At 38.4% G+C, this 144179-nt stretch overlaps 4 protein-coding genes across 5 annotated transcripts in view; 3 read left to right on the top strand and 1 right to left on the bottom strand.

Moving 5' to 3' along the window:
- The first annotated feature begins 23167 nt into the window (after positions 1-23167).
- Positions 23168-89908, top strand: LOC127427458 (supervillin-like). Its single transcript, XM_051675076.1, has 42 exons — positions 23168-23237; positions 28517-28577; positions 29211-29302; positions 32283-32343; positions 32520-32668; positions 32826-33510; positions 40274-41143; positions 41694-41861; positions 42420-42454; positions 43415-43479; positions 44708-44844; positions 45332-45427; positions 46574-46859; positions 51307-51688; positions 57417-57642; positions 60674-60806; positions 62723-62776; positions 63677-63745; positions 64757-64807; positions 65529-65697; positions 65838-65933; positions 66076-66162; positions 66259-66436; positions 67498-67670; positions 69440-69595; positions 70414-70550; positions 71270-71417; positions 71574-71719; positions 72798-72973; positions 73358-73505; positions 75126-75319; positions 76680-76762; positions 77438-77586; positions 77763-77868; positions 81326-81533; positions 81645-81778; positions 82315-82470; positions 82710-82853; positions 85101-85222; positions 85420-85575; positions 86035-86055; positions 88969-89908. The coding sequence occupies exons 1-42, from the start codon at positions 23183-23185 to the stop codon at positions 89053-89055; spliced, it is 6849 nt and encodes a 2282-aa protein (XP_051531036.1). The 5' UTR covers positions 23168-23182; the 3' UTR covers positions 89056-89908.
- A 4056-nt stretch (positions 89909-93964) lies between these two features.
- Positions 93965-127630, top strand: LOC127427459 (proteasome activator complex subunit 4B). Of its 2 annotated transcripts, XM_051675077.1 has the most exons (47): positions 93965-94415; positions 95930-96070; positions 98035-98151; positions 98653-98706; positions 100559-100603; positions 100997-101146; positions 102808-102871; positions 103015-103089; positions 103171-103293; positions 103400-103492; positions 104376-104641; positions 105713-105899; positions 106269-106358; positions 106470-106534; positions 106636-106786; positions 107392-107490; positions 107566-107635; positions 107719-107786; positions 108754-108969; positions 109392-109549; positions 110990-111085; positions 111166-111221; positions 111386-111442; positions 111541-111596; positions 111723-111821; positions 111913-111975; positions 112084-112179; positions 112276-112407; positions 112512-112721; positions 115387-115523; positions 115629-115682; positions 115785-115914; positions 116340-116421; positions 116537-116690; positions 116784-116850; positions 118068-118193; positions 120040-120192; positions 121211-121315; positions 121726-121817; positions 121934-122065; positions 122177-122471; positions 122612-122740; positions 125812-125967; positions 126064-126226; positions 126566-126699; positions 126817-126955; positions 127487-127630. In XM_051675077.1, exons 1-46 carry the CDS (start codon positions 94219-94221, stop codon positions 126949-126951), a joined length of 5538 nt encoding a protein of 1845 aa, XP_051531037.1. In that variant the 5' UTR covers positions 93965-94218; the 3' UTR covers positions 126952-126955; positions 127487-127630. The 2 variants fall into 2 exon arrangements, with proteins under 2 accessions (XP_051531037.1, XP_051531038.1); XM_051675078.1 differs by lacking the exon at positions 98653-98706.
- A 3864-nt stretch (positions 127631-131494) lies between these two features.
- On the bottom strand, positions 131495-134518 carry LOC127427468 (putative glutathione-specific gamma-glutamylcyclotransferase 2). Its single transcript, XM_051675099.1, has 3 exons — positions 134038-134518; positions 133876-133911; positions 131495-132472 (listed from the first exon to the last, which is right to left on the bottom strand). Exons 1-3 carry the CDS (start codon positions 134170-134172, stop codon positions 132098-132100), a joined length of 546 nt encoding a protein of 181 aa, XP_051531059.1. The 5' UTR covers positions 134173-134518; the 3' UTR covers positions 131495-132097.
- A 3347-nt stretch (positions 134519-137865) lies between these two features.
- Positions 137866-144179, top strand: part of LOC127427464 (ankyrin repeat and SOCS box protein 3-like) — a 6711-nt gene continuing 397 nt past the window's right edge. The window contains exons 1-8 of the mRNA XM_051675092.1: positions 137866-138528; positions 138732-138890; positions 139060-139172; positions 140620-140752; positions 141002-141179; positions 141545-141751; positions 141846-142115; positions 142282-142415. Of these exons, the coding sequence (XP_051531052.1) occupies positions 138315-138528; positions 138732-138890; positions 139060-139172; positions 140620-140752; positions 141002-141179; positions 141545-141751; positions 141846-142115; positions 142282-142415 (1408 nt within the window). The 5' untranslated portion in view covers positions 137866-138314. The remainder of the gene's footprint in view (positions 138529-138731; positions 138891-139059; positions 139173-140619; positions 140753-141001; positions 141180-141544; positions 141752-141845; positions 142116-142281; positions 142416-144179) is intronic.

Below are 144179 nucleotides of genomic sequence, written 5' to 3'. Positions count from 1 at the left end.
ACCAAAATATGTTCTCAAATACAAAAATGGTAACAAAATCATGACAATAAACACAAAACATAAAAATAAGTGGGCTATGCAATGACTAAAATAATTTCAGTAAATCTAAATAAACGCAATTCAAAATGAATTTTAACAGGCTGCACACTGCAGAAATATATGCATGTAGGAGAAAACTTTCTGAACTAATACTGTAACAAAAACACCAGAAACGATTTGTATTTATAAATGAAACTATTCATTCAAAAAATCTTTTCAACTTGGCCAGACATCGCCATCATCAAGATGCAACACCATTTACTGTATGACCTCAAAAAAATAAAAAGTGTCAGCTTCTTTGGGTAGCTGATGTGAAGGGCATGAAGTAGCCCAAAAAGTCAGTGCACTGACCTAAGTTTTGACAAATTCTCATTTTCAAGGACAATCAGTACATCCAGTGGGTTGAAAGGCAACTTTCGCTCTTCCTGCTCCAAAGCATTGATGGCATCTGCTCCTTTCTGTGCTTGGTCAAGCTCCTCTTCTTAAATGCAAAGAAATAATCTTTGTCAGAATGTATATTAACAGTTTCCATTGTATTTATTTGCACAATTAAATATCCTCAAAATCAGTAATTATGGAGTAAAAAGAAAAGTGATGCTTAAAGGGATAGTTCACCCACAAATAAAAAATGATCTCATTTACTCACCACCATGCCATCCCAGATGTGTAGGACTTTCTTCTGTTGAATATAAAGATTTTTAGAAGAATATCTCAGCTCTGTTGGTACATTCAATGCAAGTGAATGGTGGTCAAAAAGCACATTAAGGTGGCATAAAGTAATCCATATGACTCCAGTGGTTGAATCCATGTCTTCAGAAGTGATATGAAGGTTGAGAAACAGATCAATATTTAAGTACTTTTGTTCTCCACTTTCACTTTCATATTTGTCTTCTCTTGTCTTTGGGGATTCACATTCTTTGTGCATTTCACCACCTACTGGGCAGGGAGGAAAATTCATATTAAAAATGACTTAAATATTGATCTTTCTCACCCACACCTATAATTTTGCTTCTGAAGACATGGATTAAACCACTGGAGTCGTATTCATATCTTAATGCTACCTTTATGTGCTTTTTGTACTTTCAAATTTGTGGTCACCATTCACTTGCATTGTGAGGACCTACAGAGCTGAAATATTCTTCTGAAAACCTTAGTTTGTGTTCTGCAGAAGAAAGTCATACACATCTGGGATGGCATGAGGGTGCGTAAACGATGAGAGAATTTTCATTTGAAGCACACAGCTATTCAACCACTGTACCAAATGCCTACATTTATATGAATGTCAGCGGATATGTTAAAATTGTGCTATATAAATAATGTCATCCAAATGTGTTTCCTACCCTTTTTTTTTTTTTTTTGGCCTTAAACCTCTGATGACTCTTTCAGTTATAGTTGTAGACCTGCCAGGGCTATAATTTAAATGACCCTATCCTGTTAGACAAAAAAAAAAAAAAAAAAAAAAAAATAGTATAATTGTAACTGACAAGATAAGCAACATGTATGGCTACTTTACATTTAAGATTCATGACAAGACAATTTTCAACCACTGCAAACCCTGCTACATATTGCAGCAGTATTATACTTATAAAGTGACTTTTTTTACAAACCAACTTACACATGTTGATATCAAGGAGTCTCCTTGAGGCATACCAAAAATGATAATTCTCTCATAATTTATGCAGTCGTATGCCATGTCAAACTCATTTGACTTTCTTCAGGGGAACACAAACAAAGATTTTTGAAGGATATGCGTGTTTGTCCATATAATGGAAGTCAGTGAGGTTAAAAATTTTCAAGATCCATAAAAGCAGCATCACTGTAATCCATATGACTTGAGTGGAAATTTTGGTTTGTGTTCCACAGAAGACAGAAAGTCATATGTTTGACAAGGCATAAGGAGTGAGAAGGCCAAATGACAAGAGAAATAGCATTTTTGGGTGAGCGACTAAAATCATTTGATTAAGCTGAAAAGTGAACATAAACCAACACTCAGCTAACGTAAGCTGATTTCCCTTTAAGACGAAGGGGTTCAATGAGACATTTGCATTGAAACGTAGAAAAGCTTTTTACTTGTTGGAGTTACCTGTTGCCTGCTGAGTTTCTGCCGTGTGAGTGATGCCTGAGCAGCTTGAGAGTTAAAGATGAACTATCCGGTGAAAAATCCGCGGGAATTCTTCGCCACTGCCCGACAATTGAGAAAGCACAGTATTTTCCCAAGAGAAAAGTATGGTGTAAGCTCCACATACAGAAAATTAATTATTGACATCCTCAATGTCGTTTAAGGCAAGCGGCAACCGCAACAGTGAAACTCATTACGGAGACTGAAATTTATGCTTCACATGATATTGATATACACTATATTGCCAAAAGTATTCGCTCATCTGCCTTTAGACGCATATGAACTTAAGTGACATCCCATTCTTAATCCATAGGGTTTAATATGACGTCGGCCCACCCTTTGCAGCTATAACAGCTTCAACTCTTCTGGGAAGGCTTTCCACAAGGTTTAGGAGTGTGTTTATGGGAATTTTTGACCATTCTTCCAGAAGCGCATTTGTGAGGTCAGACACTGATGTTGGACGAGAAGGCCTGGCTCACAGTCTTCGCTCTAATTCATCCCAAAGGTGCTCTATCAGGTTGAGGTCAGGACTCTGTGCAGGCCAGTCAAGTTCTTCCACACCAAACTCGCTCATCCATGTCTTTATGGACCTTGATTTGTGCACTGGTGCGCAGTCATGTTGGAACAGGAAGGGGCCATCCCCAAACTGTTCCCACAAAGTTGGGAGCATGGAATTGTCCAAAATCTCTTGGTATGCTGAAGCATTCAGAGTTCCTTTCACTGGAACTAAGGGGCCAAGCCCAGCTCCTGAAAAACAACCCCACACCATAATCCCCCCTCCACCAAACTTCACAGTTGGCACAATGCAGTCAGACAAGTACCGTTCTCCTGGCAACCGCCAAACCCAGACTCGTCCATCAGATTGCCAGATGGAGAAACGTGATTCGTCACTCCAGAGAACGCGTCTCCACTGCTCTAGAGTCCATTGGCGGCGTGCTTTACACCACTGCATCCGACGCTTTGCATTGCACTTGGTGATGTATGGCTTGGATGCAGCTGCTCGGCCATGGAAACCCATTCCATGAAGCTCTCTACGCACTGTTCTTGAGCTAATCTGAAGGCCACATGAACTTTGGAGGTCTGTAGCGATTGACTCTACAGAAAGTTGGCGACCTCTGCGCACTATGCGCCTCAGAATACGCTGACCCCGCTCTGTCATTTTACGTGGCCTACCACTTCGTGGCTGAGTTGCTGTCATTCCCAGTCGCTTCCACTTTGTTATAATACCACTGACAGTTGACTGTGGAATATTTAGTAGCGAGGAAATTTCACGACTGGACTTGTTGCACAGGTGGCATCCTATCACATTACCACGCTGGAATTCACTGAGCTCCTGAGAGCAGCCCATTCTTTCACAAATGTTTGTAGAAGCAGTCTGCATGCCTAGGTGCTTCATTTTATACACCTGTGACCATGGAAGTGATTAGAACACCTAAATTCAATTATTTGGATGGGTGAGCGAATACTTTTGGCAATATAGTGTATGTATTCATGTCGTCTCAAACACTAACTGAATGCTAAAACTGTAGATGTAATTAAACCAACACTTAGAAAATGTTAGCTGGTTTCAAGGTGTACACTTTGAAGTTTGCATTAAACATTTTGGTGTAGACAAATTGGTGTAGAAATGCGATTAACTTACTGGAATTACCTGTTGTTTGCGGAGTTTCTGCGATGCGAGTAAGGGGTTGTAGGTGAAGGCCCTGAGCAGAGGTTGAAGATGAAGAGTATCTGTCTGGTCAAAAGATGCGCGGGCTCCTTCGTGTTTGTTCGACTGTGTATGTACACATCTAATTAGCCTCATGCAGTCAAATGTTTAATATACTGTAGATTTGCAAATGTTACGTAAGTTAACAACTTCTTTAAGCGAATAGAAACTTGAATACACAGAAAATTGATAGCAACAGGAGAATTTCTTTTTTTTTTTTTACCTTTGAACTTTTTGGCAAAAACGTTGTGTTGTCCACCACAAGCACTCCTCATCCAAAATGGCAGCCAGCCCCAAATATGCTTGCTTAAAATGCAGTCACATTCTGCATCACGTGCATCACATCTTAAAAAATTAGGCTGGGTTTACTAAACTTCAGTTTATTGTCGCTTCACTCAAAATAATTAAAGTTTCTTTATTATTTTGAGTACAGCATAATCTCAATATCTTGTCACAAATATAGCATATAATTAAGGAAAATTGACAGCATTACATTTTCTGTAAAATCTGTTTATTTTAATGAGCAATATTTGCTGAAGCAAGGAATCATTTTTTTGAGTGCTGTAGCTTTCTTTGTTTCGAAACAGGGGCTAAAATTGTTACAATGTTGCATTTTCTTCATGGTTCGTTAAGGGAATTATTTCAAAATGGACCAAAACTGAGTCACATCATGTGAGCCAACTATCCCTTCCCCTCATTGGTCAGAATGTTTGTGCGCTGTTCCAGACATCAGTATACTGGTTAAAATTGAATACCTGTAAAAATTTGTCAACTGGCACAAATATTTGAGTTCTGCTATATCAAGGTTATGCAAAACGTCACCACATGGTACAGATTGCGTGCTCCAGTCAGAAGTTGTGCTGCAAACGAACATCATCCGACATAAGCGAACCGCTCCAGAGTTCATTTGCAATCGTCCAGTTGGTCTCGGACTGATTGTTTTGGTGTGGATCCTAGTGTGTTTGCCGTGTTCATATATGCCTAAACGAACCGAAACAAGGAAGAAAACGCACCAGGTTCCGAAACAAATGAGCAAGGTGTAAAATGCCCAATATAACAGTGGGGGTTATTTAGCCTATTTTTTTTTTTTTTTTTTTTTTTTTTTACACCCATTATTGTCCTGTCACCCACCTTTTGCTCTGTGAAATATTGTAGTCCATTAATTCAGTTGCATAATTGTTTGTGTGCATGCAAGGAGTTGGTTATGTTGTAGTTTGAGTGATGATGCAAAACATTGATTTGACTAGCAGACGAGAACCTCTAAGTTACAGGACATGATCCCTCACGTTTCACAACCGCTTTTTGTCATTGCATGCTTTTTTGTTGTTATGGATATACAGCATTTACAATAACTATACAAAGAGGCTGATGGGTTCATGTTTTTTTTTTCCCTCTCTCTTTATCCCCTTTTTCTCTTACAGCATGTTCCAACCAGGAATGACACAAGTTTCCTTCAATTAGTATTTTTTCTTTCCATATTAAAAGTGAAAATGCCACACAAGACACAGTGTAATCGCAGCCAATCAAAACATAATTGTTAAAAATACAGTTATAAGAAGCAGGATTTTGAACCTACTGGGTGGGGCTACTTGGCGGAACTCAGATTAACATGGAAGAAAAAGCTTTTACCATTCATTGCTTTAACATGTTGCGCCTGTTTAGAGACACACAAACGTACGTGCACTGTGTTGGCACAGCACAACACACAAGACTGGGCTCCACTGATATATCTTGGCCTTTACCCAGCTGATTTACAAGTCACTATCAGAGTAATGACTGCTGTTTATGACATCATCCTAAACACATACATACCCTTTCCCTCGCACACTTTTACTAGGAGTTCCAGTGAATGTATAATGCTGGATAAACGCCCACAACGTTTACTAATTCAGTCTAAAGTTAACGTTCCTTAAAGGCAATTGATGAGATGTTGACTTGAATTAAGTGCATTATGGGGACAATAAGGAAAAAGAAAGGAAAATATGTGTGAGCACATGTGTGTGTCTGTGTGAGGTTTTGAGAAAGGTGCACTAGGTGGAGCTATGGACTGTTTCAAGAGAACAAGTTAGGCTCCCGGCTAGATTCACTGTTTTGCTCTGTTATTTGCAAGATTGCATCGTCATTCAAATGCAATAGTTTTCAGTTACAATGCTAATGTAGAAATTCAGTACATTCAGCCATTATTAGTTTAATCCATGAGTAAAAGTGTCCAATAGCAGTGGTTAATGAGATTAGGAGAATTTTATTCAGCTGGTCATGTGTTCCTAACATGTTTGTTCTCTGTGTAGAAAAAAAAAAACAGCTTTTATAAGGTTGCTGATATGACTGGAGAATCTCAGGTGACTGTTCATGAATTTATACATATGTTTCAAAATGACTATTAAATGGATAGTTCACCCAAAAAATAAAATTGTCTAATTAATTCACCCTCATGCCATCCCAGATGTATATGACTTTCTTCTGCAGAACACAAACAAAGATTTTTCGAAGAATATCTTGGCTCTCTGGGTCCATTCAATACACTTTCACATTCTTCTTTTGTTTTTGTTGATTCACCTTCTTTGTGCATATCAACTACTTGGCAGGGAGGATAGTAAAAACTGATTTAAATATGATGGGTGTATGTGAGAAACAGATCAATATCACATTAGAAGACATGGATTTAACAACTGGAGTCATATGGATTATTTTTATGCTGACTTTATGTGCTTTTTGGACCTTGAAATTAATGGCCACAATTCACTTGCATTGAATGGACCTACAAAGTTGAAAAAATATTTAAAAATCATTGGGTGTGTTCAGCAGAAGAAAGAGTGCACATCTGGGATGGCATGAGGGTGAGTAAATGATGAGAGAATTTTTGGGTGAACCATCCCTAATATCTGTTGGAAAAAAAAACTTTATTTAATGAGGAAGAAATTACTGATTCATCTTTAACTTGCACAGGTAGCTGTATAATTTCCAACTATCATTGCAAATTCTAGTAAAAACCTAGTATTTATGTAAAAATAATGAAAAATATAGTTATTCTGGCACATAAAAAAATACATTGCTAAATAAAAATGTTATGTGTTTTTCAAGTAAAAATCCATATTGTTGAGCCCTGCTGAGAAATTCTGAAATTCAGGTACATTGTTCAATTCAACTTTTCATTGAAATGGCTTTTAATATAATTTGTAATGAAGTGTTGAATTAGAAAAGTATTTTCACTTGTGATATCAAGCTGTTGGAACCCACTGTCTGTGTATGTGTTTTTGTATGTCTGCCCTCCTAGACTCCCTAAAAAACCTTGTGTCCCTGGCAGTGTTTTATTCCATTTTTTTAATACTCCTGAGATCTGCTCTGTTATGTTTATGCTCACTCACACCTCACACTATCGGTGTGTCAAACTCTACTTTGTCCTTGTCTTCTTTCATGTTACAGGTTCTCTTTTCCACTACTCTCGTCTCTCTCTGTCAGTCTGTGAGGCCTGGCATGGCTATGGTGGGAAAGCACCGTGCTATATTTGAATACCTCTAATGTCTGTCTTCACATGGAGCTTTAGTTACCTCACAGCACTCCTGTAGAGGGGGTGTGATTGACAGTGAAGTGGAGCTTGGGTATGTGTGTGTGTTTGTGCCAATACCACATACCCCTCTGCTGTCCTACCCTTTTCCTGTTGCTTGTTCCCTCTCTGACCTTCTCCAGAGCTGATATATCTCCTGAAGAACAGACTCCAAATTTAACCCTTTCATGATTAAAACAGAGAAAACAGCCCATATTGCCCATTGAAGGCTAAGCTCAGCTGAAACAACATCTGAAACGAGAGTTGCTGCTACAGTAAGTTGTTTGGACACATTTATTCCCCTTTTTTTGCTTATTTTTGCCTATGATTGATTTAAGTTTTTGAAAGTTTTTGAAGGGTGAAATGTAGAAAAGCATGTGGTTAATAAATAGTGTGTCCGCTTATGGTTTAATAGAATTTAGTGTGTATGTGCGTGTTTAGGTTTTACAAACACAGAATCCGAGTATATCTGCTTTATTTTTACTGTAACTAAAGTGGGTCAGTATCAGTGACCGAGATTGCAGAGAGTCAGAGTAGTAGCCAATAAGACTGAGGTGAACCTTGATATGAGACATGGAAAGAAAAATTGTTTGACAAGACAGTGACTGCTTGTATAGACTGCTGAAACTGAGTGATCTTGAATCCTAAAGGGCGTTCATTATCTACAAGTGCTTACACATTTCTAATTCAATTTTCTTCTTATGATGATTCATCCTTTTATTTCTAGTGTAGATTTGCATTTATTGAATGTCTGGATATAAATAGTTTTGCATTAAAAAGCACATTTTATCAGGTTGAACAATAGTTTTAGGGTGTGTTCACACTTGGCAGGTTTGGTTCGATTAAAACGAACTCTGGTGCGATTGCTCCGTTTGTGCAGTTCATTTGAACAAGTGTGAACGCTGCCATCCGAACCTTGGTGCGCACCAAACAAGCGGACCGAGACCGCCTGAATAGTGGGTCTCGGTCCGCTTCCAAACGAACTCTGGTGCAGTTCGATTGATATATGAACACAACATGGACCAAAGACGTCTAAACGAACCAAAAACAGGAAGTAATTTGCCTAATACTGACCTCAAGCATACCTGGTTCTTCTCATCATAGGAGCTATGTTGCCCATTATAGTTCGGTACAGGCGTCGAAACCACCGTCAGCCGTCCTTGCAGCATATCTTCGTTTGTGTGTACAATGGAGGAATTCCTGGCGCTGTTTTGTCTCCTTTACACATTTTATTAGCTCTTCGTTTGTTCTCAGCTGGTAAAAATACCACCATATATACATATATAAATCCAACGAGTGCATTTAGCCCAGCTGCCAGCATTGTTTTGGATGTTCGGCAAGTTCCGTTGCAAAATATACGTCATAAAAGTTGTTCAATCAGGTTGTGACTTTTCCCTGATGCCTTTTGTTTCATATCTTTAGGTTCGGTGTTAAAAATGCCAGTGTGAATGCTAAGCGAACCAGGACTAAATGTAGCATTTTCTTTTTTGGTCCGGACCAAGAGGACCAAGAGAACTGAACTACAAGTGTGAACACACACTTATTGGCCACTTGCTGTTGCCAAGTTGTGCATCCTTTAATGGTGTGTGTGCGGGCAGTAAGCCTAAATAACGAATCCTCATGCTCTCCAGCTGTCCAGTGACCCCACCTGCTCTCTCTCCCTCAGACTTTTCTGACCAAAATAGACACTTACAAATGGCAGATACACATTACAAACAATATTTTTTTTCGTCAACATGAGGTCAGAAGAGGAAATTAGGCTTATTGTCTTTTCCTCATATGCAGTCAAATATGATTAGGGTGTGAACTTTCTATACTGGTGTATAATCTTTTAATCTATGTGGCTATATTAGCTGCATTTAAATCCATTTCCACACTGCAATATCAGTTTACATTGGTAGTGTATTTGTGTCTGTAGTCCTTAATGATATGACAGGCTTAAGTGTTAGCTGCAAATTAACTAGCCCTTTGCTAAATATACTCACTCTGGCTCTAGCTAAACTTAACAGGCAAACAATTACTTATGATTTGGCTTAAGGATGATAACCAGAGGATTTTTTGTGTCCTTTAATGTCACTATATAACAAAATTCTCAAAGTTCTACCAACCCCTACATGTGTCATCACAGAGCGTTTAATTTGAGCATTTCTGAAATGTGTCAAAATAAGCCCTTTTGTGATGCCTGAGACTAAAAACATTTTAACCTTTTAGCAGGTGTTCACACAGGGCACATTGTTGCATTAAAAATCTAGATGAAGTGCAGCGAATGGAACAGAATGCAGGGCTCTCTAGATGTCTTTAAAAGATAAACTTAACACACCAACTTGACAAAATTCAGTGCTCATACTGCGAGATGCTATAACAATAGTTTCATGGATGGATACATAGACCAAAAAAACAAAAAAAAAAACAGCACAGAACACAAAAGCACACCATGTTTGAATACCCCTTATTTTTTACCTGTATGTGATGTCCGTTATTTCTGCCACTGATCCACATGTCACTCCAACCTAATTTTTATTGGGTTTTCAACTGCTGACAGTGTTTATGTACCATTTGATTTTGTGTATGTCATGGGTGCTTGAGAAACTCAATTATGGTTTTGTAATAAGCATACATGTACACATGCACACACACACACACACACACAAAACCTCCTAATGCTTTCAACACAAAGGTGAAGCCACATCACAGACACAGCTCAGCCATCCAGACAAGGGAAAGAAACAGTGACCCGCCGTCAGCCAGTCAGAAAGCGTGTTCCCTTATTAGGATAGAGGTGTGCGTGTGGTAATTTTAGGTAAATGTAATGTGGAATGAGTGGACAGTTTTCTGACCTTGTCCTACTGCATAATTCTGATGACCAATGAGTGCTTGAAACAAGACCCCTTGTGTGTTTACCACTCACCTCCCAATCTCAGGACTTTGATCTTTTTTCCTTGTGTCATATGTCAAGTACTGTAGAAGTCATGCTGTTTTAATGAAGCAGAATGCTGCTATGGGTCATCGGTTCTTCCCCCGGTGTCATGTAGGCTTAGAGTCTAAGATTAGAGTCTGCTCTATCAATTCAAGGGGTGGGGAAAGCCAATGATTCACTGTTGCAATGATAATGTTTTTCCCCCTCAAATGATTCTGGGTCGGTTTACAAAAGAACTTAAACTGATTTTCACATTTATTAATAATTGTTTTTACTGACAAGGAATATGCATGTCAAAATATTACAGTTAAAGAAGTGCTGTGATGGCACGGATATCATCTGCAGGGGCACATATACCACAAAAAGGAACAGTTAAACTGGTGTTTGTGAATTCTGCTCTTGTATTTGCATGACACCACAATACAGAGTTTGTAATGCAGAATAGACGTACATAAATGTATTTACACAGCATTTGGCTTAATCACCTTAAATGTATGGAATATGGAATACTTTTCTAGTTATGCTTGGCTCTAAAATATTTTATCAGCACATTGCACTCTTTGTTGTATTCCAAGTAGCCCATGTGTATATGTATTTCACTTCACTTCACTTTTATTGTCACACAACCATATACACAAGTGCAATAGTGGGTGAAAGTCTTTGGTGCAGTTCCAAGCAACATAGCAGTCGTGACAGTGATGAGACATATACCATTTACAATAAACAGATTTACACATCACAATTTACATATCTAATATTCACATAATTACACATAACACAATATACAAATAATAATGTACAATATACATTATACAATACACACAATATAGAATATTGTACAGTATACAGTACACACAATATTGAATAAACATACAATATAGAATACACATTATACAATAAAAAGTGTATATATAGTATATATAAAATATACAGTAGGTTGTATTGTACTGTATTGACATTCAGACTGTCGGTTGATAGTCAGTTGCCAGTGTGTTGTTAAGAGAGAATATAATTTAAGACAGTCCAGTGTGAGATAATAAGATTAATAAAGTGCAGTGCTGATGTATATTGATCGTGGGAGATCAAGAGTTCAGAAGTCTGATTGCTTGGGGGAAGAAGCTGTCATGAAGTCGGCTGGTGCGGGTCCTGATGCTGCGATACCGCATGCCTGATGGTAGCAGTGAGAGCAGCCCATGGCTTGGGTGGCTGGAGTCTCTGATCCTCCGAAATTTTTTCACACACCGCCTGGTATATATGTCCTGGAGGGATGGAAGCTCACCTCCGATGATGTGTCTGGCAGTTCGCACCATCCTTTTCAGGGCTTTGCGGTACCAGGCAGTGATGCAGCCAGTCAGGATGCTCTCTCTGCTGACTCTCTCCACCGGTGCTCCATTGATGGTGATGGGACTGTGTTTTCTGTCTTTTCTCCTGTAGTCCACCAAAAGCTCTTTTGTCTTGCTGACATTGAGGGAGAGGTTGTGCTCCTGACACCAGCGTGTCAGAGTGAGCACCTGCTCTCTGTAGGCCGTGTCATCATTGTCAGTGATCAGACCTACCACCGTCATATCATCAGCAAACTTAATGATGGCATTGGAGCTATGTGTTGCCATACAGTCATGTGTGTACAGGGAATAGATAATGTGATGATATTAAGTCCGTGATGATATTAATTCCCTGCCGCATGCTTCTAGAGTTGGTGATGTTAAACGGTCCTTCAGTCTTGTCCCTGCACTGGCATTGGCTGCTCTGATAGTTTTGCAGAGTGCATAACGGGCTTGTTTATGCTCCTCCGTGTTCCCGGAATTAAAAGCGGAGGTCCGCGCATCAAGTGCAGCGCGAACATCGCTATTTATCCATGGCTTCTGGTTGGGGTAGATCCGTATTGTTTTGGTCGGAACAACATCCTCTATGCACTTTCTGATGAAACGCATTATGCTATCAGCTTACACCTCAATGTCGTCATCAGAGGTGAACCGGAACATCTCCCAGTCCACGTGATCAAAACAGTCTTGTAGCGTAGAATCTGATTGGTCCGACCAGCACTGGATCATTCTGAGGGTGGGTGCTTCCTGTTTCAGTTTCTGCCTGTAAGCGGGCAGAAGTAGAATGGAAGAGTGGTCTGATTTGCCAAATGGTGGGCGGGGGAGAGATTTGTAACCATCCCGGAAGGGAGAGTAGCAATGGTCCAAAACCTGGTTTCCTCGTGTGTTGAAACTGATGTGTTGGTGGTATTTTAGTGTAATTGATTTAAAATTGGCTTTGTTAAAGTCCCCGGTCACAATGAACGCAGCCTCAGGGTGCGTGGTTTCCTGCTTGCTTATAATCCCGTACAGTTCCTTGAGTGCCCGGTCTGTGTCGGCTTGTGGGGGGGATGTACACAGCTGTGATAATGACCGCTGTGAATTCCCTCGGTAGCCAGAATGGTTGACGCAGAAGCATGAGAAATTCCAGATCAGGAGAGCAGAAAGACTTGATAGAATGTACGTTCCTCTGATCACACCAGGATTTGTTGATCATAAAACATACACCACCACCTCTGCTTTTACCCGAGAGGTCTTTCGCTCTGTCCGCTCGGTGCACGGAGAACCCTGCGGGTTCGATGGCTGAATCTGGAATCTCAGCAGACATCCAAGTTTCTGTAAGGCAGATAATGCAGCAGTCCCTCGTCTCTCGTTGGAAAGAGATCAGCGCTCTCATCTCGCAGAGCTTATTGTCCAGAGACTGAACATTTGCCAGTAGACTACTGGGTAGCAGGGGTCGATTTGCACGACGTCTTACTCTGATGAGAACGCCGGCTCTATTTCCCCTTTTCCTTCTGCGTTTCCGCGGCCGGGCTGCCCAGACAAAGGGCTCCGCTGGCGTGTTTGTAAACAGCGGGTCGGCATTGAGGAATTTAAAGCCCAGTTTTCGGTGTGCTATTGCAGAACCAATGTCCAAAAGTGTTTGTCTGTCGTAGACAATAAGGCAGGCAACATCCAAGACAAAAAAAAAAACATAGAATTGTGAACAAAACGAACAAAAAACTGCAGTGTTGTGTTAGAGCTCGCAACACAGCAGCCATACTCAGCGCCATCCTGAGTCAACAAAGTGTTTCATGAGTTTTCCTTCAAGCTACTTCTGATTCTGGATCTTAAGTCTCCAGATCTAAGAAGAAGTCTTTCTTTTTATTGCCTAAGTCACATTATGGTAAGTATTTAAAGAATCTTATGGATTAAGATTCATGGATTAATGGATTTAAAAATATACAGTATTACATTTTTTTATCATATCGAATCAAATTTCATTGTGTGGATCGAATTGAATAGTTCTGAATTTGCAAAAATTTATTTTGGATCAAAGCGAAAACCTTAGAAGCGTTAATCGAATCGAGTGCTTTTCAATCCAAAGATTACCACCTCTAATGATATGGCAATATAAACATAAAAATTCTGAATGAAACATTAACTTTACTGAGATCATTTAAGACTTGGCTGGTTTTGTTTTGGTTTTGTTTACCAGAAAAAGTCTGAACAGCTTACAGTTCCTTGTCAAGTTTTGTTGTTCTGCCTTGAAACCTTCTGAAAGTTGATATGTGGGAAAATGTGGGCCATTGTCAGAACAACATGAATAGTTTGATTGCTTACTCGAGAGCACAGTAACACACCCTTGTTTGGGTTAGTTCTGTGTTAGTCGTATTTAAACTATTCATATGCAGCTTGTAAATTGGCTTTTTCTAGTTACTGTATTTTTGGCTTTGCCCATGTTTCTTTAGATTGCAAAATTTTTTCCATTACTTACAGCAGATTGCCTTTTCCTTTATTGTATAGTAACTAATAGTGTTGTCACGATACGATACCAACATTTCAGTATTTCATTTCAAATTTCATATGGTATGTGCTACTGAACACATGCCTTTTAGCCTATTTAAAGTTAAACTACGATGTAAATGATAAATGAAAATAAATTTGTTTCAAGTGTTTCTCAATTAAGTATGCATTGCTTAAGTGTTAAGTAGGGCCCTACTAAAATCGGTTTTATTTTTCAGAAATCAGTTTTTTCTTCAGAATTCTGTTTTAAAGTTTTATTTAACTTCATCATCAAAATGGTGTCAAATCGAATTCATTTTTAAATATTTTAACCAGTGAAAATTGAACAATTACTTTTCATCATACTGTACCATTGCATTTTTTCAACGCACAGTTTTGAGTCATGCTTTTATTTTGACGAGAGCTTTTATTTTTACATACATTTTTGACGGAAGTTTCACTTCCCTGGATAAACAGTTCACTACATGGACCAGTGTGATCATTAAAGCCCATATGCAGTGATTTAAATTATATAAATACATAGTCTACATGCGCTTCGCGCTTCACAGTGGATTAGTGCTATGTTCTGTCATATAACACACAGTGCGAATGATTGTCAATGGCTGTGGAGTTTCCAGTATATGAGCGGTCTGCTTCACACATTCAATTAAAGCACGCAGCTCGTACAGACTTAGATTGCAGCCTTTCACAGTTTAATAATTACATTAGGACATAATGATTTTAATTTTTGCGTTTCAATGTAAAAATGTAAAACAGTTGTATGTATATGTGTGTGTGTGTGTGTGTGTCTTATTGTGTACATCTATCTATCTACAGGGCCGGAGTGGCAATAGGGAAGATCGGGAGAATTCCCGCTGGGCCGGTCAAAAATTGGGCCGCTTAGGTCTGCATGTTGATTGACAAACTTTCATCATATGTCGCATAACAATAGGCAACAGTCCGTAACATCCGGTATTTAAAGGATTAGAATAGCGTTCCGTATTATAGAGAACGCAGTCTGTATTTTATCATCTCGCACCCAAACAAATGAGAGAGTAGCCTGTGAGAGACGAAACTGATGTTGCGCTGCTTCACTTGACAACGCGGGAAGGATCACGGAAGATCCATCGAGAACAGATAGGCTACTAATAGCTGAATAGATGAATGTGCTTCAGGTACAAGATCATCACAAGTTTAATACTGACTGCAGTCTCACAATCTCAATTAATCTCTGAAATCCTCTTGCCCAGCAGTGCAGAATGATAATAGCAAAATTATTTTTGTAACAAAATAACAGAATACTTAAAGTAAATGAATACAGATGCAACAGCACGACACGGTACGAAAATAATGGGACTTTACAGCTCTCAAAAGATTAAACTCGAAACAAACTGCACAGAGTGCCTTCAATGTTGTATCATGCGATAAAATCCTCTTAAAGGGACAGTAACCATTTTGCCTTTGTCCTGAACATTTACATTCCAAGTAAAAGAAAAGTACAAATGTGTTATTTTTAGTCTTATTTCTCTCTTATTGTTGTAAAATGGCACGTTTTTGAATGGCATGTAAAAATGTAAAAACAATCACTAAATCTTAATTGTTTCACTGGATCTGTTGCTATTTTAATTATCTAAAAAATAAAGCACTGACCATTTAAAGTGTGAGCCTGTACATCTTGAAAGAGTTATAAACATTTACAGTTCTATAGTGTTATTGTGTGCCTAGATAGTCTTTAAAATAAACTTAGTTTACCCAAAAATGAAATTTCTCTGATCATTTACACACCCTCATGCCATCCCAGATGTGTATGACTTTCTGTCTTCTGCTGAACACAAATTAAGCTTTTTAGAAGAATTTCTCAGTTCTGTTGGTCCTTTCAATGTAACTGAATGGTGATCAGAACTCAGAAGGTACAAAAATCACAAATGCAGCATAAAAGTAATCCATACAACTCCAGTGGTTTAATCCATGTCTTCAGAAGCGATATGATAGGGGTGGGTGAGAAACAGATCAATATTTAAGTTTATAAATTCTCCATAAACTATAAATTCTCCTCCCTGCCCAGTAGGGGGCGATATGCTTATGTAAATCACCAAAAACAGAAGAAGAACTCTTAAGAGAGAAGAGTGCTTCTGAAAGTGAAAGTGGAGATTTATAGTTAAAAATGAATTAATTATTGATCTGTTTCTCAACGCTTCTCATTTACTTGCATTGAATGGACCAACAGTTCCTCTAAACATCTTCATTCATGTTCTGCAAAAGAAAGTCATACACACCTGGGATGGCATGAGGGTGAGGAAATGATCAAATATCCCTTTAACATTGACTTATTTTTACAACACATACAATGATGTCTTATGACAAAGTGAAAATCTTAGTGAATGCCATATGTGGTATAATGACATGGAGAGCTTAAATAATTTTCAAGTAATTACATATATTGCATATTTTTGCTGTGAAATTGTTTTATTGTTATCACCTTCACCTCCCTTTTGGGTGTGGGCTGATTGGACATGACATCCCGGGCTGAATATGAATCCCACTCCGGTGTCTAATATATATATATTGGCAATTTTTTTTTTATTGTCGACGTTGTCTATAACATCGACTAATCGTTTCAGCCCTACACTAAAATAAAAAAAGATAACATTGGTATTTTGATTCTTTTTATATATTATATATATATATAAAATGTACTATATTTTCTATTTGCTTTTTATTTTTATTCTATTTTTTTTTTTATATCTGTCTTGTTGTATTGTTTGTGCACTGGAAGCTTCTGTCATCAAGACAAATTCCTTGTATGTGTAAGCAGTATCTGAAAAGAAGTAACAGAGCACACACTCAAATAAGCGTGTGAGTATTTGAAAAGCAGTCGTGTCGCAGTCAGACAGTATGCAGGTACCGAACTGAGTCATTGCTCTGTACCAGTACTGTAGAATCAAAATACCAATGTTATCTTTTTTTATTTTAGTGTAGGGCTGAAACGATTAGTCGATGTTATAGACAACGTCGACAATAAAAAAAAATTGCCAACAAAAATGTTTGTTGTCGAATTGTTGTTTGATCTCATTTAAAGTAACATGAGATCACATTAAACTCTGATGACGTGCGAGAGCAGCACTGCAGCTCGCGCCTGATTGAGGAGAGGGATAAAAAACAGCTCACAGTCCAGATGCATTCCAAAATTTCCAAACAGCTTCAGGTGATGTAGATAGCAAAGTATGAGGGAATTATACAAAAATACCAAATAAGTAAATACAGAGGCACTCTCATTGTGGAATAAGCAGAGCCAGAGTTCTTTAAAGGAAACACCCCGGCGTTACATCTAAAATGCAGTTATTTTGAATGCATTAAAGGTTTATTAAAGTTCAAATAATATGGAAGCAGATCACGTAAATAACTACAAACTCCGAAACTGTCATTTCTCTGTGCGGTCAGCACCTCTTCTATGAGTTGTGTGAATGTCCCGATCTAATGGGGAGAGATTGAAACTGCACCTGGCTGATGCAGATTCTGGCGCGGGGACGCTCATCCCTAAAGCCTGCTCGCTTGCTGCGGCTAGATTATAACTTGATGGCTCGCGAATCATAATATTGTGTGCATTTTTATTGTGAAGAAAATTGGCAATACGCAGCTTTAATATGAGTGAGTTTGTTTTTTTTTGTAAGTTAAAGATCAATTGAAGTGAACAAAAAGGTGAGTGTGGCAAGGAGGAGGGTGGGGCCAGGTCGTGATGCTGCACACCTAGCCCCTAATCGGGCTAATCAAGCCCTCGAGAGGGATAAAGGCGAACAGAGGCGGCAGTTCGAGAGAGAGTGAGTTATGGGCAACTGCCCTGCATGTGTGTGTTTGTGTCTTTTCGTTTAAACCATTAAAAGATTATTTATGTTGTCAAGCTGGTTCTCGCCACCTCCTTTCCCAACTTTGTTACAGTGAGAGAGGGTAGTCTTCGCCCCATTATACACTGCAACAAAATACATTTTTTATTTGTTTTTATTATGGTTTGTTTTCCAATATAAATATCTAAAACTCCTTTTAAAACAATGTACATTTTCTTTAGCTGCTATACTGGAGAAGAAAAAATTTTTTATCTGAGAATGTTGAATATCATATTAAAAATACAAATATTTTAAAATATCTAAAAATCCTAGATCTTGAATATAAGTAAATTTTGTCTTTACTGCACTCGCAGAAGTATAACAAATTGAAAAATACATTTATATACAAAAAACACTTATATTTAAGAGACATTCTCTTAAAGCAAGTTTAAATATCTTATATGCTGCTTCTCAGGTGAATGCATCTTTTTTTAAAGGATTTTTAGTCTATTTTAAATGGAAAACAAGACAAAAACTCTTGATAACAGTAGGATTTTTGCAGTGCATTTCTTTACTGAATTAAACTTAAAATATTTTTTTCCCCCTTTAATTCAGTGAATGTCATTTAGAGGTATTTTCAAAAGATGATTTTGTTCTCTGTATTGTTAGGAAGCACATTTAATACAACCTTTTAAGTCGGCGCACAAGCTGAATAATCGGTTAAGAGCTAATGATTAATCACTGCAATAATTGCAGAATAATTGTTCTAATAATTGTTAGATTAATCGATTATCAAAATAATCGCTAGTTGCAGCCCTATTTTAGTATTGACTTGGTACCAAGTGCCAGTACTTTTAACATTAATAGTAACTAAGATCAAGGTCATTGTTAACCTGATACTTATTACAAAAAGTCTTAGTCTTACAAGTTTTAGTTCTGATTTATTACCTAAGGTAGAATGGAACCAGTTCTTAGACTAACATTTAGCCTACTTATACTCTGGATTTAAACCTAATTTGCAGCATCATAATTCCTCTTTATTTCTGCTTGCCTGAGTTTGTCACCACTTATCACTTTAATCTTTATTTACTACTGTAATGTGCAGATGCTGTTAAACCCAGCCCAGCAGTTTGAGCTCTAAATACAGAGCACATGTGCATGTGTGTGAGACTGTGTCATTAGATGGTGTGTTTTGGATCAGGGGATGGTGTCATATTTGTGCTATTTGTCATCTGAGAAAGCAGCATGGTCTCTGAGGAATTAGAAGATTACATGATGTGTAATGACAAGGCAGTGCACATGCCCTCCTATAGTCTCGCTCTAGGTCCTGTGATGTCATCTCTTTTCGGCCTTTGGTTAGATCCTGACAGACTCAAGCACTGATTATTTTAGATATTAGCTCAGTCTCTGGAATTCCTTTAGTTTCCTGATCAACTGATTTCTCAGGGCCACTGAGACACTAACTGACACATTCTTGATTTTGATGGGTCTCAGTCTGATCTACAGGCCATTCTTCATGGTGTGTGTGTGTGTGCACAAAAATAAGTTTTACAGTGGAAACATTGCAGTCAAGATAATAGAACAGAAATAGTGTGGGGCGAATGCCATTCAGCATGTACAGCAGTCCTTAAATGCCCTGCTTGTTTGAACACACTCAGGTATAGTTTTCTCCTGGGGTTTCTATTCTCCCTCTATTCCACAATCGCCTGTTTCTCATTCTCTGATGTATCCTCTCTTTCTGTTTGCCTGTACTTTTGTCCCCCACTGTTTTAGTCATGTTTTTTTTGCACCAAAACAGCTGTAATTTAGTTCATCAGGGCGGTTGCTGATGAACAGCAAAATTTCTGAATACTAAATAGACATGTGTAAATGTGGGTGGTCATATGTTAATATGCTCATTGTTGTGATGACATTTTGAAATTAATGAACAGTTTTAACTGCCTAGTTTCCATAGTTGGGTGGACTTGAAGGTGTTTTGCATTGTGAACCTTTTTGGTATGTCTTTACTAATAAAAAAAAAAAAAGCGAATGAGGGAAAGAGAGGAAAATTGATTGGTATTACAGCCTTTTTAAAGGTCCTTTGGCAACTTCAACTTTCAACTTTTCTTTTTTAGTTGTTGTGGCTCTTTTTTTTTTTAAATTATTATTATTATTTTTATTTTTTTAAATATCCATTTCTTTCATCTCTCAGACTTTTTATCTCCCTTTACACTATCTTTTTCTCCTTCTGAGCCCAGCAACTCTCTTGCTCACAAATGGGTGACTTTATTACATGAGAATTTCTGAGTTTGGCTGCTTGTATGGACATTTTATCCCATTTGAACTCTGGAACTAACAGGTGTGCTCCATCTGAGTCTTTCTTTTAAAACTTATTACTAATTCTGTGAAGACACTTAAGGTGTTGTTGTCTTTTTTTATTTTTTTTTTTTTTTTTTTATTACAGGGGCCAGGATAATGAAAATGAAAAATCTAATCATATTTACAACAAATCATCATCTGTTGATATTGGGAAGACAGAATGGGAAAACAGGGGAAGGGATCTAATAATTTTAATAATCTAATGGTTTTTCTACTATGGAAGTCTATTATTTAGTCCCTCCGTTGAGTACTTACAACAGTATGACTTGGCAACTGTTCCCCATGGCAGAGATCTTTCTTTTCCACCCTCTCTCTCTGTTCCACACACATGTCATAGCTCAGAGATGAGTGGAATTTCTTGTTTCTTTCTCACCCTTTCAGCTTTCCTGAAGCTTGGAGAAAACGCACCAGCGAGCCTATACACATCTATGCAGTTGCTTGTGCACACAACCACTACTTTTTGACTTGTTTTCCTTCTCTCTCTCTCTCTCAATTCAATTCAGCTTTATTGGCATGACAGTTTTATAACAGTATTGCCAAAGCATTACAAAGTTGTTTCTATATTGATTTTAAATAAATAATTATACAATTAATTAAATACATATTAGAATAATATAGAAAAGATTAGAGGTTGACCGATATATCAGTTTTGCCGATTAATTGGCACTGATAACAGATTTCTGGAACTATCGGTTATCTGCAAAAATCCACACCGATAGTTTTTTCCCCGTTGCGTCCGGTGCTGGAGGGGCTGGAAAGGGTCCGCTGCTGTTATACATTATGAGAGTGGCCTCTAGAGGCAAAATAAAAACTATCACTTCACTGATGATGCCTTGTGGTGTTTTTTTTTGACATGCGAGACTACACTCTGCATGGAGCGGGACACTTTATATGCGAATTTAAAACATCAACAACGAAAAGGTATGTATACAGTACATACTGTTATATCATTATAAAGTAATTCGTTTGTTGACTAGATGCTGCATTAGTAGAGAACAGCAGTATGTTTGCCGACAAGGCTGAGAGGACACTAACATTAAAGCTAGCCTCAACTGGTTAGAACAATGTGACACAAACTCACGCAAGTCCTACCCAAATGTTTAAATGTCATGATTGTTACCATCTATTACCATCTATTTGCTGAATAAACAAAAACAAAGGGAAACAAAGATGTTCGTCTAGCATTTGAGAATATGGACCGACTAAAACTATCAACTATTTTATGCACATTAGTTGAAAATGAAATGCTCTTTTTTTTTTTTTTTTTTTTTTTTTTTTAAACAGCCAGGATAGGAATGTTCTATGCAATAATATAACTTGTGGACTAAGGAAACAACGTCAATTTAAAAATCAGCTGACTTTAAAATTCGAATATTAGTTCATATATATTAATATTTATATATTTATTTAAAAAGTGCAATACATTTTCATGGTTCAGTCAGTACTGTTTATTTTTGTAATAAAGTTCAGCACTATTTTACTTTGAGTGTTATTTTTTTCATTCAGTATCAATTTGTAAAACTATCGGTTGATTAATCGGTTATCGGCAGGCACTGCCCAACATGGTTATCGTATCAGTAAAATCCACTATCGGTTGACCTCTAGAAAAGATGCAATAATACAATAAGTAATAGTGAAAAAAGAAGAGTAAAACATGTAAATACTAATAAATAATACATATGTAGGATAAAAGACACAAAATGACTATTTCTTATATTGTGAATGGCAGACACATATTTAGCGGCTCGTGTGGTTGTGTTGTCATCTCCAAGTACATAATGTGAGCTTCTCTGTATCAGACAGTTTATGTAATAAATTATTAAATGTTTCAAACTTGTTAAAAAAAAATAATTCTCTGAGAGTGTGGTACTTTGGGCAAATAAAAAGGAAGCATTTCTCATCTTCTGTTTGGTTTGTATCACACTGTCTGCATATCCTCTGCTTTCTCGGTAACCAGGACAGGACCTGTGATGTCTTCCTCATTCTATCTCTAGATCATTGTCACTTTGTCTATATTTGGACAGAATCTTTCTTTCTATAAATTGTTAATTGATAAGTAATTTGGCAATTTGGTGGTTCTATTTTGGGCCGAATAGCACTGAAGATTGTTGTGGATGTCAAATTCAGTTTTTAATGTTTCATCATGATCATGTTTTAGGTTTTTGTCTATTTCTTTAACAATACATTTATATTTGTAATTGGAGTTAATATAAATTTTGGATTCGTTAAGTTTCGAGAATATTCAGAGGGTCTCTCTCTCAGATTCAGGTAGCTTTATTGGTATAGGGAATAAAGTTTTACATTGCCAAACATTAGAAAAATAATGTACACTCTTATAAAGTACACAATTTCAAAAAAGTCTAATAAGTTTAAATATTTAGAATGAAATATCTCTTCTCCCCCCCACCCCACACTCACACCACACACACTCCCCAGCCTCATTATTTTCATGTTAATCTGATTAGTGTTCTGTGAGCAGCTTTAGCACTGTAGTTACCTTGCTAGTATTTAGAAGTAGCCATGCAGTTAGTGCAGAGTGAGAGGCTTGAAGTCAACATAGTGTCATAGTGTTGGAGAAATCCTGCTCTCTTTACTGCTCTCCTCCTCCTGCCCCCCTCTCACAATCTCTCGCTCTCTCTCCTCTGCTTGCTTTTTGAAATTCTTTCTCTCTCTTCACCTCCCTCCTCTGGCTGTCCCAGGACTGCTGCAGCTAACTCTGCATCACCTTGCAGTTCACATACTGCTGCCTTTCTGCAGTCCCCTCCCTTTACACTCCTCTCTCATTCTTCCTCTTCCTCCTCTCTTTGGTCCTTCACATCACAATCCCTGTCTCCTTTTTTGTCACTTTCTTGCCCTATCTGTTGTTCACCACTACGTCAATTTTTATCAATATGTACTGGAACCCGTGGATCTCCAACTATCTCAACCATGTTAAGTTATGTCAAGGTGAGTGGATGGGAGATGGGATGGGCCTAGCACATCACTTACAATGTTGCATGGGTTTTAATGGCACTAGAGGCTATTCAGGACTTCAGGACTATCAAGAACTATTCAGGAGAAGGCACTGAATACAGTAAAAAGAGCAGAGAGGAGTTAAAGCTGAGCAAGTGTCCTCTTTGTTGAATGGTGTTATTTAGATACAAATATTTTTGGTGCTTAAAATTTTGCCTGCATGTGCGCCTTTATCTGTTTAAGGGTTTGTCAGACTTGCAGTTCTACCAAATTGCCTTTTAATAGTTTTGTTTTGGTCTGTGCATTTGCGCAATGGAACATGCTTTTCCTTGCATAGTGTGTGTTCAGTTCTTGGTTATATATGGTGTATTTGCACATTTACAGCAGGTGCATTGGTGTATTTCCTGCAAAGTACTCATACATTTGTTGCTACATTTTTAGCTATCTTTGACTTTTTCATAGTGGAAGTATCCAAGTCAGTATTTTCTCCTGCTATCAAAGTTTTAAGAGGTTTAAATGGGTTCATGTGTAAATACAGGTGCATCTCAATAAATTAGAATGTCGTGGAAAAGTTCATTTATTTCAGTAATTCAACTCAAATTGTGAAACTCGTGTATTAAATAAATTCAATGCACACAGACTGAAGTAGTTTAAGTCTTTGGTTCTTTTAGATTCTCTATGGGGTTCAGGTCTGGCGAGTTTGCTGGCCAGTCAAGCACACCAACACCATGGTCATTTAACCAACTTTTGGTGCTTTTGGCAGTGTGGGCAGGTGCCAAATCCTGCTGGAAAATGAAATCAGCATCTTTAAAAAGCTGGTCAGCAGAAGGAAGCATGAAGTGCTCCAAAATTTCTTGGTAAACGGGTGCAGTGACTTTGGTTTTCAAAAAACACAATGGACCAACACCAGCAGATGACATTGCACCCCAAATCATCACTGACTGTGGAAACTTAACCCTGGACTTCAAGCAACTTGGGCTATGAGCTTCTCCACCCTTCCTCCAGACTCTAGGACCTTGGTTTCCAAATTAAATACAAAACTTGCTCTCATCTGAAAAGAGGACTTTGGACCACTGGGCAACAGTCCAGTTCTTCTTCTCCTTAGCCCAGGTAAGACGCCTCTGACGTTGTCTGTGGTTCAGGAGTGGCTTAACAAGAGGAATACAACAACTGTAGCCAAATTCCTTGACACGTCTGTGTGTGGTGGCTCTTGATGCCTTGACCCCAGCCTCAGTCCATTCCTTGTGAAGTTCACCCAAATTCTTGAATCGATTTTGCTTGACAATTCTCATAAGGCTGTGGTTCTCTCGGTTGGTTGTGCATCTTTTTCTTCCACACTTTTTCCTTCCACTCAACTTTCTGTTAACATGCTTGGATACAGCACTCTGTGAACAGCCAGCTTCTTTGGCAATGAATGTTTGTGGCTTACCCTCCTTGTGAAGGGTGTCAATGATTGTCTTCTGGACAACTGTCAGATCAGCAGTCTTCCCCATGATTGTGTAGCCTAGTGAACCAAACTGAGAGACCATTTTGAAGGCTCAGGAAACCTTTGCAGGTGTTTTGAGTTGATTAGCTGATTGGCATGTCATCATATTCTAATTTTTTGAGATAGTGAATTGGTGGGTTTTTGTTAAATGTGAGCCAAAATCATCACAATTAAAAGAACCAAAGACTTAAACTACTATAGTCTGTGTGCACTGAATTTATTTAATACACGAGTTTCACAATTTGAGTTGAATTACTGAAATAAATGAACTTTTCCACAACATTCTAATTTATTGAGATGCACCTGTATATGAATAGGGTTTAGAGGTTCCCTTTCACCTATTTCACATTTTCCTAGAGTTTAGACACCAGCTGTCTCATTTAAGATGCTTAAGATCTCCCTCTCTGTCTGTGCATCAATAAACTACAGCTTTACACTGCTTTGAAGGGTGTTGAAGAACATTATGTTTTGTGCAGGTATTAAAACATTGAAGTTTTCAAATTAAACGTCATGAGACCATAGGTATGCAATAGGGCTGCAACTGATTATTTTGATAATCGACTAATCTAACGATTATTAGAACGGTTATTCAACTATTTGTGCGATTATTGCAACAATTAATCATTAGCTCTTAACTGACTATTTAGCTTGTGCCCTGACTTAAAAGGTTGTATTAAACATGCTTACTAACAATAAAGAGGACAAAATCATCTTAACTATCTCTAAATGACATTCACTGAATTTCAAGGAAAAAAATACTTGGATTTTTATTGTTTAATTCATAAAAGTAACTGCAAAAAATATTATCAAGTGTTTTTGTCTTGTTTTTCGTTTAAAATGATCTAAAAATTATTAAAACAAGATAAAAAAAAAAATTCTTCTGCAGTATAGCTACTAAAGTAAATGTAGGTAGGAGTTTTAGATATTTATATTGGAAGCCAAAAAAGACAAATCTAAAAAACAATTTTTTGCATTGAATAATGGGCTAAGACTACACTCGATTCATCTTTAACTCACATATACAGTATTTATGATCACACTGGGCCATGTAACGAACTGCTTATCTGGAGTTGTGAAGCTTCCATCAAAAACACACCTCCAAAAAATACAGCTTGATTCAAAATAAAAGATAGATACCTGAAATTTTAGTACTGACTACTGAAATGTTCATATTTTGACAACCCTGACGCAATGCATGATGGCACACTTCCTGTATCCATGCTGGCTAATCCTATTCCTCTTGAAGACTAATCCTTTATTAGCTGAGACAAATGCTACACTAACACCCGGCTGCCACATTTTGCCCCTATTCTTTCCTAGTTAATAGGTTTCATTCTCTCAAGTGTTTTGAATTTTATTCTGACTAACAGCAGATATTAATGATTGAACCCTAGAGTCATGCAAGAGGATCTGTCACGTAAATTACTCTTTAGTTACTTGGGTGCTCTGCACAATACCATGCAATGCACATAATGAGTGCTTATTCAGTTAGCTAGTTTATCTGCATTATTAGCTGTCAGTTTGCATGATGGTTCCATGATGTTGCTGTAGCTTCTGGGAAACATTGTCATTAACTTTTAATGTACTCTGTCTGAGGCTGACATTATACGTCACCTTTTTCCTCTAATTCACTTGAACTGCAGTGGCTTTATAGTTGAATTTTCCACGCTACAATAATCAAGCAGTGGTAAAATAAGTTGCCGCATATGATACAGAAAGATGTCCTCTGCAACGTAACCGAATAGAGGGGCTACTGTCAATGCAGGTTTGCTGTGAATCAGGGTTGAAAACAAGAGCACCATTTATTCAGAACAGATTTTTTTTTTTAAATACCGGAACAAAATGATTTCCATGATTTTTGGTTCCGTTAATGGTTCTTGAACATGTTTTTTTCCACTGATAAGGAACATTGCACTAAAACGCTCTGACAGTGTTTCCTCTGTTGCTATTTAGCGCCGCAGCAGCACCACTTCTGAATTTACAGTGTGAACAGTGGGAGCTGATTCCCAAACAAATTACTTTAATGAATCGATTCTTTTGAATGTACAGTGTGAAACATACAGTGTAGTCCGATTGCCAAACAAATGACACTTATTTGTTGGCTCTTTTGAATCTACAAGGTGAACCTGCGTGACCAGTGGAATCTGAATGATTGACTCTCATCAGTCGATTATGATATTATTATTATTATTATTATTATTATTATTAATGAAAATCTTACATTAACTGCCTTACTAAAGTCATTTCACCTTGTCCAAGTCTTGAGACTTAAATCGGAGTATTCACTGACTTTTTGTTCATGATGATCTGTGTAAAATACACATTATGATGTTTGTGGTATTAAAGGTATTTTATAAAAATTAATAAAATATCTTTATTAAAAGGCCTGTTTAAACACCTTTTGTGAGAATCTGTTTTATTCTCATAAGTATGAAATTCAACGTTCTTTGATATTGGTCCATGCTAGGGCAAGCTAAATATGCTTTTGGGATAACAGCAGAAAAAGCTACATCGCTATTCCCCTATCCAGTGTTCCTAAGTATATTTTTCTATCCCTTTAAAAGTTTTTCTGTTCTCACTCTTTCCATCTCCCTCCAGCCACTGTCGTTTTGTCTGTTGGCCTTGTGACTTAAGTGAGAGGAGATTTTTAGGCAGTGAGGAATGTTTTTAGCAGATACTCGTCCCAGCTGTGAAAACTCTCCATAACAAAACACAGTCTGTCAATTGACTCATTCACTCTCTCTTCTTAAATGATGTTTGTGAATATAAAAGGGGTAATGTTATTGAACGTCAGTCCTTGCTGTAGATTAACAGATTTGAATACTACAATTTCGGATGTTTGTGTTGGTCTGTGCGGGTGAAAGTGTGGTCAGGCTATTGATCTGTGGGTAAAGTGGAAACACATGTTTCTCTCCTCAGATCCTTCTGTGAGGCTCAGATGTCAAATCTCCATGTGTTTATTTAGAAAATGTATGTCACACCTGGATAACAACGCCAGTACTAGTCATCTCAATACATTACTTACATGAGTGAAACTGAAACATTACCATGTTAAAGGTGCACTCAGTCATTATTTCCTCAAAAACAAGTTTTACCCCTAAACAAAGTGAGTTCTTAAAAAAAAAAAAAAAAATTAAAAAAAATCATGCACACTCCCGTCTCATGAGATGCAGAATATCAGTGGCCTAAAAAAGCTGTTTTATTTTGCATGGAGCTGGAAATGACCAGCCGAATATTACTAGCTTTATCTTGGTGACCTGCCTATTAGACACTTTTGCTCACAGAATATAAGAGTCATGGCTGACAGCAAAAAGCAAATTTTCTGCCATTGATAACCAAAAACGTATGCTTTTACATGATGCTATGTCTATGCTGCTTGTTTTCTGTGTATAAGCCAGTGCAACATAAAAAAAATAAATAGTGAGTGCAACTTTTAAACTCCTTTCCGTCCGTCCATCCATCCATCCATCCTGTGTGTGTTATGGAAGCAGACAAGATACAGATGACTTAGTGCATTACATGGCAGTCACTTTGACTAACAAATACATTGAAACAGCCTAAAGCACATAGGCCCAGGCAGTTGATTCTGTGAATACAGATGTGCCTGTTTGCAAACAGAAATAAGTCTGTTCAACTGCGGAGCACCATGTTGACATCCATGAAATGTATACTATTGTTTTTGTTCCTGCCCTTCACATGGGGCCTTTCAAGAATTTTTAGCTGATCAAGCCTGTCACCAGCAGAAGTGTTTGTAGTCTAAAGTATATATTTTCTTTTAAATGCACAGGCCTCAGAGGAGAGACAGCCACTAAGGTTGGCCAAAGCAAACTACAAAGGAGAGCTCTTAGGTAAGATCCTTATCTTTTATGTAAAAATAGATAATTTAATCTAATTTCTTTACATTATTATAATAATAACTTGGGTTTTATTACTTTTGTAAACTGAATGGTATAGCATGCATATTGTACCAACAGACCATTTGCTGTTATTTTTTTCTACTTGATCAAATTCAATAGGTCCATGTAGTGATTGATTGATTCAGTGGCCATTGTGGTTGAACTTCTATAGGCTTACCTCCAGAATCAGATATAGTAATGCTTTTTATAATTGTTTATTCACTTAGGAAATTTGTATGTGTCTGCACTTTTAGAAACATGTGATATTCTTCCAAATCACTACTTTCCTGTTTTGGAATCCTGTACACTGCAGCTGATCCTATTTGCTGTCAAGAAAATATTTCTTGACCATGTTATGCTTAAACTGAACTTTTTCCAGTCATGGAAAAATTACATTTGTATGTGAAGCAATTGCATTTCACATATTTGAATGGAACTGTGTTATATCTGCCAAGGTTCAACTTGTTTTTTGGGTGGTTGATATGTTTGCTGCTTTTCCAAAACTTAGCCTTCTTGTTTCCATCATAACCCCAACATTATACACAAAGTGCATTTAAAAATTAAAGCCAGTTTCTGTCTGTCCAGCTTCCAAAAAGAGTTCTCGTTTGAAGATAAAGGTGAGGTAACCAAGAGCAACAAAGAAGTAGATGTCAGTCTGTTGGCAAATACACCCAAGGGTAAGTTCGGTATGTGTACAACACTGTGGTTCCTTATGGCCATTATATACTAGTCGAGTTGGAAGATTTGGACTTTTACTAAACCAGCAGTCAGCACATACTTGGCATGTATTCATTTATACCTGCAGATTTCTCATGGAGTGATATTAGCCGATCTTAATACAAAGATTGCATGTTCAGTCTCAAGAACAATTCAGACATTAAATTGTCACAGTGATTAAAATCCTGCTCTACCACTTATTTATTCCCTTAAGCAAAGCTTTTAACCCCAGTTAACTTCAAGGGGGCTGTCCGTGGTACAGTATGAGTGTGCTGCATTCACATGTTAGATGACAAGGGTCTTTTTAAATGGCAAGAGACAAACTATATAATGCTATCCATTATCACGTAATCCAAGTTTTCACAGGTAGACATTTGCTGTTCAAGATTGTTTTTTCACTTGGTATTGTCTTATTGGGTCTTGGACACATGGGGTTGGAAGGATGGGTTGCTGATAGCCTATATCTGGTCTGCTGGGGCCACCTGTTGTTGGGCAAGTAGTCTTGCTTTACTGGCCCTCAAAATGTCACAGTTGTGTGAAAGAGAGGGGAAAGATCATTTGTAAAAGTGTGTTAGCCAGAAAATGGGTGAACAGGATTTTTTTGGAGCTCGCAGGAGCAGCCTCCCTCTGGTAAGCCCCAAAAGATATTTGTGCATTTCTCACTTTTTTTTCTTGTGATATTATGATGTTGCTTGTCCCTTAATTTTTACAAATACTGCTTGTCAGTCTATGATCCTGTTTCCACCTGGTTTTAGGTGATCGGGTCACATGCAGTCAGTGCTAAATACAGGTCTAAATGGGGTCTGAAACCACATACATATGTGGTCAAAAATGCTTATGACCACATTGCATTTGATGTGTAAAAGCAAATCCATCCTGTATGTGTCCTGGCAGCAGTGAAGCACCACCCCTCACCTGTCAGTCTACCGCTGTGCTAAAACAAGTGTTTAAACTTTGCCGGTTATGAGCGGTTTAAAAGGAAATATCTGTCTGATTGGAAAAATTAAAAAGTGGAAATATACACAAGCATGAGAAATTCACAGATCTTCTTCAGTGTGTCTGAAATCAACATGCAGAGACCCTTATAAGCAGCTTAGAATGCATTTCATCTGCATCTGGGATAAATAGCGTGCCGATTTTTCTACGCTTTCTTTGTCTTTTCTGAATTTGTTGCAGTTTATTGTCATGCAGTAAATATCTGACATAGTGATTGATGTATGTTGTGAACAGAGTCCCTCCCCTCCAAATCCAAACACAAGTGGTCACAGGAGACATTTAAATTGACCAGGTGTAAACAGTGATGTATCTCACCTGGCCACCTGTGATTGGATCACCCGAGATGCATCTTAATACCAGGTGTAAACGGGGTCTATATTCAGAATGTTAGTGTTTTGGTAATCAACTTTCAGGATTAATTTTAACGCTTAAATGCTTCAAGATTCATAACAAAATGTTGACGCTGCATGCCATTTGTGTATATTAGGCAGTTTTGTTGGTAGGTACCAGGTTACAGTAGGTGTTTTCTTTTCCGAAAGAGTCTTGGCTTTCAACTTCACTTTACCGGCATGACTCTCCTTTAGTTTTGCAATCCTAGCTTATTGGAATCGGGTCTGTCTACTGTCTGTCTCTCTCATCATCATCGCCTGCCTATGAGTAGAGCCTCCTCTGCGCTGTCATTAAAACGCAGAGCGCGCCTCTCCTCGTGAAGCCGGTATCTATCTCCTCGTGTGCACACACTGGTGTCCTCGCAGGTCCAGGATTAGATGCGTGCCAGACCCATGGATGCTGGGCCTCCATTCCCCTCACACACCGCGGCCCTTGGGAAGACAGGCCACCAGGGAAGATGCCACCCATCGTGTCCCGGAAGAAGGGGAGCGCCTGTGGCTGTCGGACCCCGCCCACATCCTGGACCGTCCTATGCACATTACCCCTGCCTACACAACCCATTCACTGCAAGTGTGCCAGATCCCCCTTTATTTTGGACAGTTTTTCCCTTGGACATTTTATTCTCCCTTTTTAGACATTTTCTGTTTATTTCCAATAAATGCATCTCTGAGGCCTGATGCCACACCCACTGTGTCTGTCTCTTGCTCACCCCCCCCACACTACATGTAACAAAAAGAGAAATTCATCATTGTATCACTGAGATCATTACTTTGAAACCCAGAGAGAACAGGCTCATGAAGAATTGTTAGAAACTGTGTGTGCCATGTGTACACATACCCATGATGGGTTCCCTCTCCATCTCGTCAGTGATATCCTTGGTGATGGGACACATTTGAGTGTTTGGTTAATCAGATTTCCATGGTTACTGGTGAAACTGCTTTGACAGAGGATTTTTCCTGTGATTGACTAACATTTTTGAAAAGCAATGATCCTAGCTAATGTCATAAATGATGATTTGAAGTGTAAGCAGCTTTTGTATCCAAGAACAAGCTTGGCTTCTGTCACCCATACAGTTATCGGAATTGTGTCACTTTAAGGACATGGCAATATCCTCAGTGATGCACTTAACATTGATAAAAAGAATTATAAAGAGAATGTGTTTTATTTAAAAAAAATAAATAATAAAAAAAAATGCATAAAAGAAACTTGTTTGGCTTGTATACTTTTTGGCTAATACTTAACTCATTCCAGTAGCAGTGTGTCTTACAAAAGTAAATTGTAAGTGTTGCCAAAGAGCTCTCAGAAGCTCTCAAATACATCTGATCACCTCTTGAAACATGATTTGTTATTAAAAACTAGTGAATTATACTGAATTGTGTGAAGTCTTGTATTCAGATGCCATGATGCAATAGTATGTTGTGTATTACTATAGTGTGTAATATTATATTTAATAATAGTTACAGTCTAATCTTTAAATTGTGCTCATTTGGCTGTATTGGTGACATTTTTGGACATCTTTTGAGCTCCCTCATCTTCTTGCTCTTCTCTCTCTAGTCTCAGAATTAAGGAAACGTTTTGAGAGTGTAAGCACGAGCCAGATTTGGGACATGAACAGGTGAGAAGAAACTACATAAAATCATGATAGTAGAGACTAATCTGAAAAAGTGTTTATACGCTTGGGAACTAACATTTATATTTGTGTTTTACCATTTATATACTGTATATTTTGCCAAATTAAGAATACAGGGTTGTATCCTGGTCAGTATTCTCCTCTGCCACTCCTGTTCATAGGAAAGAGCGAATTGCACGGCGTCTGGAGGGTATTGAAAGTGAAGATCTCAAAAATCTCCCAAGTTGTCCTGGTCTAGTGACCAATCGGCTGCTAGAGGAGGATACTCCAAGATACACCCGTGCAGCAGACACCTGTGACCCCTCCACAGGTCAGAAATGTGCTAAATATTTTTACACTTTGATTAGATTTGTCCACTTATCTATAACTTGAATCAGAAATAATTCACACTTATTATTTATTTTTTTAATAATTAAATGGTGTTTAGTAACATTAGCTAGTTAGTGAATGGATCTCTCTTATTTCAGTTGCTCTTCAGCACTATAGCAATACTGACCCAAACTTCACAGATCTGCACAAAGCAGAAGAACAAACCAGAAACCATACCGTATACTCAGAGTCTGCCTACAGCTCTGGCTCAGCTCATGTGGCAGAGCTGGACTCTAAAGCCGAACGGATTGCCCGCTACAAGGCAGAACGTCGACGACAGCTAGCCGAGCGCTACGGTATCTCTCTGGATCAGGAGATGGAGACTGACTATACCATTCGCTACTCCAGAACCTCCAGAGAGCCTGATGGGTCAGACCGACAACGCAGGACAAAGGTGGATGGGGAGGAGGTGGTGCATAATGTTTACACCTCTAGCCCTCATGTAGATAGGGCCAGCACACACACTTGCACAGATCCAGAGTACAGCCGAGAATGTACAGACTCTTTGTCTGAACGTGAGAGGATGATGAATCTAGAGAATCAAAGGAGGGCACAGGAGAGGGATAGATTGCATGTAGGTGGAGGGGTTGCACCAGACCCATCTGCAGCATATATGGATGTGTCTGGGTCTGCCATGGTCCCAGGGAGGGAACCAGCGATGATTGGAGTTCACAGCTCACCCATTGGAGGCAGAAGGGCCGCAATGCCATCTCCCAAACAGGGAGCATCTCCTGGTGATCTGTTTATTGAGCAGCAAGCTCAAAACATCCTGCACAGACATGGGTGAGTCTGCAGATCACAATAGCTGTTTCTCTCCATCAGCATCTGTCTTTCTCTCTCTTGCTCTGTCTTAAAGTCACAAGATAGTGTCCTCCTTACTCTGTAGTTCTGTCTTATATCAGTCCCTTAAATTTCCTTGCTCAGTCTCTTCTCTCACTATCTCCTTTCTTGGAAAGAATGTTGGCCTCTATTACCCTGAATCTGTATCTCACATGTATTTTCCCCAAAAGAAAACTGTCAGTTTGCAGAATTTGGCTCACAAACTTAGGAGTATTTCTAACACTCCCAGCTGTTAATTATATATTATGGGTCATTGCTCTATTGAGACACATTGGAATTAAAGTGTTGGCCAAATTAAGCAACAAAGGATTCCAGATGAATTAAAATTCCTAACATCAAGATTTACAAGCTAAGCCAGAAATTATATAAATTAATATGATAAATAATTATATCCAGGAAATACCCAGTGCACATCCATAATGTCAGTTTAAATATTGATTGATTGGTTAGTTAGTTAATGTAAACAGTTGAGGCCTTTTAAACTCCAATTTCCAGCAGGATAAGCTAAATTTTCATAACTTGTCTGAGGCCCTGCTTTACATCAGGCTGTTGTCTGCAGGAACCTGCTTTCAGCTTTTTTGTGCATATTTTTATCCCCCTTTTTTGATGAATTGCCTTTTTTTTTTTTTTTTCTTTTCTTTTTCTCTCTCTATCTGCGCATAAATGCTCATTGAGTGGTTCACTCTCTTGGGTGTTTCTCAACACATTTAGCTCCCATAGCCAGTCAGCCAATAAATGGTCACTACTGACTGATTCAGAAGGAGACACCCTCTCTTCAATCAACTGGCCTTCCAGGTACCTTCCTTTTGGGATTTATTGGTGTGTTTGACACCTTTCCCTTAACGGTGGTCCCACCTAACCTCATGGCCCTATCTCAAACCATCTTTGGTCATGTCCTTTAAAACCTCCTTGCTGGAATACAAGGAAAGAATGACAATGCAATAAGATACTTGTGTTTTCTGTAGTTTCTCGACTGTGACCATCGGCATGAAATCTGGTTCCATTTGCAGCTTATTCTGGCTAAAAATGGCCCACTTAGGCAGGGGCTGTTTGACTTGCCTGAAAGGTGACCAACCACATTTTTTTTTTTTCTTACATGATATTTAAGGCTGATTTATACTTCTGCGTCGAACCTAAGGCGTAGACTCCATGTAGTGGCCAATGCGTTGGTTTGCATTTATAGTTCTGCGTTGGTGTGTCTGCGTCGTTCTGTGAGTACACTGCAAATATATGTTTCACAAATAAACAAATGCAATGCAAGCGATGTAATTTCTGGATCCAAAAGTATTTATTAAATTATTGTAGCATGAAAAATGAGTTAAAAGTATGTGAACATGTTGAAATTTAGGTTAAATATGACTTATTTATTATACATGTTAGAAATGTAAATTATACAGGCAGAAAATAAATGAGGAAATTAGGTGGTAATGCGGTCACGACGTGCAGCCGGGGGGGGGGTTGGTTCTATATTTCAGATAATATAGAAACTGTTGTATTGATCAAGTGTATCTAGCTCTGATACAGCTCAAGTCTTCGTTGCTAATTCGAAAATAAATGTCACGTTAGAACTAGCAACGGAGGATGCACTGCTTTTCGGCATAGGAGTAAAAAGTGTGTGTGTGTGTGTGTGTGTGTGTGTGTGTGTGTGCGTGCGCGTGCGCATGTGTGTGAGTGTGTGTAAATGCGGGGGGACGGGGGAGCACGAGGGCTCTTTTTATCCGAAATTGAAATAAGTGTAACTGAAATAATTTGGTGAAGTGATGTGGAACTACTTTAATAGGCAATATAACCAACTCTTAGCAGATGCTTTTTAATTTGCTGACAAATTAGAAGTATTCCATAACTTCTGAAATATTATTATTTTCTTAACATCATACTGTCAAACATACGGTCAAATCATCGTGCCAATCGGAAAGTTCGTGAGTAGAATACAACACTTATTATTTCACTTACATATCAAATTAATATCAAGTAAAGGCCCGGGGGGAAAGCTTTTAGAATTTATGAGCTGTAAACGGTTAACTTTTGTGTCGTTTCACTTATAACTTAATGAAACGCAAACAGAAGAAAAAAACAGCAGATGCTCCCGACTGAGACAATTTCTTTAATGGCCACGAATCCAAATACAATGTGATATGATGCATAGATATTAAAATAATCTTGGATAAAATGTGACGCTACCTCAGATGTCGACGTGACTTGCAGTTACATTTTTGAAGAGGTGCACGTCAGGCACGTCAGTAACCCCTGTAGGTACGCATAGCCTATGACGTAGGTTCGACACAGAAGTATAAATCGGCCTTAAGGGGCAGGTACACTATGTAATGACACACACACACACATATATATATATACACACACACACACACACCAGCACACTGGTGGCAAAAAGTTTGGAATAATGTAGAGATTTTGCTCTTATGGAAAGAAATTGATACTTTTATTCACCAAAGTGGCATTCAACTGATCACAGTGTATAGTCAGGATGTTAATAACATGAAAAATTATTATTGCAATTTGAAAAAAATTTTCAGAACAAATGTTCAATTTTAATTTTCTCCCCTTTTCTCCCCAATTTGGAATGCCCAATTCCCAATGCGCTCTAAGTTCTCGTGGTGGCGGAGGACGAATCTCTGTTGCCTCTGTGTCTGAGACTGTAAATCCACGCATCTTATCACGTGGCTTGTTGAGCGCATTACCGCGGAGACCTAGCGCATGAGGTGGCTTCACGCTATTCCCCACGGCATCCACGCACAACTCACCATGCGCCCCACCGAGAGCGAGAACCACATTATAGCGACCACGAGGAGGTTAACCTAACGTGACTCTACCCACCCTAGCAACCGGACCAATTGGTTGCTAAGGAAGCCTGACTGGAGTCACTCAGCACTCCCTGGATTCGAACTTGCGACTCCAGGTGTGGTAGTCAGCATCTTTACTTGAACCCATGTTCAGAACTACTTAAACTACTACTCATCAAAAAATCCTCCATGTGCAGCAATGACAGCTTTGTGGATCCTTGGCATTCTAGCTGTCAGTTTGTCCAGATACTCAGGTGACATTTCACCCTACGCTTCCTGTAGCACTTGCCATAGATGTGGCTGTCTGGTCAGGCACTTCTCATGCACCTTACAGTCTAGCTGATCCCACAAAAGTTCAATGGGTTTAAGATCCATAACACTCTTTTCCAATTATCTGTTGTCCAATGTCTGTGTTTCTTTGCCCACTCTAACCTTTTCTTTTTGTTTTTCTGTTTCAAAAGTGGCTTTTTCTTTGCAATTCTTCCCATAAGGCCTGCACCTCTCAGTCTTCTCTTTACTGTTGTACATGAAACTGGTGTTGAGCGGGTAGAATTCAATGAAGCTGTCAGCCGAGGACATGTGAGGCGTCTATTTCTCAAACTAGCGACTGATGTACTTGTCCTCTTGTTTAGTTGTACATCTGGCCTTCCACATCTCTTTCTGTCCTTGTTAGAGCCAGTTATGCTTTGTCTTTGAAGACTGTAGTGTACACCTTTGTATGAAATCTTCAGTTTTTGGTCATTTCAAGCATTCATTCCTCAAAACAATGATTGACTGACGAGTTACTAAGTTTGTTTATTTTTTGCCATTTTTGACCTAATATTGACCTTAAGACATACCAGTCTATTGCATACAGTGGCAACTCAAACAAACACAAAGACAATGATAAGCTTCATTTAACGAACCAAATAGCTTTCAACTGTGTTAATATAATGGCAAGTGATTTTTTCTAGTACCAAATTAGCAATTTAGCATGATTACTCAAGGATAAGGTGTTGGAGTGATGGCTGCTGGAAATGGGGCCTGTCTAGATTTGATCTAGACTGTTTTCAAATAGTGATGGTGCTGTTTTTTTACATCAGTAATGTCCTGACTATACTTTATGATGAGTTGAATGACAAGTACCAGTTTCCTTCCAAAACCGCAAAATCTGTACATTATTCCAAACTTTTGTTTATACTGAATTGTTGCAAAGTGCCTCAAAGAAAATGTCTGAATATTTTTTTTAAATACAATACACTGTGCCTCGCAAACTTTGTCGAATCCAGCATCTGTCAAATCCAGCAATCATTGTAGCACCCTGCTAGACTTGTAGACAGACAGCCCTTGAGCGTGCCAAGTCCCAACTAGGGGTACATGATTCTTATTAAATTGTCATTGTCAAATTAAATGTAAAATTGTATTAAATTACAATTAAAAGAATACATAAAATAATAAAATAAATGAATGTACAAAGATTTTTATTGAAAGATTGACATTATTTAAAATAACAGATGGTGCTTTAGATAAATAAATAAAATTTTAGGGGTTCAGCTGACAAAAAAAGTTGGGAACCCCTACCATATTCAATCAGTAAGTTTGGAACCAGCAAGGTATAGAGCTCAGGGTGTGGTTTTTAGTTGGGCCCATCATCTCCTTAACAAAATGGCCATCCTAGCACACATTTCTACCACCTGTTTCACACTTATATTGAGTCCTATGGGTTTGAATTGGTTTCTGTCACTGCCATTTACATTTAGTGCTTTTCCACCATCAGGGCGAATGGTTTTGAGTACAGTGAGTAATGGTTCCTGTAGTATTTCCAATTGAGCACAGTCTGGTATGGTATGATTACAAACAGTTCCAGCCTGGATTTTTTTTAGCACTGTTAGCTAACCGTACACAGACAGGAGAACCATGCTGGTGGAACTGCTTTAGTGACATGGCGACTTAAGATTGGTTACTTGCTTAGTCCATTCTAATCCTGATTTCGCAGCACCACAGTGGCAAAAGAAACTATAACAATGCCAACGAGCCCAGATCGGAACAGAACGGCACTGTTCTGCAACAGGCACAGTTTGACCTGATGGTGGAAAAGTGGCTTTTAACTTTTGCTAAAATACTTAATAGTCACAGTCCACTCTGCAGTGTTGTGTGTGTGTGTGTGTGTGTGTGTGCGTGAGTGTGTGATTTAACCTATTGTCCTCATTGTTTATGCATTTAGAGTACGTGGCTCATGTCAGTTAAATCAAGTGTGACTTGTTTAAGTTTGGGTACTGTGCTGGAAGAGAAAATTGTTGAGCTATGAGTCACCAAGCTCGACAAGTAGGTAAACCCAGATCATTCGGCCTACGTTTGCTCAATATGCCAAATGGGGAGTGTGATAACTTGATTAGTCATGCAAAATGGCAGAGCCAAGTTTTCCAGAAATAATTTCACTGGCGAATTGTTCCCATTTCGCTTCAGTTTTCTCTCTACTTTCCCCTTTCTCATTCCCTCGTTTTCTCCCCATCACTTCAGTTTTTCTGCATACTATAGTAGTCTTTTGGTTTATGTGGGCTTGTTTCTCTTTTGCAATTCATTGCCACTTAGTCTCTGCTGACTTCAACAAACCCAGACATAGATAGAGTATTATAGAGAGAGATGGAACAAGAAGGATGGTATTTCCATTATGGGGGTTTCACCCAATCCTTCTTACTTGAGTCAACAGAGAGTGTAACTAGCATTAAACTAGTGTTATCAGTTAAATAGAAGTGTAAAATGTACTTTTGTTACAGTGTTATTTTTCCACTAATTCTCATAATTATCAATTGTGTCTGCTGGAATGTAGATGCTCCATCTTTCACTAGCATAAGACCCTTTTTATCACCTGCTGAATTTGCATTTAAAGTTAACTTGAAGTCAAAATTGAGCCCATTTACTTTCTTAATACATGTTTCTGGCCTTTTCATGAACGATTCATCCTTATAAGTTATTCTGAAAATATGTGGCTGACGCCAATGAACTATCTTATTTTTGCAACCAAAGGAGAGATCAAGAAAATAATTGATGAACAGACAACAGGAATTGACAGGAAAGGAATTGACTTTTTACCTTTCCTCTTGTAAAGAAACAGGCATTCCTCAAAAGCCCACGTGCATAAGGGGAGTTTTGTGTTTAGTTTTACTTCATTGTTAGTGCACTAACCGCAAAAGGGTTTGGATGAGATTCTTGTGCAATCTGCCTCCCCCTGCTGAGTGCTTGGTTTGTTTTGCTGAGTCCGACCTGAAGCAAAAGATCCAGTCATCAAAAAGTAAGCTAGTTTATCAGCAAACCTCTCTCACTCAGACCCAATGCTAGCATTAAAGGAAACGCTGTGAAGTGTGAAATTAGCTGGATGTTAAGGATGCAGCTATAGTGGAGAAGCGGCCCTTATTTATCATAATGCTTAAAGTGGTTTGAGGATTTTTTTTCCACAAATCACAAATTTGCTTTTGTAGAATCAACAAAAAGCAGATTTTCAGTCATTTGTTTTCAGAAAAACTGACCATTTTTCTTAATGGCTTGGTTACAACCCCTATTCTGAGATTTTCAATATGGTTCAACTGGTGTGTCATGGTTAATGTGTTCAGTGTGTGCAATATTTGTTCACATGTTTCTCCTTATGTCCACTGAAAATATGGTATTAGTGTTTCAGTGGATTTTATTCCAAACATTTTCTAGGTAGCTTTTTGACCACATTATAATAGAACAAACCATAGTGAGATGCTTCAACTGGGTTTCTGGCTTAAAGGTTTGTTTTGGTTGGATCAGAACTCTTTTTATCACTTACAGGCCCTTGAAATACTTCTGTTATGTTTGTTGTTTTTTCTTTCTTTTGGAGAGTCAGTGAATCTCTAAATCTTTTCCCTTTAAATGAGTGTTAACCCTTTTCTCTTCTCCTGAAGAATCCGAGTTAGGGAGAGAATGGCCCGTGAAGAGCCTTTACCAAGGAGTCCAAAGATGGGCTCCACAAAAGAGGGGCCTGCAAACAATCAATTTCCTCAATCATACCCTCAATATCATCCTCACACTCTGACAGTCCCAGACGTTCCAGCCAAACATCGGCTTACCCATGCAAGGCAAGAGGAACGTCATGATCCTGGGTACCATAGCTACTTTTCTATGGGCAGTGAACCTGTTTCCAGGCATAAACAGGAGAATGAGGAGCTCGCAGAAGTAGAGTGTAAGAGGGAGGGACAGCACGATGTGAGGACGGAGGATCTCCTGTGGAGCAGAAAGGCTGTTTTACCTTCTGAGATTCAATGGAAAAAGAACAGCTCTGAAGACCCACGCCATGGATGTGCTGAGAGTGTGGAGGCAAGCCTGAGCATCACTGGGCATGGAAGGAAAGGTGTTGCAGATGGCCCCAGAGGTCGGTCAAGGCGTGATGTGTACACAGAGCATGTATCCCGACTTCAGGCTGCAGAAGCTATGCATGCCAGAGCTAGAGAGGGCCAAAAGAGGGCTGATGCTAGCCTCAGTCATCGACAATCCGGCTATGCCCCATTCCAAACCTCTACCCAAACCCCTGCTACTTTCTCCAGTGGAAGATGGGTGCCAGGTTCATCTAAACCCATCACTCATTCTATGTCTGATGCTGGAAATGTCCAAATGACTGTTCCTCCATTGAACCCCATCCAGGAGCCAATCAGAGAGGCTGCCCTTCAGGAAAAAGTGCCCAATGTGGAACACCTATCACATGACACCAGGGTTTCAGTGGCCCAGCTCCGCCACACCTACCTGGAAAGTGTTTCAAGCCCTCGGAAAACCGAACTGTAGGTGGTGGTACATTATCATTATGTGTCGACTTACTAACCTATCTAACGCTGCAGTTCATCTAACTATCTAATCTAACTGCTTGGAGAATGAAATTAAGGAAAAGTTTGCCAATTTATAAAAGAATCACTCAATCAGAGTTGACAGCAAATGTATATGGTCTCTTCCTTCAACTATTATGCTCTTGGATATATTCTGCTGAGCTTGTCTAGTGCACATACTGTACTTTGTCAATAATTAACCATTTCTCTCCTGTCTAACCTTGGCTAAGCTTGGTATCAGTAACCTTGCCTTTCTGTATGTAGAGATTGCTGCTGTGTTTACCAATTGTGCTGACAGACAAGTGCAATCATTCTTAATCGCTTTTTGATGGTTGTAGGGTCTCATTAGTTCACTTAACACAATTTAAGGATGCCAAAGATAATTAAGCACTTTCCAGCTTTGACAATGAGTTTATCCTGTTTATCTCTCACACCCACGCAACTGTCATTCATCCTTTTGTCTTGAATGTTGCTTCATTCAATCATACTTTGTGACATACTGTAACAGGGCAGAGGGGTTACCTGCAATTACAGAAGTACCCTGGAGAAATGAGAGAGGCAGAGATCGGTCATCTCGTCGCCCTCTGCGGTATATATGTCCCTCTAAAAATAGAAAGTCTTCCGAGAGGTTTAGAACTCAGCCAATCACATCAGCTGAACGTGAACAGTCTGACTGGTATGGCTTTATGAGTAGACTCATGCACGGTATTGTGGAGTGCAAATTACAGTTACACAAAGCTGATGATAACCCAGGATAGTTTGTGTGTGACACCTCTGAGGACTAGAACTTTACTCTTTCTAACTGCACTGTAATTCCAAATGCACTGATTACTTAATACCAGTTAGCTTTTCCTTCACTGTATAATTCTGTCATTTACTCATTTACACACAGCGTGTTTTCTTTTGTAGTGGATTCTAATCCATAGATTTGGTCATTGGTTTCTGTGAAAGGTTCTTTGTTTTTTTTCCTCCAGTCCTAAACTGCAATTCTTTTTAACGCTATGGAATAAACTGTTCTGATTGTGCCTTTTCTGTGCATTCCCACCAAAGCATTCTGCCTCTCAGTGTTTTTTTCCTTTTCTGTCTCTTTCTCAATCCTAAATATGCAATTTGTCCATTTACTCTAACAGTCTTTCTTTAAATCAGCTGGTTGACCTAATCATTATCTAAGCGTGACCAATCTGACTTTGGATTGTTACTGTTCTTTTGAAATTTCAACTTTTGCATCTTTTAGGTCTTGTCTAAGCCCTGAACCACCGAGCCCAGAAGGTAAGTTGCAGATCTTTTGCATACACAAAGTTTTAAGATAGCATGTCTTCACTGTGTAATTTTAAAACGGAAAGTCACTTTTGCATAGAAAGTTGAATTGATGTTTCATTTTAAATAAGGTCTTTAGATGCTCTTTAAAAGAACACAATGCTGAATTGCAAGGTGGTTGGATGCAACTTTCCTTTTTAAGTCAAACATTTGCATTTGTTTCAAATCTTTGCACTACAGTAGTGTGGCATAAACCACCACCTTTATAAACTGACATGTTCTCTTGATATTTATCAAGTTATTATCAGTTTGACTGAGCTGGGAAATGTTTTTAAGTGGAAAGACTTAATGGAGATGTGCACTGTGACTTTAAGCACAGTTAACTGTGCTGTTTGCCTGAGTATCTGAATGCTCCAGAGAGCAATAGACCTAGTTTTTAGGGCATCTGGATCCCTATGTAAGCTAGAAGCTTTGCTTTTCAGTTCTGTGTGTAGAGAATCTCATTCTGTTTGTGTGCTGACTAATACAAACATGTTACTTTAACATGTAAGACCATAACAAAATATGTGAAATTGTACAGTAAAAGTATAACATTATGTAGTCTATAGACCACTTTGCACTTACTATTAGAACAGATTGATGTATTATATAAACTGCATTCTGTATTAATTGTTTGGCAATGCTCTTGTGCTGTTTTAAAATTTCTGCACCTCAATTCTGCTAGCTACAGTATAGACCATTGGTTGTAAATGTCCTTACCCTTAAAGGAGTGTAGACAGCAATGGGGGATCTGTCAGAGAACATTCTCAATAGATGATTGCACAACTCTATGATGTAACCTGTCTGCCCATGTATCACATAATTTGCTCATGTTTGCAGATTAGTCAGAGTAGAGGAGAAATGCATTTTGTTTCTGTGAAGGCTTCTGAATCATTCTTGTTGCTCTGTTTTTGTTTCTTTGTGTTTTTCCAGTGGATGAAGAGAAGATGGACGATAGAGCTAAACTGAGTGTGGCTGCCAAGCGCTCTCTCTTCAGGGTACGATGTCCCTGAGTGTGTCTGTGGCTCTGTTCTCTAGTGAGCTGCCTCACTGTCTATATACCATGCTGGAAAGACCAGCTTAACCAGCATGCAATTCCCATACTGCTTCAGGCTGGTTTATTCTTGATAGTGCTGGTTTGCTGGTGAACCACCATAGCCATGTAGTTAGCTGGTGTAGCAGGTCGACCAGTATGGTTTTACTGGTAATGCTCAGAAGACTTGCTGGTTAAGCTAGTCTAAAAGCCTTGTTGGAAAACCAGCATACCATGTTGTGGACCAGCGTTTAAAACTCATTATGCTGGTGACCAGTTATGCCTTCCAAGGCAGTATCCTAACTGAAATGGAACATCATAAGTGACTGTTTTTCATGTGTGCAAATATTTTAGCAGTCACTCACATGTCACGAAATAGCACTTTTCACATAAATCGCACAAAAGACTTCACTAATTCTCAGTTTATTAAAATAGTCTAGGATTAGCTAAAAAATGTGCCCCGATAAGCACAACATACATAGCGCACATGTTGAGTGAAGTTTTTAAGTTGATTAAGAAATATTTCCAATTGTAACTTTTCAGCACTGAATAAATTAATACTGAATATAAATAATGGATACATTTTGACCTCCTTCGCCAACTTGTATAACATTTTTCACCATGCTTGTCGCAATGCAAGCTGTAGTTTTGCAGGATATTCTGTGAATTTGCCAAAATGAGGTATCTACTGTTTGGAACCGCTTTCAATTTGGGAGGTTCATTGATGCCAAAGATTTTTACCTAGGTTGGCAGCTGTCTTCAGTTTGAAACACAGCTTGTCTGTCTGTCTGTCTCTGTGTGTACATGTGTTTATTAGTTTTTGTCATACTAAGGAGTGTGTATTGAGGACATGCATCAATCCATTTCTCTCATATCATATACAAATACTGCATTCCTCAAATTTAACATTTGACACCCCAGATGCTGAGATGTAAGTAGAGAGTGAACTCGTACAGAAAAAAAAAAAAAAAAATTGTGAGTCCAATAGAAACCTGAGCAAAAGACAGTAATCATATGTAACATTGCATGCAATACATATAATGCAGCTTAGAAAAAGCTGCTGAAGTTCTTTGTTTGCAAATTTTATCGTTAGTCAAATGCAGTATTATAATACTATGTATGTTAGATTTAAAGGTTATTTTATATTTAAGCTATTATAAAGCTGTTACTTATGAAATCTCATTGTTTCTTAGGAGCTAGAGAAGACCTCAGATGGTTCGGCTGTGAAAGCATGGAGCCGTAACGCAGCAGTGGAGCGGAGACTGAGGAGAGGTCATGATCGCTCCCGCACTCAGCCTGTTACCTCAGAGGAAGTGGTCATTGCTGCTTCGTAAGTTCATACACTATGGGGCCCGTTTGATAAAGCAAATGTAGCAGTTTTTCAGTCAGAGAGAAAAAACATTGTCTGTGTTGGGTGGGGAGCCATTTCATTAACCATTTAAGAGCCAGATGTTCAACATCTACAGTCAACATAAGCATTTCAGTGATTTGCAAACAAGATATAAGCATATTAGCATGTAACTTGGTAGTGAACTCCTTGATATACTGTACAGTATATGCCATAGTACAAGTTTTACACTATAAAATAAACAGGGTTTGCACAACCATGAATCATTCAACAAATTAACACTATTTCGAGACAAATTGCGATTTGTACATTTTGCAACTCTGTGATATTTTTCCTACAAATATCCATCCCTTCCTTTTCTTTCATTTGGTGTATTTGTGATCTGTTTTTTTTTCTATTCTTTCACTCATTTTCTTTCCATGCCCTTTTTTCCTATGTCTCTCCTTTCCCTCCTCTGTGTGGTTTAAAGTGTCCCTGGCCATTTGTCACATTCCGTGACTGTACAGTCTTCTGTAGCGCGTGTTCCTAGTCCCACTCTAATCAACAGCTCTGTGACCAAGTACAGGTACCCAGGACACACATAAAAACTCACATGAGTGTAAAAAAAGACTCATCAATACTGATGTTTGTCAGTCTCTGCACTCAGAGCATGTTTGTCCATAATTGTGTGTGTCATTTTTAAAAATGTGTGCCTTTTTCTGGATTCAAGTGTCATAAGGAAAGTACTCAACCATCTCACTTGTGTGATGGTCTTGTATAAGGAACATATTGTCCAGAAAATAGATGAAAATATAGTTCTTCAAATCAAGAAACAACACCCTCTTGTGTCACTGTCAGGCTAACACACGTAAGTCTTATGTCACGCCTAGAATTATTTACTTTTAAGAGGAAGACTTTCAAAGCAAGTCCAAAGTTTCAAGACTATGCAGAATACCACCTTTGACATTTAGATAAAGTACTAATTTGTATACACAAGACATGTTAGTCGTCTTAGCCATCAAAATAGTGTCTGATTGACTTGTCAAAGTATGTCACATCGCTAAACTCTTCAATGTATGTGACACTGCAACATGTTGAGTATATAAAATGCATGACATGTTTGTCTCCACTCGCTACTGTAATGTTAATATGAAAATATGTCTGAACACAGACATTTATTCATTGCAGTGAATAACTGGCTAATGTTATGAACAAATCAAAAATGTACTTGCCTATTTCTTGGTGGTTGCATTGATATGCTTTGTTCATGTTGAAACGTGATTCATAATCACTTGTATTGTCTATGCATGCACACATGTTTAATCTAAATTTAAAATGTTGAAACTTGATAAAATGGTTCAGTTTTTTTTTTTATACTAATTGTGCAGATGATAATGGATACAGGTGATTAGGGGGTGGGTGGTGTGACCAAATCTTGTATTACAGTATGAGTAATTTTAAATCAAGGTAGCGGTATATACCGCAATATAGTTATTTCTGTTGGAAATGAATGGAAAAACTGTTTATCTATTGAAAGTACTGTATGTGGTAATGCTTAATTATTTGGGTAATTCAGTGAATTCAATTCTTAAATTCAATATCTGAAATTAATGTAAAGCAGACCTGCATACTGATAACTGTGCAAATAGATCTACCTAGTAGTGATGTAATGGAATCATAATGAAACAAATTGAGCATTCCTAAGCAGAATGGGTATGGATCTGTCCCACAGATTGCAGGCATCATCTCAGGAGAGCTCCATGGTGAGGGAGCAGGCCAGAGAATTTCGGCTGGCTGAGGAAGCTGCTGAGATGGATCGAGCTCGCCATGCATCTACTAGTGAGGTTGGCCAAGAGGAGCCAGACCTTTCCACTCTCCCTCTGGCAGAGAAGATGGCACTCTTTAACCGCCTGGCACAGCCGCCCAGACACGGCACTCGGGCCAGAGGGGACACTCGAGCACGCAGGAGTAACGCCCGCTACCAGACCCAGCCAATCACACTAGAAGAGGTTGAACAGGCATGTAATATCATATAACTCTGTTCATTCAATAATTATACCATGGGAATTGTATTAGTTTTGGACATTACTACTTCATTCAGTGTTTCCCAAACAGCTGTTTTGTTAACTTTACCCCACAAATTGAGCTGTTAGACTGTAACGCGTACCGCCAAACACACACAGAACTACTATGACTACTAGCCCACCTCGAGCACAGCAAAGATGAATTTGCATCCTGTCAGAAAAAGGAAGTAGGGCTAAGAAATTAGCCATTAAATTGGTCTCATTAAATCTCAGATATTCAGTCCCTTTTTCTGTAGTTATCTATTGTGGAGATCTATCCCTAACACTGAAATATTGAAAAAGGTGCCTTTCCACAAATTTCAAGTAGACACTAACAGGTATTTTTAATGTTTTGTCGATTGACACTCAGGTACCCAACAGTAGAACATACTGAATGAGTTCCCAAAGCCTCATTTTCATTAACATCAAATTAAAAGTGTCTACTCTGACTATTGGTCCATTGGGTGGACATAAGGAGCTGAGCATATATTGAAATTTCACACCAGTTTACAGTAGACATATAATCAATCTCATTCTTGCTCACACAGACACACACACATTATTTAGCTATTAAAAAAGGTTTGTCTCTGCAGGATGGTTCTGAGATGTTTGACGAGGAATCAGAGTTCTCAGAGGGTCTGAGTGATCTCAAACATGTGAGGGTGCCCGAGTTCTCTAGAACTGTATGATATTTTATCGAGCCAAAGGTTTACTCTGCTTGCAGTAAAGCCACTGGCCTATGTTTTAGCAGCAGTAATCCTAATACTTAAGCATATTTTTCCCTCTGTGCCAGTCTCCTGAACTCAGGCCATTTTTTAGCATCCTGCTAGTTTTTGCTCGTAAAATCCCAGTCTTTAAGGCATGGGTGTTAATGTTGCTCTCTATATTTGAATGTACTTCAGATTGCTGGTAGTTCAAGCACAGGCCTTGCAGTCATTAATTATGTGCTTTTGCAGTGGAGCTGAGAAATGTAAACACAATGTTTTGTCTGTGTTTATTGTGTTCTAGTAATGTTTCTGTATTTTTGAAGTTGGGTGGTATGATGCTAAATACTTTGCAACGGTGGAAGTGTTAGCGGTTGTAGTGTGGTATATTTGCGACTAAATTTGCAGACGGAACACAGGTGTGTGTGTTTGTGTATATATGTGTGTATATATGTATATGTGTGTGTGTGTGTATATATACACACACACTCATATATATATATATATATATATATATATATATATATATATATACACACACACACAGTATGTACGTAGATATATAACTCAGCAAAAAATAAATTATTGTAAAGTGTTTAAACAATGTTTTCCATGCTTGTTCAATGAACCATAAACAATTAATGAACATGCACCTGTGGAACGGCCGTTAAGAAACTAACAGCTTACAGACGGTAGGCAGTTAAGGTCACAGTTATAAAAACTTAGGACACTAAAGAGACCTTTCTACTGACTCTGAAAAACACCAAAAGAAAGATGCCCAGGGTCCCTGCTTATCTGCGTGAACGTGCCTTAGGCATGCTGCATGGAAGTTTGAGGACTGCAGATGTGGCCAGGGCAATAAATTGCAATGTCCGTTCTGTGAGATGCCTAAGACAGCACTACAGGGAGACAGGAAGGACAGCTGATCATCCTCGCAGTGGCAGACCATGTGTAACAACACCTGCACAGGATCGGTACATCCAAATATCACACCTGCGGGACAGGTACAGGATGGCAACAACAACTGCCCGAGTTACACCAGGAGCACACAATCCCTCCATCAGTGCTCAGACTGTCCGCAATAGGCTGAGAGAGGCTGGACTGAGGGCTTGTAGGCCTGTTGTAAGGCAGGTCCTTACCAGACATCACCAGCAATAACGTCGCCTATGGGCACAAACCCACCTTCGCTGGACCAGACAGGACTGGCAAAAAGTGCTCTTCAATGACGAGTCGTGGTTTTGTCTCACCAGGGGTGATGGTCGGACTCGCGTTTATCGTCGAAGGAATGAGCGTTACTCTGAGGCCTGTACTCTGGAGCGGGATCGATTTGGAGGTGGAGGGTCTGTTATGGCCTGGGGCGGTGTGTCACAGTATCATTGGACTGAGCTTGTTGTCATTGCAGGGAATCTCAACACTGTGCATTACAGGGAAGACATCCTCCTCCCTTATGTGGTACCCTTCCTGCAGGCTCATTCTGACATGACCCTCCAGCCATGGTTCTGCAATGGCCAGCGAAGAGCCCGGATCTCAATCCCATTGAGCACGTCTGGGACCTGTTGGACCGGAGGGTGAGGGCTAGGGCCATTCCTGCCAGAAATGTCCAGGAACTTGCAAGTGCCTTGGTGGAAGAACAGCACCATCACTATTTGAAAAAAAAGTCATTTTTTATCAAATCCGGACAGGCCCCATTTCCAGCAGCCATCACTCCAACACCTTATCCTTGAGTAATCATGCTAAATTGCTAATTTGGTACTAGAAAATCACTTGCCATTATATCAAACACTGCTGAAAGCTATTTGGTTCGTTAAATGAAGCTTAACATTGTCTTTGTGTTTGTTTTTGAGTTGCCACAGTATGCAAAAGTCTGGCATGTCTTAAGGTCAATATTAGGTCAAAAATGAAAAGCTTTCTCTAGAAACTCATCAGTCAATCAAGATTTCATACAAAGGTGTACACTACAGTCTTCAAAGACAAAGGACGACTGGTTCTAACAAGGATAGAAACAGATGTGGAAGGCCAGATGTACAACTAAACGAGGATAAGTACATCAGAGTCTCTAGTTTGAGAAATAGATGCCTCATGTCTTCAGCTGACAGCTTCATTGAATTCTACCCGCTCAACACCAGTTTCATGTACAACAGTAAAGAGAAGACTCGGGTGCAGGTCTTATGGGAAGAATTGCAAAGAAAAAGCCACTTTTGAAACAGAAACTAAAAGAAAAAGTTAGAGTGGGCAAAGAAACACAGACATTGGATAACAGATAATTGGAAAAGAGTGTTATGGATCTTAAACCCATTGAGCTTTTGTGGGATCAGCTAGACTGTAAGGTGTGTGAGAAGTGCCCGACAAGACAGCCACATCTATGGCAAGTGCTGCAGGAAGCGTGGGGTGAAATGTCAACTGAGTATCTGGACAAACTGACAGCAAGAATGCCAAGGATCCACAAAGCTGTCATTGCTGCACATGGAGGACTCTTTTGAAGTAGTTTTTTTTTTTTTTTTTTTTCAAATTGTAATAGTAATTTTTCACGTTATTAATGTCCTGACTATACATTGTGATCAGTTGAATGCCACTTTGGTGTATAAAAGTACCAATTTCTTTCCATGAGCAAAATCTGTAAATTATTCCAAACTTTTGGCTGCCTGCATGTGTGTCTGTGTGTGTGTGTGTGTGTATATATGAATAATCTTATTGTTTAAAAAGAAAATAATCAAACGAGATATCTTTAAATTGTATAGAGTGTATATTTCACTCACTGGGTTAAATAAATATAGGCATTGCAACATGTTTATTAAAACAGTATTAAAATACAATTTCCAATAGTAACAATTTAAACAAGTACCGTAGTAACAAACCACGCATACCATCAGAATTTGTTCATACTGCCTAATCCTATGCATTAATCATTTATAATTATTTTATGAATGCCTAAGCTTTCACATTGTGCATGCATGGTGTGACCAAGCAGTTCTCTTGGGAAAATCCTTTGAGGTTCAGATGGGATGTCATGACACTAAAGACATCCTGTGTTTGTGCCTATGAAGTGTGTGAGGGAGTCGTAATAAATAAGTGGGGGGGAAGTGAATCAATGTAATTGAGATCACTTTGCTAATTGATTTCCCCATTTTACAGTTAGTGATCTTGTTCTGAATGCTCACCACGGCTCTGTTTAAAGGCCAGTGGAGCCACATTTACAGTAGAGTTATTTATTGCGAGTGTCAATGTGTTCGTGTCTGAGGGCATGATGGGAAGAGATGGGTTCAGAGTATAATGGGCATGGCTTTGGAATGAATTTGACATTGGCCAGTTTGATGCTTGCTTTTCAGCAGCAGGAAATGCTCTGAGTCAGCCTCTGATTAGTCAGCAGTATCAACACCTCATTGCTGTTGAACTGTTGATGATTGTGCTGTTTTCTACCCATGCTGACCCACTTTTTATTCTTATTCTTCCTTCTTTTTTTTTCCCTCCTGACCCTCAACCTCTCCCTTCTGTACCCTCTCTCTCCTTCCTTTAAACTATCCTCCACCTACCTATTTCTGCTTTCCATTTATATCATTGCTCCACTTTCTTTAAACTGTTTATCCTCAAATCCTTCCTCTCTCACTGAATCAAACTTCCCTCCACCTGAAAAATCCCATCTTTTCCTCCCCTTTTTTTCTCCACCCCTCTCTCTCCCTGCTCTTGTTCTCCTCTTGTAGCTGCAGCCTGCGGGTGGAGGCCGTTTTGCATCCACCTCTTCCTCTGCACTTAGATCCTCCACTGTTTCCACTGAACATGCCGGTGACATCCACCTGGCCACACCCAATGTGTCTGGCCGCGCCTACTATGAGCAGGCCCTTTCCCAACCGTGCCAGTCTCAACTGGCCCAAGAGTTCCAGCCACATCACAGACCAGATAAGACACCGGTTTCCCAAGGCATGGGGAAGAGAAAGCTCCCCTCTCCAGAGAGCGTGAAACAGACACCTCGTGCTCAGCCAGTCAGAGAGTGGGAGGAGCAAAAAGGGCACAATAAGGAGCTGGTGACCTCTCAAGACCTTTCAGAAACAGATGGAGAGCACAAGTCCAAGGAAACCATGTCAGGTAGAGGAATATGGGTGGTGTGTTTGTGTCCTGTTTTATGTGCTATCTTTCCCCCAGACTTGTTTTTATGTGTCTGTACTTCCAGTTTATTTTATTGATTCATGTTAAGTGTGTGTTGTCTCATTCTCTCTAGCCTTTTCCATTTTCTAGTTGATAGTATTAATGCATGTCATTTCTGCTAGCTACTAGTCAGTGATATTCACTGTTCTGTGTTATTTTGGTCATGGAAAACCTGTAAATATTCTGTAACCTGTAAATATAAGTTTTGAAATTGTGATTTGTAGAGTGATTCCAGATTTGTTCTAGTTTTTCTCTGCTCTAAAATATTTCATCTGTGAGATTGCTTGTTATGAGAACTAGTATAGAGAAAAACTTGCAAGTCAACATGACATCGGTCTTATTGGAGACATTTGTACCATGGACATGCTGTCCAAATAAGCAAGGTAAGCTGTATTTATCTAAAAGAAGGGGAACAAATAAAAAAGGACATGGAATATTCAAATAAAATTTCTCGCAGCAGGACAGGCAGTCATTTATTTGCATTGGTGCCTCCCTCAGGTAGAAGCACTTTGTAAAGACTTCTCTGACTCATATTCGAAGCAGTGTTCAGTATTCAATGTTGTATGAAACTACAATGTGCTGTCAAATCACTTTTATTGTATTATAAACTGTCCAGTTCATCCGCACTGTCCAGCAATCTTGCCGCAAATAGTCGTCATCCGAGTATTTCTCGCATACCGTTTTATGAATACTGAGTAATCGCCCATGGTACTCCATTGGCATAATGTTTTTGGCATACTACAGTTGAAGTCAGAAGTTTACATACACCTTAGCCAAACAAATTTAAACTCAATTCCTGACATTTAATCGTAGAAAACATCCCCTGTCTTAGGTCAATTAGGATCACTACTTTATTTTAAGACTGTGAAATGTCAGAATAATAGTAGAGAGAATGATTTATTTCAGCTTTCATCACATTCCCAGTGGGTCAGAAGTTTACATACACTTTGTTAGTATTTGGTAGCATTGCCTTTAAATTGTTTAACTTGGGTCAAACTTTTTGGGTTGCCACAAGCTTCTCACAATAAGTTGCTGGAATTTTGGCCCATTCCTCCAGACTGAACTGGTGTAACTGAGTCAGGTTTGTATGTGTGCCCACAAATTTTCTATCGGATTGAGGTCAGGGCTTTGTGATGGCCACTCCAATACCTTGACTTTGTTGTCCTTAAGCCATTTTGCCACAGCTTTGGAGGTATGCTTGGTGTCATTTAACTTTAACTTCCTGGATGATGTCTTGAGATGTTGCTTCAATATATCCACACAAGTTTCCTTCTTCATGATGCCATCTATTTTGTGAAGTGCACCAGTCCCTCCTGCAGCAAAGCACCCCCACAACATGATGCTGCCACCCCCATGCTTCACGGTTGGGATGGTGTTCTTCGGCTTGCAAGCCTTACCCTTTTAACTCCAAGCATAACGATGGTCATTATTAGAGCCCGACCGATATGGGATTTTTGAGACGATACTGATTTTAGAGTGGGAAAATTCACCGATTATTGATATGGTGGCCAATATCGTTAATTTTTGAGCTGGAATGAAAACAGACCTTTTCTATGTGGATTATGCACCGATTTTGCACTGATGTTACTATGCAAAGGAGGCTGCTTTCTTAAATATTTTTATCAAAGAATATTTGACATTATTATGCATTGTCAACAAATTATAGAAATGAACACAGAGAAATAAAGAATACAAATACAATAAATAGCTAAATAAACATCAGTACTGTATGTTCAGTATCAGTCAGTTGCTGACCATTTAAATAAAGAATTAATTAAAATTATAGCTAAATAAAAATCAGTACTGTATGTTTAGTATCAGTCAATGGCTGACCATTTAAATAAAGAATAAATAAAAATAAAATAAATAGCTAAATAAACATCAGTAATACTTTTTAGTATCAGTCAAATGCTGACTATTTTAATACTGCCAGTCAATCAGGGGCAGGTTGTAAAACAAGAAGCCCAGCTTCTCAGCATTTACACCTGCCGAGTCAAGAGATAAATAGCGGCAGCAGTGTTGCACCGTATTCTGCTATATATGTTCAGGGGAAACTTTCAGTGGTGGAAAACCAGACTTTTAAATATTACATTTTGTAAATGCAATGACTGGAATTGTTCGGTTGAAGGGGGTACCAAACTGCGAATCCTGAACAAAACGTTTTGGTGAATACATGTTTACACATTAGCTTCCACTCAGCTGACAAGGTATGAAAGTAGCTACATGGTAAGCTAGTTAGCTATAAGCTCGTTGTCATGGAGAGTAAAAGATGGACATTGTTTATTTACTTTTCAGCACTGCGTCTCACCAAATAGGTAACAACGTTGCGTGAAATCAACACTCAACAGACACAATCCACCACCGCACCGTTGTCTGCTGAGCTGCAAAAAGTTGCTCTGATGTTTACCTTTCAGTCTGCTACGTTACTGACTGCACTGACAAACTATAGCTGGCTAACATCAAACATATGTGATAAACATGGTTGTCAGGGACAGGGTTAACGTTATATTAGTTATATTGAATAAGGTTTATTAACTTTCCAGTATGTATTTCACAAACTAGTTAGCAACTTACCGTTAGCACTTAACTCCGCACTGTCCGCAGAACCACCATCAGCTCAGCTCTGTAAGCAATGGAGTCAGAGCACGCTCTGCTGGACAAACTACTTTATGACACCAATTCTAAATCAACCCAAGCATTGTTTTTTGCATTATATGTTCTGAAAAAAATAAATAATAATAATTCATATCTGCACATATAGGAAAACATATACGGCGATACCGATATATCTGTGAAAGGCTAATATTGGCCGACCAATAAATCGGCACTAGTCATTATGGCCAAACAGTTACATTTTTTGTTTCATCAGACCAGAGGACATTTCTCCAAAAAGATTTTTTGTCCACATGTGGACTTGCAAACTGTAGTCTGGCTTTTTTGTGGCGGTTTTGGAGCAGTGGCTTCTTCCTTGCTGCGCAGCCTTTCAGGTTATGTTGATATAAGACTCGTTTTACTGTGGATATAGATACTAGTCAACCTATATCCTCCATCATCTTCACAAGGTCCTTTGCTGTTGTTCTTCTGACCCACTGGAATTGTGATATAGTCAATTGAAAGTGAAGCAATCTGTCTGTAAACAGTTGTTGGAAAAATTACTCATGTCATGCACAAAGTAGATGTCCTAAACGACTTGCCAAAACTATAGTTTGCTAATATGAAATCTGTGGAGTGGTTCAAAAATGAGTTTTAATTACTTCAACCTAAGTGTATGTAAACGTCTGACTTCAACTGTATATAGGGAAGTATGGATATTTGGACGCAGCACCAGACTCGCTAAAATTGTTAGGTTAAGCATGCTTACCACAGTAAGTAAGCCAATCGGCATTGCTTTTGCTCAGCCACTCCTGTTCATTGGCTGGTATTTGCAGTAACACTTATCTATCCATGTATAACTGACAGCTAAAATGAATAACTTTACACTAAGCATTGACAAACTACGGGTATTTCAAAAGTTAAAAGGAAAATATTGTCTAAAGGCCACCCAAAACATGCTTTAAAATGGTGGTTCTCAACCTTTATTACTCCAAGTACCCCCCAAAGAATATTATTTAAGTGCGTGCTCAGCAGCGTGTTTTTGCCAGAGTGATTAAATAAGATGTTCAGTTATTTTGAAGCTGTGAGGGTTAGACTGACAGTCTCTTTTAGTGGGTTATACTGTTGTTTGAAGTGTTTTGATTGTACTGTTGATGAAACACTAGGGTGGTTTCACTTATAGTCCGATTTAAATGAACCAAACCCAGTTCAGTTTAAGTGAACCAGAAAAGGAACCAACTGCAAATGACCTCAGTGCTTTTGGCGTTCACAATGTAAGTGGACTTAAAAGAGGAACCAGTTTCTTTTTTGGTCCTTTTAGCATTTATTTGGTCTCAGAACCCTTGTTGTTCACACCACAACTCCTTAACTCTGTAAAGATTATGACATTTGGCTATCATTAACTTATTATTGTGATTATGATGGTAAATTGTCGTACTACTTAAGGTGTATGTATGCTTAATACCAGTGACGGGCCGTGCATTTAAAGTCTAGGCCTTCAGTGTGATTCATGTCATTAAGAAAACACAGTTTCACAATGAATAATTATACATAGAAATACATAATAAAAATACATAGGCATAAAGGTGATTGAGAATGAAAAGATGAAATATATTTATTTATTTGGCATGTTAGGCCAGCAGAGAAGGCTTTGCTGGCCCTGAGAATTCGCCACTGCTTAATACACATACACCTTAAGAAGTGTTTCTTTTAATAAAATAGGGCTATAGGATTTATTTAAGGCTTTAAAAAATTATTATTGAATTGTTTAGTATATAAAAATACTGCATAGGGATATAATAGCATGAAAAGTATTATTTTAAATATTAAAACATTTCCAAATACTTAACATATGTCTCTTTTTGGTCAACTTTACATTTACACTGTTATTTATGAAACCAAGACAACCCAGCCAATTATATTATATTAAGCAGTACTATATTTCTGTCCTACATTCTTCACTTTCACACGTTAAGGCTCTCCGATAAATCCCATGAGCCCTTATTTTGCATGAAGGAAAACATTTGAGATTCTGTGTATTAGAAAATGTTTCTTCATCTATCAACAGAAATGGTGCAAGCGAATGTAAAGTGAAAGTGAAACTATCAAAATCCTCGCTTGTGTTTTCGTGGGAGTTTGGCGCGAACCTCCGCAAACAGTGAGCGCATCAGGGTGCTTCAAATTGGCTCATCTTTAGGCGCTGCTCTGCTATGACTACAGCCAGTCTGCGATTCATTTGGAGTGCTCACATTATACGACAAGAATGAAAAATGAGACACAAAAACGCAGTTATGATAATCATGGTATTTCTATATTTTATTTGCTTAATTCCCTTATTTTGACAGTAAAATGTGATTGGAATATGAAGTACGATAAACACGGTTAGATTAAATCGCAGACAGGTGATTATGAAATGCAACTTTGTGTGGCAAGCCTCAAGGTACTTGCATCATAACGAAATGACAAGTGGACTGGTACCTCCTTTGTTTTTACCTGGCACAAATCAATCGAACCACAAAAGGACCCACAGACCACCTCATAAGCTTGTTATGATGGTTTCCTATGGTGTAGGGTAGTGGTGGTAGTGTTTATTTTTGCTCAGCTGGACATGTGTTCTGTGCTGATATCAGTGTGACTATAAAAGTAGAGGTTTCGGCAGAGTAATAGGATGTTATCTGTGTCTTTTCGGTGGAGTGTACTGTACAGTTTGTGAAATGCATTTCTGTTGTGTGCCTGAACTGTCCGTTATGTAAGCTCATGGTTTTTAAGTTTTCTTCATCTGAACATTCAGTAAGATGTCTTAAAATCATATACCCAGACAGAGAGATTTCTGTATAACCCACATGGCCACAGCATGAGAAACAAAGCCTCCTTTATTAAGAAATGTACACTCACTTCCTGTGTAGCCTTGCTTATATATTCATCACATATTTTTGCTGTGTATGTATTCACTTACTTAAGGGAGTATTAACTTTTTGGTGTCTGTTGTGGCTCCGCCTGTCACAGTCACTGTTATTGATCGCATCACTGGGACTGCTCTAACCCTTTCCTGTGTGTGTGTGTGTGTGTTAAACAGATCTTCCTGTGCACACAGTTGCAGTACGTGCAGCGGCAGCTGTATCACAGAGCTCATCCTCATTACAGAGCGTCTCTCTGATACAGCACAAACACACAGAGACTACCAGACACCTCCCTGAGGACAAGAGAGAACAAGAGCATGAGCAGGAGACAGACTTTAAAATAGAGAAGGGAGACAAGCTCTCAGACGTCATGTCTGCCAGACAGATGTCCATCAAAGAGAGGTAAATGGTGTGTGTATGTTTACTTAACTATACTTTGGGGACAAATCTATCCAGATGTTAGCTAAATAGGTCTGAATCTCCCTTTGGGCACAGACTTATTTGGAACGATTTATAAATTTGATTGATAAATATATATTTTTTTTGTATTATTATTATAATAAAAATACAATCAGCCTTTTAGGGGTAGGGTTAAAATGTGGATTAAGGTTATTTTGTTAGTTTAAAAACAACAGATGTCTATGGTACCATTTAGATAGCCAAGTGAACAGACTTCTGTGTGTATAAAATATGAATTATTCCAAATTACATCTCTGTAGAGTCTTGAAAGTTTGTGTAGTGTATGATTCATATTTAAAAAAAATAATAATAATAATTAAAGTCTGCAGGATGGCAAATGTTTTTGTCTTTGCACAGGAAAACTTTATATAGTATGCTTATTTTAGTCAACTATACATAACTTAAATTGCATTGGAAAACTTTACATTATACAGTGTACTTATTATACAGTCACCTATACAGTAAACTTAAATCATATAGTATAGATGTACTGTAGATCTTCAGTATATTAAACCAGAGGTCTGTCCAAAGATGCCTCCATCTCGCCTCCAAAGCTCAGTGTTATGTAGTTTGTTAATCAGTGAGGATGTTTCTTGATTCTTTACATCATTTGAAAGCAAAACATTGTAAACTCAGCAAAAAAGAAAGGACACACTATTTTAAAGATAATTTTGTAAAAATCCAAATAACTTTACAGATCTTTATTGTAAAGTGTTTAAACAATGTTTTCCATGCTTATTCAATGAACCATAAACAGTTAATGAACACGCACCTGTGGAACGGTCGTTAAGACACTAACAGCTTACAGACGGTAGGCAATTAAGGTCACAGTTATAAAAAATTAGGACACTAAAGAGACCTTTCTACTTTTGGTGAAAAACCAAAAGAAAGATGCCCAGGGTCCCTGCTCATCTGCATGAACGTGCCTTAGGCATGCTGCATGGATGCATGAGGACTGCAGATGTGGCCAGGGCAGTAAATTGCAATGTCCGTACTGTGAGATGCCTAAGACAGTGCTACAGGGAGACAGGAAGGACAGCTGATCATCCTCACAGTGGCAGACCATGTGTAACAACACCTGCACAGGATCGGTACATCCAAATATCACACCTGCGGGACAGGTACAGGATGGCAACAACAACTGCCCGAGTTACACCAGGAACGTGCAATCCCTCCATCAGTGCTCAGACTGTTCGCAATATTCTGAGAGAGGCTGGACTGAGGGCTTGTGGGCCTGTTGTAAGGCAGGTCCTTACCAGACATCACTGTCAACAGCGTCGCCTATGGGCACAAACCCACCTTCGCTGGACCAGACAGGACTGGCAAAAAACGCTCTTCACTGATGAGTCGCGGTTTTGTCTCACCAGGGGTGATGGTCGGACTCGCTTTTATCTTCGAAGGAATGAGCATTACACCTAGGCCTGTACTTTGGAGCGGGATCAATTTGGAGGTGGAGGGTCCGTCATGGTCTGGGGCGGTGTGTCACAGCATCATCAGACTGAGCTTGTTGTCATTGCAGGCAATCTCAACGCTGTGCGTTACAGGGAAGACATCCTCCTCCCTTATGTGATACCCTTCCTGCAGGCTCATCCTGACTTGACCCTTCAGCATGACAATGCCACCAGCCATACTGCTCATTCTGTGCATGATTTCCTGCAAGACAGGAATGTCAGTGTTCTTCCATGGCCAGCGAAGAGCCCAGATCTCAATCCCATTGAGCACATCTGGGACCTGTTGGATCGGAAAGTGAGGGCTAAGGCCATTCCGCCAGAAATGTCCAGGAACTTGCAAGTGCCTTGGTGGAAGAGTGGAGTAACATCTCACAGCAAGAACCGGCAAAGCTGGTGCAGTCCATGAGGAGGAGATGCACTGCAGTACTTAATGCAGTTGATGGCCACACCAGATACTGACTGTTACTTTTGATTCCCCCTTTGTTCAGGGACACATTATTCCATTTCTGTTAGTCACATGTCGGTGAAACTTGTTACGTTTATGTCTTAGTTGTTGAATCTTTTTATGTTCATACAAATATTTACACATGTTAAGTTTGCTGAAAATAAAAGCATTTGAAAGTGAGAGGACATTTCTTTTTTTGCTGAGTTTTTATTGTATAATACAAGGTTCTCTTTAGACTTAAGACTGTTTCATCTTGACTATTTGTAAAAAGTCTTTTTTTTTCTCCTTTTACAGTATTGTGAAGAATGAAGTGTAGTTTGGAGAAAATTATATTAGCAATGAGAAACAAACGAGATGCTTAAAATCGTTTTAACTTTTTTGGCTCTAAACTAGATCTTTGTCGAAAGTAATGATGTTGCAGTAAGCTTCAACATCAACCTTAATGATGTCTGACTACATCCATTTGTTGTGGTCAGCATACAGATGCAGATGGTCAGATATTAGAATAAAACTTTCCTTTTTATAAAAAGAACAGTTCCAGTTACAATGCTTTTACTAAGCATATTCCAGTTCAGTATAACTATGTATAGTGGTCCCTTGATCATTTCCATTTATTGGTTTATATTTGTTCAGTTAAGTTAGAGTTGTATTGCTGTGTCCAGCAAAGATCAAAGTATTATGTAATTGATGGACAGCTGGCTGATGCCATGGTAGGCAAGCTGACGCAAACAAGATGGTTTAATTGATTTATGACATAATGCAAACTGCTGATCTCAGAGTGTGTTTGTATGCGTGTATGTTTGTGTATACAGTGTATACAATTTCTTTGAGTTAGCTGAAGTGTGTGGGTTTACTATAGTTGAAGACAAATTTGTACCCAGAAGTTAACTAAACATGACAAAATCACTCTTTAGGGACTTTAGAATATGAAGGGTTATGAAAATGCCTATTGCCTATTTGTTTTCTCAGATTTTATTTTTTTCCCCACATAGATATATTTGCAATTTGATTTTCCATTTGTGTCAAGAATGTTCAGATGTATATAAGAATTTATTTAATCTGTCTCTGTCCCTTCTAGGCTGGCTCTGTTGAAGAAGAGTGGAGAGGAAGACTGGAGAAACAGGATAAATAAAAAACAGGATGTGGTGAAAGTCGCTGTTTCTGAAAAACACGCTCAGCTATGGGAAGTGGAGCAGAACTTCAAGAAGAAGGTAACCTCTGAACCTTGAGCTGCCTCACCTGACCATTTAGGTCATAAGTCACAGTGAATTGTCTACTTTTGTTTACTGTATGTATTCAACAGCTGTTATGTTGGTGTGATGAATAGCATCTTGTATTATCAACTCTATTGGATCAAATATCATGCTACTGGTTAATTATGTGATGTAGTAGTTTTCTTTGTTGCGTAGTACACAATTTCAAAAAAATCTTTAGCTTTTAGCTAAATGCTGAACTGAAAAAGTTTAAACTAAGAATTGACATTAGTGCAGTTATGAGTAACACTAAACAGAGAAGGGTATGTTCTGTCTATTATTTTATCTTCTAGTCTTTATATTTATTCTATCCTTTCTGCTTGCATGTTCCTATTGTGTGTATGGGTCACGCTAATGTGAACAGGTTTAAAATGTATTTATTTATTTATTTATTTATTTGGCTGTATGAAATTGAGGCACACTTCTGAATTAATCAACTTGACAAACTCTATCCCAGACAGTTGTAATGATGTTTTCTCAGTGGAAGCTGCCACATTCACATGTATTTACCTTATAAAATATTGCAGACCTTGTAACTGTTTAATTGTTGGTTACAGCATTATTTCCAGACTGTTTGTGTTTGAAATTATATTTGAAAGATATCTAGGTATCTAGTTAGATTGCTAAGTGTGTACTCACAGTGACTGATATCAAACAATCATGTCAGTACAGTATAAATGTTTGTCTCGGAGCAATAACAGGTGCTCTCTTAGGTGCTGTTTTTGAAAGGACCTGTAGAGGTCATAAGATCGCAAATTTGTATTATCTTTTCATATCTGTTCTTTATCTGCATGTACCTATTTCTATCTCTTTCTGCTAATCCACATCTTTACTGCATGTTTCTTTGTTTTTTATGTTGATAATTATTATAAATAATTATAATAAAGGGTTTTAAATCTTTGCATGCTTAATAGTAATTCTCTAGTGCAGTGGGGGATGGGATGAGATTTCACATGCCTTTCTCTGTTTGGATTTATTCTATCCTGCTTTTTAGTATTTTTACTGCATGGTTTTTATATTGCCTAATTCTGCTCTATAACATCTTTTACCACGTGACAACTTATTTTGGGCATATTATTGGCAATCATTAGTCTTCATGAATCAAAACTGTTGCTTAAATGAATTTTCTGAAGATAAAAAATTAAGTGTCCCACATCTTGCTCAGCAGATGCTCTGGCAGAACAGGTTTAGTAATCAGTTATGATTTTCTTGAATAAGGGGCGAGAAAGGGAAAGGAATTTTTAAAGACATTTTTACATCAGAATACTGCTACTCAGTACAGCATACTGGAAATAGAGACATAATTGGTTTGACATTCCTTTTAGCAGTACTTTACTACCAGTCGGTTATTTGATCAATATTTAATATTGGTTCTAATTCTACCTATAAGTGCCACCATTGATTCTCAAGTTGGAAACACTTAGCTTATCTATTTAAGACATTGCCCAATTCAAAAATAAAAATACATTTGTTACCAACTTTTTGCATAAATATAATGGCATGAATTAATATATATTTATTGATTATTTTGTCAAATTCAAAATTACAACAACAGTTCTAAATCGGTTCTGCATATTGGTTATCGGACACCATCAAACCTAAAAATAATTGGTATCGCATTGGCTGTAAAAAAAAATATCTATGAATACTGATGAGCATGCTAATGTATGAATTGAACACCTAAGTTAAGAGAAATTAGTTCCATTGGAAAAACATATCAGGAATCAGAATTCTAGTTTTTCTTATGAATGTTAACATTTGCAGACTCAATGTTTATTCTGAATCTTCACAGGGTCAGGGTTAGGTTTAGTTAACAAGCTTTTGGTGGGGGGGGGGTGTCATTTCTCCCCTGTTCATTTTACCCCTCTTTCTAGGAGGATAGCATGATGATGATGATAGATGACTTTGCTGTGTCTGATCAACTCTGGGTAAGGCTGTTTGCAGTTAGCCACTGTGCTAATAGGCTTATGTTTTAGGTGGTGTAAAAGGGTTATGGTTTTGTGTTTGTGTTTAATTAATCTCTGACATTATAATCATGTGAAGTCAGTGTGCTGTCCTGGTGGTTTTGTACTTTATTATGGCTGGTAACTCCAGATGACCCTGTTGCTTGTGGTGGTATTTTGTTATTTGCTTGTTCCTCTTACATTGCTACCATGGTGAAAGTATGATTTTTGCAATGCCATAAAGTATTTTTTTTTAATGTAATTTTATTTGAACACCGTCACAATGGTGGCTTTGTCATTTTATCTTGTGGTGACTTTATAGTTATGATGTGTTATTAATGGCCTTGTTCAACCACCTTTACAGATACAGACCTAAGTTTTAGGTCCAATTTTATTATAACCAGTTTCTATTCTTTTTCTCTGGGACCACAACAATTGATGACAATGATGAGCCTGTGCTTTAGTAATTTATTTTGCAACAACATCATTATAGCTGCACGTTTACCAACTATTGAATGTTTGAGTTCTGCATTTCTCCTTGTGATCAGCTGTCTTGTTGAACCTATATGATTGGTCCCAACAGATTATTTGGGCAGAACTGATTCAGTGTTGTCATATTCAGGGTGGTTGTACATGGCTAATGGCTGTGCATTGTACTCTAGATTTTACTTTACAATTATTGTAGATTACTTTGACGTGATTATTTTCTCTGTGGAGACCATGTGGTATTTAGATGTTGTTTAATGCATATTGTTTTAGGCTAGACCACTGTCACCTGCCTGCTCTCTGTTCCTGGACTTCCTCTGCATTCCCTTCCCTCCTTTGTCATTTGTCTCTCCATCTTGTCATCTTTTGTCTTGCATCCCCTCTCCATCATGTGTGTAGGACCCTGTTTTTTCCTCCTCCTTTTCGTGTGCTTCTGAACCACTGGATCAAATAGCCATCCTACCCCAGGTGAGCAAGACCACCTAATGAAAATTCTCTTTCCCTTTACTGCCTCGAATACTGACAATCTGCCTCTCCTCTTTACACATAATTCTTAACATAATTCCGTTTTTAATTTCTAACTTTGTAACTATGTGCAAAGTCAGCCCTTCTGGAGTAAACTGAAGTTTTTGCTCGGTGGAAGGAAGTTAGGCTGGAATGTGATCATAGTAACCATCCAGTCCAGCTGATTAGAAGGTCATCCTTACTTGGGATTGAAGCTACAGTGTTTGTGTTATTAGACCAGATCCTTAACCATTATGAAACAGTCACTTATTCTGTTTTTTAATATTTAGAATCTTCAAAACTATTTTTAGTGTTTTTTATTTCTTGTATTGTTTATTCATATTCTTGAATTAATGTTACAAGCACCAATGATGATTGTCTAAAAGACCCTTTTGATGCATCTTGCCTACAATTTCTTGCCTTCCGTAAATGGCTGGCCATATATAGTAGCTCTCTGAAGAATTTCCATTCTGTTATTTATATTTATATTATTCTTTTGATATTTAGAATGCCTTTTTTTTTTTATTGTTGAACTTTGACCCCTCTGAAACTTATGATTGTTAAATGTTAAACTTTTTTTTTTTTTTTAACCTCTTATTACCGGTATGTAGTTTTTTTTTCTTCTTCAAATACTTCTCTAAAAACTTTGCCTTTAGTCATATGTAGTAAAATAGAGACTTTATAGTGTAATCATGACCAGTTGATCTCATTTATTAAAACTCTGAATTAACATGCCACTAGTCAGCTTCAGATCAATCCAGTATAATTGCATTATAGCACAAACTGACTTACTGTAAAACTAAATGAAGAAGAGTGTTTAATGGGTCAGTGGTGAGGTGTCAAGTGAAGTATTATCTTCCTTTCTCTATAAATAGTAACCTCTGTAGGCTTGGCTGCATCCTGTCATATTTCATCCTTTCTTTTCTCATCCCTCTCTCTTCCCATCTGTTTTCCTGCTCTTCCCTCCATGTAAAGGCTACCCCCCTGCCCCTGCAGGTGGATGAGCGTCACCCCTGGAGACGGAAGGTGCCTCCCACTCCCCACATACACACACATCCACTTTTCTTCCATAACACAGAACTCCCTTGAGACTGTTGGTGTAATGCCTGTTTTGGGTGTTGTTTTGGTGTCGTCTTGTTGTATCATGTTTACGATTAATGTGTATTATAACACATTAAGTTTTAATCACTCAATTACTACTTATTATGAGTGTATATAAATTCACTATATTTTAGAGACTCTTTGGTTTGTTTCCAGGTTAAAATTAGGAATAACATTGGCTGAATGTGTGTTTTAAGACTTATTCTCACATATCAGATTATTATTTTATTTTACAATTTTTCTTCACTAAACCTCTTATTAGAGTTTTTATGTCCTTGACAACTTGCACTCATGTTGTTCCAAACCCATATTACTTTCGTGGATCACAAAATGTGTTAAGCAAAATTTTAGTCTCAGTCACCATTTATTTTCATTGCATCTTTTTCCATACTGTGAAAGTGAATGGTGACTGAGACTAACATTCTGCCTGAAATCTCCTTTTGTGTTCCACAGAAGAAAGAAAGTCATACGGGTTGGAACAACATTATGGTGAGTAAGTGATGAAAAAAATTGTCATTTTGGGGTGAACTGTCCCTTTAATGCTTGTTTGAAAAACTTCTTATTACAAGATGAACAGTATGTTTTGTCCAGACAGTTATGTGAGTGCTTGTTCACAAGTTTAATGTCCTTTCATTTGTCGTCTCAGAAAATGGGGAATGAGGTGGTGGAAAGCCAGCAGACTGAGCACATAGAGATGTCCATTCAGGAACGCATGCATCTTATCACCGCACAAGAGGATGCCTGGAAGGTCAAAGGGCACGGTGCAGCCAACGACTCCACTCAGTTCACAGTGGCTGGCCGAATGGTCAAGAAAGGTTGGTGAAAAATGTATAATGGAATGTTTAAATTAATTGTTTCATACCAGCCTCCAGGCAGAGATTGAGCCTTCATAAAAATATTAGGACAATGAACAACGTGCAGTTGAGAATTTCTCCTTGTGTTTTCTCTATTCAAGGTCTGGCAACCCCCACTGTTCTCTCAAATCCAGTGCTGTCCCCTCTGTCCTCTAAAAACAAGAATGTCTCACATGCCATCGCAAAGCCACATGAAGGTTAGAAGCCATACACACACAGATTCTAACACATAACCATCCCTTAACCATCACATTGTGTCACTTTCCTTTTTCTACAATCAATAAAAGTGGAAGAAAAACAAAGATCATGGTTTATTAACATATATTTTTTTTAATGCAGAGATTGAAGTCAGACAGGACATGAAGCTGGAGTCAGATAAGAAGCTGGAAAAGTTGGAGTCATTCCTTGGTCGACTCCATAGTAAAGGTGAGTGTAATAATAAAGTGTGTTATTTTTGTATTTGTATTGTATTTTTGTTTGCATGTATATTTTTCTGTAAATTTACTCTCTTCTTTATCCTAGTGTCAGGACTTCAGGAGACCACAATTGCAGTCACCGAGAAGTCTGTTAAAGAGGTCATGACCCTGGATGATGAGATCTTTGATAAGTTTTATCGGCACACAGAGGATATGGCCAAGATTACTAGCAGTCTAGAAATCAACGATGATTTTGATGCCATCTTTGGAAAACAGCTTCCCAGGTAAGGCCAACCAAAATATTGTGAAGTGCAGTGGGTCTCATCTGGTTTTGCTTAAAGGGATTGTTCACCCTAAAATGAAAATTCATTTACTCACCCTCATACCATCCCAGATGTATATGGTTTTCTCTCTTCTGAAGAACACAAATGATGATTTAGAAGAATGCCTCAGCTCTGTAGGTCCATACAAAGTAAACATAGTCCAAAACATTGAAGCTCCAACAAGCACATAAAGGCAGCATACAAGTAATCCCAACCACTACAGTGGGTGAGAAACAGATCAAAATGTAAGTCCTTTTTTACTAAAAATTCTAATCCCTGCCCAGTAGGTGGCAGTATGCAGAAAAAAAATGCAAATTTCTAAAAACAAAAGAAGAACTCTTTGGAGAGAAGAGCGCCATTTGAAAGTGGTGATTTGTAGTAAAAAAAGGACCTAAATATTGATCTGTTTCTGTTCACCCACACCTATCATATCTCTTCTGAAGACATGGATTTAACCACTGGATTTGTATGGATTACTTTTATGCTGCCTTTACATGCTTTGAGCTTCAAAGTTTTGGACTTCAGTGTATGAACCTTCAGAGCTGAGATATTCTTCTAAAAATATTTGTTTGTGTTCAGCAGAAGAAAGTCACACACATCTAGGATGGCATGTGGAGTAAATGATGAGAGAATTTTCATTTTTGCCTGAACCATTCCTTTCAGGACCCAGATTTTATATTCCACCCAAGTGGCCAACCAACAGAGTAACAATTGTTTATCATACAAAAGTAAACAAAAATGACAGCAGTATCAAACATTGAAGTTTGAGTATTACTATTATTACTCCACTAATAGGAGTGACAATTTAATAGGCATAGGCAACATGATTGAATGTTTGGATTCTAAATATCTCTTGAATTTTGATTGTTTCATGCTCTTGATGACTAATAATTTACTGCACAAAACACACTGTGATTCGCACAAACCATAATTATCCTGGCTGCTAATGAACTTGTATTTAATGTTGGAAATTTGGCTAGCTTCTATGGATTATTTAACCATCTGACCTTGGTGTTCTTCAGGTTGACCTCAGAGATGGTGCAGCACAAGCGAGCAGTACGGCCAACCAGGAATGTTCAGTCATCCAGGAACCCCCTGAAACTGCTTGCTGTTCGGGAGGACATCCGACATGAGTACACAGAACAGAGACTTAACATCGGTGTTTTGGAGAGCAAGAGGATGAAACAGGAAAAGAGTAAGTGATAGAGTCATCTGTTCTGTGTTGGGAACCTGTTTCAGTGAATGAGTGTATATTTATTTTAAAGAAAGATGGCATAAGCACACTTTCAGGAAGATTATTAGGTTTTAAATGATAAAACAATATATATATTGTTCAAAATTAAGAGAAAATAATTTAGGTTTTTTTTTTTCCACCTGTGTGAACTTACACTATATTGCCAAAAGTATTCACTCACCCATCCAAATAATTGAATTCAGGTGTTCCAATCACTTCCATGGCCACAGGTGTATAAAATGAAGCACCTAGGCATGCAGACTGCTTCTACAAACATTTGTGAAAGAATGGGCTGCTCTCAGGAGCTCAGTGAATTCCAGCGTGGTACTGTGATAGGATGCCACCTGTGCAACAAGTCCAGTCGTGAAATTTCCTCGCTACTAAATATTCCACAGTCAACTGTCAGTGGTATTATAACAAAGTGGAAGCGATTGGGAATGACAGCAACTCAGCCATGAAGTGGTAGGCCACGTAAAATGACAGAGCGGGGTCAGCGGATGCTGAGGCGCATAGTGCGCAGAGGTCGCCAACTTTCTGCAGAGTCAATCGCTACAGACCTCCAAAGTTCATGTGGCCTTCAGATTAGCTCAAGAACAGTGCGTAGAGAGCTTCATGGAATGGGTTTCCATGGCCGAGCAGCTGCATCCAAGCCATACATCACCAAGTGCAATGCAAAGCGTCGGATGCAGTGGTGTAAAGCACGCCGCCACTGGACTCTAGAGCAGTGTAGATGCGTTCTCTGGAGTGACGAATCACGCCTTCTCCATCTGGCAATCTGATGGACGAGTCTGGGTTTGGTGGTTGCCAGGAGAACGGTACTTGTCTGACTGCATTGTGCCAACTGTGAAGTCTGGTGGAGGGGGGATTATGGTGTGGGGTTGTTTTTCAGGAGCTGGGCTTGGCCCCTTAGTTCCGGTGAAAGGAACTCTGAATGCTTCAGCATACCAAGAGATTTTGGACAATTCCATGCTCCCAACTTTGTGGGAACAGTTTGGGGATGGCCCCTTCCTGTTCCAACATGACTGCGCACCAGTGCACAAAGCAAGGTCCATAAAGACATGGATGAGCGAGTTTGGTGTGGAAGAACTTGACTGGCCTGCACAGAGTCCTGACCTCAACCTGATAGAGCACCTTTGGGATGAATTAGAGCGAAGACTGCGAGCCAGGCCTTCTCGTCCAACATCAGTGTCTGACCTCACAGATGCGCTTCTGGAAGAATGGTCAAAAATTCCCATAAACACACTCCTAAACCTTGTGGAAAGCCTTCCCAGAAGAGTTGAAGCTGTTATAGCTGCAAAGGGTGGGCCGACGTCATATTAAACCCTATGGATTAAGAATGGGATGTCACTTAAGTTCATATGCGTCTAAAGGCAGATGAGCGAATACTTTTGGCAATATAGTGTATGTGGAACTGACTTTATATATCCACAACAACTCATCTTGGGACCAGTCGGTTAAAAGTAATTGCAAAAAAAGAATGAAAAGTGAAATGAAAATTTCTGACAAAAGCATTTTTATTTTTATTTAATTTTTTTGCAGATGCCACTTATTTTATTGTATAATATGTAATATTATAATATTTCAATGAAATTCATACATAAAAGTCTGACTTACTATGAGTGTCTAAAAATGTCCAAATGCTTTTTTGGGCCACTGTGTGTTGTAGTTCATACTCTTGCCCTCTTGCTCTTCCTATCTCATTTGGTTCTTTCTTTTCCTCGCATTCATAGTGAATAAGAAAAGTGGTTTCTCTGAGGTTGCGCTCGCCGGATTGGCCAGTAAGGAAAACTTCAGCAGTGTGAGTCTGCGAAGTGTGAACATCTCAGAGCAGAGCTCCAACAACAGTGCCATGCCCTTCAAAAAACTCATGCTCATTCAGGTCAAAGGTGAGTGACCTCACTCTGCTATCAAAGTTATAGAATGGAAGTATGCAGACTCAAGTGTTATTTTAAAAAGTAATCCCGCACTTTTTAAGGAGGAACTTTGTTTTAAAAGCACTGTAAGCGCAACTGTTTCTGTTAAAATTTAGAATTGAATTAACTTACTAGTACTAACTTGAACTTGTTTAGGCATTTCTCTGTTCTCAACTGTGCTTGATAAGAGTAATGGTCTCTGATTAGTAGCCAGCCATATAGAGTATGTTGCATCTGTGTGTTTCTCCAGAGATGGCCCTTATTAGACTGGGACAGCCATGAAAGTCTGTGTGATTGCATGTTTATTTTAAAGAAGAAAGGAGAACTTCTCTTGTCATGTAGCACGAGGAGACCAGCTGCTGTTGTTAATGGGGCAGCTGCTGTAGGAATGAAGGGTGGCTGTGAATACCAATTCCTCATAAGGCATACTGCCTTACCCCCTCTCTCGCTCTCTCTGTGTCTCTCTCTCAATCTAACCCTACATCAACATTCTACACTTGCCCTAATTGAAACGGAGAGAGAAAGAAACCAGATAGGTTAAATTAGAGATGGCAGTGAGTGTGCAGTCTGAGAAAAACATCATGTCCAACTAAAGTAATGTTCTGCTTTACAGGATATTCATGCAACTCATTTTAACTGTTTTCAGTGCACATATAACATCATTCTCCTCATAGTTTGAAATTAAACTAAGACAAATCTAAAATCTGAAAGCATATCACTTCCTATTAATTTTTGTTCTTGACAACAGGGGGTTAAGCCTGTGACCCAATTTCTCCATGCATTTTAATCAGGTCGTCGGCACGTCCAGACCAGACTTGTCGAGCCCAGAGCTTCCTCCTTGAACAGTGGTGATTGCTTCCTCCTCGTCACACCCCATCACTGCTTTATATGGATTGGAGAATTTGCAAATGTTATCGAGAAGGCCAAAGTGAGTATGTGTTCTGCTACAAATAAATACATCACACTTTGTTTATTCTGCATCTGTTAATGTCAAAGGTTGTAAACTATTTTAGGATTGCCACTCTGCTCCTGTTTAATCACCTGTATTACAATCAAATCTGTCATGTCCTGTTTTCAGTCATGGTATATGTTAATATTTGGATTGCGGGTGTCCCACGTGCAGGAAGTAAACAGAATTAACCACCAAAGAAATGTCATACTGTTGTACAGGAAGCAGGAGGTGGTTTGTACAAGCTTCAGTGTTGCACTTGTCACACAAACTGAAAGCTTCTATTGTTCAAAGCCCGACGGCAGGTCATTGAACTCCGAGTTTGACCTACATCTTAACAATGATGTGTGATGCTTATGTATTATGTGTAGGCTATAGGGCATGATATTATTGTTCAATAATAGCTGTGAATTTAATAATGATGGAATTTCAAATTTCATCGATGCTGCAGTACACTACATTGTCAAAAGTATGTGGACACCCCCTTCTAATTAACGGGTGTAATTATTTTAGCTAAACCCATTACTTACAGATGGATAAAATCACTCATACAGCCATGCAATCTCCAGACTCTGCATTTAGGCTCTTTAAAAATGAATCCTTTTAAAAAAATAAAAAAAAATAAAGAAAATATGGCTTGCTCACTGTCGTTGTCTCTGCATTTGTGATGCAATTGATTTTCATTTTCAATCCTGCAGGCTGCAGAGTTGGCCACATTCATTCAGACAAAGCATGACCTGGGCTGCAGAGCCTCATATGTGCAGACCATTGAGGAAGGCGCCAGCACTCACAGTCATGCAGCCAAAGAGTTTTGGAAGATTCTTGGCGGACAAGCCAGTTATCAATGTAAGTTGTATTTGCTCCTTCCTTAAGTTCTTTCACATACACTAGTTGCCACACAGTTGTATTTTTGTGTCCAAGCATAATAATAATAATAATAATAAGGCTTATCTCAGCAGTATTCTGCAGTTCCTATTTAATATGTCCATCCGTACCTTACAGCCGCAGGCACTCCAGAAGAGGATGAGTCCTATGAGACTGCTGTAGTAGAGACCAACTGCATCTACAGGCTTATGGAGGATAAACTTGTTCCTGAAGATGACTACTGGGGTCGAGTACCCCGTTGCTCTATGCTCAACTCTAAAGAAGTAATGAAAATATTACATTTTTTGGATAGACTGATGTAGAAAATATGGACTGTTCAGTTTAGGGATGTGCAAAACTACCAATTTTCATAATCGACTAGTCGGCTTGTCAGAGTTAAGGATAATAATGTATAATTAGGCTCCATTATGTTCACAATATGACACCGATTAGACACGTTTCAGAGGGATGTACTGACGCTAAGTGCAGCGCTTCAACCTGGTAATTAGCGGAGAGTCGTATAATCTTGTAATGTATTGTCGATGCACCGCTTTGGCTGAAATAGCAGCGGTGCATAACTGAACTAAACTTAAAGCATTAAAGAGATAAAACTTCTTGCAGAAGGTTTTACTGAGTTGACTATAATTCACTTTTAAGCACAGCAAGCTATAATCACACAAAAACTCTCCAAGAACTTGCATCTCTCATCTAATTTGATAAATGCGTCTCCCATTAAAACCACCACCACTAAAAAAATATGAATGTTAGCAGTCAACCCCACTAATCGACTAGTCAGTTGTTTGATGACTAGTCGATTAGTCGACCAACATGGCACATCCCTTCAGATGGTAATTTTTTATTGAATTTTGTTTATATATAATTTTTTACCTTATGGCTGATTACTGATGTAATGGCCAATATTGTAAATCTTTTATAAATTATTCACATTATAAGATAACATTGTTGTGTTCACAAATAAGCTCCAGTCATCAATTTTACATGCTTCAAGTGGAATCAGACATTAAAATATTATAATATACAAAACAAAGATAGATAACTGTTTAGTACTTTAGAAACCTGACATTGAAAAAGTTTACTGTTTGTATTATTTATAAAGCCCTGCTATTACCTGCTTCAAATATCAGCCTACTCAGGCCAATACCGATAATTTAAAAAAAATATGGTTATGATTTTGATATGGTCAACAATACACTGTTTTGTGCATCCTTGCTTAATACTCAGAAATACCTTGCAATGTGAACTGCACTAGTTTGAAATATTTTCTAGTGGAGGTTGCCAAATTTACATCAATACAACTGAATAAGTTGTAAACCAACTAATTTCTTGTTGTTTGACATCTAGGTGTTGGTGCTTGATTTTGGTAGCGAAGTGTATGTGTGGCATGGTAAAGAGGTGACACTGGCACAGAGAAAAGTGGCTTTTCAGCTGGCAAAGCACTTGTGGAATGGCACCTTTGACTACACCGACTGTGATATTAATCCTCTGGACCCTGGAGAATGTAACGCACGTATACCCAGGTATAAAAACAGAGCTGAGTATTTTTGGCTCTGCTTATGCACACGGTTTCATTATAGATCATGTTTTGGCACTTGTGACCTTTTAAAGCTTGTTCACAGAGGCTTCCGGTCAAAAGTGTGCTAAAGTTGCCTCAACGCTGTGTTCTAAAGCTTAATTTATTACACCTGTCACAACAGCTGTCAAGTGACTCAATGTTCATAAACAGACTTTGGGTTGCCCTCAGAACGTCTGAAACTCTATACAGGACCAATGCTCCACTCCAAAAACAAATTAGTCCTTTATTTTCTTTTATTCTGTTCTAGCACAACCTGACTAAAACCTTACTTTCTGTGATTTATATATTAAAATGTTTGTTTTTCTTTTGCTGTATCTGTGTTTCGTAGGAAAGGCCAGGGACGCCCAGACTGGGCTGTGTTTGGCAGGTTAACTCAGCACAATGAGACTACTCTTTTTAAAGAGAAGTTTTTGGACTGGAATGAGGCCAAGAAAACATCCAAGAAGAATGGCCACTTACATGCTGATGAAAACAAGGTAAAGACATACAGCTTAAAGGGATAGTTCACCCAAAAATGAAAATTCTCTCATCATTTACTTACCCTCATTCCTTACTTACACTTTCTTTTGACTGACTTTCTTCTGCAGAACACAAACAAAAAATTTAGAAGAATCGTTCAGCTCTGTAGGTCTATACAGTGCAAGTGAATGGGTGCCAACATTTTTAAGCTCCAAAAAGCACTTAAAGTCCGCATAAAAGGAAACCATAAGACTCCAGTGGGTAAATCTATATCTTCTAAAGCGATATGATATGATGGTGTGGGTGAGAAACCGATCAATATTTAAGTCAGTTTTTACCATAAATTCTCCTCCCTCCCCAGTAGGTGGCAATATGCATGAAGAATGTGAATCCACCAAAAACAAAAGAATGTGAAAGTGAAGAGTGATGGTAGAAAAGGAAAAGAACTGTTTCTCACCCACACCTATAATATTGCTTCTGAAGACATGGATTTAACCACTGAAGTCTTATGGATTACTTTTATGCTGCCTTTATGTGCTTTTTGGAGCTTCAACATTTTTGGCACCCATTCACTTGCATTGTATAGACCTACAGAGCTGAAATATTGTTCCCAGAATCTTTGTGTTTAGCAGTAGAAAGAAAGTCATACACATCTGGGATGGCATGAGGGTGAGTAAACAGGGTTGGGAGGGTTACTTTTGAAATGTGTTCCACTACAGATTACAGAATACATGCTGTAAAATTTAATTTGTAACATATTCCGTTAGATTACTCAAGGTCAGTAACGTATTCTAAATACTTTGGATTACTTCTTCAGCACTGGTAGATTTTTTTTCACTTGTTTTGACTATACAAACTCTGCCAGTACAGTAAGACAAAATACACATGTTAAAAATACATTCTCTAAATATCTTATGCAGTGTTGTTTCTAAAACCAGATAAATCAAATTGATCTTGTTTTAAGGATTTTTAGATATTTTTACAGGAAAACAATACAAAAATTATTATCAAGAATACAATTTTTGCCCTAATATCAAAGGTCTTACTAGAAAAAAATAAATTATGATCCAAGTGAATTTTCTTAATAAAAAATATAATCGTGCTTGGTAACGTGCATGTAAAATGGCTAGAAATAGCATTTTAGCTTAGCGTAAAGCTGACAATTTACACAAGGTTTATTTCTATTTCTTCTGCTCCAAACTTACTTCTCTGACTGCATGTATGAATGTAACACATAATAAGAAAGTGTTTTTCACCGCTGTTCAAATGCACTTTGGATCGCATCATTTATATGTATAAATGTTTTCCATCTGAAAGGACTAAATATTAAATGACAATAAAATGCAAAGTAATCTCTTCAGTAATCAAAATACTTTTCAAATGTAACTGTATTCTAATTACCAATTATTTAAATACGTAATCCCGTTACATGTATTCTCCCCTACCCTGTGAGTAAATGATGAGAAAATTTTCATTTTTGGGTGAGCCTATCCTTTTAAGTTGCATGTATCACCTCTCTGATCTTAATAACTTGATGCTTTGTCAGCTTAACCGCAAAAAATAATACATTACACTCTGCAGATAATATTTCAAAATGCTGCAATATTATGAAAATATTTATTAATTAATTTCTTAAGGATTTTCGGAGTTGGGAATGTAGGCCTTATGATGCGTCTCTGATGTTGCCAATGGTTCGGACATCAGTAAAGACCATTTTGGATGGTGTAGACGTTGGACGAGGTTACGGATTGGTGGAAGGGGATGAGCGGCGGAATTTTGAGATCAGCACACTGTCTGTTGATGTCTGGCATATTCTAGAGTTTGACTACAGGTAAGGTTTCTGTATGAAACCTTTTGTTCTAGCACCACTCTTTCCTAAAACATATTGGCATGAATAAGGGAATTACATCTAAAATGTACACTGGCGGCCAAAAGTTTGGAATAATGTACAGATTTTGCTGTTTTGGAAGAAAATTGGTACTTTAATTCACCAAAGTGGCATTCAACTTATCAAGTGTAGTCAGGACATTACTGATGTAAAAAACAGCACCATCACTATTTGAAAACAGTCTAGATCAAATCTAGACAGGCCCCATTTCCAGCAGCCATCACTCCAACACCTTATCCTTGAGTAATCATGCTAAATTGCTAATTTGGTACTAGAAAATCACTTGCCATTATACAAAATACTGCTGAAAGCTATTTGGTTCTTTAAATGAAGATTAACATTGTCTTTGTGTTTGTTTTTGAGTTGCCACAGTATGCAATAGACTGGCATGTCTTATTAGGTCAAAAATGGCAAAAAAGAATAAAATATATATAAACTCGTCAATCAATGGTTTAGAGGAATGAAGGCTATACAATGCTTGAAATTGCCAAAAAACTGAAGATTTCATACAATGGTGTACACTGCAGTCTTCAAAGACAAAGGACAACTGGTTCTAACAAGGACAGAAAGAGATGTGGAAGGCCAGATGTACAACTGAACGAGGATAAGTACATCAGAGTCTCTAGTTTGAGAAATAGACGCCTCACATGTCTTCAGCTGACAGCTTCATTGAATTCTACCCGCTCAACACCAGTTTCATGTACAACAGTAAAGAGAAGACTCAGGGGTGCAGGTCTTATGGGAAGAATTGCAAAGAAAAAGCCACTTTTGAAACAGAAACTAAAAGAAAAAGTTAGAGTGGGCAAAGAAACAGACATTGGACAACAGATCATTGGAAAAGAGTGTTATGGATCTTAACCCCATTGAGCTTTTGTTGGATCAGCTAGACTGTAAGGTGCGTGAGAAGTGCCCAACAAGACAGCCACATCTATGGCAAGTGCTACAGGAAGCGTGGGGTGAAATGCCACCCGAGTATCTGGACAAACTGACAGCTGGAATGCCAAGGATCTGCAAAGCTGTCATTGCTGCACATGGAGGATTTTTTGATGAGAACTCTTCGAAGTAGTTTAAGGTTTTTAAAGTAGTTTAAAAAAAATTCAAATTGTAATAGTAATTTTTCACGTTATTAATGTCCTGACTATATATTTTGATCAGTTGAATGCCACTTTGGTGAATAAAAGTACAAATTTCTTTCCATAAGAGCAAAATCTGTACATTATTCCAAATTTTTGGCCGCAGTGTATTTGCAAGAAATGCACAATAATGTGAGGTATTAAATGAATGTGTCTCATGCTTGTTCTAGTCGCCTACCCAAACTGAGCATTGGTCAGTTCCATGAAGGGGACACATATGTGGTTAAATGGAAATACATGGTCAGCACAGCAGGTGAGGTGTGTGTGTGTGTGTGGGCGTGTGTGGGCGGGCGGGCGGGCAGGTTTGGGTGGTTTACGAGGACTTTTTTTTTATGTTACAGACTGGTAATTACAAGGGTATTATGCTATAAATGTTGTTTATGAGGACATTTCTAGTGCCCCCATAATTCAGATTGCTTAAACATACTAAATGATGTTTTTTTGAAAATGCAGAAAAATGCAGAAAGTTTTTTGTGAGGGTTAGGTTTAGGGGTAGGGTTAGGGGATAGAATCTATAGTTCGTACAGTATAAAAGTCATTATGTCTATGGAGAGTCCTCATAAGGATAGCCACACCAACGTGTGTGTGTGTGTGTGTGTGTGTGTGTGTGTGTGTGCGCGTGCGTGCGTGCGTGCGTGCGTGCTGAGGTGTGCATGGACATATAAGAGAGCACACTAGTGTGTGTGTGTGTGTGTGTGTGGCAAGTGTTCTTTTGTTATTTACCCCTGCTGTCCTCTGTCCATTCTTGGCGTCTTAGTGTTCAGACGTTTTTTGCTGCTGATATAACAGTCTGTTTATAAACCGTGATGAATCAGCTATTATCATAAAACAATAAGATACTGGGTGCCATAGTATGTAGCTGTGGCTGGGCTGTTCTTTTCACAGCACAATTTCCACCACTGATCTTAATCTCTGCTTTTTCGTGCAGTTGGCAAGAGGCTGAATTTGGAAAAGATCACCGGTCCAGGGAAGGAGAAGTGTTGTTATTTCTTTTGGCAGGGTCGTAACTCCACAGTGAGTGAGAAGGGAACTTCAGCACTGATGACTGTGGAGCTGGACGAAGAGAGAGGAGCTCAGGTATTTACTATAGATTATTTTATACTTTAAAACATACATTTGAACATGCTTTTGTTGTAATTAATTCATTCATCTCTAATAATTTTGGCTGTAATGTGAAAACTGTGCTGAAATATTGGTACAGTATTTAAGCATGGTAGATACAAGCTGTAGTCTACTTAATGTGTTTTATGCAGGTCCAGGTACAGCAAGGAAAGGAGCCTCCATGTTTCTTACAGTGCTTTAATGGAGGAATGATTGTCCATGCTGGCAAGAGAGAGGAAGAGGAAGAAAATGCACAGAGTAATCTCTTTTGCAAATTTTACCACAAACAATCCTTTTTTTCTTGTTTCATTTTAACTGAACTTTTTCTTAATGAAAACATTTTACGAACAAATGACTCTTGAGCCAGTTCTTTTACTAAATTGATCAAAAAGACTTAAGACGGCGCCACACTAGCCTATTTTTTCAGTGATTTTTCAGGTGTGAGCTTCATTAACATAATTGCCAGCCAGTAGGTGAGAGACAGGCGCGCATTAGCATCTGTCTGCGGGAGGTCATTAATCACTTGATCGTTGGGAATCCTAGCTGAGTTAATGTTCCAGCAACAGAAAAAAAGGATCCAACATGACTAGCAAAAATCGTTCTGTTGCTGAGGTGGAGTCTTGTGTTCTCCAAGTCACCACTGAGCTTTTTCTTTTACTGAAGAACTGACAAGAAGTGAAGCTGATCTGAATGTTTTCATCTGCGATCGCACTCAGCTGCATATTGTCACAAACACTGATTGTAATCCATAGTGATTCTGTCACCAAGCGTTTTTCCTGCGTTTTTCTCCTATGCTAAAATGACTAATGAAATCAGAAAGCGGAGTAACAACAGTCTTATTTATTTACTTACTGAAAGCTGGATATGGATATATGCGTGTTACGGCAAGCCTCAAGTGCATAAATACACAATCACGCACTCACAAGGTATACTCCATGAATCGCATCCTAAGTCACTGTTTTCCAATGTTGCTTGTTTTGGCAAGTGTGTCATACCTCCGACTGAAGACAGCAAAATCTCAGCAAAAGAGTCGGCAAGTGTGACACCCTTGGCCAAAAGAGTCTTCTAGTGTGACGCCGGCTTAAAGGAATCGGTAGCAAACTCATTAGTTTGTGTGTACGAAAGACTTAAGATACTGACCGTTTATTCGTATGACAATGTATAGTTAAAGATACACCTTCAGAACAGATTTTTGTTATTAACATATTTACAGAAATATTATTGTTTTTGTTTATTGTAGGGTTGTCAATTTAAAGGGTTAATTTAGTGCAATGAATTATATGAAAAATAACTTGTTCGAAAAATTAAGATAATTAATCATGCCCCTGACCCATACATAAATTCCGTAATAAGAATGTTCCTACCACCATAGCAATTCAAGCTTGATGGACCACCTTGATGTTTTTTTGAATTTGTGACAGTAGAGGTAGTAAATTCCTTGTCATAAGCGCAGCACGCCTCGTCTAAACCAAATGAGAACAAGCAGCATAGCCATCACCGATAACATGCTCTTGCACTCAAAGACAGCTAGACAAGCCCAACAGAATACAGAGATCTCGAAACAAGTTTTTCAACATTCAAACTGTCTAACTTGATGCAGCATCCTAAAAACACAGTGTTTATGACTTTGAGACGCTGAAAATTAATGACGCGCGACGCATCCAAAATGAGACTCTAAAAGAGTCTGTCTGATGCATGAGTACATAAACCAGCAATTAAAAATAGTGCAGACTCAATTAGGCCAACAATACTTTTATTTTATTGTCTTATAGCTTTACTTATTTGCTACAGCAATATACAGTATGTAGGCTGTATGATGTAATGTATTTGTATTATCTGAATTATAATATAATTATTTAAATTGTTCTCCTAAATTCTTAGTTTGGGATCCTTTTTCAGTAAATATTAATATTAATTCATTGGCATATCATAATTTAATAAAACATTTTAATTAATTGACAGCCCTAGTTTATTTTGATGTGTGTGTGTGTGTGTGTGTGTGTGTGTGTGTGTGTATATATATATATATATATATATATATATATATATATATATATATATATATATATATATATATGCTTTTGATTAGTATATATTATAAAGACCAACTATGTGGGGAGGTACTTCCTCTAAAGCAGAGGTTCTCAACTGGTTTTGCTTCGGGACCCAGATTTTACACTGGAAATCAAATGGCGACCCACCATAGTAAAAAACATAACCTATATTTAATGTATCCTGGGTCGCATTTTCTTTTATCTTGCATTGTTTTGTTCATGGTTTGTCAGTATAAATGCATGTATCAAGTGACATTTTTGTTGTTGTTGATGCCCCCCCTTTTAAAAGTTGATGAGCATATTTATTTATATGAGCCCATTATATTTATCATCCAGTTTATTTCCTAATATCAAATATAATTCTAACAGAACATAAATTACACAGGAGGAAAACTTTATTCATAATTTGTCCACAAGTCTTGGAGGTCCAGACTTTAAAGCCATTTATGTATTTGCCCTTATATTTACAGTGTAATGACATATAAGCCCAGGCATAAGACCATGATGGCCCCTCATTACTATGGCTATAGGTCACTGTAGTAATAATAATAATAATAATAAATTAGTGTTAATGGAAAATAGTACAGATTCTACCTAATAGATTATTTAATATGAAACTATAACATTTGTTAAATATCACAGTTACTGTTACTACTGTAAAATCGTTAAACATTTTTGTATGGGTGAAGTGTAATTTTAAAAACAACAACTTTATTTTGGCACATAGCACAGTGTTGCTCCGTTCCACCTCACTGCTGTTTATAATGTCTGGGCTGCCTGTTTGAGAGGTTTGACTTCCTCCATAGCGATTTAAACTAGAAAAATTCTCACTAGAATTCAGTGGGCGTTGATGCCCAGCGAGTGCGCACGCAAGAGATACATCACTCGTGCGAAAAACAAGCTTTAACAGTAAAAACATTGTTTTATTATATCCATGCATGTGGTTACAGACAAATTATATAGAACAGTAAAAATCCCTCACGATGCTGAACCTTCTCCCGTCTTGCACGCACTCGTCCCCAGTCTGCCAGGAGACAGATGACGTGAGCTCTGCTATCTTCGCTCTCATTGGCAGTCGCTGGTGAATGTCGCTCGTCATTTGCATAATGTTTACATTTTCTCAACTTGTCTTGTAGCTTTCCACGGCGATCTCTGTCGCCAGAGGCCGCTGCAGCTCGTGTTGCCGGAAGTCGCTGTGCTCTCATTGAAAATGAATAGGATCGTGTTGCTGTCTCGCGCGATGTCGCTGGCAGTGTGAACGCAGCTTTAGGCGGCTGGCGGAAAATTTTCAATGGGAGAATCATGCATGCATGTTCTTTCCCTGCTATCCGCGACCCAGTCCGAACAGACCTGCGGACCCACCAGTTGAGAAACACTGTTCTAAAATACTGAAAAAAAAATTGTTGGATTTGTGAGAGGAATCTGAAATGGAACCAGAATAGTTAAATTCCTTACGATTTTCCTTCCTTGGATTGAGGCATGAAGTATAATGTCTGTTCTGAAAACACCACATGATTGAACCAATAGAGATTATGAGAAGTGGTGTAGAGTAGAATATAAAAAACATTAGACCGTGAACAGCATATTTTAAACGATCAAATCTCATATGAACTTGGGGCTGTATAACGTCATGCTTATGACCCGATTTTCTCCATGTGCAGATGACTGGCGCTTATACTGTGTCCGAGGCGAGAAACCGATAGAGGGCCATCTGCTGGAGGTGGTGTGCCACTGCAGCAGCCTGCGGTCTCGCACTTCTATGATTCTACTGAACATCCCTAAAGCCAGCATGTACCTGTGGCACGGCTGCAAGTCGCAGATGCACACACGCGATGTGGGGAGGACCACTGCCAACAAGATCAAAGAAAAGTGAGAGAACTGATGCACATAAACACACACATAACTTTTCAGAGATTCTCGGAATACCTGTGCACATTACAAATGTGGCAGGATCACATTACTAGAGTTTCTGATCACCAGGTGTCCTCTGGAGGCGGGGCTTCACAGCAGCAGTAAAGTATCTATTCATGAGTGTGATGAGGGAGCAGAACCGCAGGGATTCTGGGAGGCCTTAGGAAGGAGAGATCGAAAGGGTTATGACTGCATGCTGCAGGGTGAGTAGAAAAGTGTGAGTCAGGGTGTGTTTACATATATGCTGATGTGGAGTTTGTTTTTTGTTTGCAAACGTGTCATGCCCATTCAAGATTTCTGAGCCAAATGGATTTTGAATGCATCTTCCAAAAAATATATATATATTTTATCAATTATTTTGCATAATTAATGTTTGAAACAATATATATTGTTTTTATTATTATGATTATATTGCTGGAAACACACTTTTTTTCATGTGGAACAAAAGGATTTATCAAAATGTTAAAGCTGTTCTTTTCCATTCAACAAAAATGCATGGTGGTCAATTTTGCTTTATTAAATATAATAGAAATATTAATTGGATCAGGTTTGGGACCCAGATCCCCTTGTACACTAAATGAAAACTTTACCAAAACACTAACACATTTTACACCTATAATCATGTCTCATCTAGCCTACCGAGTGAGCCAAGACTGCCACTGATACCCCCTTAAAAAAAAAAAAAAAAAAAAAAAAAATCTAGGAGCATGACGGCCCTTTTTTTTTTTTTTTCCTTCAGACCCAGGAAAATTCAACTTTACTCCTCGACTCTTCCAGCTAAGCAGTGCTTCAGGGGAGTTTGTGGCAGTGGAGTTAATGTATCCGTCCAGAGAACCAAATATGGTTAACTCAATGCCTTTCCTACAGGAAGATTTGTATACAGCCACTCAGCCAGGTGCTTGACACATTCATGTTCACGAAACACTGCTAAGAGTGCTGTTGTCAGATATACTTGTCAACTTTTACTACTATGAGGTATTTAGGGTAAATACGTTACCGTTTCATTACACTTTTTCTAATCACAATACATGCAGAATGTATAAAGGAAAAATTATTCTTAATCATTCATTACTACAAATATGAGGTATGTCTGTAGCAGTATCATGGTGTCACTTATGTTTGATTTCCTTTTAGCCCTGTTTTTGGTGGATAATCACCATGAAGTTTACCTATGGCAGGGCTGGTGGCCTCAGGACAGTGAGAGCACAGGCTCAGCTCGCATACGATGGGACTCTGACAGGAAGTGTGCCATGGAAACTGTGCTCCAATATTGCAAAGGTGACCACACACACACACACACACACACACTGAAAAAAGCAATTTGTTTGCTCAACAACCATAACATATGAAAACAAATAGCTTCTTCTCAGAAACTAAAATTAGCTTTTCTTAATTTGCATTAATGTGTGCAATTCAAAATATCAATTATAATGTGAACTTAAAGTGATGCATAAAGTAAAAGAATAATTGAGTTCCTTGGAATCAAGTTTAATGACTAACCTCAGTCATTATTTTCTTTTGAACCATTTAAATTAAGTAGAAACAATAATAAAAATGTTCATTTGAAACAACGTGCTAATAGTTTTTAAATCTTGTACGTGTGACATACCTTTTTAAAGGTGCATGAAATTAATTGTGATTTAAAAACATATGTATAAAATCATGAGCACTCACATGAGATGAGAACTCTTGTCAAATCAGTAACCTTATAAAAGCTGTTTTATTCTACATGGAAAGGGTCCCCTCATGGGGGCCACCATGTTCAGATCACATGGCCAGTCGAATACTACTCGCTTTATCTCAGCAACTGCCTTGTTATTGGACACTTTCACTCAAGGATTAAATTAATCATGACTGGCTGTGAATAGTGAAATTCTGCATGGGCATCTTTAAAGGAAAAAAATTAATTTTGAATTATGCTGCATTGACTCCACTAGGGGTCAGTGTAAGTCCAAAACTACATGAACAAAAACTTAGTGCAACTTTTAAGTAAATATAGTTTCATGAACTGATACAATTATGTATATCTTAAAGTTTTCTAGTTATGCTGACATAAGATAACCATAAATTGAATTTACTTTAAATATACACTCAGTGACCACTTTATTAGGTACACCTGTACACCTACTTATTCATGGGATTATCTAATCAGCCAATCATGTGGCAGCAGTGCAATGCATGAAATCAAGCAGATATGGGTCAGGAGCTTCAGTTAATATTCACATCAACCATCAGAATGGGGTGGTCAGAAATGTGATCTCAGTGATTTCGACCATGGCATATTTTTTGGTGCCAGAAAGGCTGGTTTGAGTATTTCTGTAACTGCTGATCTCCTGGGATTTTGACGCACAGCAGTCTCTAGAGTTTCCTCAGAATGGTGCCAAAAACAAAAAATATCTAGTGGAACCCGATGTGGTCTTCTGCTGTTGTAGCCAATCCGCCTCAAGGTTTGACATGTTGTGCATTCTGAGATGCTATTCTGCTCACTACAATTGTACAGAGTGGTTATGAGTTACTGTTAGACAGGCCATTCTCCGTTGACCTCTATCATCAACAAGGCATTTCCATCCTCACAACTGCCGCTCACTGGATGCTTTTTGTTTTTGGCACCATTCTGAGACTCTTGAGACTGTTGTGCGTGAAAATCCCAGGAGATACAGAAATACTCAGACCAGCCTGTCTGGCACCAACAATCATGCCCCGGTCAATCACTGAGATCATATTTTTCCCCATTCTGATGGTTGATGTGAACATTAACTGAAGCTCCAGACCAGCAACTGCATGATTTTATGCATTGCACTGCTGCTACAGAATTGGCTGATTAGATAATCGCATGAATAAGTAGGTGTACAGGTGTACCTAATAAAGTGCTCAGTGAGTCTATATGTAACATTTTGCATAATGCTTTTTAAATAAATCCAACGCACCATTTTTGTTTTCATTACAGCTGACCAACCTTTCATGGCCATTTAAAAGGACGTTCCAGTCTTTCATAATTTTGTTAAGAAACAAATATCAATGCCGTTGTTGAAGGACATAGTTTAAAATATTGGTGCTGTTGGAGCCATGGCACAGTGGGTAGTGCACATGCTCATGACACACAAAGAGCTGTTGTGCTTGTGGGGATGCAAATTTAAATGTGGATTTCATGTCTCAATCCCTTTTCCTCTTCAACCGATTTCTTGCCTGGTCTTAACTGTATTATCATTAAAGACCAAAAAAAAAAAAAGTTCCAAAAACAAAAATGTTCAAAATTGCTGCTGAATGGCTGGGGTGAAATTGCAAGGGTGCCTTGGGTGGCACCCTTCTAGGGAAAGCATATCTATTTTTAAAGTTTGCTATTAGAACCTAGTTAAATATATCTATTTTTCTAATTTTCTATAGTTCAAGGTCTAATCATTTCTATATAGTCTATGTCTACTTTATTATTTTCTGACCTTGAAATTGACAGTGGATAGAAGTTTATATTCTTTGAGTAGCTGGAAATGTTACATCGGCATGTAAATTCACTTTTGTGTTTTGTAGAAAAAAATGAGAAGAAACCTCCAAAATCATACTTGATCCACGCAGGGTTAGAGCCTCTTACCTTCACTAACATGTTTCCCAGCTGGGAACACCGAGAGGACATCGCTGAGATCACCGAAAAGGTGAGATATAGTTAAATGCACTTACTAATTTGGTTTCTTGTGTACAGTTACTGTATATGAATGTGATTCAAGTAACAAAATATCTACAAACAGGGATGGGTTTTACGATAAGTTTGACTAATGAATAGGGTTACTGAACTTGTGGTCTTTCTCATTAGAGGACACAATCTTATATGTTTATTTTCTGTGATTTATAGGAAGCTGAAGTATGCAATCAGATCATTCTTGTTGAAGATGTCTTGACTAGACTTTGCAAGACCACTTACCCATTGGCCGATCTACAAGCCCGTCCCCTACCAGAAGGTGTTGACCCTCTACGTCTTGAGATGTACCTATCAGATGATGACTTTGAGGTGAGAGAAAGGACATCTATTAAAGTTTCAAAAGATCTCTCATTTGATCATTAAAGATGTTGTAGACAGCTGTGTTTAAGTTGGATCAATTTAGTAAGCTGTTAATAAGTCAACCTTATTCTGATCATTCTGAATGCAAATAATTAAAATACAGAAACTTTAGGACACAGACATTGAAGTATGTAATGTAGGCTATTTGTTTTATAATGTCTGACTGTCTGTGCATATATGTACTATCTTTTCTGTACTTTCTGAATTCTTTCACCTTTTATGTATGACCTTATCTGCTCCCACCATGTCGTCTTAAAGTAGCCCCTCTTAACCTGTCTCTCGCCCTTGCCCCCCCCCCCCCACACACACACACACACACACACACACACACACACACTTTCTGCTTTTCCCCTTTTGCTGGTGTAGTCTTGCATCTGACTGAGGTTCATTTTTCCCTTCACATGCCAGGGTGTAGGGGCTTCTGGGAAGGTGAGTTTTGTTTGAGGAGCATGGCGTTTTCCCACTAATGCTGCATCCTCCCTGTTTGAACTGCATCACCTTTTGCTTGTGTATCACATCCCTCGACACAAACTGTCTGATATCTAACAGTATGTGGGTCACTGTGTACCACTGAAAGCTCACTTTTGCAAGTCACAGGCATGGGATTGAATTTAAGATTGTCCTCTGTGTCTACACAGTAGTGTAGTGTAGTACATTGTATTCACGATAAATTCTTTAAAATCTTTAATTGTTTTCTAAACTGGTAAAAAAAAAATGGAATGGCAGTGGCCAGTACCCTTCAACTTTTGTATATGTGTGGGTCAGGTTTTGGTTTCATTGTGGGTTTAACCAATGGTCCCCACGAGGAGAACGGCTTAGTAAACATTTAATGACATGGAAAAATACAAAAAGGTTTCTGTGAGTGTTAGGTTTACGGATTTGGGTAGGGTTAGGGAATGGACACTTTTCACAGACTCTGGCGCATTTCCGTCTTAATTAGGAGCATAAATCTTGCAAACGTTATTATATTTTCAATTTTTGCAACTATTTAATGTCAATTTATAACACTATACTTTGTTATATTACCCTGACATTAATAAAAATAACTAGTCCACAACTTCCATAATCCATCTCTTGCTCGCTCGCTCTCTCTCTCACTCTCTCTCTCTCTCTCTCTCTCTCTCTCTCAATTCAGTTCAAATTAGCTTTATTGGCGTGACCATATACAATGGACAATGTTGCCAAAGCATTCATTAACAAAAAATAAATATAAAAAACATGTATTAGATACATAAAGTCAAATAATAAAATAATAATACTCATACAGGTAAGTGCACAAAATGTAAAGAACAGTAACTACAGAGAACAATGAGTAACAGTAATTTAAATAGATGTGATCAGTTGTTCTCTGTTTTGTCATGAATCCAGTTTGACAGTTGTTTAAAGTCTTTTGTTCTTGGACACAGTGGACTAATCTGTCATCCATTATTCAACATAGTAGTTTGCCAAGGTTGCTGCTCAATGAAATGCCCCTGTAGTTGTTTGGGTTAAATATGTCACCTTGTTTGAAGATTGGGGTGATTTGATTTTCTTTCCAGTTCTCAGGAAAGTGTCCTGATTTTAAAAGCAAATGTAATAATTTGAGAATGGCCTCATTCAATTTGGAGCTGCAATGTTTCAACATCTCATTGCAAATTCCATCTGAGCCGCAAGATTTTTTATTTCCTTTTATGATATGGGGGTGTCCAAATTATTTAATTGACCCTTTATTGTGTATTCTAGTTGATGTAGTTGGCAGGTCATATTTTGTTTGGATGGGGTTTAGTTCACTTTGTTTATAAAGGTTTCAAAAATGTTCTGTCCAGGTATTTGGGTCACAGATGGGAATTTGTTGTTCTTTTTTGGATTTATTTAAATTGCTCCATAATACCCAGATTCAATTTTGATCAACTGCTTCCTCAATCTTGTTGAGCTTTGTTGTCATATGTTCAGCTCTTTTGCTTTTTAGCAGTGACTTATACTGCTGAACTCAAGATTAAGTTGATAGGTGGTACATGTTTGTTGGTTTGAGGGGTCTCTGTGTTTTTTATTTGATAACAATCGTAGTTCTTTTCTTGACATTTGACATTCTTTGTCAAACTGTTTCTTTTTACTCATGTTCATTTTGATTTTTTTTTTCAATGATTTGCTAGCAAGTGTGAAAAAGATTTTATTGAATTTATTTATTTATTTATTTATTTTTTTTGCCATATTGATGCTCTTCTCATCTTCAAATGTGGTGAAGAGATGCATCTATCATGTTCTCAGCATGATTGTTGTAGAGTTTAGCTTCATACAAGGCTGGACTATCTTTTCTCCAGAAGAATCTGATAGGCAGGGGATACAGTTTAGACTTCTGATCTGAAGATGGTAGAAGACTGGCTGACTTGTTCAGACTAATGACAGTGTGACCGGTCTGAGAAAGGTAGCTGTGGCATCACCGCGAAGTAATTTATGTTGTTTTGGTCTAATTCTCTGATGCATGGTCCACTGTGCTGCTGCCTAGAGAGGAGCAGTAGGTAAATCGGCCCAGAGAATCACCCTTTGTTCTGCCGTTCACTATATAGAGACCCAGGCTTTGACAGAGCTGCAGAATTTGCTTTCCATTTTTTGTTTACTGTGTTGTCATAGCTCAGATGTGGTTTAGTTGGATGTTTGTTTTTATGTATATTTGTATTATTAGTAATAAACTTATCACCAACTGAACTAATATAATCCAGTTCTTGCATTCAGATCCCCCATTATGAGGTCTGAGCCAAGAGACTGAAATTGAATGATCTCAGATTGTAATGTGTTGAGGATCGCATTATAATAGGGTGACTCATGGGGGGGATGTAGGTGGCACACAGGTAAGTATCCTCATATGTTCAAACGTGTTACTTTTTAATTTGAATCCAAATATGTGTTCTCCATTTTTTAACAGGCTGAATTTAATGGAAAAGATGTTTAAACCAAACTATAATTCCTCCTGAATCTCTTCCATTTTTAACATGAGGGTGTTTCACTGATGGTATATGGGATTCTCTGTAGTTTAAAGTTGTGTAGGTTTTAGACTCTCTCTTTTTATCTCTCTCTCTTGTTGTTGGAGCAAATGGGAACACAATTTGCTATGGTCTCCCATGTACCTCTATAAAAGTTTACAATGCTTCCGTTTAATTTTGCATTCCAAACACGGAAATGTCTAAAGGGTCCATAGAAACCATCACCACCTCGGTATAAAAAGAAGTCCCCAACATGATAGAAGACAAATGTGTGATTTGTGTGGTCATTTTTATTTTTATTTTTTTTGTGTGTTTGGTTTGGTGTGTTGGTTGGTTGATGGTTTAATCTTTACAGTAAATTATGTTTGTGTGCTCTTCACAGAAAGCGTTAGAAATGACAAGAAGTGAGTATGAGGTGTTGCCAGGATGGAAGCAAGTGAATGTGAAGAAAGCCAAAGGATTGTTTTAGAGGGACAAACATTTTAGAGTCCTCCCAAGAGGGACTTGACTGCACTGGAACTGCTGAGGATTAATCTGCAAGTGGACAACTTTTTCATTCCTTTTAATCCACACAGGAAAAAACAGAAGACTAGACCTGTGTCAAACCACACAGGCAGGTGCAATGGAGGAAGAAGAAAAAGACTGGCAGGGGTTTACCAGCCTCATGCAGCGCATTTCTTTCCCATATTCTTCTTTTTGTTTTCAGTTTCCTGGGTCTTGTTTTGATGTTTTTTTGTTTTATCAGTGAATCAGCGAGATCTGTTGGATGTTTCAAGAGCTCCCCATCTTGTTTCTTTCTACTTGATTTAATTTTTCTTCATTGCTCTGTGTCGACATGACAGAAGCCATTCAGCCGTCCCTAATACACAGTATAGCCCTCATGCACTGCCTAGCTTTTTATATAGTGTAAATACCCAATAAATGAAAAAGCCTTTTAGTATTATCTGAATGCAAGAAAGCTCAACTGTGTTCTTGACATTAGGAGAGCCCTGGTGTCACATGTAATTTATGTTCTTCACTTTCATACCTGCTCTACTAAATGGCCTCTTAAGTGTTTAACCTTCCAGATAGGTGCTTGAACTTTGAGAGGCCTGTGTGTGTAAATGGGGATGTTTGTGAACCTGTACAGTCTGTGAGAGTGTCTCTTCAAACTATTTGGATTGAATGAAATGTGGAATAAGAGAAAAACTCTTTCTGCATTGTATAGTGCCTTGCCTTCATGTACAGTTTATATAAAGATAAGTACTAGTCTGCTTTTTGGAGACTTATTTGTGATATAAATATTTGAGCAAAATAAACACTGAAAAATGTAGATTAAAAAATATTTTGTCTGTTGCTTTTTTTTCTTAAGACTTAATTGATTTACTAACACTGAAAGCATTACTTTTTATTGAATGTTTTCACTTTCACATATAAATGGATGGTGTAAAGACATTTTATGGAATACAGTTTGAATTTCACCGACAATACGTACAACCCCAATTCCAAAATGCTGGGACGGTATGCGAAATGCCAATAAAAACAAAGCAGTGATTTGTAAATTCTATTCACCCTGTGCTATATTGAAAGCACTACAATAACATTATTTGATATTTTACCTTGTGAATTTAAAGCTGAAGTTTGCAACTTTCTGTGTTATAAAACTTTCTCCTATGCAACCTTAATATGCAGTGGCAACTATAAGTAAGCCAGAAAAAACTGTTTGCCTCTGTGGCACTATGAAAATCCTCTGTTTTGAGCGACTTGTCTATACAAACACAATGACATTGACTCAACCAATGGTGTGAGTTGGGGGCTTGACTATCTCTTTGTTTGACCAATGGCAGACAGCGGACGTGTTCAGAATACTGTTTTAAAAGGCACTAGTGTTGCAGAAATTATATACTTGGCTTTAAATATTTTTTTGAAAATATACACTCATTTCAAATGACATAATTGCAACAGTACAAAAAAGTTGGGACAGTCGAGTGTTTACCACTGTGTAACATCACCAATTTTTTCTAATAACACAACACTGCACTTCACTAAGAGACAAGATTAAGTTTTGCAAGCAGATTTTTTCCCCCATTTATCTATTATGCTGGTCTTTAGCTGCACAATTGTATGGGGCCTTCATTTCCTTATTTTATGCTTAATAATGCACCACACATTCTCAACTGGAGACAGGTCAGGACTTCAGGCAAGCCAGTCTAGCACACGCATTCTCTGCTTACACAGCCGTGCACTTTTTTTTTTTTTTTTTTTTTTTTTTGACTGTTAGAAAATACAGGGGCATCTTTTGGACCTGACGCTCCTTTTTGGCCCAGAGAACTTGATGAAAAGTGGACTTGTCAGACCACAAAACATGATTCCACTGTTCTACTTTCAATCTAAGATGAGACTGAGCCATGAGAAGTCTGTGGCGCTTCTGGACAGTGTTGATGTATGGCTTCTGCTTTGCATAGTAAAGCCTTAACTTGCATCTGTGGATGTAGAGGTAAATGGTGTTGACTTAGTTTTACGGAAGTTTTCCCGAGCCCTTGTCATGATATCCATTACAGACAGTGACTTCTAGCGGACCAGAGATCACATGCATTCAAAAGTGGTTTTCGGCCGTGCCTTTACTCAACGAGATTTGACCAGATTCCTTGAAACTCTTATCTATATTGTGCACTGTAAAGGGAGAAATTTGTTTAATTTGTCTTTGGGGAACATTGTTCTCAAAGCACTGGATTGTTTGCTGATGCATCTGTTAGCAAACTGGCAAGCATTGACCCATCTATGCTCTTGGCCCCTTATATACTATAACATGATTGCCTCACCTGTTTTACATCTCCTGTTTCACATCACCTTGTTATTTCAACTCGTCATATTGTTATTATTGTATGTATTTGTGAACATGAACTTAAGATGTACTAATTTAATATAGAATCTAATAATAAGGGAAATGCCATTCTAAGGGTTTAAATCTCAATCATTACATTAGAAAGACCAGCAGAGGACGCAATTGCTACACATGTGAGAGAGCAATTATTACTGCATCACCCCAGAATGTCCATTATATGACATTTGAATATCTACTAATGCATTATTCTTCAACTTGCCTATGTAGCTTAAACTTAATTCAGTTTTAAAGTGGAAACAATTTAGTTCTGTAACTTAGTTCAATAGTTCCAAATAATTATCATGTAGTTTTTTTTTATTATTTCTTCACAGCTAAACCTGTGACTCCTTTCCTCTATCTGAAATGGATTGGTAATACTCATGATTATTGACGCAAACTAAAAGCAGTTTCAAAAAGCAAATTAATATTGCCATTGGCCCACAAAGAGGCAATCATGCCAGCAGGGACAAGGAGAGTGAACGTCTTGAATTTACTGGGTCAAATGGGATTTACAAGTCACATGATCCAATCAAAGTCGAAGCTAAAACTGTTGTATCAAGTGATTGGTGATGACAGTGTGGGTCTCCTAGTCAAGGAGCTGCTTCCTGCCTTTAAGCAGGATTGAGGACAAATAGCTACATCTAAGAAAACAACTCTAGATAAAGGAGTACAGCTGTTGCATGAGAATTTGCCACTTTGGCATATATATTTTATTCATCCAGTTTAAAAAAAATTAACAGCTTTGATCATAAAAGGAACAAGCATCTTACACACATGCTGGCAGGATGTTTCATATGAGTAGCTTGGAGGGACATTACAATATTTGCAGTGATTCTTCTGTTTTTATGACATGCATTTCATTTACTGGTTATTTTAATGCGTTTGGCTTTCTGTTAAAACCGACGTAGACCCATAGAGACTGGTAAGAGGGCCTGGTTAATCCAGGATCTTATTAACAATACCCATGATCAGGGAAGACAAATCTGATTTTATCTGGAATGCAGTGACATTCCAGGCAAAGAACTTGTTTGGTTGAATGCTAAGAGATTATTTCATCTTATTAGCTGGAATTTCTGCCCTGAAAACCCTTGGTTGGAAAAGATATAGGCTGTGTGGTTGATAAGAGACCTTAAGGAATATGGAAAGCCTTCATGTCTGTGCATTCGTCCCTGATTACTCATCTGTCTTACAAGGAGCTGAAGGGAAAAGGCATATTTTATTTTCTTAGAATCCATAAATGTGCTCATATGATGTGTAGATCTGGAGATAGATGCTAAAATTAAATACATGTGGGGGGGGGGGTGCAGGGGCGCAGGCACAATCATTTGAGTGCTGAGTACAAAAATATCTGTTTTAGCTCTGACCTGTATCTTTTAGAGATACATACAGTATCCCTGCTATTAAGCTGCACTCAATCAAATGCTTATGGGAAATGAGAACTGCTGAAAACACTTCCCTCCTTCTGCCGTGACACTAGGTCAAATGAATAGTGGCGCACTGGGTCAGTACACAAGGAAAGAACCAAAGCAGTTTTAAGTTATGTTGTTAGTATCATTGCCAGGGACAAACCATTTAAACAAAGTGAAGGGACCGATATACAAAGAAAGCATGCATCATTTGGATGTTCTCAACATTTCTTTGGTTAAAGGGCTGGTTTTCCCCCACAGAACTATAATAGCAATCATATCTCTAAACTTTGGTGTCTTTATAAATTAATAACACTAAAATATATAGCCTATACAGTACACTATGAACTAATGTAAAAAGAAAAAAAAAGCAATTTAATTTATATATTTTTCATTAACTTTTTTAGTACTTTGGGTATAACGTCCTCCATAAAACACATTGTTTTTTTTGTTTGTTTGTGGGCGAATAGATTTGAAAGGAAATATTTTCAAATTGGGCTCACATTGGCTGATCCAATCACGATGAAGATTAATTTGTTTATAGAATACTATCATTTTTATAAAAAGTCAAATGTGATTGAAATTAACAGGGAATTGTACACCTTGATTTGAATATTTTGAATAAGCGTTACCTTAATTTGTTACTTAAGGCATCTTGTGAAAATCTTGTAAAAAGTATCAATTGTGAAGGCCCCCTCGCCACCTTTTATTTATGTATTTATTTTAAATAAGTATAATAAAAAAAACGTTTATTAGAACCATTATTTATTTCCACACAAATTGTTACGCCATCAATATTAAATAAAAATACTTTTTTTTTTTTTTGTACACCTCCTTTTCCCATTCAACAAAGTAACACATCTGTAAAACTTCCAGTAAAATGTATTTATAAATAAATCAGACTCGCATATTAATAAACTAGCGTACACATCACATAGGCTATATCATTATCATACTAGATAGAAAATGACACTACAGAATGCCGAAGGACACTGTTGTGATGCTGAATGTGCAGGTAAGCACCAGTAGAGGGCGCGCCGCTCATGGCTCATTGTTGCACTCAACGGTGTGTGTATGTGAGTGTGTGTTCGTCCGTGTGACTCGTAATATGTGTCAAGAGAATGAGCGGAGACTTGTCTATGTAGGTGACTGAAGCTAATGTGTTTAACAACAGAGGTCAGCAAGAACGAGATCGTTCGATGTAACAAGTTTTTATATCTGAATCCCACACCACAATAGCAGGATTTGTTTTGAATAAAACCAAGAATAAAACAAAGGTTTATCAAGGGAACTTCTGTCAAGAGGGGAAGGAAATTAAGCCGGACAAGTCAGAAGAGGATATTCTTTTTCGGGAAATAGTAATATGAAAAAGGCGCAGGCCGAGATATTAGGTTTTGTCCCTCAGAAAGAGATCGTCTACAACAAACTTCTCCCGTACGCAGAAAAACTAGATCGCGAATCCAATGACATTTTGGCCCAGATTAAAGGGAACTTGGGTCGGGCTGTCCAGCTCCGAGAGTTATGGCCTGGGGTTTTATTCTGGACCAGGAAACTCTCCACGTAAGTATTTAAATAAAGCTAAAAATGTATTGCTGTTTGAATCCAACGTCTTTTATTGACAAGTAGCAAGGATAGTTGAGTGACGCGGGCAGCTATTAGCCGTTAGCTCACGAGCTAGTCGACTGTCCTTGCTCGTGTATAAACATCCCATATTCATCTTGTGTTATTCGTAATGATCTTTAGGAATTATTAATGCTACATTAGTGTTTAGTCTAGCTTTTGTCAGTATGGTTTCAGCCGGTTAAAGGCTAGAAATGCGGGTTTGTTGTAAGCTCATTTCTAAGCTAATCAGCTAACGCAGGCTAACATTACTGCTGGATAAGCAGCTGCCACATGCATCACAGCAACCAGTGGTTAGACGTGGAGTCTTTCAAAATACAACTGCTTTAAGTTTTAAAAAAGGACGGATGAGAGGGTTATTGTTCCATCCAAATGCATCATGTCTACATTTATGATTTGCCTTATTCATTGCGATTCCCTCAGTATGTTTCTTATTGACACTTCAAAGTATTTCATATCACACAAACACATTTACATATGCATATGGCGTCTTTAAATACAAATCCTATAAGACAAACCTGCTTTAACAGTGTACAGTTGCATAGACCAGACAGAGATGTTATTGTTTCATTGAAATACTTAATGATGTATGGGACACTTCAGTTTAGCAACACCTGTTAAAGTGTATTACTACACAAACTGGTATTACTGATACAGGAATCTCTGCCGCTTTCTTTTTTTTTTTGGTGGGGGGGGAGATTAACAGATATGCACAGGTTGCACATCATTAAAAACGATGATAGTACTCATGTTTATTGTTAATGGGAAGCCTTACCAATTAACATAAACCAAGCTACAACAATAAAAGAAACGGAACACTTGACCGCACCTCTGCTTACATGGGCAAAATGTTTACAAACCTGACTTCTCATGCCTTTGGCCTCTGACCCCATCATTAGTCAAGGCCATACAACAGCCTGGCAAAATGGGAATAAGTGAGATCTGTTGACATTTAGTTGAACGTGTTGAAAGCCTCTCTTAAATAATCCATTTAAAGTATTGCTCTATGTGTGCCACGTTAGCCTGACTCAGCATTAGTCAGACTCACAGCTCTTTCTCTGTTGTTGCATGATCACATGATGGCCTTCAAGCATACATGTTTAGCGTTAAGGTCAGAATTGCTTCTGCAGATAAGCAATGGCTAAGTCAAGTGTGCCTCCCACCCAAACAAAAAAAAAAAGCAACTTTGTTTTTAGGCTCTGAAGAGTCACTGTTGTTTTGCTGAGGTAGATGTCCACTTCTATATGTTGACTATGTTGTTATTTATATCAGTGTTTTAGTATGTCAGCTTGTAGATAAACTTATTGGTTATCATTATCAAATAAAGGAATTGAGAGTTTTAGAAATAGTGTGGGTTCAATAGACTTTTTTGTTCTATATTTTTGTTTTGTTGTGAATCATGGTGTTTCAATCCCTTCTCTCTGTTTTCTACTCTTGATGCTATGACATGGCAGGTACCTGCGTCTGTACGGGAGAAAGTTCAGCAAGGAGGACCATGTGCTCTTTATCAAGCTTCTGTACGAGCTGGTAACCATCCCCAAGCTGGAGATCAGCATGATGCAGAGCTTTGCACGACTCCTCGTCAATTTACTGAAGTACGCAAAAGTGTCTCTGCTAAACACCTGCAACCCGTTGCAACAAACCCCTTAAATTAAGAAACATTTTTACTGATCGCCTTAAAATTATATTTGAGTCTTTTCTTAAAGGAATGTTCTGGGTTCAAAACAAGTTAAAGGAATAGTTCATCCAAAAATGAAAATTCTCTCATCATTTACTCACCCTCATAGCATCCCAAATGTGTATGACTTTTTCATTTGCAGAACACAAATTTAGATTTTTAGAAGAATTTCTCAGCTCTGTAGGTCCTCACAATGCAGGTGAATGGGTGCTAAAACATGGGCAACATAAAAGTAATAAGACTCCGGTGGTTTAATCCATGTCTTCAGAAGAGATATGATAGGTTTGGATGAGAAACAGATCAATATTTAAGTCATTTTTTTACTATATATTCTCCTCCCTGCTCAGTCAATCTCCACTTTCACTTCCACATTCTTCTGTTTTTGGTGATTCACATTCTTCATGCATATCGCCCCCTACTGGGCAGGGATGAGAATTTATGATAAAAATGACTTAAATATTGACCTGTTTCTCACGCACACCTATCATATCATGTCTGAGCACATGAATTTAATCACTGGAGTCATTTGGATTACTTATGCTTCCTTTATGTGGATTTTGGAGCTTTAAAATTTTGGCACCCATTCACTTGCATTGTGAGGACCTATAGAGCTGAAATATTCTTTTAAATATCTTCATTTGTGTTCTGCAGAAGAATGTCATACACATGAGCATGAGGGAGAGTATATCATGAGAGACTTTTCATTTTTGGGTGAACTATCAAAAATCGTGGTTACAGTATGATACTACAGTAGAAGTGAATGGGGCCAATCCAAAAAACCTTATAACACACTGTTTTGAAAGTATGGCCACAAGGTGTAAACATAGGTGTTAACATGATTTTAGTGTGATAAAATCACTTACTAACCTTATCTGTGTAAAAGTATTACAACCTATTACAACTTCATTGTCATGATGATGTAGTGCCGGTATACCCTGTAATCTTGTAAATGCTGTTACGTTGGTAAATCATTGAATTATCTTACTAAATCATATTAACACGTACAGTATTATGTTTACATCTTGTGGTTAAACATTTGAAACACTGTGTATTGACCTGTTTCAGTGATGTCACTTTTCCCAGCAGTCGCCATATTCGTGACCATCAGCGGGAGAAAACAATGCCGTGAATGGAAAAACACCCGAGAAACCATATCAAGAAAAACATAAAAAAATTGCTTTTGGTCCATGCCCAGTCTCAGAAAAGGTTCATACAGGTCTGAAGACAGCACAAATATTGGCAAATGGAACTTTCATGGACATTTAAAGATATTTTATCCATGATTCATCTATTTACGCCGGAGAGTCTGATGTGTGACCAGCGAGTACACACGCCCACCAGTACATTGCTATAAACATTTCCCATTCAGAAGTTACAAATGTTTTTGTGTTGTTTTCTGGTCTAGGATTTAGTCACGGTATTAAAAAACGTCTGTGATGATCCTGTCTGTATGAATGTAGTGGCTGCTTTTAACTCATGAAGAAGGTTTTTTTAGAATCTCACAGCACGGCACATTGAAAGTATTTGGAATATTGCTCACAAACATGATGGCGCGGTCATACAGTGACATCACATGAAACAGGTCAATTTTAATGTTTACGGATTGGCTCCATTCCCTTCCATTGTAAGTGCCTCACTGTAACCTCGATTTTTGCTTTTTTGTAAAAAAATAAATAAGGGACAAGTCAAAATTCTTTTTGTGGTAATCAACATAATGCCACAAATGCTGTCAATTGAGCTTAACTTGTATTGAACCCAGAATATTCCTTTAACTTAAGGGGCTTGTTGAAACTGGGCCCTGACAATTGCCACATATTTGATAACATCTAGTAGTATATAATGTAATGAATGTTTAATGTAATGTAATCCTCTAACATACAGGAAGAAAGAACTGCTTTCCCGGGATGATTTGGAGTTGCCTTGGAGGCCTTTGTACGATCTCTATGAGAGTATCCTGTACTCCAAAACTGAGCATCTGGGTCTTAACTGGTTCCCCAAGTAGGTTTCTCTCCTTTTTGTCTTTCTGCCTATCTGTAATCTTCTCACAGACTCATCTGTGAACTGTGATTAAAAGTCTAATGTCAATGGAACAGCACTTTCTTTGTGATTGGATACCCTTTCTCATTAAAGCATGGCACCTCATGACTCATTTGAGCAGAGAGGGCTAGAGTGAAGTCTATTAAAGTGGGTCAGTGTACAGGGCAAGGTGAAGTCATGGAAAAATAAAACTTGTCTGTGCTGTGTTTGGTTCATGGAAAACAAGGTCTCTAATATACTGCCAGAGATGTACCTTGTTTTTCATCCCACTTTTCAGTATGAGCCTTTTAAAGATGCCTGCTGTCTCTTGTAACACAACTTTACCTAACTAGCCTAATACATACAGTACAGTATTCGACAGGACGGTTATAACTGTTAAACTGTTACTAGTACTACTGTTAAGATCAAAGTTGTTGGGATGTTTAGCTTTGGCTTATGCATCTTTCCTTTTCCCACATTCAGTTATCGAGCTGAAGCCTCAACAAAACAAAAAATGCTTAATTTTGTGCGCAAGCGGTAAGCACAGTTTTACATGTTGTTCTGTACTTTTTCAAGGGCTGCCGCTTTTATTGCATGTGTCCAAAATGAAAGCCAATCAATAATTTAAATGAAATTTATCACAACAGCCTACATCTGCATCTGTATTTATAATCTTTGTTCCTATTGTAGCCTAGCCCCTCAATAACATGCTTTACAAACATATCAGGAAATGGTGCTATTTTGAAAGACTCTGGCATTTCATCTTTGTCTGTCAAACATGATTATGGGACACTCGGAGGTGTCAGACAGCTCCTCAGTGTAAAGAACGTAAAATGGCAATTTTATCTTCATGACAGGAAAATATCAATATATGTTTTTTGACAACTGCAGTTTTTGTGATAAGTCATTGGGATTTTGAACATGAGATGGTTGTTCTCCAGCACACCTCTTCCAGAAATGGGATAGACCGGTCTCCCATGGCTTCGCTCGCTCAATCTAAAAACCTTTTGATTTGTCTTACTGTTGAGCAGAGGTTATGGATTATTAATCTTGCTCTTATCTTTTATTAAAGGGATAGTTCATCCAAAAATTAATCCTAGATCTTCATTTACTCACCCTCCTGTTGTTCTAAACCTGTATGACTTTCATTCTTCCACAAAAGGGGATGTTAAGACAGAATGACAGTCTCAATCACGTTTCACTTTTATTTTATGAAAAAAAGATGCAATGAAAGTGAATGGTGACGGACTAACATACTGCCTAACATCTCCCTTTGTGTTCCACGGAAGAAAGCATGACAGAACAACAACATGAGAGTGATTAAAGGTGCTGTAAGCTATTTAACGTTCTGAAGCGTTCAAGTGACTGAGCCGTTGACTTAGCCACGCCCCCTCATTCCAAAACCCTGCCCTCCAAAGATAATTTTGAGACCAAAACTGAGCAAAAGAGCAGCATTGTTTGTTCCTGTGACTGTCAAATTCAACAGTGGCACAATAGCGCCCTCAACTAACAAACATTAGCTTCAATGATCCGCTTCAAACACGACTATGAGAAGGAGCAAAATGATTCACAAGTGAAAAGTGTCAATTTTGTTTGCCGTTTACAAAGTCTACAGCTGTCACAAAAACTGGTGAGATATCTATGGACACTTATTTCATTAATATCTTTAAGGGAGTAGGAAAATTTTTGAAAAAAAAAAAATGCACCTTCAAATTTTTGGGTGAACTGTTCCTTTACAGAGAATTCAAACTAATCAGCCTGGTGTATTTATGTGGGATCATTTGGGCTCCCTTTTTAAGAGGGAGGTCTCTCAACTTGTGCCAATTTTCCCTTTGGTTCTGGTATCGCTGTGTTCTATTTTAATCTTGCCTGAACTGAGGTGTTTGTTTACACCTGCACAGAGAGGAAGATCAACAGCTGCTGTGTCATGATGGCATCAATGACTCCATAGAAGTTTGGCTTGGAAGTGTATTTTTAGAATGTTTAGTAACACTGTGGTTTTGTAAAAGCAGTAATGCACAGCCAATTGATCACAAAACTAGGCCAACTGTGATATGGTGAAAATATTTAGGAGCGGTTTCCTGATTTGAATTGGCTGTTAATGCAGTGTGACTGTATTCAGTGTTTTGAAGGTCAGGGTTATAGAAAGCACACAAGGAAAATCCGATAACCTGGCATGTTGCACTCATGTGCCCAGGCTCTGGTGATGGGAAACTCTCATTTAGACTGTCACAAAATGCACTGTATTTGAGTTTCTGCTTTGCACGTGGTCTAATCCCTTAACCATCAGCACTTCAATCTCATCTGAGTTTAGCTTTTGATATCATATTAATGTACTGCTTTTTTTCTCCCTCCATTCATCTCTCTCTCCCCTATTCCCTCCCTCTAGCTCCGTGGAGAACGTGTTGAAGATGCTAGTCAAGAGCTGCAGACTGTGAGTGTTCTTTCAATCCTCCATTACCTGCCGTCATGCACTAATCAGTTAAGGCCTATAAATGTTCGACCCCTTTCACAAAGGAATTGCACATTGTGTTAATCAGCTTTCCGTTGTGCTGTTGAAAGAATCATGTAATCAGGCCGTTGTTAGACAAGCCTTCAGCTTTCACACTGAGGCGATTACAGCGCTCTTAACAATATAATGTTGACCATTTTGTTGATATAACCACCATTTTGCTCCTAGACTTTGTTTTGCAAAAGCTTATATAACAAAAAATCAACTATGGCTTTTAGAAAATGATTACTGGAGCTAAATAAAAAAACTGGAGCTTTGTTTCACAATGTCATAATGGTTTTTTTTGCTTTTGCTTGTGTGCTTGTGTGTGAGTAGATATTTCCCTGAGTCTGCCACGCAGGAGATGCTTGATGAGTGGCGGCCGTTACTGTGCCCATTTGATGTTACTATGCAGAAGGCAGTCGGCTACTTTGAGCTGTTTCTGCCCACCATCATGCCCCCAGAACAGCACCACAAAGGCTTCAAGTAAGATCCTGTTGTGCAACCCAAAAATAAAAAGGGGTTGCAACTTGCAACCATATTATACCTGAAGTTTGATACTAGGGATGTTAATGATTAATCGATTACTGGTAATCTTCATTAATAATTTGATCGATTAAGCTTATCGATCATCAATTAATTAATTTAAGGACAAATGCGTTCAGTAATCAAGCCAGCAGACGTTGATAAGGCTGTCTGTCACCCGCCCCTTGAGGTTGCTTACACGCTGCAAGATGTCACGTCTTCGCATAGAAGAAGATGCACAGATGAACCCAGAGATTCTTTTAATTACTGAGATAACAACCTCTCTCTATCATAGGAGAGAGCGTTACGGTCAATTGGCGTGTTACGACAGTAAGTCACCGTTTGGGTATACCTTATAAATGAATGGGGAGAGGTGGCCTGGGTAGCTCAGCAAGTAGTGACTCTGACTACCACCCCTGGAGTCATGAGTTCGAATCTAGGGTGTGCTGAGTGACTCCAGCCAGGTCTCCTAAGCAACCAAATTGGCCCGGTTGCTAGGGAGGGTAGAGTCACATGGGGTAACCTCCTCGTGGTCGCGATTAGTGGTTCTCGCTCTCAATGGGGCGCGTGGTAAGTTGTGCGTGGATCACGGAGAATAGCATAAGCCTCCAAGTGCTGCGAGTCTCCGCGGTGTAATGCACAGTGAGCCACGTGATAAGATGCGCGGATTGATGGTCTCAGAAGCAGAGGCAACTGAGACTTGTCGTCTGCCACCTGGATTGAGGTGAGTAACCGCTCCACCATGAGAACCTACTAAGTAGTGGGGATTGGGCATTACAATTTAGGAGAAATGGGAATTCAAAAAAAAAAATTAATGGGGAGACGGTCGCAAAATCGTCCGTGTCTTTTCTTAGAAAACATAAATTTTATTGTAGTAAACTCCACACACAGTTCATTCCAAAAGGATTGATTAGTGTAAAAAATTTTGGAGATTAGCAGAAAAGCGGTCAGTTCATTAAATTATGTGCTGTTTCCTCACAAAAGCAGATTATTCAGTGTACTGAAGCATCTCCTCCTTGGACATCCATTCAAAAAGAACAGCCTTTTGTCTCCTCACCAGTGTACCGCCATAGAATGTCTATGGGACTGCCGTGTTATACTTTTTTAAGCTAAGCTTGTAGGCTCCCCTATTAGAAGGGTTTTGATGAAGCGGGCTCAATGTAATCAGTGTTGAAGCATTTCTCTATAAATGGACATTATGTTTTCTGTATACACCATGGTAGTGTGTTAAAGTACAACATGAAAGCAAACACAGTTGATCTGCTGGACTCCTTGTTTCATCCCAAACTATGTGTTTGCTATTAAAGCACATTCAGCTGACATCTCATCATCACCTGAGAAGCGGTAGTCTACTGTGTTTACACAGCATGTTATGATTTGACTTAAAAGTGCTGTAAGGTGCTTTTTTTTTCATGGAAAATTGTTGGGGCTTGTCACGTGAAAGCTTCAGAATGCAGATCGTTAATTTCCACGTCGATCGATTATGAAAATGTCTAAAAATTGACTACCCTATTTGATTCATTGATTTAGTATGAGGTACAAAACTGTACTTTGAAGTTGACCATAGAAGTGCTTCAAACAAGTATGACCCTGGGTAACAGAAGGATTCATGCATGTTTCAGGTTATGGTTTGATGAACTGATGGATCTCTGGGTCTCAGTGCAAAACTTGCCTGCTTGGGAGGGTGTAAGTACTTTGATGTTGCTGTGCCACTTATTTATTATAGTTTTATTATTGTCATTCTTGCATTCATTAATTCACAGTTTGAAACTGTCAGATTTGTTAAGCCAATGTGCTTTACTATTCTCTGAACTGCTGTTTCCTCTCAGAATCTAGTGAATCTTTTTGCACGTCTGGCTAATGACAACATTGGCTATGTGAACTGGGATCCATTCATTCCCAAGGTACTGTTCTGCACCGCTTGTGCTGATGGTCTGAAGACATTTTGTTGTTAGAGCATGTTTTGATATCTTGTTTTGCCTCAGATATTCACCAGGATCCTGCGTAGCTTCAATCTTCCTGTTGGCACCAGCCAAATGATAGTTCCCAGGTACTTGACCAACGCTTATGATATTGGTCATGTGGTCCTCTGGATTTCTTCCATGCTTGTAAGCGTCATGAGTCTCCTTCTATTAAAGTTTATTATTAAAGGGTGCATTTGTTTACAGATGACTTTCTGTATTGTTTTATAATATTCTTCAATCACTCTATCAGGGCGGCCCACAGAATCCGGCCCAGAAACAGCTGGATGGGCTCTTCAGCAGCATAGCGTCCTTCTACCATCCCTCCAACAATGGACGCTGGCTGGTAAGATATAGCACAGCTGTTACCAAAGGAACTTGCTATTGTTTTCTGTTAACATATACTCCAAGAGCATAATGGTGCCATGTGTAATGTAACATTGCCATAGCTCCTTTGTGATCATTTATACTGAAGTAAACGCTCCTCTCACTTTTTCGTATCTAATTCACAATCCAAACAAGTTACTTGATAGATTAAGGCTGTAGTGTTGTAGTCCACCCCTGCTCCTAAAATCCATTCTAGAACTGTCTGCGTCGTGTACTGTCAGCTGAGGTTTATGTTTGCATGTCATGTGCTTTTAGTAAGCTATATGCAGTGAACAGATGATCCTCTAGAAGAGGGAGGTCACTCTAGTGTCATTGCAGCTACTGTAACACCAGTGGCAGCTTTCCAGTTATCTGCCACTTACCTATACTCAAAACACAGTAAAATACCATACACTATGATCAGGGTTCATTATTTTATTCAGTGTAGCTATAAAGCCTTTGAACCAAATGCTATTTAAAAGTGTTGATGTAAGAAGGAAGATCTGCTGTGCAATTTCAACTGCTCTTCTGACTCTTGAATTTTCAGCTTCTCTATAATCAGTGGTTTTCTGACCAACTTTTGTCAGAACCTTTGTGCAGTGGATAGTGCACAAGCCATGGTGCTACCCATGCCATATCTTCTACAGATGTCTACTACATTTGTTTAATGAAAAGGCAAAAAACCTCAGAAATGAGTGTTTACCATCTTCCTAATTTTCATCATAATAATACTTATATTTTTATATTCCCCAAGCTTGCACATGTCTATATACTGTATGTAATTAAAAATGTATGACTCACTGTCTTTCTGAGGCATCTGTGTCTATCATATCTTAAAATCTATGCTCTGTTTCATTCTTCAGATGAAGCTGATGAAACTGCTGCAGCGACTCCCTGCCAGTGTGGTTCGACGGCTACATCGGGAACGCTATAAGAAACCCTGCTGGATCACCCCTGTCCCTGCCAGCCACAAACTCACTGATCAGGATGTGACTGACTTTGTGGAAAGCATGAAGCAGCCAGTGCTGATGGCCATGTTCAGCAAGACAGGCAGCATGGATGCAGCCCAGGCCCTGCAGAACCTCGCCCTGATGAGGCCAGAGCTGGTCATCCCACCTGTGCTGGAGAAGTGAGTGTGTAGGACTACTGGAGATGTTTAGGGCTTCCCCCTGATACCTGATCTTTTATGGTCTATTCTTGCACAATTGTTATTATATGGACCATTTTCACAGAGTTTGATGGTGCATTTCTGCCTAAATGTATCGTGACAAAATTGTTGTTTGTACATAATTTAATGCATAACACCACTGTACTTTGCGTTATATTACTCTATCATTAAAAAAAATCTAGCAAACTAGTCAACACTGCTACAATGGGGTTTCAAATACAGCTGCTGAGGGAGTCACTGTAAATTTGGCACCTCCCTCTCTTCTGACTGATGTAATTCATCTTTCTCTTTATTTTTCCTGAAAGTTGTGGAAGTGTAACAGTTGAGATTGCCGCAATTACATTTGCTGTTGTCTCCTATTTACCTCTGAACACCAGCAGAATTATTTACCCTGCAATAGTTTACTTTAGCCTTCCAAACCTGGAAATGTTTGTTTAAAGGGTCCATTATTTAATGGATAACTGAATAAAAGTTTAAATTTGCTTAAAGGAATAGTTCACCCAAAAATGAAAATTCTCTCATCATTTACTCACCCTTATACCATCCCTGATGGACTTAAATATTGATCTGTTTCTCACCCACACCTATCATATCACTTCTGATGATATGGATTAAAACACTGGAGTTGTATGGATTACCTTTATGATGCCTTTATATGCTTTTTGCAGCTTCAGAATTTCAGCATCCATTCACTTGCATTGTATGGAACTACGGAGCTGAAATACTCTTCTAAGAATCATAATTTGAACTATTCTTTAATTATTCAAACAGTTAGGAGTGTGTGTGTGTGTGTGTGTGTGTGTATACGTGTATATATATAATATATTAGGTTTTGTTTTTGTTATTACAGCTTTTATAGCCTATATAGGGGCTTCTTAGTTTCACTGTCAGGGTTTGCAAATCCAATCTTTGTAAATAGGCTTTGTAATCAGTCTTCTTAGAATCCAATATAAGCAGGAGCTGGACTGTTCCCAGAGGAGGAACAAGCTGGCAGTCACTTGGTGTAATATGTGAATGTGCTGCCCCCTACAGGACGTATCCTGCTATGGAGACACTGACAGAGCCACACCAGCTCACAGCCACTCTCAGCTGCATGATTGGCATGGCACGCAGTCTTCTCAGCAGTGGCAGACATTATCCAGAAGGGCCTGCGCACGTCCTGCCCCTGCTTATGAGAGCACTGCCTGGTGTTGACCCCAATGACTTCAGCAAATGCATGGTGGGTACATTTCACAGATGGTGTTCTTAAAACAGTGTCACCAAATGGAATTGCAAAAGTAATGACTATTTTCAAACATGTTTCCCAATGCCTATCAACTGCAACTGCCTGGTTAGGATGCTCAAAAAACAAGAGCAATGTTTTGATAGTGCCAACGAGCCACATTGTTTACACTTTTTGGGGAAATAAGCTACAAATGGGTTAATATAAAAAAAGTGTCTTATTGAATGCCTATGATGCTGGGTTAGGAACATTTATTTTAACATTGAAAAAATTACATCACCTTTAAACTTGTCGACAGAGTTGTTGATCTCCCCGTGGCAATGGTTGTGTTTGACCAAAATTCTTGATATCCTTTATTTATTGTAGATCACGTTCCAGTTCATTGCTACTTTCACTACTCTAGTGCCTTTGGTGGACTGTTCATCAGCCCTCCATGAGAAAAATGACTTGACAGAGGTGAGGCCCTGTAATGTTCTATGTAAGGCCCATTGCAGAGTTTTAACATCAGTATTCTTTCTTGAGTCCTGTGTGATTAAACTGACTAATTTTTGTTGTTTGTTGTTGTAGATGGAGAGAGAGTTGTGTTCAGCTTCTGCAGAGTTTGAGGACTTTGTTCTACAGTTTATGGACAGGTGAGTCATGTAGTCAGATATGTGTGCTTGAACAATTAATGTCTTGTTCAAAATAAACAACTCTGTATTGTTGGTTTATGCCCTTTTATGTGTGTCTGTAGGTGTTTTGCATTGATTGACAGCAGCACGCTGGAGCAGACACGCGAGGAGACGGAGACAGAGAAGATGACTCATTTAGAGAGCCTGGTGGAGCTGGGCCTTTCATCCACCTTCAGTACCATTCTGACACAGTGCTCCATGGAGATCTTCAAGGTCTTACATATGATCACACTTGCATTTATACCTCTTTCAGTTCCCCTTTTAAGTTGTCACTTTCCCCCCCCATACACCAGTGTTTGCTACAAGATTTTTACATATTTTACATTTTTCTTTAAAGACAATACCATTAATTTGAACAAAACTCTGAAACTCTGCTGTAGTATTTTTAAGTTTGTTGCTAAATGAATGACCTTTAGATGATTTAAGTTTTACTAACCTTACAAATTAGAATGTATAACATTCAAACCATTTCAAAAAGTACACATAGTACAAACACAAGTCTGTGCTCGTTTTGAGTCGGACATAATAACCTGCAGTTGAGTGAGCGACTGAGGAATCCAAACCGATTCAGTGAGGAAGTGAGTTGTCCGACTGATTTAGTCCATGATTCAGATTGATGATTTGTTTGATTCTGACTGATTTGCCATTTGGTTTGACTGATTCATTAATAAGAACCACACTAATTGAGCGATTCATTCATAAATTGGACTGCACATTTCTCTGTATATTCATTTTACACCTAACTAGGTGTTTGAAACTTGTCTTACACACACAAACAGTCTGATATCAGGTGGTCTCTGCTCTGGTTCTCTCTATAGGTGGCTCTCGAGAAAGTCTTTAACTTTGCCACCACCAACATCTTTGAGACTCGAGTTGCAGGCAGAATGGTAGCAGATATGTGCAGAGCAGCTGCTAAGGTAATCTTGCCCCAACACACACACACACACACATAAGACTGCATTGACTCAACTCTTCTATCTGCTTTCTTTCAGTGTCACCCTGCAGAGTCTCTCAGACTGTTTGTACCACACTGCTGTAACGCCATTACTCACCTTACTGCCAGTACGTACATGAAAATAAATGACTCACTCATCTTCAGTGTGTGTCTGTGTCTACATTGCTCTCAGTGAGCTTATGTGTTTCAGATGAGGATGTTTCGAATGAGGAAGAGCTGGATAAAGAACTGCTCTGGAACCTTCAGCTGCTGTCTGAGGTGAACACAACACTAAAACTGCATTAAGGCACTCTAGAATACTGCACAAGATTCACCACTGAAGAGTTCAAAGTGATGTTCCAAACAAACATACATACAGTGTCTGATTTAAATTGGGGTTCTCACAAAATAGAGCTGGGATGAGTGACTGATGAGAGATTGAGAGCGCGCATGTTTGATTGACACCGAGTGCGTGTTGAGGGAGTGAAGCTGAGAGCAGGCATAATCACTCAAACTGTCTCTATCATTTCACACACCGTCTGTCGCAACTCACGTTGCATCACATATACTCTGATTTGTGTTCGCATGTTTATTTGTTAAATTTGTTTTTTACATCCGTTTGCAGTATCTTTGTCCTATCCGTGTCTAAGTGTACAGCGAGTCAGAATTACTACTGTAATGACTCTTTTCAATTCAAACATATGTAATTCATCCACATTTTTAAAACAAACTGTCATATTCATCACAGCATGTGTAAAAGTGAAAATGTACGAATGCATAGAATTGCCAATAACTCACCCTCCAGTGGCTGCAGTTTTATGCTTTGAGGGCTGAGCAAGTGCTCATTCATTGGAGTAGCAGTGTATGTGTGATTTTGTGCGAGCTGCAGTTAAAAAAATATCGACCGTGAATCGAGAGACAATCACAGATTTAAGATGAAGACTGGCCGATCTAGGTCGGTGACCGATCGATCTGTACATCACTATTTGTTATCTTAGTAACATTATAATGGCAGCCTTATAAACTGGACTCAACTATCAACGAGTGTCTCCTGTGCAGTTAATGCAAGGAGCATTTACTGAGTTGCTGTCAATGTAGAATGTTTAAAAGCAGCCACTTGTGAGGTTCCAGTTTGGCTGGATACTGTCTTTCAAGGTAGCTGCCTGGGAAGACAATAGGCAGCTCACTATATTTTGGATTAAGTGTTGTGTTGCTCACATCGCCACCTCCTTTTGCTGATCTGCAGGTGACCCGTGTGGATGGAGAAAAGCTCCTCCCATACCGCACACAGCTTGTGCAGATTCTACAGCTGACCCTGCGGCTGCACTGTAAGCAGGGCTACACTCTGGCCTGCAACCTGCTGCACCACATCCTGCGCTCCACAGCTCTCACCTACCCCACGGACTACTGCAGTGTGCCTGGCGGCTTCCACAGGCTGCTGCAAGAGTACCTGCCCATTAAGGTACTGCTAATGTATGCAAATTCATATCAGTGTAAAAACGATCAGTGTATAAACCAGTGGTTTGTTTTGATTGGGGTGCAGACAGTACTGTAATGCTAAATGCAAATAAGTTGTAACTAAGCTTATAAAAACAAGGGAGGAGAAATGCCTGATCCATTTTTAAATGCTGATGTCAAAGTCTGTTTTTCACAACAACAAAAAAATCGGTACATATTCTGTCCTTTGGTAATGTGGCTATTACAACATTTGTTTGCTTCATGTGTTTATCTGTATAAATCACAGCTCTGCTGTTGTTGTACATTTACAAAATTGTCAGTTTTCCTAAGCAGCCTAAATAAGAGTCTTTGTTCATGTGCCCATCAGGCATTTTCTTCTCCTTTCTCATGCATTCTTTTTTCCTCCCACTTTGGCTCTCTCAACAGGACTGGGGTCGTCCGGGGGACCTGTGGAACCTAGAGATCCAGTGGCATGTGCCCAGCGCAGAGGAGACGGCTTTCGTGTTCTACATCCTAGACCTGTTGCTGCAGCCAGAGCTCCAGCGCCTGCAGAGATATGCACACGGAGAGCAAGACATGAGCAGGTCAGATGTTAAGAGTCAAAGCTTAAGGTTTCAATGGAGACTGAGCCATGTAAATGTAATGACATATTTATATTAGCATTTTTCAGGCACTAAATCAACATCTCCAATAATATTTTACATTGATGTTCTTAATGAATAATACATTGACAAAGAGCATCAATCAGGATTGCATTGATTGTGACAGTCTTGAGTAATTTTCCCTGGCTCAAGTTGTGGTTGACGGATTTAAAGTGCTAGGCAACAATTTATTTTACAGTGTCACAAATATGTTGCATAAATATTACATGTTACTATCATTAATAATAGTAATAACAATAGTAATAACTATAGTAATAACAAGCAGCACCACTAAATAATTACACAGTAAGTATACTTTATATAGTAGGGATGTCCCGATACTGGTATCGGTATTGGGTCCAATACCACGCTCATGTACTGGTATTCGTACATGTAAAAATAGTCCGATACCAACAACCGATACCATCTGACATATTACGTAAACATTCAGCCCACAAATTAAAATCATGTTATGTCTTAGTGAGATTATTTAACTGCAAAAGCTGCAATTTAATGAGAGAAATATATAGTTTGCTTGTAATTCAAATGTGAGCGCTTGTGAATGTGTGGAGACAGTGTTGTGCTGACACCGGCTGCTCATACCTTTTAAGGCTCCTCCAAGGCTCATAAAGGGAGAACACCGTCATGAGCATTGCGCACTCTGTTTGTAGCAGATGACAGTAAACATAGTGCAAATTCACGTTGTAGTGCGAGGCACATACAGACTACATAATTAATTAAATAGCAGCCTTTTGCGATTTAATAATCACTTTGTGTCACATAGCGACCGGCTTTTACAGAGTGAGAAGCTGCTGTCATAACATCAGAGCTTCTTGGTCAAAACAACACAGAAACACTTCAAAATAAAAATTAAAGGTACATTTATAGGAAAAAAGTATGACAGAAATAAATCACTACTATAAAGTTATGTGATGTTCACTTAAATACTGCTACTACTACTAATAATAAATCAGCAGTATCTAACATGTGATGCTCTGTTATGCAGCACTTTATTTGACAAAATATAACTCCAGTGTTGTGTTTTGGATTGTGTTGTGAGGTTCTGTCAATACGCACTTCATTTGATACAAAATAATATTATGTTTTCATTTGATGGAAGTTTTAATGAATTCATTTATTTAAACACCATTTTGATGATACAGTATTTAAAAAACTGTTGAAATGGAGTTAAGAAAAAAAAACGGGTATCGGCGAGTACCAAAAATGTATCTGTACACGTTCTCAAAAAAATGGTATCGGGTCATCCCTAGTATATAGTTTATTAGTGTTTCTTAGGAATTAGGTAAATATAGAATAAATAAATAACACTAAAATAAAATGTGACTTTTTGCTAATGCTGTCCCATTTCTGCTCCTTAACCAGAGATGATGTTCTTCAGAGTCTGTGTATAGTCCAACACTGTTTGCTGGGAGCTGGCAGCATGCTCCCCCCTCTTGACGGACCCACAGTCACTGGCCTGTAAGTGCTTAATCCCACAGAGTATGCATTCTTTTCATTTCTGTACAATACGATCTGTTTGTTTGATCTCTTTTGCGCAGTGTACCCAGCATGGTTAGCCTGGAGGAAACAAAGCTGTACATTGGGGTTGACTATGGTAAGCCACAAATCAGGAAGCTCAGTGTGAAACTATGCTTATGAAACCTGTTGCGTTTCATGCCGATGTGATGAATGAGCAGTTAAAATGACATATGATGCATTACGGTCATAGAAAAGAGCATGTCAGTCTCTCAGTAAGACATTGCTGATATTTTTTAACAGATGGGTCCAGAGAGAACTACCGTGAGGCCATCTGCAAAGTGATGAGACAGCTGCTTCGTGAGTGCTCCTCATTTAGAACCCAAAACTCCATTACATACATTACCCATAACTCTTAAGGCAGTGACACATCAGCATGTTTTAATTCATTTGTATAGATTACATTCTGGAATGGTCAGAGGATGACACCAAATCCCTCTTCTCCATTATCAAGGTAAGGGTTTGCAGTAGATGTTTGCGCAAAATCAAATGGATCTTTGGTCATTGAGGTCTCAAATATATTGATTATCTGTTGTTCACATTTCTGGCTCATGGCTGACATTTTTTTTGTCTTACTCAGATCATCAGCGACTTGATGCACTTCAAAGGATCCCACAAACACGAGTTTGACTCCCGTTGGAAGAGTTTCATGCTAGTGAAGAAGTCAATGGAGAACAGAGTGAGTAGTTGGGTCTGAGAAATCCCCTCGAGTCACTGTGACATTTTATATTTGAAATGGATAATTTTCTCATGAATCTTGTTCTCTCCAGCTTCATGGGAAGAAAAAGCACATCCGAGCACTTCTGATTGACAGAGTTCTACTTCAGCATGAGGTATGAGCTTACGTTAATAGCCTGGAATGTTTGAATTGCATATAATTGGTGTATTATTATAGCTGGGTTGAATCTTTTTTTAAAGGAAAATTTCTGCTTTCTTTTCAGATGCGCAAGTTGTTGGTAGAAGGTTGTGAATACAAGACTGTTCATCAGGACCTGCTGAGGGACCTTTTGCGTCTCTCCACCAGCACCTACAGCCAGGTTTGATTACACACCTGTCGTCCTACCATTGGGTTTAAAGAATTCCCCCTTATTTTTTAACACTTCTAAATATTTAGCCCATTTTTGTCCCCTTAGGTCCGCAGCAAGGCCCAAAATGTGTTGTTCACAGCACTGGGGACGTATAACTTCTGCTGCAGAGATATTACTCCACGTGTCCTGGAGCTTTTGGAGCCTACACGGACTGATGTCACCCAGCAACAGTTCAAGGTAAAGAGCAGTGCACTATTTGCCTTTTACAATTAGCACCTGCTCTGCTAGTTTATTCATTTTATTGCTTGAATGCCATTGTTTGAAATCCTCTTCTGCAATAGGGGGCACTGTACTGCTTGCTTGGGAACCATTGTGGAGTATGCCTTGCTAACCTACATGACTGGGACTGTATCGCTCAGACGTGGCCGGCCATAGTGCGCTCTGGCCTCAGCTCAGCTATGTCCTTGGAGAAACCATCCATTGTCAGACTCTTCGATGACCTCGCAGACAAAGTCCATCGGCAATACGAGACCATCGGCATTGATTTCACTGTGAGAAATGGCCGTTTTAGCTTACATTTTAGTTGTAAACGTTGGGATGTTGCAACTGTAATATATCATTTCTTGTTTTTAATGACACTTATTCTATACTGTATGTGTAGTAGGGCTGGGCAATTAATTGATTTTTATTTTCAATTAGGATTTTGACTTCCAACGATTATGAAAACAAGATAATCCAGATAAAACGATTATTGTGCCGCATTCTATTTCGCAATGAAACACCCCGTCATTATATCTTTAAAGCATACTTTATTAAAGTTCAAATAATAAGCAAGCAGGTTATGAAAATAAGCTCTGAAACTGGCATTTCTCTGTGCGGTCAGTGCCGCATCTATGAGTTGCGGGATGTGTTTGAATCTTCGCCCGGCTGATGAACACTCTGGCGTGGGGACGCTTGTCACTCGCGCACATTTGCTGCAGCTAGATTTTAATGTGATGGCTCGTGACGTAGTGAATCGTAATATCACTGTGTATCTTATCATGAAGAAAATCAGCGCTACACAGCTCTATTAAGAAGAGAACGTTTTTTGTGAGTTAAAGATGGATCGAAGTGAACATAAAGGTGAGAGTGTAGTCTTATCCCATTGTACACTGGAACAAAATATGTTTTTGATTAGTCTGTTTTGGCTTGTTTTTCAAAATAATATCTAAAACCTGAAGAAAATGTTTTTTATCGGAGAATGTTGAATACAATATATAATCAGGGCTTGGCATTAATGCTTGTCCGGGACAAGTGGATTTTTCACACAAACGCGCACCTGAATGGTCAAATACATTTCAAATTTCCGCCAAAATGCCTGTCTTGGTTAGGTATTCATGAAAACACAGAGAGTGATGTCTAAAGTGAATGTAAACAGCGGAGAAAAAAGCAGATTTGTATTAAAATGTCGGACTTGTAAGTATAAATGTAAGCTAATAGACCTGCTGCTGTCTGGTGTGTCATTATAATAATCAAACAACCATAACAAGAAAACATTCACTGCTCTTGACTGAGTAACTTTAGTAGCTCTAAAAAGTATTCATGTATTATAATTATATATTGAAGACCAGTAGTAGTTTTATGTTGCATTTCATTCTGAATGTTTACTTGAATACTTGATAGCCTACTGCTGTTAAAAACTTTTAAAGCTGTTAAAAAAAGCACTGAATTTTCTTAATTTATTCTATTAATCTATTTCTATTCATTGCTGTTTTTATTGTTTTTATTACTGACTGTTTACTAGTCCTGAATATTTAAGAACTTGAAACCATTCTTCTATAATTAACATATTAGTTAGTGTTATTATTTGTTGTGGTATTAAAGCTGGTGTTGAGAATCGTCAAATTTCACTACCAACTACTGAAATTTTGTTATTGTGATAATGTATAGCCAATATTGTACATGGTAGATCTTGCTGCAATAACATGATGAAAAAGTAGATCTCATTCCATAGATGAGCATCCCTGCTGTTAATGGTGGCAATGGAGGCTTTTCTTTATTTGACTACCATACGTAACATAAAATAATGACCATATGACAATAGCCTCCTCCCCTACCCAGTGCAGTTTACATTTCAAGTTCAAGGAAATCCACTGTTAAAAAGACAATTTTTTTTTTTTTAAAGTTCAACAAATGCTTGATGTTTTCAAAGTCAATGAGTAATCGTGTTAAATAATCATGATCTCAGTATTGACCACAATAATCGTGATAATGATTTTTGCCATAATCAAGCAGCCCTAATGTGTAGAGTAGGGATGTGCATAGAGCTGTCATGACTACTCGATTTAACTCGATTACTTGATTAAAAAAATCCCTCGATTACAAAATTGCAGAATCGACAGATCGCAAATAAGGCGAAAGTGATGCAGTCCACAGACAAGGTGCAAACGCATAACGACAAGAGGTGTCAGCTGTGTGACAGCACTTCACTTTATATTTGAAAAATGCAACAGCACTTGAAAAGATGATATCCAGTTTTCACAAACCCGCCGGACACACACCCGATAAGCTCATCTGCATGTCCAGATGCGCAAGAGAATTTGAGCCCTTAATTGCAAATCTTGGGTTAATTAATGCATTTTAGCCAAACGTGACTTCACCTTGACAACTTTATGCAATCTGAGTTATGAAATAATTTTTCTGATTACTCTATTAATCGTCAGAAAAGTTGTTAGATTACTCAATTACCAAAATAATCGATAGTGACAGCCCTAGATGTGCAAAACGTATTTAAAAGTTGACTAGTCGGTGTGCTGCCTGAACAATTGTTCAACAAATTGGTCTTAACGAAGCCCTGTATTTAGGCTGGTTTCGTCTTCACCTGAACTTGATTCTGAAGAGGCAAAAACTGCTATGCACTGAAGTGGTCCAGGGATCTTTTTTTTAAGTTTGACTAACAGCACTAGTGGTGGGATGCTAAACAATCGACATCAGATGTGACGCAACGACCAAAGACTGTAAAGGGGATCCACTTAGAGATGCAACCTTTCAGAGAGGGTTTTATCGAACAAACTGTTTAAAAGCTACAGCACAGCCAGCTGTCAGCACGCTAATTACAAAAAAATATAAAAACTGAATATGTTTGCATGGTGTAAATCATCAACAATCTAGTGTTATCTGATAACACTCACAATCACGAATGCTCATCATCACGTGCATCTATGGATGAATCTGTAGGTACCTGAGAGCGCTGCATTACTGGGCCGGAGCATCACAGAATCAGGCCAACCCACTCCACACATGGGCACCCCCACAGATCAGGAGCTGGAGCAGGGACTGGCACTTCAGAAAGACAAAAACCATCAGGCAGAGCAGTGAGCACTACACACATACACAAGCACACACAACGTTTATTCGCTTTGATGCCGTCCACAAATTCAACATGGTGTAGTAAATATTTGCTGTGTTTCCTCTTTCAGGAAATACGAAAAGCTTGTGAGAGATCTGTTGGAATGTCTTGATGACAGGGACTTGTAAGTATACAACAGATGTTTAAAATTGCTACACAGTGAAGTTCCAAAATTGAACACATAAAAGCATTACTCATTTGTGAATGTTATTATGTGTGTCCTCAGGCCTTGGAAGTTTGAGCACATTGCTATTGGTTTCCTGTCTCTTTTGCTAAGAGATGACTATCCTCTCCCTGCCTCTGCCATGCTCTTCTTTGTACAGAGCCTCAACCATGATGCACTTGTCGTTCGCAAGGTATGTGGTCATGCTGGTAGCTTCTTGCTTAAATATTAGTACCACATACATGTTATAGATACGGTATAACAATGCTGTTTCTCATCTCTGTGTAATTGGCGTGTTATGGTTAAAAAGGGCTGTCAATTTAATGTGTTAATTTTGTGTGGTTACACTATAACAAAAAAATAAAAAATAAATGCAAAGACTCGTACATAAATTACATAATAAGGAATTTCCCTACCATCTGAGCAATTCCAACTCAAAGTACTTGCAGTTACCTTGCAAATCCACAGTCAGCACAGCCTCAGAACAGACGAAGCAGTTTACACTTGCATTCAGTACAGCTAGACAGAGTGCAAGAGAATGGAACAGAGTGCAGTGATAGATGGAAAACAATATATTGACTTGTTACATTTACAAACAATACATTTCCTGGTGTGTAGATGGCGATTGCAGCTGTGGCAGGCATACTGAAACAGCTGAAGAGGCCGCGCAAGAAAGTACCCATTATTCCCTGTAATATAAGTGAGTAAATAACGCTGTGCAAACAAATAACAATGAAATTACTCTTGACATCCATCTGTTGTGTAAGGTTTTAGCATCTATGGAAGGAACTAATTACACATGTGGTGTGTTGCAGGTGGGGTAACTGAGCCCGAGGGACTGGTGGCAGGAGACAGGCCAGGGAACGACTGGCTGCAGTACCACAGTGACAGCCTGCCCCGCACCCAGCAGGACTGGGACAGTTACTGCTTTGTAGAAAAGACACACTGGGGCTACTACTGCTGGCCGAAGTAAAAACTCTTAGCATCTGATCACTGTACGAATCAATCTACAACTGTCAATCTAACCTCTTTTCTCATGCTCTCTGTTTTTCTTATTTATAGAAAATTGATAGTGTATGCCCCAAAAGAGGAGCAGCCAAAGGATCTCGCCCCTGAGAACATGAGTGAGGTATACTTACTAGGGATGGACAGAATTACTCTTAAAGGAATATTCCGGGTTCAATACAAGTTAAGCTCAATCGACAGCATTTGTGGCATAATGTTGAATACCACAAAAAGTTATTTTGAATCGTCCCTCCTTTTCTATTAAAAAAGCAAAAATCAAGGATACAGTGAAGCACTTACAATGGAAGTGAATGTGGCCAAGTTTTGGAGGGTTTAAAGGCAGAAGTGTGAAGCTTATAATTTGATAAAAGCACTTACATTCATTCTTCTGTTAAAGCTCATGTATTATTTGAGCTGTAAAGTTGTTTAAATTTACATTTTTACAGTCGTTTTAGGGTTTCAAGGTTTGTTGACATTGCATCATCATGGCAAAGTTGTTGTAAAGTTGGCTAAAACTTTACACAGAAAAGGTTAGTAAGTGATTTTATTACACTTAAATCATGTTAACACACACATTATTTATGTCTTGTGGCTATACTTTTGAAACAGTGAGTATTTTAACATTAAAAAATTGACCCCTATTCACTTCCATTGTAATCGCCTCAGTGTCTCCTCGCTTTTTGCTTTTTTTTAAAAGAAAAGGAGAGGCAAGTCAAAATAAATGTTTGTGGTAGTAAATATTATGCCACACATGCTGTCTACTGAGCTTAACTTCTATTGAACCCGGAATATTTATTTTAAGTATTTCACTTCGCTTCAAAACATTTCATTTTTCATTCGTGTTGTGACTGGTTCAGAGTCGAGACAGCAGCTATATACAGACACTATACACTGACTTTCAGTCCGGGGCTGTAGTAGTTAGTGCATAACAAACTGCTGGGAATTAACCTACAACATTGGATATGTTCTTGCTTTGAAAAAAAAAAAAAAAACCTAGATAGAGCATATAATGGAATGAAGATACAGAATGTAGATGTCAGTTTAATGTGAGATGTTGCAAAAGAACAGCGTGCTGTTTGTCTGACACACATGTATATAGACCAACAAGAAAAAATAGCACTGATGGAACTTGCTTTTTTGTCACTCGTCTCACCCCAAGTTCTTGAGTACTTGGATGATTTAACTGTCGAGTACTTGAGCAGTCAAAATGATCTCAACTGTAATGTGCTACTGAGCTCTCATATCTCAACCGTAATGCCATTCTTATTCAGTTAAGTTGCAGCTGATCTACAGCCAGACTTGACACCACTTATACAACTACTGCATATAATTTTCCTACAGAGGGAGCAAATCATCTATGACCATTTCACAGACCCCATGTTCATCAACCAGCTCATCAAGTTCTTGTCTCTTGAGGACCGGAAGGGCAAAGACAAGTTCAATCCTCGTCGCTTCTGTCTCTTCAAGGTACCCTCATACTAAGACAGTTATAATGAAAATGGAGATAGAAGTACAAGTGAAGTTACATTGTATAAAAAAAAATTTAAATGTTCTGCAGTAGGTTAGAAAAAAGAGAATATACATATAAACTAGGGATGCACCAATCCGATACTGATATCGGTTTGATACTGACTCAAATAGCTGGATCAGTTATCTGTTACAATGGGGCCGATCTATTCAATTCAATTCTATATTATTCTACGCATGACGTAATATATAAGAATGTGTGCGTACAACTCATGCATCAGCAGTGCGCTGGTAGACCCGTACATTTTGCTAGAAGAGAGCAAGCTAACACAGCATGGAGGGAGCTAACTACAGAGGGTCTGCAGTTTGGAGATATTCCATGTTTGCTACTTGCAATGTCTGCAGAGACAATGTTTCGAGGGATGGCGGTAACACTGCAAAATATAACACAACCAACCAACTTAAGCACCTCCAGAAGCATCATGCTAAAGAACACAACGAGTTCAACCAAACAAAAAAAGCGGACGCTTTGAAGAATCAGTTAACTTTGTCGGGTGCATTGCAAAGATGCGAGAAACTTACCCAGTGATAGTGTGAAAGCGACAAATATAACAGAAAAGGTTCTCAAATTCATTATTCTGGATGAACAATCCCTGACAGTTGTTGAAAATGAGGGCTTCAGCCGGCTGATTGAACACTTGGAACCACGGTACAGTTTGCCATCACGGAAATATTTTTCTGAGACTGCTCTACCTTAACTCTACATGAAAGCGTACGAACACTTATCAGAAGCGTTAAAAGATGTACCAGTTAATATGAGCTTCACCACAGATATCTGGAGCTCCAACGTGTACCCATTGTCACTATTAAGTTTAACAGTACACTGGTTGGACACGAGTTGTACATCTCACAGTGCGGTGATTTAATGTTTACATTTTGTTCTCATTTGATGCAGTTTTATACTGGAATTTTAATTCCTGATCAATTTGTTGCTGCATTAAATGGCTTACACTTGAATTGTAATTCCTGTTAATTTTGAATATTTTTTTTTTACCAGGTTGCTGGTGCACGATTATTTTAATAATAAATAGCAATTCAGTAAATTTTAATACATGTATTTATTTGTTATATTTTGCTTTACAGTTAGGAAAGCAATGTTTACGTCAAGCCTGAATCTGTACAAAGAATAATTCCCAGTCTCTTCCTCACAGTGAGGAATACAGCTTATAAACACTTTAACACTGGTTTCGGATCGGTACTCTGTATCGGCCAGTACCCAAAGCCTAGGTATCGGATCAGTATTGGGACTGAAAAAGTTGGATCGGTGCATCCCTAATATAAAACGACATTAAACATAACAATTTTGACTATTACAATACTGTCACATTTAATTGACGATTATAATCTACTGCCATATTGATAGAATCGTAAATATGTTGAATTTCCATCATGCAAGCTGTAGAAATACATCTTCGATATGCATAAATAACATTCTGATGGGGAAGTGCATTTATATGTCGCAAAAGATGAAATAAGACCCCAAAAGTTCTTCTAGCTTCCTTTTTGGGTCCTCAGCGGAGTTCAAACATTTTATTATGGTGTTTATTGGCTCATTATAATTCTGTTTATTTTTGAAGAGTTCAGCAGTTTTTTGTTGTATGATTCCCAAATCAGTTTGTGAGGACGCATTCAATAAATGATTTGTGGAGGGCACTTAAAATGTCTCACATCTACCCCTGCAAATCTCTGCATTTTAACAAGCTCATAAACTTGCCTCGCTCATCTGCGCTACGTGTAGATTTATGACAGAATACAGATGGCTTGCTTTCTCATTCCACATCCACAGGGACTTTTCCGGAACTACAGCGATGCCTTCCTGTCTGTGCTGAAGCCACATATGGAGCGTCTAGCAGATGACTCTCATGAGAGCACGCAGCGCTGTGTGGCTGAGATCATTGCAGGTCTGGTTAGAGGCAGCAAACACTGGAGCTTCGGAAAGGTGAGCACCACTGCTGCAAGCCTGAGGAACACACTAGAACAGGGGTCGGCAACCTTTTTTGTCATGGAGTGCCATTTTTTTATTTTCCTGGTCAATGGCTGTGCCATGCTGATCATGAAATTGTGTGGAATCTTAAATATTTCTTATATTGTGTCATACATTGTCAAAATCACACAGAGGGGTAATCACTAGTACGCAAGCAACAGCGAGAGTAGCAGGCTATTTTATTCATATGAAATTCCGCACCTGCATTCCAATCTACATCTTGATGTAATTCTTCCTCATGATCACACGTGTTTTCATCAGCTGAATGGGAGTGTGACGAGACTCGTGCTGCATGTGCAAGCCCTTTTCGGTGAACCGCACCTGCAAAATCCTAAAACTTTATTTCCAGGTTTAATTTCTATTTTGAATAGACTCCGATTTTTGAACCCCACGATGTGGGTTTATGTTTTCTCTTAATCTTTTAATGTAATTTTGAATGTGACCATGGTTTAAGTACGGTGCTGGGTTGGAAATCTCAAGGATTAATAGTGGTGTTTTCCTTATTACACGATGTGTTGTACTGAAAGCAAAAAGAAACAAATGAAACACGGAATGTTGGCTTCCATCCGCGCAGCCTGACCGAAGCAAAGCGGGCGCGTTTACTCGTGCGATTAACAAAGTGAAGCACTGCTGGCTCGTGATGTGTGAATGGCTTGCATGTGCTGCATGAGTCTGTTGGGTATACTGCAGTCTCGTCACATTTTTACTTTTTGTTTAGCCTCCCATTCAGTTGATGAAAACATGCTGCATGATCATGAGGAAGGATTACATCAAGATGTAGATTGGAATACAGGTGCGGAATTTCATATGAATAAAATAGTCTACTCCTCTTGCCGCTGGCGTGCCAGTGATTATCCCTCTGCGTGCCAATGCTGGCACACGTGCCATAGGTTGCCGACCCCTGCACTAGAATGATGGCACCACTGAGATGTTTATCCACATTCATGTCTGAAACTTCCTCTCTCTCACTTAGGTGGAGGCACTGTGGCAGTTCTTGATTCCTTTGATGCGAACAGCATTGTCTAACATCACTGTTGAAACCTATGCTGACTGGGGAACCTGTGTTGCAACTGCCTGTGTATGTTCTCACTAATCTTTACTCTGTTAAAGGGATGGTTCACCCAAACATGAAAGTTCTGTCATCGTTTACTTGCCATCGTGTGTTCCATAAAGAAAGAAAGTCAGACACAACATAAGGAAATGTTAGGCAGAATGTTATCCTCTTTTCTCCGTACAATGAAAGTAAATGGTGACTGAGGCTTACATTCAGCCTAACATCTCTTTTTGTTGTGCACAGATGAAAGAAATTCATACAGGTTTGGAACAACATGTGTAAATTATGATGGAATTTTCATGTTTGGGTGAAGTATCCCTTTTATTTGTATACCAGCTGGTCTTAGAATTCCCAAGTAGCCATCTTTCAATGCCAACGTTTAAATTGGTTCTGAAGCTCTGAGAACAACTCATTGTTGGTGTTTGGTGTTATAGGAAAGTAGAGACCCACGAAAGCTCCACTGGCTGCTTGAGATGCTGATGGAATGTCCTCTCAGTGGGGAAGGAGGATCTTTTGTAGATGCCTGGTAAGTGTACATTAAGAGCAGGTTTATGGGGCATGTTTGAGACCTTTTATTGTTTTAGTTGCAAAAGTATATTTGATGCTTACATTGGGAATGTCTCTCTCTCTCTCTCTATGTAGTCACCTGTATGTGCTGCAGGGTGGTCTGGCACAGCAGGAATGGAGGGTCCCAGAGCTGCTGCATAGACTGCTGAGTTACCTGGAGCCAAAACTCACTCAGGTTTATAAGAATGTGAGAGAGCGCATTGGCAGGTTGGTCTGGGACTGGAATTGCAGTAGTCTAATAATCCTCAAACCTTAATTCTTAACAAAAGCAGACAGATCCCCTGAATCTACACTTTGTCACACTCTCTTCATTTGCAGCGTGCTGACGTACATTTTCATGATTGACGTCACCCTGCCACACACTCTGCCTACGAAGTCCCCCCACATTGCAGAGTTTACAGAGAGGATCCTGTCTCAACTGAAGCCCCTGATTGAGGGAGATGAGGAGATCCAGAACCACGTGGTGGAGGAGAATGGAGTGGGAGAGCAGGACGAGAGGACCCAGGCCATCAAACTTCTCAAAACAGTTCTGAAGTGGCAGATGGCCAGTGCGGGGCGCTCCTTCTCCACTCCAGTACCCCAGCAACTACAGCTGCTGCCCCTGCTCTTTAAGGTCTTGCATGCCATCTGTCTGTCTGTCTTTAGTGCATGCTCTTTGTATCTCATCATTTATCCATTTGTGTGGAGTGCACTAAGTGGCTCTTTTTTTTTTTTTTTGATTTCCACTCTCTGCCTGTTTCTCTTCATTTGCAGATTGCTCCTGTAGAAAACGACGACAGCTATGATGAGCTAAAGAGAGACGCAAAGACTTGTCTGTCCCTCATGTCTCAGGGGCTTCTCTATCCTGAGCAGATCCCTGTAGTACTGAGTGTGCTACATGAGGTTAGGCATCAGCCACGCTAGACACAACCTCTCAGATCAGAACATCTGTTTAAAAGCTGAATTTGACCTTGGCTGATCCTACATAAGTTGAGGTTTACAGTCTGATCATTTGCTGTACTTTGAGTGGCTGCTAAGTCTGGGGTAAGATAAGGAATATGTATGATATGATTCAGTTTCTGAGGTCTTGGTTGATTTCTTTTGATTTTCCCATGATGTCAAGCAAAGTGGCACTGCGTTTGAAGGTAGGCCTTAAAATACATCCATAGGTACACCTCCAATTCAGTACACCTCCTATCAGAAGCTAATTGTCTAAAGGCTTGACATCATTTTCTGGAATTTTCCAAGCGGTTTAAAGGCACAGGTAACTTAGTGTATGTAAACTTCTGACCCACTGGATTTGTGATATAGTCAATTAAAACTGAAACAGTCTGTCTGTAAACAATTGTTGGAAAAATTACTTGTGACATGCATGACTTGCCAAAACTATAGTTTGCTAATATTAAATCATCAAATGAGTTTTAATAACTTCAACCTAAGTGTATGTAAACTTCTGACTTCAACTATATATACACTGTTGTGCTCAAAAGTTTGCATACCCTGGCAGAAATTGTGAAATTTTGGCATTGATTTTGAAAATATGACTGATCATATGAAGCCATTTATTATCACATAGTTGTTTAGCTCCTTTTTAAATAATATTGGTAACAGAAATCACCCAAATGGCCCTGATCAAAAGTTTACATACCTTTGAATGTTTGGCCTTGTTACAGACAACCACACTGTCTTTTTCCAGAGCAGCCTGTATTTCTCCTGAGGTTACCTGTGGGTTTTTCTTTGTATCCCGAACAATTCTTCTGGCAGTTGTGGCTGAAATCCTTCTTGGTCTACCTGACCTTGGCTTGGTATCAAGAGATCCCCGAATTTTCCACTTCTTAATAAGTGATTGAACAGTACTGACTGGCATTTTCAAGGCTTTGGATATCTTTTTATATCCTTTTCCATCTTTAGAAAGTTCCATTACTTTGTTACGCAGGTCTTTTGACAGTTCTTTTCTGCTCCCCATGGCTCAGTATCTAGCCTGCTCAGTGCATCCACGTGAGAGCTAACAAACTCATTGACTATTTATACACAGACACTAATTGCAATTTTAACAAGCCACATGTGTGGGAAATTAACCTTCAATTGCCATTTAAACCTGTGTGTGTCACTTTGTGTGTCTGTAACAAGGCCAAACATTCAAGGGTGTGTAAACTTTTGATCAGGGCCATTTGAGTGATTTCTGTTATCATTATGATTTAAAAAGGAGCCAAACAACTATGTGATAATAAATGACCTCATATGTCACTATCCTTAAATAAAAAAGACAGTTTTTTTGCATGATCAGTCATATTTTCAAAATCAATGACAAAATTTCACAATTTCTGCCAGGGTATGCAAACTTTTGTGCACAACTGTGTATATATATATATATATATATATATATATATATATACACACACACACACACACACAGTATGCTCTGTTATGGGCGTTATGGCAAAAAAATAAAATCTTGTTGTTTTTTCAAACTTGAGGATGCTTCACAATTCGATTTTTCAACTTTTAAATGTACTCAACTAAAAAGTAACTCCAACATGATTCAAGTAGCATGTTCTTTATTAGAATGCAAGGCAATCTGGTTAGAGAAATCAAAGTTCTTTTCATTATAAGTGTTCAAGAAAAATGCACAAAAAACTGCACCACACAGGAAACTGTCAACATAGTGGTAAATGTCAAATAAATTAAGATCTAATAAACCCAGATGTTGAGAAATAACTGTATAAAATACAAAAACTGCAAAATAGTTCTTAGCCAATGTAGGTATTAATTTTGATCTAAACCAAGTCTTTTTAGAAAGTTATCTAGAAGTCAATATCTAGAGATCAAGTTGATCTAGAAAGTACTCATTTTATATCAAACAATTTGTATGTATTATCATAAACTCTGTCAATCAAGTCCAGGGCATATGCTGTAGTAGTACACGCTGAGCAGCGCTGCAATGTGAAATTACTTAATACAATTCAACTTGCAAAGTTTGTCAAATTGATCACTGACCAAATGTTGTCTATAGATGCTGTACACTTGGAACACGTCACAGAACAAAGCAATAAATAGCGATCCCAGGAGATCAGCAGTTACAGAAATACTCAAACCAGCCCATCTGGCACCAGCAATCATGTCACGTCCAAATAACTGATATCACATTTTTTACCCATTCTGATGGTTGATATCAACATTAACTGAAGCTCCTCACCCGTATCTGCAAGATTGTATGCACTGCACTGCTGCCACACAATTGGCTGATTAGAAAATCTCATGGTGATTGTTGGTGCCAGATGGGCTGGTTTGAGTATTTCTGTAACTGCTGATCTCCTGGGATTTTCACACACAACAGACTCTAGAATTTATTCAGAATGGTGCCAAAAACAAAAACATCCAGTGAGTGGCAGTTCTGCGGACGAAAATGCCTTGTTGATGAGAGAGGTCAACAGAGAATGGCCAGACTGGTTCGAACCGACAAAGTCTATGGTAACTCAGATAACTGCTCTGTACAATTGTGATGAGAAGAATAGCATCTCAGAATGCTATTCTGAGATGTGGGTTGACACTGTTTTGGCGGCACAAGGGGGACCTGCACAATATTAGGCAGGTGATTTTAATGTTGTAGCTGAATGATGTACATGCATGATGGACGAAATTGAGCTAAACATCACATTGTACAATCGTACTGGTAATGTTACCGGTGGTTTTTTTTATATCAGTCTCAATGTTGTTAACCTGCTACGTTTATTTGGAGCACGCACACATGTGCAGCTAATCAGATAGGGGGCGCCATCAAGCCAATAACGTATCTATCTATAACAATTGCTAATATTTTTATGCAAAACCTTGATTCCTCGATTAATTTTTTATTTTTATTTTTTAAATAGTGTCAAAATGCAAATTCTAATTAATTGAAAAAATCGCCCAGGCCTATGCTCAGTGGTTACTGTGATTGCTCCAGAATAATGAGATTAATGTTGCATTTTCAGAGTGCTGGCAGCGGCTCCTGGCATGCAAGATACTCCGTGCTGACATATCTACAGATAATGGTGTTTTATAACCTGTTCACCATACTGAGCACCAGTCAGGCTGTTCAGGACGTTAGAGCACTGGTCATTAGGCTACTAGAGGACGAGCAGCTGGAGGTACGTGCTGTGTCACATTGGCATGCTGGCACCATCATTCAGTTTAACGCACCTGTTCATTAATAAACCTGCATCTATCTTTTTTCTGTACCTCAGGTAAGGGAGATGGCCGCAACCACTCTCAGTGGCTTCCTGCAGTGCAACTTCTTGAGCATGGATGCTTCCATGCAGACTCACTTTGAGGCTCTTTGCAAAACCAGACTGCCCAAAAAGAGGAAAAGAGAATTGGGCTCTGTGGTGGACACCATTCCTTCAGTTGGTATGATACCCCCTTTAAACTCATTTAGTGCTATAATTATGTTTATGTCGGAGCCATGGCACATCAGTAACACACATGCTTGCAACATGTAAGAGCCTTGATGTGTTAAGACTGCATGAGAAGCACATCTTCCCTTAAAATTTCATTTAAAAAAATGCAGCAATGATGTTTATGTACAAATTGCTATTTTTATTTATTGTAAAAATGCAGTTCCTTAGCTTAGTTGATTCAAGATCCAAGTACAGAAGTTGTCATTGATAAGTGACATCTGTGCTTCTTCATGCCTGAAAAGCACTAGCCGCCCCTGGGCATGATCCATGTTTGTTTGTCTGTTCTCAGATCTTGTACGGCGTCATGCAGGAGTGCTTGGACTCAGTGCTTGCATCTTATCCAGTCCGTATGATGTCCCTACCTGGATGCCTCAGCTCCTTATGGATCTTAGTGCACACCTCAATGACACACAGCCTATCGAGGTATACCAGTCATCACAACAGAGACACATTTGCTTTCTGTCTCCTTCTGTGCAGCTCGCTCTTAGGGACCACTGAATCTATTAAAAATCAATACAAGCTTCTCTTTTTCTGCTTTAGATGACAGTGAAAAAGACTCTGTCTAATTTCCGCCGTACTCATCACGACAACTGGCTGGAACACAAGCAGCAGTTCACGGATGACCAGCTCGTGGTGCTCACAGACCTTCTTGTGTCACCCTGCTACTATGCATAGACAGGTATGGAACAAAGCCACTCATTCAAAAGTAACAGCTGATGTTGTTTTCATAATCACAAATTGCAGGGGTCCCACAGACTTAAAAAAAAAAAAAAAAAAAAAAAAAAAAAGGAAATATCAGGGAATTTTTTAAATAGTGGTTTTCAGGCCTGGAACAGTCATGGCAACACTTTATTTTACAGTGTCCGTGTTACACACGCTCACGTGTTACATGTTACTATTATAAATTACTATTGCAAAAACAAACAAGTACAATCAGGCCTAAAAAATAATTACACAGCAATTACATTTACCTTACACAGTAAATACACAGTAATATGGACACTTAAAGTGTGACCAAATTAATAGTCTCAAAAGTCATGGAAATTTCAATTATGAATATGCTTATTTCTAGTTATGCCCTGCTCTAAAATATTTAATTGGCTAGCTATTGTATGTTGCCATAATAACTTGATAATGGAAGCTGCTTTTGAATGTTCTTTCCGTTATGTTAATGTGACCTGATGCATATTTTATCTGTATTTATTTTTAGGTTGTGACAATGTTGCTACAGGTTTTAGTTAATTATTTTTTTACATTTTGTATTCAAACAAATAAAATATATATTGCGCATTCATGAGGATCTAATGGGAGGACGAGAGATGCTCTGTTCAGCTCTGGCAACAGCATCTATAGCGTCTCGAACCTAGACCCAAGAGCCCAGTAAACCAGGAGCACATGGGAGGAGAGGAGGCGGCGGCATGTGTAGGCATGAAGGATTTGTATGGAGTTCGCAGACATGGGATGAGTGATTAATGACCTATAAATATACTCTGTACGTACTGTTTGTATGTATATATCTAGCCCATATTTTTGCATTTCAACTATACTTAATATTTAAGGTTTACCAGTGCAGGGATGTATGGCCTGCAGTCTGTAATATTATTGTACAGATAGAATTTTTCTTTTCTTGGACCGTGTGATGAAAGACTGAATGCCTGTGGATTGCCCCCCATACCAAGACACAAGCCTCTCTTTCCCAGTCATGTTCTCTGAACTGAGCATCTGAAGATAGGGTCTTCCATAGCCCAACGACTTAATCCATTTCATATCGAAAGTGTAAAATATTTTTACCTCTCAAACATTTCAAGTATTTACATAGAATGTGCGGCCACCAAATTCGATTAGACTAAAACATTTTTTGTGATTTAACTGGAAAATATACTTTTTTAAAGCATTTTGTTTTCAGTAAACACCTCAGCAGTTCTAGAAGCATGTGATTCTTGGTTGAGTGATACACTCGAGACATCATTGGCATGCCATCGTCTTTTGATCCGTGAGACCTAAATGGGTACAGTATATTAAAACCTACATGGCAATCTGATGCGCCACGGAAATATCCAGAATTGAAGTGTTGCGATGGTTGTGCAAAGCTAGACTGGCATCAAGAACCTCAGACAAAGAATATATTTTGACTGAGCCTTTATTATTTACCATCACATAAGGATGCAAGTCTATGTTCTGTAATGTTTTTGTAGTATGTGTGTTTGAAGGTAGCTGTTAGTGTCTGAGATGCAGACATGTAGTGTTCCATAGCACTCTGCTCACAAGGCATCATAACAGGGTTTTGTTCTGTGTATTTATATATGTGTATGTATGTATTTATGTACTGTACATATGCATTTATCTATGCATAAAAGACTGACACTTCTGCTAGCAAGAACAGCCTGAACAGATCTGAACGGTCTCGTACGAGTGTCTGTCCTGTCATGGAAGCCAATAAGATACATTTGCATGTTGGTGTGAGTGTGCATGTTTGTAGTCAATCATGTTTTGAGCTGCTTCTTATTGGCATGCAACTATCATCACACTTTTTTTTTTTCTGTCACCCTTTACTCCAGCTGCAGAACTACATTAGAATGTCCCTTTGACTCAAACACACAGCCAGTAAGGGCTTCAGGTTATACTCTGGTTAGTTCTGCTCTACATTTTGGAGTGAACGTAACAGAACCATAATTTAGCTTAGTGCCAAAACTGCAGTGATTTTTCTCTTATTTTTTTAGATGCTTGCTTTGTTTTACTCATAAGGCCAATAAATGTATTGTTTATATCAAATGAAAATGCAAGGCCTCTCTGTTGCCATCTTTCATCTAGGTCCAATAATAAATATACCAAAGTCATTGTTACTATTATTACTACAGTGGGGGAAATAAGTATTGAACGCGTCAACATTTTTTTCAGTAAATATATTTTTAATGAGGCTAGTCTATTAACTCTAAACATTAAAGTCCATAAGTGAAGTTATGTGTAATAAAGAGGAATGACACAGGAAAAAAGTATTGAACACGCTAACTGAAATTTATTTAATACTTAGTGGAGAAGCCCTTGTTTGTAATGACAGCTTCAAGATGCTTCCTGTATGAAGAAATTAATCGGCCACAGTATTCAGGTGTGATTTTGGCCCATTCTTCTAAACATATTGTCTTTAAATCTTTAAGATTCCGGGGGGCCCTCTTGTGAACCTTGATCTTTAGCTCTTTCCACAAATGTTCAATTGGATTCAAATCAGGTGATTGACTGGAACATTCTAACACCTTGATTTTTTTTTTCTCTGAAACCAATTGAGTTTCCTTTGCTGTATGCTTTGGATCATTGTCCTGCTGGAAGGTCCACCCACATCTCATCATCCTAGTGGATGGCAGCAGAGTCTTCTCAAGAATCTCCCGGTAAAGGGCTCCATTCATTGTTCCTTCAATTATATGAAGTCTGCCAGTACCATGCGATGAAAAACAGCCCCACACCATGATGCTTCCGCCTCCAAACTTCACTGTTGGTATAGTGTTTTTAGGGTGATGTGCAGTGCCATTTCTTCTCCAAACATGGTGTGTAGTATGACAGCCAAAAAGTTCAAGTTTGCTCTCGTCTGACCAGACTACACAAGCTTCGACATGCCTTTTCTTTAGTAATGGAGTATTGCGGGGTGAGCGTGCATAGAGGCCATTGCGGTGGAGTGCATTGCCTATTGTTTTCTCTGTGACGATGATACCTGCTGCCTCCAAGTGTTTCTGGAGCTCTTTCCGAGTGGTCCTTGGCTCTTGGGCTACTCTGACTATTCTTCTGACTCCCTGGTCAGAAATATTGCGAGGAGCTCTTGTGCATGGCCGGTTGATGATGGAGTGATGTTGCTTCCACTTGCGGACAATGGCCCCAATGGTGCTTACTGGAAGATTCAGAAGTTTTGAAATACGTCTGTATCCGATTCCATCAGTAATGAGGTTGCGAAGGTCTTGTGAGAGCTCGTTGCTTTTACCCATCATGAGATGTTTCTTGTGACACCATGGTAATGAAAAGCCTTTTTATAGACCATCAATTTACTAACCCAGCTGATATTAATTTGCACAGATAGGAGGTATAATTACTTCCTAACTAACGGATTTCAGCTGGTTCCTTGCCTTAGAGAACTGCTTTTTCTTAGTATCTTCAATACTTTTTTTCCTGTGTCATTCCACTTTATTACACATAACTTTAATGTTGTGAATTCTTTACATTTGTGGATTTCTTGAGTTAATACTGATGTCTGGTGAAAATTTCATGTGAATAGCCTCATTAAAAATATATTTACTGAAAGAAAAAATGTTGACGCGTTCAATACTTATTTCCCTCACTGTATCTATTTCTTTATATGCACACTTATATTAACTTTTACATGTTGAAACAAAGTGGTGATCTGTCAATACAATACAGTGCACACAATTGTAATAATGTCACTACAAGAACAGACTTTGGTAAAGTCAATGAAGTCTCCTTAAAGGTGCACTCAGTAATTGTTTCCTCATTAAAAGGTTTAACTTCTAAAGACAATGAATTTGTGCAATATATGCAGGAAAGCATGACCACACATTAAAATGAAGACTCCAGTCATATCAGTAACCTTTTATTCTACATTTAGAGGGTCCGCAGATGAAGGCTGCCATGTTAGAATCACATGACCAGCCAAATACTACTTGCTTAAAGGAAATTTTCCAGGTTCAAAACAATTTAAGCACAATCGACAGCATTTGTGGCATAATATTGATTACCAAAAAAAATTAATTTTGACTTGCTGCTTTTTTTCTTTAAAAAAAAATAATAAAAAAGAGCAAAAATCGAGGAGGCAGTGAAGCACTTACAATGGAAGTGAATGGGGGACCAATTTTTGAACATTAAAATACCGTTTCAAAAGTACAGCCACAAGACATATGCAATGTGTGATAAAATCACTTACTAACCTTTTCTGTGTAAAGTTATAGCCAATTTTACAACTTTGATGGTGTAGTGTCAATAAACAAATTATGCATGGTTGACTGTGAATAATACATTTCTACAATGGCACCTGAAACTGAAAAGTACTGATTTTAAATTATGCTGCATTCAAGCTGCTAGCTGTCAATGCAAGTCTAAGATGACAAAGACAAAAGTTACTGAGTGCACCTTGAATACATTGAGACAAAAGCTCTGCTTGGGTAAATCACATGAAGCATGTAAAGAACATAAATGCAATTACAGTGGCTAGAATCAAAAATAATGTGAATGCAAATATATTTAATGATCCTAAAACATGCTTAATTTTATTTATGCAAAATATAATTTTAACCCCCAAATATTTTTCTAGTGATTTTGGGGTGAAATGTGTTTTCATGAGATTCAACACGTTCATATGTCCATCTTGATAAATTGCCATGGCTTAATTATAGGAATTAAAGACAAAATGGCTTTGGAGCATAACATTCAAGCATCCTGAGTAACATAAATCGGCCTCAATTACGTTTTCATGGACGTAACGGTTATGACAAACTTTCATCTAAAATACAATATGAAACATACTGTAATCCATTTAGTTCCTGATTGGATTCATGTAGAACACAAGACAAATGTTCTGACGTGTCACATCAGATCATACATTAAAGCCAAGTTTAAAACAGCAAAGACAGCATGTTAAATAATCATATCTGGAAAAACAGAACAGTAGTAGTTTATCTATTTAAAACTATATAGAACTGCTTATCTATTCAAGTAATCCCTTTTTAATTGCATCAGCTGTCATAGTTGATAAACTGACAATTTAAAAAGTGGACTAAATTCTTGAGTTCTTCAGAAGATTAAGGACAATGTAGACTAGGGCAGATCACTCCAGCTTCTCCTCCTGTAGCTCCTTCACAAGGCGTTCCAAAGAGAACAGGTGATCATCGATATCTTCAGGTACTAGTTGCCGAAGGGCATCAGCAAGCTCAAAAAGGTAATCTGTATTCTTGCCACTGGGACCTACAGCCTTGACAATCTGTAGAGCAATTGTCTCCAAAGGCGCTGGGCCAAGGTAATTTGGGTTGTTGCAGGATCCAATGTAGAGTAAAGTGTCCTGCATTGGTTTATGTTCTTCATCTTTGGGATAAAATGTAACATTGATCACCACATAACCACCCTTTTCTCTGTAGTCTAGGTATTCTTTTACCTCTTTTTCTCGGCCTGATGGCAACTTATAAGCAACACCCCATACACAACCCTGCAGGCAAGTGGAGTGCAAATGAGTAGAAAGAAAACTTTGGATTAATCAATAGTTTGTAAATAAAAAAAATTAAAAAACAGCTTACAGTACATACTAACAACACGTCAAATTAACCTCTCAGTAAAACTTGTTTACGTTTTAAATAGTGAAAGTCCAACATCCACTCAGGCCGATTATTTGGCCAACATTGCTTGCTTGGCTAGATTAGTAAAAATCTGAAATTCAAAGTGCACATTATCGCTTTTCAAATATATAAGAGTTAACGAGCAATTATTGAGTAGAATTTATATTTAATAACAATGTATGCCTATATTCTACACAATATAAGATTTTATTTGATTAAATATTATATAGAAATATTATAATTTTGAAAGAAAATTTGAACTGTGTGAACATCTCGCGGGTGACCATATTCTGGTTTTCCAAAAAGAGGACACTTTTTTTTTTTTTTTTTCGCCGGGGGATAGCCACTGGGGTGTGGTGGAATAATAGGGTTCAAAACAGTGTTACTATGAATGCAAACTTTAATAAAGTGATAAAGACACACTATTAGCATAACATAAATATATTTAAATAAAAATTTCCAACATTCTTTTGAATGTCCATGTACTAAAATAAAATATTTGATGCCATGATTGTACCTTCATTTACTATTACTATTATTTTGAATGGCCATGGAAAATGAAGCAATGTGATAATTTTACCTGGTCACAAAAAGTAGTCCGTTAATTTACCTGATGAACTTTCACCTTTTGCTGACCCTTTATGCTTCGCAGAGCTAATGTGTGCTTCTAAATCACTTGCACCTTTATTAGCAACTGACACATAAGTGCCGGCTTTACATGTCATACATTCTGCTTCCTACGGATCTCGACCTGGACGAAAGCATGGGAATTTTTGTACAAATCTTCTGTAAATTTGCAATTTGTTAGGGCATTGCTACTGTCAAGCAACTGTTTGATGCCGAACAGAACGGGGCTTCACGCGTTCGCGGAGAGATTGACAGGCAGGAATTTGGCCAATAGTTGCTGCAAGCCTCTTATAATCGACCAACTGGTGTGCGAGAAGGCGGGACTTACAAAGAGGGATTTAAGCAATGCAAATATGCGCGCGCACACAGTTAAGTATTAGACCAGATGCACATCATAATGCAACTAAAGCCGTAAAAAGAGGACGTATGGTCACCCTACATATCGGCATTTTATCGGCCATGTTCTCTTGAAATCAGTGCCGGTGTTGTATCAAATTGTGTTCCCCGTCGGAATCTGTTCAAAAACTTGGCCCCATTCACTTTCATTGTAAATGCCTCACTGTGATTTAATCAGCATTATGCCACAAATGCTGTCGATTGAACTTAACTTGCATTTAACCCGGTATATTCCTTTAATCCGTAAAATTACCTGATGATCCTCTATTAATGTCACCACTCGCCCAGGCTGAAATACAAAGAAAATAAGATTTGTGTTAAAAGGTAATTAAGTGCACAGTCATCATGACTGTGCACCAGTCTCTCTTGTTTGATCAACTCGTAAGACATTCATAATGAATAATAGAGTCCATACCTTTCCAGGCACTCCTCGATGATCGATGCTTCCCTGCCAAAACCTGCGACTGAACCCTCTGACGAAACCAACACGTTTCTCCTCGTATGGAAAGTCAACTTTCCAAATCAAAGATCCGTAACCAAAAACCCACATGTTTCCAGCTCTGCTGACAGCTCACAGCCTTTCGTGGCCCTGTGTGCCACTGATGTGTCTGGTTAGGTACCTTTCCAGGGTTGGTTTAGGTGGTAGAGATGATTGGTACACATCACAAATCAAAGATGAAGCCAATCGACACTTTTCTCAGGCAGATACAATAACAGATCTAGTAGACGGAAAAATCAAACTGCAGATTTCACTCGCTCAGCATGTTAAATCTGGTGACGGTTGATTGATTTACAAGTTGCCATGAAACTACATCGTTTACTGACGTACTTACATAAAAATATCAACGTAAAATTGTAGCGTACATCTATTTAGAGGTATAAACTGGCTGCTTAGCCGAAGCATGCTAAGACGATTTTTTCAAAATAAAAGTCAGTAAACCACATGCTACAAAAATAAACCCTTGCTATTTACCATGGTAACCATAATTTCTACCATAGCATTACTGTTAGGACTGTAGTTACTTGTTTTCACCACTGTCATCAAAAAAGAAAATCTTAGCAAAATGGCAAAAAGCTTCTGACACAGATTGAACGAGATCTTATATTAGTTTATCATTAGTTATAATTTTACAGTACTAACAATAATTCTAGTAGTAATTAAGGTACAAGTCGTTTAGGACATCTACTTTGTGCATTACACAATTAATTTTTCAAACAATTGTTTACAGTCAGATTGTTTCACTTTTAATTGACTATATCACAATTCCAGTGGGTCAGAAGTTTACACACACTAAGTTACCTGTGCCTTCAAGCAGCTTCCAGAACATGATGTCAAGCCTTTAGCCAATTAGCTTTTGATAGGATAATTGTAGTCCACTGGAGGTGTACCTGTGGATGTATTTTAAGGCCTACCTTCAAACTCAGTGCCACTTTGCTTGACATCATGGGAAAATCAAAAGAAATCAGCAAGACCTCAGAAAAAAAAAAATTGTGGACCTCCAAGTCTGGTTCATCCTTGGGAGCAATTTCCAAACACCTGAAGGTACCATGTTCATCTATACAAACAATAGTATGCAAGTATAAGCACCATGGGACCACGCAGCCATCATACTGCTCAGGAAGGAGATGCATTCTGTCTCCTAGAGATGAATGGAGTTTGATGCAAAAAGTGTAAATCAATCCCAGACCAACAGCAAAGGACCTTGTGAAGATGCTGGAGGAAACAGGTAGACAAGTATCTATATCCACAGTAAAACAAGTCCTATATTGACATAACCTGAAAGGTTGCTCAGCAAAAAAGAAGCCACTGCTCCAAAACCACCATAAAAAAGCCAGACTACAGTTTGCAAGTGCACATGGGGACAAAGATCTTACTTTTTGGAGAAATGTCCTCTGGTCTCATGTAACAAAAATTGACCTTTTGGGCCATAATGACCATCGTTATGTTTGGAGGAAAAAGGCTGAGGCTTGCAAGCTGAAGAACACCATCCCAACCGTGAAGCATGGGGGTGGCAACATCATGTTGTGGGGGTGCTTTGCTGTAGGAGAGACTGGTGCACTTCACAAAATAGATGGCATTATGAGGAAGGACAATTATGTGGATATATTGAAGCAACATCTCAAGATATCAGCCAGGAAGTTAAAGCTTGGTCGCAAATGAGTCTTCCAAATGGACAATGACCCCAAGCATACCTCCAAAGTTGTGGCAAAATGGCTTAAGGACAACAAAGTGGACATCACAAAGCCCTGACCTCAATCCGATAGAAAATTTGTGGGCAGAACTGAAAAAGCATGTGCGAGCAAGGAGGCCTACAAACCTGACCCAGTTAACCAGTTCTGTCTGGCGGAATGGGCCAGAATTCCAGCAACTTATTGTGAGAAGCTCGTGGAAGGCTACCCAAAACGTTTGACCCAAGTTAAACAATTTAAAGGCAATGCTACCAAATACTAACAAAGTGCATGTAAACTTCTGACCCACTGGGAATGTGATGAAAGAAATAAAAGCTGAAATAATTCTCTACTATTTTTCTGACATTTCACATTCTTAAAATAAAGTTGTGATCCTAACTGATCCAAGACAGGGAATGTTTTCTAAGATTAAATGTCAGGAATTGTGAAAAACTGAGTTTAAATGTATTTGGCTAAGGTGTATGTAAACTTCTGACTTCAACTGTAGATACTGTGCCATTAATTAGCTACTGAAGGAAAATATCTCTCATTATATTTTAATGAGTCAAACTGGTTTCAGTTCACTGGGTGGAACTAATAAAAATATGCCAAGCATTGTACTGGGCTAGTTTATTTATTTATTTATTTATTTATTTATTCTGATGATGATTCAACTTAAAGGGATGGTTAAAGGAATATTCTGAGTTCAATACAAGTTAAGCTCAATCGACAGCATTTGTGGCATAATATTGATTACCACAAAAAATTATTTTGACTTGCCCCTCCTTTTCTTAAAAAAAAAAACAAAAAACATCTGGGTTACAATGAGGCACTTACAATGGAAGTGAATGGGCCCATTTTCTTTTTTACGTTAAAATACTCACTGTTAGCCACAAGACATAAACAATATACGTGTAAACATGATTTTAGTGTGTTAAAATCCCTTACTAGCCTTTTCTGTTTAAAGTTTTAGCCAATTTTACAACTTTGTTGCCATGACAATGTAATGTCAACCATAAAACCCTAAAATGACTGTAAAAATTACAATTTAAACAACTTTACAGCTCAAATAATACATGAGTTTTAACAGAAGAATGAATGTAAATTTTTTTATAAAATTATGAGCTTCAAATTTCTCCAAAATTGGCCACATTCACTTTCATTGAACTGTATGTGTTGCACTGTTACTTCATTTTTTGCTTTTTTCACAGAAAAGGAGGGGCAAGTCAAAATTATTTTTTGTGGTATTAAACATTATACCACAAATGCTGTCGACTGAGCTTAACTTGTATTGAACCAAGAACATTCCCTTAACCTTTTAACTACAATTCTCTCATCATTTTACTACCTTACCCTCCTGCCATCCCAGATGTGTATGACTTCAATTTTTCTGCAGAACACAAATTAAGATTTTTAGAAGACTATTTCAGCTCTGTAGGTCCATACAATGCAAGTAAATGGTGGCCAGAAATTTTAATCTCCAAAAAGCACATAAAGGCAGCATGAAAGTAATCCAAGACTCCAGTATTTAAATCCATGTCTTCAGAAGCAATATGATAGGTGTGAGTGAGAAACAGATAAATGTCCCTTTTTACTATAAATCTCCACTTTCACTTCCCAATTCTTCTTTTGTTTTTTGGCGATTCGCATTCTTCATGCATTTCGTCACCTACTGGTGATCTGGTCAAAGGTGGAGATTTATAGTAAAAAAAAAATGACTTAAATATTGATCGGTTTCTCACCCACACTTATATCACTTCAGAATGTATGGATTTAACCACTGGATTTTTATGGATTTCTCTTATGCTGACTTTATGTGATTTTGGAGATTTAAAGTTCTGATCACCATTCACTTGCATTGTAAGGACCTACAGCGCTGTGATATTTTTCTAAAAATCTTAATTTGTGTTCTGCAGAAGATAGAAATCCATATACATCTGGGATGTCATGAGTGTGAGTAAATTATGAGAGAATTTTCCTTTGTGGGTGAACTATCCCTTTAATTTAGCAATGCACGGAACGCACAAGGACGACTGTTTGTTACCTAGCCGGAGCCCTGAACCAGCCAATCAGAAATCAGCATTCCGGAAATAACCGTCTAACGTATCCGGTCCTTCTGTAGCCATATACGCATCGCAAATTAGTACTATCCTCATTCATGTATGTGTTTGTACATGTGTTAGGACCGTAAAATGATTTTCGCTTTATTATTCTGAGGACGCCTTTTTAGATACAATGTGTTTCAAAGTGAAGTAGCTACTTCAAGTGACAGTCAACTCACTATTGTTCCATCAAACTACCGTTATCTGTCCAGCTTATCATAATAATCGATCTAACCTATAGTACAGAAACAACCTGCGCACTTCACTTGTGCATTATAGAAATTCAACCTGTGCACTTGGCACTGCGTATACTGTTAGGTGTTATTCAAAATCTGGAGCTGTCAAATTACACTCCACCAGAGCCACTCTGTACATGACAGAACAGCCGTTGTAGTAATGTTTAGGAAAAGTGTTGGTTTTAATGGAAAATAACAAGATGGATTTCAACGAATGCTATGAAGACACCTGCTCAGCCGTCGCGCTAATGGCCCGGGAGGGGAAGTGTCGACGTGTGCAGAAGCTCATCCAGCGAGGCTTCGCCGTGGATGTGAGAGATAACCGGGGCTGGAACGCCCTGCATGAGGCTGCGGCGGCGGGGTCCGCGGAGTGTGTGCGCCTTCTGCTCTCCGCAGTAGGTAAGCAGCTTCAGCTGGGGGGTTTCAGCTACTAGTGGGTCATCAAATAGTGTTTTTGAGAAACTCAGGTCAGATCTGCAGTGTTCAGGAAACTGAAGTCATACAATCAAAGTTCATTTCTGATAACATCTGTCTGCCTGCCACATGTGTCAGATTTTTTCTCTCTTATATTTAATAAGTTTAAATGTCTCTTTTCACTACAGTCAGCTGTGAAGACTATGTCAACACTTTGACACATAACTCAGAGACTCCTCTTTACTTTGCTGCAAAGAATGGACACCTCCGGGCGGTGAAGTGGCTCATTAAGGGTCGTGCAGATCTTAACAAGACAACCAATGACCTGTCATGTCCCCTCTTTGCAGGTAAACCCAAGAATCTGGGATCATGACAGGGGCGGTACAAGGATGTAATCTTTGGGCCCCCCCCCAGACCCGGCCATGGATCATGATCTCAGATCATGTTTACAATGTGTAATTTTTTCTCACGAATCTGTAGTTGTTGTACACTTTTTATTTTGTTTCATGTTTCAAGCGGTAGAGGGTGGACACAAAGATGTGGTGAAGCTGCTGGTGGAAAGTGGGGCAGAAGTCAACGGGACTCACTCTGTGTCAGGCTGGTCTTGTCTCCATCAAGCTGTTTACAAGGTATAGCTCTAACGCCTCTTCGTGATCTATGAACCGTTTATGATCTTGAAATGTTTAGATTTGCACAAATACTACATGCATATGACGTATAAAGAACTGCAGTTCTTTTTACCATGAGTCTTGAGTTAAATCGATTAGTTGGTCAAAGTAAAAATAAGATATTTAGAACAACAACCAAATGATTATATGTGTTGTTTGTTGTTAGTTTTTGCATTTATACCTATATCAATAAATGTTATACTTGTAATGCTCCATTAAACACCAAAACAAATGAAAGCCCAGAGCTATTTTGCTTGCTCTAAATTCATTTAGATTTTAAATCATAGATCTGAGATAGCAGGGTCTAAAATGAATTTTTTTGCCACACCGGCCAACAGTGGGTGAGTTGAGAAGATTTATCGGCCATGAAATGATTTTATTAAAAAATATATATTGTTGTCCCTTTGACAGTAGAATTAATAAGCTGTTTTTCCTTGCATATTTGTGGGAGGAAAAAAATTCATCCGCAGCATCATATACGGTATATTAGCCAGCCAGTCTTTATGTGAAACCTAAAAACTTTGATACACTTTTTTTAGTGGCTTAATGAGACGAATATTCCACAAATGTGCCGCCACATTGAGGGCTGGAGGGGGGAAAAAAACATTAGGCATCTTTGATAAACCTCTAATGGTAAATTGTTGTTATTCCAATTAAAACCATGCAATATGTTGCAGTTCCTTATTAAAGGAATATTCCGGGTTCAATACAAGTTAAGTTGAATCGACAGCATTTGTGGCATAATGTACCACAAAACCTAATTTCAACTCGTCCCTTCTTTTATTTAAAAAAAAAAATGAAAAAAAGCAAAAATCGAGGTTACAGTGAGGAACTTAGAGTGGAAGTGAATGGGGCCAATTTTTTGGAGTGTTTAAAAGCAAAAATATCAAGCTTATAATTTTATAAAAACATTGATATTAATTCTTCAGTTAAAACTTGTGTATTATTTGAGCTGTAAATTGTTAAAGTCGTTGTTTTTAACAGTCACTTTAGGGTTTACAGCGGTACATCGTCATTGCAACGAAGTTGTAAAATTAGCTATAACTTTACACAGAAAAGGTTAGTAAGCAATTTAATCACACTAAAATATTGTGAACATGCATATTGTTTAGGTCTTGATTGGCTCCATTTAATTCCATTGTAAGTGCCTCACTGCAACCCAGATTTAAAAAAAAACAATTTTTTTAAGGAAAGCGAGGGACTAGTCGAAAATATTTTTTCTGGTAATCAACACATACCTGTATGTCATCAATGCTATTGAGTGAGCTTAACTTGTTTTGAACCCAGAGTATTCCTTAAGTTACCTGCCAAACAGCCAGTAACGTTTATATAGTGCTTTGCAAATGTCAGTTTCGTACCCTGTAAGACCTTTCATCAAGAATTTGAATATCTCTAATAACATTTCCAGGGCCATACTGAGATTGCAAGGTACCTGGTGGGTGTGTGCTCTCTTGAGGCAGAGGATGACTATGGGATCACACCGTTATTTGTTGCTGCACAATATGGACATCACCAATGCTTAGATATTCTTGCAAAGGCTGGTGAGGCCACTTTAATAATTAACCTCGTATGAGCTTCATCTAGCCAATCATATGCTTTTTAGAAACTTGCTTGCTTTGGTTAATGTTTAGTGCTGCCCCTTACGACATCAGATTTACAGTGAAACATTCTTCAGAGGCAGATAAACAATTTAATGTAAATGGTTAGGCTATTAAAGAAAGAAAACCACAGTGGCACAGCAGTCATATAGTAGAGTTAGGTTGCCTAAGCACAGGTTGTCTTTGCCACAGGGGCAAATGTGAACTGCCAGGCAAATGATCTGGCCACGCCACTGCTCATTGCCGCTCAGGAAGGCCACGTACGTTGTTTGGAGCTTTTACTGGTTCATGGAGCTGACCCGAACCTGTACTGCAATGAGGACTGCTGGCAGCTGCCCATCCATGCTGCGGCCCAGTTCAGTCGGCTTAGGTATGGCAGCCTGGTCAGTGATGAACTGTGTTCCAACCTGAACTTGTGTTGAGTAGTCCTTAAGACTTAAAGGGATAGTTCACCCTAAAATGAAAATTCTGTCATCATTTACTCACCTTCATATTGTTCCAAACCAGTATGACTTTCTCTTTTCCATGGAACACAATATCTCCTTTTGTGTTCCACTGAAGAAATACGGGTTTGGAATAACATAAGGGTGATTAATGATGACTGAATTTAAAAAATGGTCAACAGTATAATGATAACTATTAATGAAAGCTAACCTTTTATTTAAATGAAAACACTTAGTGTAACAGTGGCCTTTATGAAACGATGCTGCATTAATTTCTTGTCATTCTGTTTAGTATTCTAGAAAAGCTGATTCCAGTAACGAACAGAGAATGTGACCGGGGTGAAGGAAAGGTCAGTCCGGTTTACTTGGCAGTACTTAGTGGGCAAGCGGACAGCCTTCGGGCCTTGCTAAAACAGGGCTACAGTCCAGACGCTCAGAGCTGTCGACAGTTTGGGTACAGCTGCCCTTTGGACATGGCTCTGTGGTGCAACTCTTGGAAGTAGGACATTGATTTACATTTGTGGCCTGCTTTTCACTTTAAACATACAAATTGGACAGTATGACATATCTTACTCTTTCTGCTTGTTTCTCAGCTTGGACAGTGAGTGTCACCAGACTCGGGAGATCACTCTAATGCTCTTGGCCGCAGGGGCCCATGTGAGCATGGGCATCTATGCGTTTGCAATACAGGGCCATGTACCTGAGCACCTGCCTTTGATCCTGGAACACGCTGGCCTACCTCAGGGTAACCGACTCAGGGAGCTGGTCCAGAGAGCCCTTGCTGAGATGCAGAGTGCCTCCTTCTGGCTCCCCCTGCTGCTCAAAGCAGGAATGGACCCCATGCTGCTCCTACAGGACAAAATGTAAGCAACACATTCAAAGTTATTATGTCAAACAATTGTTTTTAATCATCAGTGGACTCACCATGCATGGTTTTTAATAAATGATTGTGCTTTATTAAAGTCAGAGTTAAAACAAAAGTGTTAAGCTCTTCATTTGGCTCTGCCTGTATGCTCTAATTGGGTGCAGGCTTGAAGAAGCTGAGAACAGAGTGCTTAATTTCTTTCTGGAGTTCATTAATTGGAAGACTTTGCCCTCTGCGATGCTTCATATTCTCTCTCACCGCCGAGCAGATGGCACATGGACACCATGGAAGCATTTCGGTAAAGAACAGGAATGACATAGATAGTGGCCTTAAGAAGTATTTGTACAGCCGAGTCACTCTTGAAAATGTATGAATTAGATAACAAGATATTAAACCAAGTGGTATCTGAAATGAAGCTAGGCCTATTTGAACTACACTTTTCTTAGCCATTTTTGCAGTTGCTCTCAAGATCATTTTTATTGGATGTATAAAGAGAAGTTCACACTGGTGTCTTGGCAGAGAAACAAATGAACTATGAACAGAAAGTGTCCAAATACTTAGTTTTTATTTTTAACAGTACATCTGTTGTCTGTTGTGTATCTAATATCTATTGTTTTATCATTTAAAAATAACAACCTTCTTTTTGTTAAATGTTTTGCTTGGGAATTGTGCCTGTGCTTTCTCTTGTTAAATAATTTGTTTGATATTTTATCTAATACAATGACACTCATAAATGTTTAAGTGTGGCTGAAGTGTCCAAATACTCTTTGGGGCCACTGTACATTCTCAATCATATATTGATTTGTCTTTGTGTTTGTTCAAATGAGCAGGTCACCCTACCAGTGTTGGGGAAGCTACTTTGAAACAATAGCTTCCTAGCTACAAGCTACTCATAAATTCAAGTAATTGAATTTAAAATCATAAAACTAGAAAATGCCCTGTTTTATATAACTGTTGAAATATAGTGTTAAACAGCAGCAGTTAAATTTTTTAAGTCTATTTAAAGGAATAGTTTACCAAAAAATTAAAATTCTTTCATCATTTACTCACCCTCATGCCATCCCAGATGTGCAAGACTTTCTTTTACTGAACAAAAGCAAAGATGTTTAGTTAAACATCTCAGCTCTGTTGGTTCATTCAATGCAAGTGAATGGTGGCCAGAACTTTGAAGCCCCAAAAAGCACATAAATGCAGCATAAAAGTAATCTATTCAACTCCAGTGGTTAAATCCATGTCTTCAGAAGTAATATGATAGGTGTGGGTAAGAAAATAATCAATATTTATGTCCATTTTGTTTTACTATAAATATCCACTTTTACATCCATATTCTTTTTTTTATTTTTTGTTTTGTTTATTTTTTTTTTTACTAAATAGGGAGGAGAATTTATTGTAAAAAAGGATTTAAAATTGATCTGTTTCTCACCCACACCTATAATATTGCTTTTGAAAACATGGATTTAACCACTCAAGTCGTATAAATTACTTTGATGCCTTTATGTGCATTTTGGAGTTTTAAAGCCACCATTCACTTGCATTGAATGGACCAACAGAGCTGAGATATTCTTCTAAAAATCTTCATTTATGTTCTGCAGAAGAAAGAAAGACATACACATCTGGGATGGCATGAGGGTGAGTAAATGACAAGAGAATTTTCATTTTGGGGTGAAATATCCCTTTCAGGCTCAAGTGAATTAGTGAATCATTTATGTTATCTAGTTCATTTACATGAACCATCCGAACAAACCAACTCACTGAAATGAATTGGAGTTCTCAACATTATTAAATTGTTTATTATAACCGGTTAATTTACACGAACTGTCCAAAAGAACCGATGCCCTTAATTTATTTGGATTCCCCATCTCTACATATGAGTAAGAAAAGATGGTTTTGGTAAGTATGTTTGCCTTGGCTCCATTGCTGCAAGCACAGTACAATGTAACAAATGTAGAGTTTTGTGACACTACACTACTGGTTGGAAAACATAGCTCATTTCTGGGAAAGCTACACTATTGTGAAAATAGTTGAGCTATTTTCACGCTACTCATAAATGTCATTTTAGTAG

Source organism: Myxocyprinus asiaticus, chromosome 36, assembly GCF_019703515.2.
Source record: "Myxocyprinus asiaticus isolate MX2 ecotype Aquarium Trade chromosome 36, UBuf_Myxa_2, whole genome shotgun sequence".
Taxonomy (NCBI): Eukaryota; Metazoa; Chordata; class Actinopteri; order Cypriniformes; family Catostomidae; genus Myxocyprinus; species Myxocyprinus asiaticus.
Note: the sequence above shows the minus strand (reverse complement) of the source record. Positions and strands in the feature narration are given on the sequence as shown.

What these genes read in the sequence shown, in the direction of transcription:
- LOC127427458 (XM_051675076.1), top strand. Translation starts at nt 23,183, where the DNA reads ATGTACTGGAACCCGTGGATCTCCAACTATCTCAACCATGTTAAGTTA. An exon ending in GAGGATGAAACAGGAAAAGA is followed by an intron (nt 67,671 to 69,439) that starts GTAAGTGATAGA and finishes TCGCATTCATAG; the next exon opens with TGAATAAGAAAAGTGGTTTC. An exon ending in ACGAAGAGAGAGGAGCTCAG is followed by an intron (nt 77,587 to 77,762) that starts GTATTTACTATA and finishes TGTTTTATGCAG; the next exon opens with GTCCAGGTACAGCAAGGAAA.
- LOC127427459 (XM_051675077.1), top strand. Translation starts at nt 94,219, where the DNA reads ATGAAAAAGGCGCAGGCCGAGATATTAGGTTTTGTCCCTCAGAAAGAG. An exon ending in ATCCCACCTGTGCTGGAGAA is followed by an intron (nt 104,642 to 105,712) that starts GTGAGTGTGTAG and finishes TGCCCCCTACAG; the next exon opens with GACGTATCCTGCTATGGAGA. An exon ending in GGACCCACAGTCACTGGCCT is followed by an intron (nt 111,086 to 111,165) that starts GTAAGTGCTTAA and finishes TCTTTTGCGCAG; the next exon opens with TGTACCCAGCATGGTTAGCC.
- LOC127427468 (XM_051675099.1), bottom strand. Translation starts at nt 134,172, where the DNA reads ATGTGGGTTTTTGGTTACGGATCTTTGATTTGGAAAGTTGACTTTCCA. An exon ending in ATCGAGGAGTGCCTGGAAAG is followed by an intron (nt 133,912 to 134,037) that starts GTATGGACTCTA and finishes TTTGTATTTCAG; the next exon opens with CCTGGGCGAGTGGTGACATT. An exon ending in CATTAATAGAGGATCATCAG is followed by an intron (nt 132,473 to 133,875) that starts GTAATTTTACGG and finishes ACTTGCCTGCAG; the next exon opens with GGTTGTGTATGGGGTGTTGC.